The sequence below is a fragment of the Schistocerca americana genome, chromosome 5 (genome assembly GCF_021461395.2).
Source record: "Schistocerca americana isolate TAMUIC-IGC-003095 chromosome 5, iqSchAmer2.1, whole genome shotgun sequence".
NCBI lineage: Eukaryota > Metazoa > Arthropoda > Insecta > Orthoptera > Acrididae > Schistocerca > Schistocerca americana.
In genome coordinates this window covers 672,546,686-672,690,864 of record NC_060123.1, presented here as the reverse complement: position 1 = coordinate 672,690,864, position 144,179 = coordinate 672,546,686, and the positions used below count along the sequence as shown (strand labels likewise).

The 144,179-nt window shown below is 39.2% G+C and overlaps 1 protein-coding gene across 1 annotated transcript; it reads right to left on the bottom strand.

Annotated features, from left to right (window-relative positions):
- Positions 1-23,570: 23,570 nt before the first annotated feature.
- On the bottom strand, positions 23,571-127,557 carry LOC124616091 (CCR4-NOT transcription complex subunit 11). Its single transcript, XM_047144343.1, has 10 exons — positions 127,317-127,557; positions 127,149-127,240; positions 126,477-126,625; positions 117,614-117,736; positions 117,345-117,535; positions 104,960-105,092; positions 104,493-104,702; positions 51,851-51,990; positions 27,558-27,723; positions 23,571-24,274 (listed from the first exon to the last, which is right to left on the bottom strand). Exons 1-10 carry the CDS (start codon positions 127,352-127,354, stop codon positions 24,128-24,130), a joined length of 1,389 nt encoding a protein of 462 aa, XP_047000299.1. The 5' UTR covers positions 127,355-127,557; the 3' UTR covers positions 23,571-24,127.
- Between the last annotated feature and the right edge of the window lie 16,622 nt (positions 127,558-144,179).

Below are 144,179 nucleotides of genomic sequence, written 5' to 3'. Positions count from 1 at the left end.
CCACCCAAAGCATGTGAAGCTGTTTACTTGTTTTCACACCCTGTCATTTTCTCATATGCCACACCTCCGGTTTAATGTCAGCACACACAAAAACAAACACCCGCACACAGTATATGTTCTGCAACATACTCCCTACTATTCTGTCAGCATCATCTTTCCTTGTACTACACAAGGAGTGTGAAATGTCATTTGCCTAAATGGCATGTAACACTTCATATTCCCCTACCTAAGGGAAAGACGTTGGGTCCTCTCACAAAAAAAAAAACAAAGATGTAGTGACTTACCAAATGAAAGTGCTGGCAGGTCGACAGGCACACAAACAAACACAAACATACACACAAAATTCAAGCTTTCGCAGTGCTGGCAGGTCGACAGGCACACAAACAAACACAAACATACACACAAAATTCAAGCTTTCGCAACAAACTGTTGCCTCATCAGGAAAGAGGGAAGGAGAGGGAAAGACGAAAGGATGTGGGTTTTAAGGCAGAGGGTAAGGAGTCATTCCAATCCCGGGAGCGGAAAGACTTACCTTAGGGGGAAAAAAGGACGGATATACACTCGCACACACACACACACACACACACACACACACACACACACACACACACACACACATATACAGACACAAGCAGACATATTTAAAGACAAAGAGTACTCTTTGTCTTTAAATATGTCTGCTTGTGTCTGTATATGTGTGGATGGATATGTGTGTGTGTGTGCGAGTGTATACCCGTCCTTTTTCCCCCTAAGGTAAGTCTTTCCGCTCCCGGGATTGGAATGACTCCTTACCCTCTCCCTTAAAACCCACATCCTTTCGTCTTTCCCTCTCCTTCCCTCTTTCCTGATGAGGCAACAGTTTGTTGCGAAAGCTTGAATTTTGTGTGTATGTTTGTGTTTGTTTGTGTGCCTGTCGACCTGCCAGCACTTTCATTTGGTAAGTCACTACATCTTTGTTTTTAGATATATTTTTCCTACGTGGAATGTTTCCCTCTATTTTTTATATATATATATATATATATATATATATATATATATATATATATATATATATATATATATATATATGGAAGGAAACATTCCACGTGGGAAAAATTATATATAAAAACAAAGATGAGGTGACTTACCGAACAAAAGCGCTGGCAGGTCGATAGACACACAAACAAACACAAACATACACACAAAATTCAAGCTTTCGCAACAAACTGTTGCCTCATCAGGAAAGAGGGAAGGAGAGGGGAAGACGAAAGGAAGTGGGTTTTAAAGGAGAGGGTAAGGAGTCATTCCAATCCCGGGAGCGGAAAGACTTACCTTAGGCTGTCCTTTTTTCCCCCTAAGGTAAGTCTTTCCGCTCCCGGGATTGGAATGACTCCTTACCCTCTCCTTTAAAACCCACTTCCTTTCGTCTTCCCCTCTCCTTCCCTCTTTCCTGATGAGGCAACAGTTTGTTGCGAAAGCTTGAATTTTGTGTGTATGTTTGTGTTTGTTTGTGTGTCTATCGACCTGCCAGCGCTTTTGTTCGGTAAGTCACCTCATCTTTGTTTATATATATATATATATATTAAAAAAAATTGATTTCTCATTAACATAGAACTATAAACAACCTAATTACCTAAAAACACTTGGTATGTTCTGCTTCTTTAAAAAGGAATAAAACTTCATTTTGAATAACAAGTCTTTTCAATTTTGTTGTTTCATTGTACGTAAGTTGTGCTAAACAATGTTAGTCTACTTGTATAACTCCATCTCATTTACTTCACATCCCATGTGATGCTGGAAATGTCCTGCAATTGCCAGTCTTTCTATGTAGAAAGATATCACTATAATATGTGTGTGTATTGTGATCCAACTTAAATACACTTCTTCAACTTACTTACGGTTTTTAAAGGGTGACAGTTATTGAATTATATGAAATAAAATTGTCGTAACTTCTGAACGGTTTGCGTTAGGATGTTCAAACTGCACAGCTGGTGGCGAGGCATGATGGGAATTAGTATGTGCATGCACACACGCCTTGTTGTTGTTACTCACTTTCAGTTGGGTGGGTTCATCAATAAGCAAAATCGGTGCATTTGGGGGCCTGAGAATCTGCATTTCGCTATCAGGAAGTCTCTTCACTCTCAATGGGTGACTGTGGGGGGTGCAATGCCCAGTCACGGAGTAATCAGTGCAATATTCATTGATGACTACCAAATGGTACATGAAGATTTTAGATGATTTCATCCGCATTATCAAAACTGATCCCGATTTCAACAAGATGTGGTTCATACAAGACAGAGCTCAACTCCATCGAAGCAGGAGTGTGTTCGATGTCCTAGAGGTGCACTTTGGTGACACCATTCTGGCTCTGGTGTATCCAGAGGCCACTGGCATGGGCCCCAATTGGCCGCCATATTCTCCGAATCTGAACACATGCAACTCCTTTTTGTGGGGCTCTTTTAAAGACAAGGTGTAGAGCAATAACCCCAAAGCTGTGGCTGAGCTGAAAACAGCCATTCAGGAAGTTATTGACATAATAATAATAATAAATAATAATAAAGATTTTATTGTCTTTAGGCCATTACAGCAATTGACAACGTCAAATGAAGTTACAATTTATAATATAGTGTGATAAGGTATTGACTACTGAAATATTTTAGCTTATATTACAATAAATGTACAGTGGGTCATCTGTTGGATTACTGCATTTTACAGTTGAAGAATTCATTGATATCATAGAATGGGTGGGCAATAAACCATTCATGCAGTCTTTCTTTGAATGTATGTTCAGGAAGATCCTGTATAGCATGTGGCAGCTTATTAAATAGTTTGTGCCCTGTGACTTCATAGCTATTTATTGATTTTGATAGTCTGTGGTAAGGCGTGTATATGTGTTTGATGCTTCTTATGTTGTAACAATGTACATTTTCTCTACGTTTCACATCTTGTAGGTTCTTCTTCGTAAAGATTAAGACATTGTATATATAGAGGTTTATTACTGTCATAATTTTTTGTTTAGTAAATAAGGGTTTGCAGTGAGCCTTATGTGAAGAATTTGTAATTACCCTAATAGCTTTCTTCTGCAATAATAGGATGTCATGTATATGACTACAGTTGCCCCACAAGATAATGCCATAGGATATTATACTTTGGAAAAATGCAAAATAAGATGATCTGATGTATGTTTCAGGTACACAATTTCTGAGTTGTCTTAATAAATAAATTACTCTAGATAGCTTACTACTAATATAGTTTACATGTTGCCCCCAGGATAACTTTCCGTCTAAATAAACTCCCAGGAATTTAACAGAACTAGGGTCCATCAGATAGTGGCTTGTCTCTTAGAATGAAGATTATCTGCTGAGTTTTATTTTCATTTAGCAGGAAACCATTTGCTCTGAACTAATATGCTGCATGAGTGAGTGTATTTTCAGCACAGGTTTTAAGATCATTAAGATTGTTACTGCTATGAAGAAAAGTCGTATCATCTGCATACAATACAGTGGTGGATCTAATAAACGAGGGGAGGTCATTGATCATTATCAGAAACAGGAAGGGCCCCAGTACAGATCCCTGAGGCACACCTACTTTAACATTTTCTGTGTTTGACATTTCCTTACCAACACAAACTACTTGTTTACGGTTGTTAAGATAAGCTTTTAATAGTCTGAGACTGTTTCCTTTGATGCCTTAAAATTCTAGTTTCTCTAGTAGTGGTGTGTGCTCAACACAGTCGAAGGCCTTGCTTAGGTCACAGAATGAGACCTGAGCAAAGCCTTTGTTCTCAAAAACTTTGAGGATGTAACTGACTACCATGTTGATTGCATCAATGGTCGACAGATTCTTCCTAAACCCGTATTGTGTAGCATTAATTATTCCTAGATTCTCAAAGTGAGATGATAATTGTCGGTACATGATGCATCCTATTACCTTGGAGAATGAGGGTACTATTGAAACAGGCCTGTAACTAGATGGAGAGTCTTTATCTCCCTTTTTGTATACTGGGACGATCCTAGACAGTTTTAACTCATCAGGAAAATATCGCTCAAGTATGCACTTGTTTATGCAATGGGTTAAAGGGTACGGAATGCAATCACACACTTTTTTTAGCAGGTTGCATGATATGCCACATATATCTAAGCTATCAGATGATTTCAGTTGTTTTATGACCTCTTGTAGATATCTAGGCGATACTTCGGAGAAGGTTAGCATGCTTGTATTTAGTGACTGTCTACCCCAATTTTGGGAGAGTAACTCTGATGGACTAATGTCTGGTTTGATAATTGCATCTCCTATTTCTTTCATTGAATTAATAAAAAAACTCATTGAGTGTTTGTGGTGGGATATTAATTTTGTCTTTTTTAGTATCTGTGGCAGCACTGTTAATTACTTTCCAAGTGGTTTTGCATTTATTGGTGGAATTATGTATGCTGTTGGCATTGTAGGTTTTTGTGGCTTGCAGGATGGCTTTTTTGTATTCATTCCTGCATTCCACATAGGCTGATTTGGCACAGTCAGACTTCATACTATTGTATATGTTGTACAGTAACAAAACTTGTGTCTTTAGATCTGTCAGCTGCTTAGTGTACCATATATTTTGTCTGTTTTGAGATCTGGATTTGTGGCTGCTGTCCATTATTTTGATTTTCTTTATGTGAATACTATGGTTAAATAGGGTCAAGAATGCATTAAAAAATCTATCAAATATTATTTTGGCTGGCAGGTCATTACTTGATGTGTAATGCCCATCAACACTACAATGGCCAAACCAGTCTCTGTCAGCAGGGGAATTACGAAACGTGTTAATTTTATCCTCAGTTACGGGTCTGGTAATCACAACTGTTGGGACAGGTCTGTTTGCATTGCTCCTATTGAGGGGAATTTTACTTGCATAATTTAGAGATACGGAGTCATGGTCAGAGAATGGGAACACTACAACTTCGCATCTGTTTTCAGTGGTCTTGAAGTTTACAAAGATGTTATCTAAACATGCTTTGTTTCTTGTGGGCCTGTTATTAACATGATGTAAATTGTATTGTCTTAGTAAGTTTTCCAGATATGCAACACTACCCTTACATTTAGTAACATCAAAATCAGCATTCAAATCACCTCCTATTGCAATATCATAGTGTAGCCATTTAATATTACTTAATTCACTCAATAGCATGTCCATTTTTTCTAAAAATATGTTAATGCTTCCCTTTGGTGATCTGTACATGGATACTACTATTAGCTTATGACTATTAATGATTATACCCGTAACTTCAAAGTGCTGTTCATCACACAAGGAATTTAGGTCTAGTTTGGTTATTGTACAATTGAGTGACTGGTTGGAATAAATTGCCACACCACCTCTAATGTGCTCTTTCCTACAGTAGCTATTTACTGTACTAAAATTGTCAAATTTGGCAACTGCAAGTTCATTCTCATTAGCCCAGTATTCACTCAGACAAAAAATATCAAACTGGTTATCAAGACCAAACTCATTAATGATAAGTTCTTTATCTTTCAGTTCTTGAAGGTAAAGGTAACATATTTTAAGATCCATGCTCTTATTGCTTACACACTGAACACTATGGTGATTGGTTTTCAAACTTTTTTCAGGGCTTATCTTTGGATTTCTGCCTCTTGTTGCCTTTTACTAAAAAATTGTTCACTTGGAGTGGTAGCACATCTACTGTTGTATGCCTACTCTTCCCTCCTTGTGATGATACCGTAGATGAGGCTGCTACTACAGGAATTGATGGAACTGCTGTTATGGTGTGTGGAGGCACTGTTGTGTCATCTGGTGACTGAGGAGATAAGATGGTTGCTTCTTCTTCTGCTGCTGTTGATACATCGATGTTCCAACACTTCAGCAGGTCATGCAGAATTTCACTATCCATCTGTGTCACATCATTGCCAATGATGGCAGGCATATTGAACAGTCATAACCTAAATCCGAATATTTGTAGTGTTATTTCCATGTTGAATAAACTGTGTGAACATCATAGTTTGTAATTAATTTATATTTTTTTCGCATAGTTCAATAATTTTCACCCTTTACATTCATTAATTTGTTTAACATTGCATTGCCATCAAGCCAGTATACTCGAGAGTTTCATGTTTACTTTTTGTATATTTACCTAGTTAGTTACCTTTTACTCTTTCTCACATTATTATTGCCTGAGGAGCTGCTTGTCGATGTATGCGTACTATTCGGTTTCCAGAGTCAAATCTGAGTACAGACTCTAGTCAATGAGTGTGGAACATTCCTGCTCCAGCCATATACTATCAGGTAAGTCTATTTGCTTATAGAACTAGTGGAGAAAACTTTCATATCATGACCAACATTTGTTATATAGTTTCGTACTTCTGTATTCACGGCACTTACACACCTTCTAGGGTAGTCACTGTGTCAAACCTCTATACCATTATAGATGTGGGATGGCCCAGATTATTCTCTCAACAGATTCACCTGACCAAGGTATGGAACATCCCTTCTGTGGGTCCATCTAGCCTTACCTCTCTCTCCTACCTATATTAAATGGCACAAGTCATTCCTCCCACAGATTCAACTGACCAAGGTACAGGCCATTCCTCCTACAGATTCACCTACCCTTTACTTCTCCTACAACTCATCTGCTATTTGGATATGCCCCATCTTAACTTCATCAGTAAACACTGTTACTAGCCCCCTTTCACCATCTTTTCTCACTCTAAAAGATAAGTTTCTCTCATAATTGCTTTCTGCTGACATTACCTGATTGCTGACTCTCTAAATATCCTAACTCCTCTCTTCTAACTTTTTCTTCCTTACTCTTATTTATAACACATACACCATCTGATACATACAGCTCATCCTTTACATTCCTATAATAATAGATTTAGACAACACAAAGGATTTTATTCCAGGTATTTCTTGAGAAGACACTAGGATAATGTTGGCACTTTTTCTCCTGTGATTAAAATTCATTCCTCATGGACCTACTCCTTGTTGAATACTAGTTATCAAACCTTCTGCTTCTCTTGTTAACTGTTAAGATCTTGCTTCTTATTCAGCTACACATGTTAGCACGCCATCAGTTGGTCTTGCCTCTCATCTCCTATCTGGACTCTTCTCCCCTACATGTGGCATGACTAACATATGTCACTTACTTAACCCTTAAAAAAATTCTGTTAGTCTATTGTCATCGTCATATGTGAAATACCCAACAATGCAATCTTGCTGTTTTAGATTGCAAATTACACTACATAGACTGTAAAAAGAAGAGAGTCCGCAATAGCAACTTTGAATATGGACAGGGGGAACATAGATTTGGTACTCCTAATGCAGGATTAAGAAAAGGAAATAGAGAGACCTGTACTTTAGGATCAAAGAAGGAAAGAAGACAGTACCCCATAGATGGATGCCCTTACCAACCCCGACCACAGGGATCCCATCTGCTAAGGTACCTCACTGTAACGCTGGTGGAAGTTGTCCAACAACCCCTACAGAATGAACTTGCCATGGTTTCATCATCATAGACACTCTGAAAATTGCTCCTAATGAACTCCTATGAAATACAATGAAATAGGCAAGTATATTCGAGAAAGTCATCGTCAATAGATCACCTCGATAGAAGTGATATCTCTACCCATGATTAACCTCCCCTTAAAAAGTCAAATTGTAACCCAACATTCTGTTCTTCATTCTTTATGTTTAAAAAATGTACAAAACCAATAACTTCTTATTCTAAATTCCAGAATATTTAGCTTATGCAAAGACCTCATGAGTTAAAGCATTTCTCTGCAAGTGTCATCATGCTAAGAACTTCTTCCACTTTTTATTACTATCACATGATAATAGAGTTAAAATCATTATTATTCTTGGCATTTTGTGTACTATGTGTACATCATACATCTTCAAAATTTTCCTTTAAATGTTAATTTATAGGTAAGTTTATTAACAAAATTCATGGCTTTCTTCGTAAATATACCGATGCAATTATTATTGAATAAACACTAGATGCTATGCATACAGGTGTTGGGGTCATATTTTTCATAGTTATATTTCTGGAAGAAGTGGTAGTAGAAGGTATAACATTAATAAAAGATAATAGAACAGTCAAAAAAGACAGAAATTGACCTCAAGAAAACTAAAATAGAAATATCTCTATTGATCCATTATGAACTGGTTAAGTAACTGTCAATGTCAATAAAATTCACCAACAGCCGTGTAACTTAAGATGTTATTTTATTTTGAAGGCTACCAGTTTCAGCATTTCATTATGCTATCTTCAGCCCCATATGCATCTCTCCAAATAAACAAAAATGTCATATACGGCTGGATGTCATGAATTCAATCATTACACTAGTGCTTCATTCAAAGACTTGATGGCAATAGAAATATGGAAAAAATTTCACTTGGACGACCAGTGGTCATCGATCCACCGAATTTGCAAAGGGTGTGAGCTCTCCTGGGGCCTTAAATCTTTTACTCATATCTACATTGTATAATCCTTTATCTCGCCCTCTATCAGGGTCTGTTAGATACACTGCTTTTGGATGTGGTATATTCTGAACTTTATAAGCTCCACTTTAATGTTGAAAAAATTTGCTTATTTCCTTCTTTAAATATAAGCTATGATGAAAATCACATACTAATACCAAATAATTTACTTGAAAGCTCGGCACAGCAGCCTCATCATTAAAAGTTCTAACTCATTTTTGCACCTGTGTAATCAGAGTCTCTTGTACCTTCTCCTGCAACTTTTTCAAGAGAATTGCCAGTGAATTCGTCCACGTAACTAATTTTAACAAGGGTTCTCCTATAAAGGTTTCATTCATAATTTCCAGAGGAGCTAATCCTGTTGGCATATATGGAATTCATGAAGGGTTACATGAAATTTTGGCACTAGTTGTGCGAGGGTAGTGTGCCTCGTAGAACAATACATTTTACACAGACATCCTAATTCCTTCATAACACCTTCAGAAGGACTAGTTTGCGGACTATATCTGCATATAGTTATGTGTCTTACCATTTCCCAAGCCAAGAATTTCTTAAAATTATGCATAATAAATTGTGGAGCATTATCCGTTTATAGACATTGTGATTTACCCACATCTTGTAGATAACCTTATAAACAATCCATTACTGACTTTCTCTTCTAATAACCCTTTTCTTGTAGATATCTTATGGGTAAAGGGAACTACCTTTTCTATGTATATCCCTAACAGCTGTTCCAGTATGTTCTCTGTTTTTCATAACTATTATAAGGTAATGCGTTTCAATCCCTGTATTCTCTGTTCCTCTTTGATTTCCCCATGTTCTGTTGTTCTCACTACAAAAATAAGGCAAAAATACTTGTGAAGGTATATTGGTGTTTTGAAACTCTTTATTGTGTTGAGTGTAGGAAATGTTTCCCCCCACCCCCTCGTAGGAGTATGCCTGTTTTTGTTTTCTCTTCATACTTGGCAAAGAATGGTATTTTGTTCTTGATGAACTTGTTTGGTAATCATTTATTATCCATGCTATTACTTCCCCTTTTATATTCTGGCATATGTTCATTCCTTTCTTTGTTCAGTGTATCTGATCCCTAAACAAAACTTAACAAGTCATTAACTGTTGTCCAGCCTTTATACCACACTTCCTTTCATACATAATATGGTAACCTTCGTACCAATATTTTGACTAAATGGGACTTCTCTGTTGGCATATCTAAATATTTAGAACAATTAGGTGCCATTCTGTATACTTCTAAAAACATCCCCAAGAGTTAATGTCATATTTTAGGTGTAATAACTCTAATGTCAATTTCTCTTGTGTGCTAGTAGACCTAAATTTCTGCTTAAAATCCTCAGAATGAGCAGTAACCCATTCTGCTGCATCAACTGTCAAATAACTCAAGGCAAAATCTATCTTTTTCTGGTCCTCCGAGGTTTTTGGTACAGATCTAGAAAATACTCTCAAAAAATGGGTGGGGTTAACTTCATCATCAGGTTTGAATTTCGGAAATTCCTTTGATAAATTCATATTTCTTCCCAATTGTAACTTCTCTAATAAACTACTCAATAAGCCACTGTTATTTATGTCTGCATTTTTAAGGATTTCCTGCTTAGTACTCTCAATAGGTTAAAGTTAGATATAGTGGGAATTAGTGAAGTTCAGTAACAGGAGGAACAGGTCTTCTGGTCAGATGAATGCAGGTAATAAACACAAAATCAAATAGGGGTAATGCAGGAGTAGGTTTAATAATGAGTAAAAAGTAGGAACGCAGGTAAGCTACTGTGAACAGCATAGTGAACTCATTATTGTAGCCAAGATAGACACGAAGCCCACACCACCACAGTAGTACAAGTTTATATGCCTACTAGCTCCACAGATGAGGAGGAGATTGAGGAAATGTATGAAGAGATAAAACAAATTATTCAGATAGTTAAGGAAGCAGAAAATTTAATATTTATGTGAGACTGGAATTTGATAGTAGCAAAAGGAAGTGAACGAAAGTAGGTCAATGTGGACTGGGGGAAAGGAAAGAAAGAGGAAGCTGCTTGGTAGAATTTTGCACGAAGCATAATTCATTAATAACTGACACTTGGGTAACGAGTCATGAGAGAAGGTTGTATATGTGGAAGAGACCTGGAGACACCAGACGGTTCCAAATTGATTATATAATGCTTAGACAGAGATATAGGAACCAAATTTTAAATTGTAAGATATTTCCAGGAACAGATGTGGACTCTGACCACAATTTATTGGCTATGAACTGCAGATTAAGGCTGAAGAAACAGCAAAAAGGCAGGACTTTAAGGAGATGGGACTGGATAAACTGAAAGAACCAGAGGTTGTAGAGGGTTTCAGAGGGAGCATTAGGGAATGATTGACAAGAATGGGTAAAATGAATACAGTAGAAGAAGAATGGGTAGCTTTGGATCAAGTAGGTAAAAAGATAAGGGTAATCCTTGGGTAACACAAGGGATTTTTAATTTAATTGATGAAAGGAGAAAATATAAGAAAAATAATAAATGCAGCAGGCGAAAAGGAATACAAACATCTAAAAAAATGAGATTGACAGGAAGTGCAAAATGGCTAAGTAGGAGTGGCTAGAGGACAAATGTAAGTATGCAGAAACATATATCACTAGGGGTAAGATAGATACTGCCTACAGGAAAATTAAAGAGACCTTTGGAGAAAAGAGAACCAACCACCTGTATGAATATGTACAGACTTGACAGAAAATCCTAGGAAGTTCTGGTCTTACGTTAAATCAGTAAGTGGCTCGAAACAGCATATCCAGACACTCCGGGATGATGATGGCATTGAAACAGAGGATGACACGCGTAAAGCTGAAATACTAAACACCTTTTTCCAAAGCTGTTTCACTGAGGAAGACCGCACTGCAGTTCCTCCTCTAAATCCTCGCACAAACGAAAAAATGGCTGACATCGAAATAAGTGTCCAAGGAATAGAAAAGCAACTGGAATCACTCAACAGAGGAAACTCCACTGGACCTGACGGGATACCAATTCGATTCTACACAGAGTACGCGAAAGAACTTGCCCCCTTTCTAACAGCCGTGTACCGCAAGTCTCTAGAGGAACGGAAGGTTCCAAATGATTGGAAAAGAGCACAGGTAGTCCCAGTCTTCAAGAAGGGTCGTCGAGCAGATGTGCAAAACTATAGACCTATATCTCTGACGTCGATCTGTTGTAGAATTTTAGAACATGTTTTTTGCTCGAGTATCATGTCGTTTTTGGAATCCCAGAATCTACTATGTAGGAATCAACATGGATTCCGGAAACAGCGATCGTGTGAGACCCAACTCGCTTTATTTGTTCATGAGACCCAGAAAATATTAGATACAGGCTCCCAGGTAGATGCTATTTTTCTTGACTTGCGGAAGGCGTTCGATACAGTTCCGCACTGTCACCTGATAAACAAAATAAGAGCCTACGGAATATCAGACCAGCTGTGTGGCTGGATTGAAGAGTTTTTAGCAAACAGAATACAGCGTGTTGTTATCAATGGAGAGACGTCTACAGACGTTAAAGTAACCTCTGGCGTGCCACAGGGGAGTGTTATGGGACCATTGCTTTTCACAATATATATAAATGACCTAGTAGATAGTGTCGGAAGTCCCATGCGGCTTTTCGCGGATGATGCTGTAGTATACAGAGAAGTTGCAGCATTAGAAAATTGTAGCGAAATTCAGGAAGATCCGCAGCGGATAGGCACTTGGTGCAGGGAGTGGCAACTGACCTTTAACATAGACAAATGTAATGTATTGCAAATACATAGAAAGAAGGATCCTTTATTGTATGATTACATGATAGCGGAACAAACACTGGTAGCAGTTACTTCTGTAAAATATCTGGGAGTATGCGTGCGGAACGATTTGAAGTGGAATGATCATATAAAATTAATTGTTGGTAAGGCGGGTACCAGGTTGAGATTCATTGGGAGAGTCCTTAGAAAATGTAGTCCATCAACAAAGGAGGTGGCTTACAAAACACTCGTTCGACCTATACTTGAGTATTGCTCATCAGTGTGGGATCCGTACCAGATCGGGTTGACGGAGGAGATAGAGAAGATCCAAAGAAGAGCGGCGCGTTTCGTCACAGGGTTATTTGGTAAGCGTGATAGCGTTACGGAGATGTTTAGCAAACTCAAGTGGCAGACTCTGCAAGAGAGGTGCTCTGCATCAAGGTGTAGCTTGCTCGCCAGGTTTTGAGAGGGTGCATTTCTGGATGAGGTATCGAATATATTGCTTCCCCCTACTTATACCTCCCGAGGAGATCACGAATGTAAAGAGAGATTAGAGCGCGCACGGAGGCTTTCAGACAGTCGTTCTTCCCGCGAACCATACGCGACTAGAACAGGAAAGGGAGGTAATGACAGTGGCACGTAAAGTGCCCTCCACCACACACCGTTGGGTGGCTTGCAGAGTATAAATGTAGATGTAGAAGTGCAAAATGGCTAAGCAGGAGTGGCTAGAGGACAAATGTAAGTATGCAGAGACATATATCACTAGGGGTAAGATAGATACTGCCTACAGGAAAATTAAAGAGACCTTTGGAGAAAAGAGAACCAACCACCTGTATGAATATCAAGATCTCAGATGGAAAACCAGTCCTAAGCAAAGAAGGGAAAGCAGAAAGATGGAAGGAGTGTATAGAGGGTATATACAAGGGAGATATACTTGAGAGCAATATTATAGAAATGGAAGAGGATGAAGAGGAATATGAGAAGGGAAATATAATACTGTGAGAAGAATTTGACAAAGCACTGAAATACTTACATCGAAACAAGGCCCCGGGGCAGACAACATTATGTCAGAGCTACTGATAGCCTTGGGAGAGCCAGCCATGACAAAACTCTTCCATCTAGTGAGCAAGATGTATGAGACAGGTGAAATACCCTCAGATTTCAAAAAGAATATAATAATCCCAATTCCAAAGAAAGTAGGTGCTAACAGGTGTAAAAATTACTGAACTATCAGCTTAATAAGTCACGGCTGCAAAATAGTACCATGAATCCTTTACATCAGAATGGAAAAACTTTAGAAGGAGACCTCGGAAGAGATCAGTTTAGATTCTGGAGAAATGTAGGAACACAAGGCAATACTGATCCTATAACTTATCTTAGAAGATAGATTAAGGAAAGGCAAATCTACATTTTTGCATTTGTAGACTTAGAGAAAGCTTTTGACAATGTTGACTGGAATACTCTCTGTCAAATTCTGAAGGTGGCAGGGGTAAAATACAGGGAGCGAAACGCTATTTACAATTTGTGCAGAAACCAGATGGCAGTTATAAGAGTCGAGGGCCATGAAAAGGAAGCAGTGGTTGGGATGGGAGTGAGACAGGGTTGCAGCCTATCCCCCATGTTATTCAATCTCTATATTGAACAAGCAGTAAAGGAAACAAAAGAAAAATTCAGAGTAGGAATTAAAATCCATGGAGAAGAAATAAAGACTTTGAGATTCGCCGATGACATTGTACTTCTGTCAGAGACAGCAAAGGACCTGGAAGAACGCAATGGACAGTGTCTTGAAAGGATATAAGAAGAACATCAACAAAAGCAAAATGAGGATACTGAAATGCAGAAGGGTTGGGTTGTTGTGGGGGAGGAGACCAGACAGCGAGGTAATTCGTCACATCAGATTAGGGAAGGACGAGGAAGGAAGTCGGCTGTTCAAAGGAACCATCCCGGCATTTGCCTGGAGCGATTTAGGGAAATCACAGAAAACCTAAATCACGATGGCTGGACGCAGGATTGAACCGTCGTCCTCCCAAATGCGAGTCCAGTGTGCTAACCACTGCACCATCCCGCTTGAGATGCAGACAAATTAAATCAGATGATGCTGAGGGAATTAGATCGGGAAATGAGACAAAGTAGTGAATGAGGTTTGCTATTTGGGAAGCAAAATAACTGATGATGGTCGAAGTAGGAAGGATATAAAATGCAGACTGGCAATGGCAAGAAAAGCATTTCTGAAGAAGAGATATTTTAACACCAAGTACAGATTTAAGTGTCAGGAAGTCCTTTCTGAAAGTACTTGTACGGGGTGTAGCCATGTTTGGAAGTGAAGCATGGATGATAAATGATTTCGACAAGAAGAAAATAGGAGCTTTTGAAATTTGGTGCTACAGAATAACGCTTAAGATTTGATGGGAAGATCATGTAACTAATGAGGAGGTACTGAATACAATTGGGGAAAAGAGAAATTTATGGCACAACCTGACTAAAAGAAGAGATCGGTTGATAGGACACATTCTGAGGCATCAAGGCATCACCAGTTTACTACTGGATGGAAATGTGGAAGATAAAAATTGTAGAGGGAGACCAAGATACGAATACAGTAAGCAGATTCAGAGGGATGTAGGTTGTAGTAGTTACTCAGAGATGAAGTAATCTCATTATTTCTTTTTTTGTGTTCTTCACCACCTTCCTTAGAAAGAGTGTTAGTATTACGTGATTCTGCTTCCTCTTATATGGTACAATTTACAAATTTATGTACTCTTTCCCCCAAATTGGACAGTGTATCAGGTGTGTTATCCATTTCTCTAAATTCTTTTCATTCTTATAAAACTGTTGTACGTTCTTTTGCCTCTGAGATTTGCTGTTTAACCTAGCTGAACTCTCTAATGTCAAACTGACCTACTTTGTTAATTTTACCATCTAATACTCTGAACTGCTCTTTTACTCCCTCGTGAACTAAATTGGTTATTGATCTCATCCTTCAACTCCTCAGGCAACTGGGTCAAAGTATTTGCAATGTTAGTTAATTTAGCCTCCATTTCCAGTCTGATGTGTTCTGTTATCTCCAATTTTAATTCTTCTTTCATATTTTCTACCTTGACAGACAACTCATTACTTTTAGACTCTACTTTGTCAGATAGTTCCTTAGTATTAGAATCTACGTTATCAGATAATTTCTTAAAATTAGAATTCATTTCATCACACTTTTTTTGTAATAAACCTTGAAACCATTCTGGAGCCTCTGCGGCTAGTTTTCTTGTAATGACAGGCATACAACGCATATATCATCTAATGTATACCCTCCGTTACGCTAATAAATGGATATTGCACAGTTTTCTTAAACATGATAACACTGAAGCAATGTGTCACTGTCTAAATAAAAATAAGGTTTTCAAAGTGTATTTCTTTATTTTCGGAACAGCTTGTGTTTTCTAATGAAATGAACTCTCTCGTCCCATAGGCGATTCAACAGCATGTACGGGGGGATGTGACACGATGATTTACACTGCCCAGTGCAGCCAATGTCTCAAACACAGTGATAGGTGGACTGCATTGTGTTGTACAGCAGCACCCATGCAGCGCTGGTCAGGAACTACTGTGCCCCCCGGTGATGTCAGGATTTGAAACTTTCTTCTCTGAATCCACCGAGAAATTCTTCACCTCCAAACCCGCCGAGAAGTTACTCTGTTGTAGTTAAAACAGTCTTTTATTCATGTGTTGACATTGTTTACTTGACACATAAATTTAATTGAAGCTGCCGTAATACTTGTCTTACAACTGTATCAGTGTGGTTTGTCTTCAGCTTCATGAAATGTTCTGATATTTTATTTTGCTTTCTTCATAACAGATTGTTACTGAGTTTAGACAATATAATTATGTCCATTCACTTGTAGTTTCTCCTTTTGTTTTATCCTTGTTGCTCTTAGAAATGCCATAATTTATCACTCATTGAATTAAAAAATTTTGTAAATTTTTAGTTCTTCATTTTCTTCCCTTTGCTCCAGTGCTCCATGTCTTGAACAATGGGAGCCGCATGAAGTGTTTTTCTTGTTGGTTTAGGGTTTTATGTAGCTTGCAGCTGCTGGCTCACTCTTTGTAATTGAAGCTGAGTCAGATCACTTCTCGAGATATGTCACCTAATGTCCCAATGTAATATCTGACATATTTACTTTTTTTTTTAAATCTAGACACTATAGTTGATTCTCTTGAAGTACAGGTCCTGCTAATCAGTGCAGCTGAAATCCTGTGAGTTGCCGAGGAAAGGCTTGACTTATTCATGTTCTGCAGCTGTTATTGGAGCAAAAGAAGATAATTTCTTCTCATATAACGAAAAAGCATGTTCACTATTTTCCTTTTACAAACACGTATTTCCTTGAGTGGATGTACAGATCATTATAATGACTCATGAATTAGAGTAGAACACAACTTTTCATACGACATACGCCTCGGAGGCTCTACATGACATCCGAGATCAGAATACAAGTATATTTTCTTTGTACAAAACCATCATGTCTCTTGTCTTCATTCTTGGAGAGTGTGGGTGCTTCTTGAGAGTCAAGCCATTACCAAGCCACAATGCCAAAACGAAAGAGGCCCCACCCACAGCAGGTGAAGCTGTTCACTTGCTGTCACACCTTTTCTCATCCTGTTTAATGTCTTGCACATATGAAATCAAACACATTCACACAGTATTATATTCTGTGACTTACTCCCTACTGAATATTATTCTGTCACAATCACCTTTCCTTATACTACACAAGGAAGAAGGAAGGTGAAATGTCATTTGGCTAAATGGCATGTAATACTTCAGACTGAATTCAAAATGACCAAAACTAGAAGATGACATATTGAAATGGATTCAAGGACACCGTCAAAATGGGATTGGAATTAATACAAAAATGATTCAAATACACACTTGTAAGCTAGCGCTACAGTGGAACTTAACAGACTTTAAGGGTGGAGTTGGTTGGTGCTACAGGTTTATGAAACGTCACAGACTTAGCATGTGAACCAAAACCAAAATATCTCAGAAAATGCCACAAGATTATGAAGAGAAAATATTATCTTTCCATCACTTTATTACTCAACTTCAAAAGAAAAATAGTATGGAACTAAGCCAAATAGTGAATATGGATGGAACTCCTCTGACATTTGATGTGCCTAGTAACAGAACTGTTGCCGTGAAAGGTGTTAAAACTGCAAATACAAAAACAAGTGGACATGAAAAAATGCACTATACTGTTATCCTTATATGTTGTGTTGATGATACTAAACTTATTCCAGTGATCAGTTTCAAGTGCAAAACAATGTCAAAATCTTCTGAAATACCATCTAGTGTTTTTGTACACGTACATGACAAGGGTTGGTTGGATGAGGCTGGTATGAAATTATAGATTAACAGAGTGTAAGAGAGGGAATGGTGCTTTATTGAAGAGGATTTCTCTGCTTGTGCTAGATCATTTTAACAGTCACTTGAAAAATTCTGTGAAAGAGAAACTGAGACAGGGAAATATAGAGCCTGCTGTTAACCTGGGAGGACTTACTTCACAATTGCAACCTCTTGATGAATCAACAAATAAACCATTTAAAGAGTATATGAGAGAGAAATGGAGCAAATGGATGATGGATGAAGCCCAACATAAATTCACACCGATAGAGCTTTAAAACGACCTTCAATCAAACAAGCGTGTCAGTGGATAAAACAGTCATTGCCCAGAGTGAGAGAAAACATTACTGTTAAATCTTAAAAGGAGTGTGGTATAAGTAATGCTCTCGATGGCAGTGAAGACCATTTTATATATGAAGAGTACAACAATGACAATGAAGAGGAAGAAGAAGAAGAAGAAGAAAGTTCAGATGATTTGCAGGGATTTTAAAGATGAGTTTGATTTTACAAACTAAGAAATTAGGTCTGCAGTCTACTAATAAAAATGATATTTAAAAAAAAATGTTTAAATATTAAGGTGCATCTTATAGTCCATAGCGTCGTATAGTCCGTAAAATGTGGTACCTGCAAACATGCTAAAATACAACTGGTTTTGACATTCCATTAAAATGTCCATTCATTAACACTATCTCTGGCAACACTTCGCACTGGTGGTTTTGAATACTAATACACTTGGACCAATAATGTGACTCCCCAGGTAGCGATTACACATACCAGCAAACTCACAGCATCTGAAGATGATGACTGGGTCAGTCGTTGAGATACTGTGCACAAAATGGAGACAACCTGGCAGAACTCCCTTAAGCACAGTATTAATCAATTGTACTGAGAAAAATTTAGGGGTTACTTACATTGAACCATTTATTTTCAAAGTGGTGTAAGACTAAAAATAGTCTGTGGCTGTGCTATGATGATGATGTTGGTTGGGGGGGGGGACTCAACATCGTGGTCATCAACACCCATACAGTTTCCAATCTTTTCATTACTAGTCTCACCACTACCCGAATGATGATGAGGGCAACACAAACACTCAGTCCCTGGGTGGATAAAATCCCTGACCTGGCTGGGATGCGAACCTGGGACCCCATGATCCAGAGGCAACACTAGTCACTAGACCATGAGTTGCAGACATGGCCTTGCTGTCCTTAACATGATTCTTCATGAACAGTAAATGAAATTGAGTGGACAGTTGTCCAGACTTCATTGTCTCCCTATAATGCCACCAGCAGTGCGCTAATATATAATGTATTACCTACAAGCCAGAGGCAAAAAACAGTTGTCAATACAATTTTGTGTGTCACTTCAATGGGACAGCTTTCTGAACGAATGAGGTATCACATAATTTGTGTTTAATTTAATGCAAACTTTTTATTTCACTAAATATCTCATCTTTAAAAATGGACTAACACCACTTTCAAAATAAAAGGGCAATGTATTGAAGTAGTAGCCTACGGCATTTGATATGAGCACAGCCCCATGGCGAGAAGCAGCAAAAGCAGCATCACCAAATGAAATAAAGCATGAATAAACACACCACTCCATGGTGAGGAACACAATTCTCAGTTACAATGTGAATGTGTTAAACATTTATCTGGCAGTGAACTTGTCCCATTCTCACTGGAAGTAACAGTTCTCCCATTTTATCTTAGTACCTTGGCTAAGGAGCACACTTCCTAGCATAGCACAGAAACATGGCCTTTATCATGAGGCCAAAAACAACCTTCCAAAGTGCTGAAATTAGTCCTGTATAACATTTTTCAAATCGTACTTGCAAAGTTTGTGCATCTAATATTTGGAGACAAGCACGATATAATGAAAGTTATTTGGCATATAATCCAGATACAAAGTACAATTTCAACTAGAGGAAGGAACAGTTAAAGAACTTCAGCAACAAACAAATTATGGTTCTTAAAAGGCAAGCTTCATAACATTCTTTGACAGCCAAGCCATTCTGCGTCAAGATGATATATCACAAGGATGCCCTGTGGATAAGGACTACTACACAGTTTATGATGTTGAGACAGCAACCAGCCACAAATTTATTTGCAGTTCCTTTCTAACACGTGGTGCATATTAGAAATCTATTCTGTGACAAATCTAAAGTGTTCAGTGAGAAAAATGTATGTGTGCAACGATAAGAATGCAGTGGGAATGTATTCACATCTGTTGGACGAAAACTATGAAAACAAACACTCCAAACCGACATTTCATGACAATTAATCTGTAAACAAATGCACCACACGTTCTGATGAAAGCATGAAAACCGTCTGAAGATGAATCATAATGATTCGAAACCGGTAACGGTACCTTTTGAATAAAGAAACTGAAAATAAATTTGTGGCTGGTTGCTGTCTCAACACCATCAACATTTGTCTTCAAATAACAGCCACGGTCTCCAACCATGTCATCATATGACAAAATTGCATACTACAGGGTTGTTTAGAATGCCAGATTACCTGTTACCATCATATTTTCTGAACTTAATACCTGTATTATTTTTCTTCTATAAGTCAGTTCACCAGTGTGCAACATAGCAATGAATGGTCAATTTATGTTTCAGAAACAAAACAGTGTTACATGTCTCTCCTCTGTCATGAGAATTATCTTCTATGGATTAGTGCTTCTCCCCAAAAGTAAGATTACATTCTGGAGATGCAAAGTTTTATGTAACTGGTAAAAAGTGAACCAGGGTTTTGCACATATCTGGTGAAATGGGCTCTGCTTGAAACCAAATATAATAAATAAATAAAAACAATTTTTGCACAACACTCGTCTGCAACAAGAAGATATAAACACTAGCTAAATAGAGTACTGCCTCAATTAAATTATATTTTAAGCAAATAAATTGGAAGAAGGATCTTTTCTTTCTTCCTAGAAACTCTGTTCCTATTGTATAGACTACTGCATCTGATGTACTTTGAGACTTATGAAAACTTTTAGCAACAGGTGCAGGTCATTGCTCATATACGAATTTCACTATTTTGTGACTTTACTGGTTCAAACATTGTTCTCTTTGGTGATGACATCTTGACAAAATTATTTAAATTTCCTCACTTGCAACTTCACAAGATGGTGGTCTGACTATAAAGTACTGATATGTGAAAGAAATTTATGACAGTTTTCATATCCTTCGTTATCCTCCAGCATTCTTTACCTCCTCCTCCTCCTCCTCCTCCTCCTCTGTAAGGCATTTTATCATTGAGTTCTATCATACAGCATATTACCGTATAACCTCTTCCTTACAGCAAATTTCTGTTAATTTCTTTAAACAAGCTACAAATTTAATCACCTTGCCCTAAAAAACTGACTATATTGCATAACTAATTCACAAATGCAAGTGAAACATGGACGATAACCAGTTTGGACAAGAAGAGAATAGAAGCTTTCGAAATGTGGTGCTACAGAAGAATGCTGAAGATAAGGTGGGTAGATCACGTAACTAATGAGGAGGTATTGAATAGGATTGGGGAGAAGAGAAGTTTGTGGCACAACTTGACTAGAAGAAGGGATCGGTTGGTAGGACATGTTTTGAGGCATCAAGGGATCACAAAATTAGCATTGGAGGGCAGCGTGGAGGGCAAAAATCGTAGAGGGAGACCAAGAGATCAATACAATAAGCAGATTCAGAAGGATGTAGGTTGCAGTAGGTACTGGGAGATGAAGAAGCTTGCGCAGGATAGAGTAGCATGGAGAGCTGCATCAAACCAGTCCCAGGACTGAAGACCACAACAACAACAACAAATGCAATTAAATATCTCAGTATTTACCAACTGTTCTGAGATGGCTAATTGCACAGACATTTTGAGTAGGTAATAGTGGTGAGCAGTTTGGGCGCGTATGCTGAAGATGATGTGATGATGTTTGGTCTGTGGGGCGTTCAACTGTGCGGTCATCAGCACCCTTACAAAGTCACAATTCTTACACAGTCCAATTTTGTACACAGTCCAATCTAGCCCCTTGTCACGAATGATGATGATGATGATGAAATGATTAGGACAACACAAACACCCCATCCTCAGGCAGAGAAAATCCCCAACATATGTTGAAGTTACTAATTAATCAATATTTGAATTATCCCATCTGCGACTCAGTTAAGCAGTGTTCTTTAACCCTGTTCTTCTGTAGCTCATGTTCAGTTTTTGTTAGTGTTCATTGCTATCTAACAGACTGCATGCATCATTTTAGTATTCTGCACTTTGTATTTTGCAGAGTAGCATCGTGAGGAAGTAGCAGCCTAGGTGTGTAATCTGAACATTGCAAATCTTAAAAAGAAAGAAAGATAATTTTCAGATTTCCTATCGTAGATGTCTTGCTATAGTTCTTAAATTCACCTCCAACTGGTCAGTTTAGAACTTTTTTGTTTACATTAGTTATAAAATGGGAGTCTGATATACATGCACAAACTCTGAAGAGAGGTTGCTTACACCAAGATAAGTACATCTGTTAAACTTATAAGCCATGAAAATGGTCTCCCCCTACCATGTGTTGTAGGGTACAATGGAGCAGGTCAAGGTCATTTTAAAAATTTAGAGTAATTGACAACTACAACTAAATATATCACTATTTAGCACTTACATTGTAAAATCTATAGCACTGTTGTTATATCATATTTATATACTTTGCTGGTAAACTAGACGTTTCTGATACATTTGTATAAAATTCCTTAGTTTTTCCGGTGTGAGCAACTTTCCCCCAAAATTTGCAAGAACTTTTCAATCTCACCTATCAGTTACTTTTAACCTTACCTTTACAGAGTAAGGCAGTCACATGGTGACTCTGTGCACTCTTATTTAAATCACTGCCACCTGGGTGGCGACCACGCCACAGAGAATCTCTTTGTGAATACAATGAGGTCACTGACCAACAAGTAGGGTATACATTAAAACAAAAAGTGCCCTTTCATTCAAATATATTCCCAAAAACTTTCAGTACAAAGGTTTTCAATGTCTGAAATTTTTTGAAACACTCATCAGGCTGGAGAACTGGGTTCTGTGTGCATGTTTCGCAGTAATACACATTTTGACGCCGGCCATTTTTCTTTTTTCCTGTCTGAACACTTTGTACAATCTTTATGCTTGTTCCCAGCAAGCTTATTGATAATGTGCAACTGTCCATTCAAGCATTCCTCGTTATCAGAAGTTGAATGATGTCCTCGTTTCTGCCCTGGATTTCTTTCTTCACTAACTAAGTCTCTCATAACACTTGCATGGAAAACGTTGTGAGACAGTTTTGTATGTGGTTTTTGTCACATGATTCATGTATAGCAAATAACTGTTTACAAGTCCTACCTCCAACAACTTGAAATACTGTTTTTGCCACCACTTCGGACTTTTCATTAGAAAACCATAACTGGAAATAAAGTGGTCAGATTTATCAACTCTACCCACTTTCAAAGTATAATCAATAATCACACTTGGTTTTGTTATTTCTTCCCTTCCCTTTCTTGCCTCAACCTCTGCTAATTTCAATTTGCCGCCGCTCATACCTCACCTGTCTTTCAACAACATCTTTGCCTCTGTACTTCCGCCTCGACTGACATCTCTGCCCAAACTCTTTGCCTTTACAAATGTCTGCTTGTGTCTGTATATGTGTGGATGGATATGTGTGTGTGTGCGAGTGTATACCCGTCCTTTTTTCCCCCTAAGGTAAGTCTTTCTGCTCCCGGGATTGGAATGACTCCTTACCCTCTCCCTTAAAACCCACATCCTTTCGTCTTTCCCTCTCCTTCCTTCTTTCCTGATGAGGCAACAGTTTGTTGCGAAAGCTTGAATTTTGTGTGTATGTTTGTGTGTCTGTCGACCTGCCAGCACTTTCATTTGGTAAGTCACATCATCTTTGTTTTTAGATATATTTTTCCTACGTGGAATGTTTCCCTCTATTATAACCATATTATGAGCTTGAGATAATTATGACATTGTTAAGTGAATTTCAAAGCAAAGTCTTATTCACTGAACTGATGCAAAAAGGTATTCGTCTTACATTATGTCTGCCAATATATAAAATTCATAAATTCAACTGCAATAAAATACTAGTCAAAATACTGATTTTTAAATTGTTTTGCTAAAGAAGGCCACACTATAGTACCTCTTCTAACAGTAGCATTCACTGTTGAAGTGACAGGTACAGAAAAACAGTGGTTTGCAGAATATAAATGATGGTGTAATAGAGGGACATGTGAAAGATATCTATAAAGTTGGATTCTGACTGACTTCACAACCGTTATAAGCCCAAACATGTTGCACAGTTATAAGGTAGCAAGCTAAAGCTGCAATCAACAAGAATAAAATCTCTATACACATAAAGGTGTATATCAATTTATTAGCTTTTATATTTTGTAAAAAATGCACAAACACAGTCTGTAAAATGACAGTGTTGTAGGAGATGCAGAAAAAAGAATGCTGAACACATCTTCTTAACACGGCACAGCACAAATAAAGTACTTTATATGAATACATATACACTAGGGGAACTACAACTGCTTAAGGTTCAGTCTTATTCTTGGTAGGTCCAGGTGTGACAACACCAGCTTCTCCAGATTCTAACTGTTTCAAGAGGCGAAACAGTGCAGCAGCTTCTCTGATGCGGCTAAATTCAATACAGAAGGCCTGTACTTCAATAAACAATTCCTGAAAATAATTTAAAATTTTGTTATAATAATGCAGTTATAAATAAAATGACTGAGTAATCAATACAGCATACCATAAGAACACATTAAATTATGTCTTAATGTCAGCATCTGATAGCTAAGCTGGGACTCTACATGCATACAGTGTGTAAACTTTTAGATGGCAGACCTCTCCCTAGTCCTGAATCGGTAGAAGTTGGTAAACGTCGGGAGGCTTCGGTAGACACGCAGTTTCGACTGCTGCCAACATTACGTAGCTGACTGTGTTGTACAAGGTAGCCATTGTCTTCTGCTTCGTTATTGTTTTGTGTTGTACTGTTCTGCGTGTTTTTATTGTGGAGTTCTGCTAAACATTATCAAAATGAGTGAAGAGGCAGTTGCTGGCCCATCTCGGGAGTCGCCAACAACCCCTACCGGTAGGCCTACAATTAGAAGAAGCCTTTCGCTGCTTTCGTGTAAGCATGACACACAAATTGTAGTGCCAGCACTGCAACTGGTAGGCGTGCCTTGTCCCCCCCCCCCCCCCCCCCCAGAAAAAGGGTCCACTCCCGTCCCCTCGCCAGCCAATGCTTGCTTCCTCCTCTCCCCGCACTCCCCTCACAACTCTGCCGTCTTACAGTTAACACACTGTACACACATCACTACCTGGCTTGCATTTTAAAATGCGTAACTCAGACTCTGAATAACTGGGTGTGATGACACATCAGAAAAGTTAAAAGCCACTTAACTTTCTGCTACAACTGCCCATCAGCTTTCACCACACCAACAGTGCCAGAAAGTGAAATTCACCAAGTTTCTCTGTGCAAGCAAGTTTTGCCTAACTATTCAGTCACATATTTTTGCATGACAAGAAACCCCCACTTTTGGAATTGGAGGAGTGAGTATCATGACAGAAATCTAGGGAGAAAACATTACAAAAAATTGTGGGTATCATGTGAATAAATGTTTCAGGTATGACAAACTTGCAATTCTTCTATATGCTACCATCCAGACAATTGTGCATACATGAAATAAAATTACATGCTTCATAAAATGTCAAAAAGTACATAATTTTGGAAGTGGTGGCAATCTCATTCCAGCTTCTGAAAGATTATTTGTGCCATTGACTAAAATTCATTACAGTAATTACAGTAATACAGCTTATTCCACAAACTTTGTATGAGCTTCCAGAGAATAACTTTACAGTGAAATTGTCAATATTTTCAAAGTACTTTGACTTCAAAATAATGGTCATAAACTTTTACTATTTTTTATTACTGCAATAAGTGCAAAACAAACATTAGATTTTAAGTTATTGTTGAATGTACATTTTCATGTATATAGACGGGACCAATAAGTTTTCAAATATAATTTTCCTCATTCGGGGGAGGGGGGGGGAATTGAAATTAGGAAAAATGGCCTTGGCATATGGAAACAGTAGGTGCTGGGGTATGCATATGGAAATGAGACAGGTAGAAACCCAACTTTAGACTCTATGGCTAGACAGTACCTTTACACAATGTTTCAAAGGGAAATTATTTACATAGACATACTACTTTAATGTAAAAGATTTTGTTTTGTTTGGTGAAATTTAATTTCTAAAGATCGTTTCAGACTATTTCCCAATTTAAGTTCAATTAATCTGTTGTGTTTGATGAAAATAAAATAGGACATCAAGTTGCAACCAATAAAGAAAGCTATGCGGTTCACACCAGAATCATATAAAACACTGTGAGATACTGTAACATTTTTGGCCCAGACTATCTGGAAGAGTTAGTTAAGCAGTAGTTAAGAAACATACTGAAATGAAATAAAACATTATAAAATGACCATTATATTTAAAAATTTCTTCTTCATACATTGGCAACAGTGTGTTGTCTATTAATTAACTACAATCATAGCCTGTTCACAAAGATTTGAAAAAGGGCTCACTAGTTCTTGATTGGTAGAAATCAGTCAACTTCAGCCCGCTCACATTTTGCGCCCAGTTGTTACCAACCTCAGTTATCTAAGACAGACTTTGTAGTTACTGCAAAGTGATTGTTGTATTGTGTTATGTTGTGTCGCAAATTAATATGAACTGTTTCCTGGCCCTTCTTGGCCAGTGCCATATACTCTTCCGACTCCTCGGAGAAGTACTTTACAGACTGGAGTTAGAAAAATAATTAATACTGTCACTGAATGAAAGAGTTGTTCCAACCTCTCTTTCCACCAGTGAGATGAACAGTGAAGTATGTACACAGGAGGAAATTTCAGCTCTGTGAAAAGACTTTAAAGGTTTTGCAGAGAGAATCCTGTGAAATTACCATAAAACTCAATTCAAATATTTCAGTTTGACAGTGCTCTAAAACTGCTTTCCCCTTTGTCTGAATTACTTTCACCCCTTAATGTCATGTGTCACGACTTCACATCATACCAAACCAACACTAATAAACAGAAGGTTAATTGCTTTCGAGCACCAGTGACAGTAAGTGCAGATTCTACATGAAGCTACCAATGCCTTTGACATGTGCTGCCACTTACTGAGTGTTTTTGATACTTCTAGAGCAGCTTGCTGTTCATGCTTTTGTTCACCCCCCCCCCCCCCCCCCCCACCACCACACACACACACACACACTGACTGGAGAGTTACAGCTAGATATAGAGGTAAGGTAAATTCAGTTCTGAAAATTATTTGTTTGTTCTATAGTATCTGTAAAGTGGTGTATATCACATTTTGATGTTATAAACAAACTGCATATGCAAGTGAATTTGAAAGTACTGTTTGAGAAAAATACACCAGTAAGTGGCACATGGCACAAGAAACATATCAAAAAGATTGTAGATGATTGCTACTCTGTGTTTTACAGCACACTGCCAAAGATATTGGATTTATTTTAAATCAATATTTTTTCCAGTTGAACATGTATGGCTGAACAAGTGTTACCAAAATATGCAGTAAAAGTATGGTGTCAGCTGCTGCCCCCCCCCCCCTTTCTTTTTTAAAAGAAGAAAAAGTGGTATCTATACCCATCTTTTGCTAAGTGTACATTCTAAGACTAAGAATTGCTCTTGACACTAAAGTAAGATTACAAAAACAATATTTGTTCATTGCAGTATGTGAAACATGTTAGATTAGAGCAACCAGTAAGAAAATTATTAGGCCCCTCACTCATTACATTACAAGTCATAGGTAGGATTCTCTCTGCTGTTGCAGTCTATTGAGTGGCAACTACTGTATTTACAATGGGGAGAGTTTAAATTTAAAATTCAGAAATACGTTTGAAATAAATACATCTTTAATTAGCTGTACTGTAGATACTGACCTGCACATTAATGATTTTATTCCTTATTAGTGACTGTAAAAATACACAAACAAGGCGGACCAGACGATTTTGCATGTAACGATCTTTAATGGTTTCACATGTTGATATGCAGTTTGAGATGTACAGATGTACGAATTCTGTTGGAAGATCAACAGTGGTTGTCAACCTAAGGATACAAACCAAATCATTATACTTCACAGCAAACAATGTTAGCACATTTTACAAAGATAATAAACAATACTATATTTCAGTTCAATGCAGATCTGCTTGTATTTTCTTACATAACTGTAAACATTATTTTGTCTTTCTTTCCTCAGGGATGATCTTTCTTGAGGAATAAAATGCTCTCCTTTTGTAAAAGGTCAGAGAAAAATTGCTGCTATTCCAAACAAATGTTACATAATTTGCTAGATCATTATGAAAGACATGATAAACATATATGATTGTGGCTAAATTATGCAATAGGCCATAGTACAAGCATGCACTGTTACTAGTAACAATAAGAACTATTCAAATTGTTAACAACACATTCCTCCACCATCCTTGATGTCCAGTATAAACTTTTCCACTTTCCACTTAGTTCTTAATGGCACTTCTCATTCCCTTCCCATTTCTCTTCCTTTTAATCTATCTTTACCTCTCACTTGGTCTGGACTTCATCTGGCACAGCACTTACCACTTTATCACCTTTGACCTCCTATTCTATCTAATACCTCTCTCTTCATGTTTGTCTTTCCTCATTCTCTGTCCCTAGGCTTTAGGTGACCTGCCTTTCCTTACAGAATTTCCAAAACCTATTGCTCTTTCCTCCCTGAGGAAGGAACTAGTAGTTCCTAAATCTAGGCTTAGCTTTTTAATTTGTGTATCAGCAGTACTGGAGTTTCACCTTTGGAATGTAAATACAGTATTAGCCACAGTGACCACCCATTCTGTCTTCTCAAAATTCTGAAATAATTTCTTCTTGCAGCCTAATCATTCAAACACTCTTAGGACATCAGAAAGATCTTTCAGATAAATCTTTAAATATATTTTTGGTTTGTCTCTTTGTCTTGACTAATTATTATAGTGCAGATAAGTAGTTTTTAAAGACATGTTTGTATCTTTGTAACATTTACAACCAGTACTGCTTATCAAATAACAGTAACAATAATGTTCACTGCTTCACTAATTTTACCAAGTTAATTAGTATTTTAATTCATTTTATACGCAACTAACAATTTCCTACGTGAACATGATAATATGGTTAAAAGATAAGGTAATATGGTTGTCCAAATTGTATGCATGCAAGTAAGAAGTAATTCCAAGTAAGAAGTAATTCAGTGGACTTCAGTGGAGAAAAAATGGCTAGTTTCTGTAAGATAATTATGTTTGAAAGAAATGCAGATATTCATCAGCTTTCAGAAATAAATGAACATAAAAAATGACAAAGAGTGCCAATGTTGAGAGAACCAACTTTTCAGTATTTCGTATTTATTGTTTAGTCATTCAAGTTTGGCGACACAAACAATCTTCTTTTTATACTCATTTATACCCTAATATTACAATATTGGTATACTATGATCTTGTGTGGCAAAAAATCTGGGAAGTATTTATTACAGAAATAGATATAGTTTTACCTTTAGTTGTTCTAAGCAGAACACAGGAGGCCATCAACTTGTTATCACATTTACATAGAAGTTTTAGAACAGTCTTATTATATTATGAAAAACTGGTCTTCTCTTATTATTTCTAATGGTGATAAAACAAACTTTTAATTTTTCATTGAAAGATTACACGGCTACACTGAATTGAGATTCATGTAAATAAAAATTTACCCCTAAGAGACAAAAGCTGAACACACAGTAAGTGTAATGTCAACACACAATGAAATAGAGTTGATTTATGATAAATACATCTATAGTCAAGATGACGGTGGAAAAACAAATGAAAGTTTGTATCATTCAGGGTTTATCATATTGTATATTATACTAGCTTTTTATCTGCAGCTTCACCCACGTACATGTATGCCACATATATTACAAACATAAGCATCAGAGTCTCTGCTGTTTTGCACCATACAAATCCAGAGAGGATACTAATTTTATCTGTGATATTCAGACATATGGCATGATCTTCGATCCCAAAACAAGTTGACAAACTTACTGGATTACTGCAGTGCTCATTCTCGTGACTGGGTTGACATACTGAACAACACAAATAAGAGACAAATTGCACTTTTCACCCTCACACTAAGGGGAGCTAATGAGTTCTTACTGTCACAGTAATTTTTTCACAGGTTGCATGTGAAATGTGTGCCCAGTTTGGTTGAAACTGCTTCAGGCATACCGAGATGAGCTGATATTTCACTGCACTGTTACTGCACCCCCACCCCCTTCACCTCCACATACACACTTCTCAATCCTACCCCTAGGAGTGGCAGTTATGGGTATATTACCCACAAAGTATTTTCATACAATTAATGATCACATACATAAAAAACTTTTTTGAAATTGTTCCAGACATTCCTGAGTTATGCTTTTATGTTATCCTGTTTTCACACCCATACCCACTCCTATGGAAGGTAGATAGTTCTAACACAGTGCTTCTTTCCAGATAGTAAATGATCTGTTTACCAACTCTGGCTGGAGATATGGAACGTACATGCATATATTTTTATAATATACAAACTGTTTACCCATGGCTTCACCCACATATGCATATGTCTCATTACATTGCGGTACACAGACATCACATTACATAGCAGTACACACACATTACATTACACTGGACACATACACCAGTATGTCTAAAACTCTGCTGTTTTACATCACACAACTTGAGAGAGGATATTAAATATATCTATGGTATCCAGCTGTGTCGCATGATCTCTGGACCCAAAACATATTGATAAAAATAATGACTCGCTCTGGTGCTTGTTCTTGCAATCTGGTTGACATACTGAATAGCACAGATAAGAGGCAATTGCACTTCATACTTTTAATGTATATCAAGGCAATTAATCTGTGATGTAAATGGATGCTACAATTTAATCAAAATAATCCACAACAATGAAAATATCGTCCCTAAGCCACCTTCCCACTTCTATCTCTCTCTCCCTTCTTCCACTTGCTTCATCATGCCCCATACCTCTTCCATTTGTCTCCTCAAAACCTGTCCCTCTTCCACCTGCCTCCTCATAACCCCTCCCTCTTCCACTTGCATCCTCACAACCAATCCCTCTTCCATCTGCCTCCTAACCTACACCTATTCTGCCGGCCACCTCACACCCTCTCCATTTTTGACCTGCCCTTTCATCTTCTGTCTGCCTTCTACACTTCCCCGTACTCCCCTACCACTCTGTCTATCTCCCCCCCCCCTCCCCCTCTCTCTGTCCAACTCCTAAGTCACCTCATTTTTAACTATCCATCTACCCGAACGGGGGGTATGTAGTTCTTACCCCCAGAGTGCTTCTTTCCACACAATGTATGACATGTGTACCAAGTTTGGTTGCAATCAATCCAGTGCTTTAGGAAGAGACGTGGAGCACATGTATATACATCCATTTTTATATCATACAAGCAAAACTGACAATGCTATGCAATTATGGGAACTGGATATATGTCCTGATATGTAGTATCCTTGGGAACTGTGCTAGGGCGCAAATTTTGCTCCTCATTGCCACTTCGCCAACTTCGAAGAAATATAATTTGAAATTACAATAAAGCATATAGAATATGAACGAAAAAGATGTTGAAAAGTTTATGATCCAATTTACCTCAAATTTTTACAAGATATTTTTATAAGGTACTCTAATAAACATTCAGACAGACATCGGCTACACTCTTTTAAACAGTACTATACAGGTTTTCTGTTGAAACTGACTGTGAGAAAAAAAATGCTGTGCTGTGAAAATGTGCAGTTTTGTTTTCATTCTTGCAGCCAGTTTTAACTACAACAGTAGGGCTTTTAGACCATTAGACAAATTGTTTCTTCCAAATACACTGTTTCTCTGTACATATAATTTTAAACAAAAATTGTGTACACAACAATGTGCTGTTTTGTTTTCTTCTTCACAGTCTGTTTTAACAGAAAACCTGTATATTAGGAAATTTGTATTCACAGCTTACTGGTTTATGCTTAGAATATTACTACACAATCTGAACCATCCGGAACTTTATAATGTTACCCATTTGAATATTATGTGAAATAATGTCACTGAAGCTACTATCCTCACAGATCCAGCAGCTGGAGAGGCCCCTCTCATACCCCATGCACCAATTATCCCAATCAATTTAACCCTTTGGTTTAAGCTTTTGTTGTTAAAGCAGACTGCAAGAAAGAAAACAAAACCACATATTTTCTTTCTCACTGTCGGTTTTAGAGGTTGTTTACAAAAATATAGTGCCTATGTCCATCCACATGTTTATTATATGTATCTACAAAAATAAACAATTTTTGAAAATATAATCCAAGTGGATAGATAAAATAAATCTACTCACCAAGTGGCGGCAAGAGAATGCACATTTAAGAAGTATAATGTATGCATGCTTTTGGCTCCTTCTTGTGGCAGAAGGGTTGAAGGGGGAAGAAGTGAGGTGAAGGAAAAAACACTGGTTTGGTTTAGAAAAAGGAGTAGTGTTCGAAAAAGTCACCCAGAACCACAGGTCGGGGGAGGCTCACCAGACGGGATGAAAAGGAAAGACAGATTGTTGGGGACTGCACTGGATGAGAGCTGAAAATCTGAGAGCTTAAAGTTTTTCAGTTTTTCAGTTTATTCACCATTGACCACTTACAGCGGAATAGGTCTGAACATTAAATATACAATTAACAACAACTTTACAGTAAAGTTTTTACAATTTAATTCCTTTTCTTTTAGGAATATTCTTATATACTAATGTCAATGCTTATTTCAAAATATTCTGTTATCTTATAAAATGGGTGTTTGAGAAGCCAGTCATAAACCTTACGTTTGAAAATATTATTGGTCAGTGACCGAGCAGATGCTGGAAGTTTATTGAAGAGTTTTAAACTCATTATTTTGTGTGAGTTTGCAGTCTTTGTGAGTCTGTGTCTTGGTATGTCAAAGTCCAGTTTGCCTCTGGTGTTGTGGGGATGTATGTTCTCTCTGGTCTCGAACTCATTTAAGTTGCTTTTGACATAAAGCAGGGCTGTGTAGATGTATAGATTCACCACAGTTAATATCATGTGCTTGATAAAGAGGGGATGGCAGTGTTCCTTGGGCTTAGCTTTGCTTATTATTCTAATTACTTTTTTTTGAATTTTCAGAATTTCACTGACAAAGCAAGAATGTCCCCATAACAATATGCCGTAGGAAATGTGTGACTGAAAGAGGCCAAAATATACCACCTTTAGATACTCATCAGTGACTATATCTGTCAGTCTCCAGATGAGATAACACACTCTTGCTATTCTCTTGCAGATATGGCTAATGTGTTCCTCCCAGTTTAATTTTGAGTCAATGTGGAATCCTAATAATTTTATTGATTTGCTTTCAACAGCTGTAGTTAAACCCAGAATTAGCTCTTGTGTTTTATCAGGATTACACAGGAGTTCATTAGAAGAAAACCAATCCATTACTAGTTCTAGTTTTTCCTGTGCTGCCTGATGCAGTTCTGTTGTGTCATGGTGTGTATTGAGCAACGTTGTATCATCTGCATAACACACAACTGAATTTGCTCCTACATGGTAAGGTAAGTCATTAATTGCAATGATAAACAGAAAAGGACCTAGGACCGAGCCCTGAGGCACTCCAGTCCGAACTTCCTTAAGTGAGGAGCATCTATTTTTAATTGATACATACTGTCTCCTGTTACTTAAGTATGATTCGATTACATCCAAAGATGGTTTGTGTATGCCATAAAATTCCAGTTTTGCAAGTAGGGTGTTAGATGGTATGCAGTCGAAGGCTTTGCTAAGATCGCACAGTACGACTGACACTAGATCCTTATTTTCGAATGCAGTTAACACCTGGTTAACAACTTCAGTGACAGCAGTAGTGGTGTTTTTACCATGCTGATATGCAAATTGTCTGTTGGAGAGGAGATCATGCTTATCAAAATAGTTATTTAGTTGACTGTACATTACATATTCAAAAACTTTAGAAAAAATTGGGACAATAGAAACTGGTCGATAGTTTTGGGGCAGATGCTTATCTCCCTTTTTAAAGACCGGTATTACTTTAGCAGTTTTGAGTGCATCTGGGAAAACTCCAGATTCTAAACAAATATTAAAAATAAAAGAAAGAGGTTGACAGATAAGGTGTATTATTTTTTTCATTAGATAATTAGAAAACCAATAACAGTCCATGCTTTTGGAGTTGGTGAACCTTGCCACAGCTTTTACAATATCCTCTGGGGTGACAACATTCCAGTGGAAAGTATACATACTATGGGGCACAGCACAAAGATGATCTAGTGCACAAGTGCCATTTTGTTTGATTTTGTTTTTCAGCTCACTCACTGAGGTTAGGAAGTAATTATTTACTTCTTCTGGGACCAGCATTGCATCTTGTGTATGGGTTTGTGAATTATATTGGTTGATGATATCCCATGCTGCTTTACATTTGTTGGGAGCACTTTCAATGTAATGTTCACATGCTTGTTTTTTGGCCAAGGACAGTTTGTCTTTGTAGATTTTTTTACATTTTAGATAAGCTCTATAAGAAGTATTATCTAGCTCAGGTCCTTCTTTACAAGAATTTTTATATATTCTGTACAGTTTGAGCATCTCCTCCCTAGTGAGAGCTAGCTCATCTGTATACCATTTTAGCTGTTTGTTTTTCTGTTTATGTTTAGGGCTACTTTTGATTAATGGTGAGCAGGAGTACCACAACTCTATGAGTATTTCCAGGAATTTGTTAAACACCATTTCACCAGCACTATTTCCAGGTTGTGTGTTGTATACAAAGTCCCAGTTAACATAAGATATTCTGTCAATAAATAAATTAATATATTCATCTTTCTGCCCTCTTACCCATGTGGCATTAGACTTGATTCTGACTGATTTGTCTGATTTAGGCAACTGATCACAGGAGAATGTTAAAATCAATGGTTCATGATCAGCTAGGGCTCCACTGGCAAGTCTGACGTCATACATATCTCTAGAAAAATTTACTATAATATTATCTAAGCACGCCTTATCCCGTGTTGGTGTGTAATTTGTACATTGTAAATTTAGTGATCTTAAGATATTAAAAAACGTTCTAGTAACATGTTCATCACTGTTGGCCATTTCAATGTTGAAATCGCCACAGATAATTAGTGGGGTGGAAGATAGGGTTATATGAAAGACAGAGGTTACAGCTAAGACCTCCTGCATGATGTGACACGAGATAGGAGGGGGATGGTGAAAAACAGACACGTCAGAAAATGAAAGATGTAGATAAATAAAATAGAGTGAAGAAAGGAATAGTTACTGTGAAGAAACTGCAGAGTTCTGAGAAATTGAAGCTGGTGTCTGGGGAAAGAATCCAGGTGAAAACAGGCACTGAGATCATGACTGTCATGTTGCAATGCAAGTTCTGCAACAGGATATTGTGTGTTGCCAGTATACCACTGGTCTATGCTCATTCATCCTAACTGACAACTTGGTGGTAATTATTCTGGTGTAAAAGCCTGAACAGTGTTTACATAACAGCTGGTATATGACATGTTTCATTTCACATGTGGTTCTCCCTTTTATAATATATGTTTTGCCAGGTACAGGGCTAGTATAGGTGGGTAGGAGAGTGCAAAGGGCAAGTCTTGTAGTGGGGACAGTCACAGGGGTAGGAGCCATAGTGTATGGGGATGAGTGCAGAAGGAGCACAGGGTCTGACAAGGATATCGCAGAGATTGAGAGGGCAACGAAAAGCTGTTCTAGGTGTGGTGGGCAAATTTTCGGACAGAATTAACCTGGGTGTTCTTCTGAGTTGTTTTTTGGAGGGATCAACAGTACCAGGATTGCATGCGATGGCCTGGGAAATCTGCTTTTGAACTAGGGTGATGGAACAATGATGTCAAGTGAAGGCTGAGGTGAGAATGGTGATGTATTGCTATAAAGAGTCTACATCTGAACAAATAAGTTTGCCTCAAATGTCAAGGCTGTATGGGAGGGAACATTTGAAATGGAAAGGATGGCAACTGTCTAAATGTAAGTACTGTTGTTTGCTAGTAGGTTTAATGTAAACACCAGTGTGTTGCCAGCATTCAGTGAGGATGAGATCAACATAAAAAAGTAGCATGTGATTTGGAATAGAATCATGTAAAATTTAATTGGGATAATGTCTTTAGAGATTCCAGAAATTGTAACCGCTCAGCCTCAACGTGAGTCCATATGGCAAAGATGTCATCAATACAACACAGAGGCTGAAGGCTTATGGATCCCGGGAAAGCCCCCTCCAAGCGACCCACGAGAAGGTTGGCATAGGAAGGAGCCACCCTGATTCCCATGACTTCTTATCTGTTTGCATGTCTGCCCCTCAAAGGTGAAGCAGTTGTTGGTTGGTAGGCATAAAGTTGATTAAGGTGAGCAGGAAGGATGTCATAGGTTTGAAATCAAGTTGGTGCTGATTGGGAAAATGTTCCACAGCAGACAGACCATGTAAATAGGCGAGGTCGGTATAGAGGAAGGTGGCACCACTGGTGACAAGCAAGGTATGTGGTGGGAGTTGGACGAGGACAGATTTAAGACATCTAGGAAATGTTTGGTGTCTTTAACATAGGAGGGAAGTCTTTGTACTATGGGTTGTAGATGTTGATCAACTAAGGTAGACATATGTTCGATGCGGGCTTTAAAGCCAGCAACTATGGGATGGCTAGGATGATTGGGTTTGTGGATCTTAGAAAGACAGTAAAAAGTGGAGATTCATGGTCTGTATGGGGTAAGAAGTGCTATGGCTTGAGTTGTTAGTCCTTGTGAGGGGCATGAGGTTATAAGGAGGGACTGCAGGTGGATTTGAATCACAGGAATAGGTTCTTGATGGTAGATGCTGTACATAGAGGTGTCCGACAGCTGGCATAGACCTTCCCTAACACTCCTGGCAGTCAAGTATCACAGTAGTAGCTCCATTGTGGGGTTATCAGCTTTTAGGAAATGAAGAGTCTCAAGTTCTGCAGAGGACAAGTCAGCATCACTTTGCGGGGACCTGAGGAAGAGTTGCGAAGCAATGATGGATATGAGGAATTCTTGGAAGGTTTGTAAGGGATGATTTTGAGGTAGTGGTGGTGGATCAAGTTGGAATCTCTAAATACATTCTCCCAATTAAATTTCACATGGTCCTATTCCAAATTCCATGCTTCTTTCCTTGATGCCGATATCATCCTCACCAAACGCCAGCTACACACTGCTGTTCACACTAAACCTACTAACAAACAACAGTACTTACATTTTAACAGTTGCCATTCTTTCCATGTCAAATGCTCCTTCCCAAGCAGTCTTGGTATTTGAAGCAAACATAGTTCTTCAGATGCAGACTCTTTACAGCAATACTCCAACATTATCACTTCAGCCTTCATTGGACATAATTACCTCACCAGCCTAGTTCATAAGCAGATTTAACAGGCTATCACACCCAATTCTGGTACTGTTGATCCCTCCAGAAAACAACTCAGGAGTACACCGCTTGTTGTTCAGTATTATTCTGGTCTTGAATGTATTGATCACGTACTCCGATAAAGCCATGACTTCCTAAAACTGTGCTCTGAAATGAGGTTCATTCTGCCTGAGATTATGCCCACCACAACTAGAATAGCTTTTTATCACCCTCCCAATCTCTGCAACATCATTGTCAAACTCTATGCTCCTTCTGCACCCATCTCCCTACCCTATGGTTCCTACCCCTGTTATTGTCCCCACTGTAAAACTTGCCCTATGCACCCACCTACTCACATATATCAGCCCTGCACCTGGCAAAACATATACTATCAAAGGGAGAGCCACATGTAAAACAACATCTACACCATCTATTACGTAAGCACTGTTTTGCCTTTTATGTCGGCATGACCAAGTTGTCAGTTAGGATGAATGGACACAGACACAGGGTGTATACTGACAAGACACAATATCCTGTTGCAGAGTAAGCGCTACATCACAGTCATGAACTCAGTGCCTGTTTTCACCACATTTGCCATCCAAATTCTTCCCCTCGACACCAGTTTCAGTTTCTCAGAACTCCGCAGGTGGGAACTGGCACAGCAACATGTCTTTGGTTCTTGCCACACCTGACCTGAATTTACATTAATTTCATCAGTCCAAACATTTCTTCATCTATTCCTTTCTTCACTCCATTTCAGTTTTCTACATCTGTCATTTTCCGGTTGGCTGTTTTCACTGTACCCGTCCTCCCACTTCTGTCACATACAATTCACTTAGATCTTCACTCTTATTAACTCATGCGTGATGTGATAGAAGTGATCTCGGTCTTGCATATTAACCTCTCATATTTTCAAATCTCATCCGGCACAGTCCCCAACAATCAGTCTTTCCTTCTCATCCCGTCCAGTAAGTCTCCCCCCCGCCTGGGGTTCTGGGTGACTTTTCCGAACACTACCCCTTTTCCTAAACCTCACCAGTCCTTTTCCTTCACCCCTCTTCCTTCCCTTTCAACATTTCTGTCAGAAGAAGGAGCCACTGACTCCAAAAGCTTGCATACATTATACCTTTTATATGTCTGTCAAATGTTAATTACAGTATTATGGAGGAATCCGAAGTAATTCTGTCAATAACTTTTCAAGATTTTTGGAAACAATGTTTCCCTCTTATATTAGTATAGCTACAGATATACTGCGCTATGTATGTAGCATTATACCATTACTGACCACACACAAACTAAGCAATACAGGCTTTGTGAGACTACAGCGGGAGAGCATGCAGCTAGTGCCCCCAACTAATACTTTTGAGAAAATAAAGGAAAAAAAGAACAGACATCCGCTACACTGATAAAAAATTCTTAGATTGCGTACAAAAAGACAAGTGAGCATAAAAGTCACTTATCATGATATTAAAAGGATTCTATGCTAGACATAGGACAGGGAAGATATCTTATTCTAACTAACAGGCAGACACAAAAACAATTTCATCACACTCTACATCAATATACAATACCTGTAATGGCATGTTTTTGTGTCTTAATCCATCGCTTGCAATGCAGAACACGTGTTATTAAAAGGAAACTTCACTCACGGGAGACAGAACTGCTGGCCTGTATTACCTTCAGAAGGTGAAACTGCAGTACTGTTGATAGACACATATCAGCATACATGCACTATCCTAACTTTTGGAACTAACAGATCCTTGCTTGGTCAAGTCCCTCCCATCCTAGGTTCTGAATGCCCTGCCCTTCTCTTTTGAACTCCTGCAACCTTTCCCTGAGGGAAAGAACGATTAGTTCTGAAAGCAAGGAGAACATACGCACTTTCAAGTGTGCCCTTTGCCAGTATTGCAATTATGCCTCCTAGAGGCAAATATTGACCAGCAATTCTGTTTCACAGTTCCATAACAAATCTTATGAGTCTACTACCACTAAGGGAGCAGCAGGAACATGCAACAACCTTTATCTACTACAACGTCTACAAAGAGCAATAGAAAAATTTTATATTAATACATACAACATGACCTTTATACATGTAGTCATATACCACCATAAAAACTTGAACACAGTATCTTGACTTTGGTATTTAATGTACATTTAATGTGTGTGATTTTGAGCTTTCCCTGTATCATCTGATGATGCCACCTGGCTGAATACTCAAGTAAGTTTCACATTTGATGTATTATGGAAAAATGACCGTTAGAAAAAAGAAGTGGTGTATGACACTTTAATTCTGAATGCCTTAAGGTGAATGAAAAAAAAATTAAGTGCCACAAAATATCAGGCACTGACTACGGAAAAGGCCACCTCCATAGCTGAGACGTCAACATGTCTACCTGGGATGCGGAGCACCCAGGTTTGATTACCGGTACTGCCAGCCATTTTTCTTTTGTGAAAGGACTGGAATGGGGTGCATTCAACCTTGTGAGACCAACTTTGTATGGGGCAGTGCGTCTGACGAAAACCACCTTTGTCGAATGGTACGCTAAGTATTAGGATGGCCGCAGTGCAAAACACGACGCTGGTCGATCTGGGACGCCAACCAGAATTTACAACAACTTCAGTGGGAGATACTCGAGCATACGTCCTATGCGATTAGGGCACCTTTGGTCCCTTAAAAAAGGCCTTGAAGAGTTGACATTTCCTGTTAGACGACGATGTGCACAGGAAATTATGGACTTCTTCACACAGCAAGACACAGTGATTTACGAAAAGGGTGTACTCAACCTGGTGCATGAGTGGGATGATTGCCTCAATGCTCATGGAGATTTTGCCTGACTGGCGTACAGATTTTGAAATACACAGCCACTGAACTGAAACTTTTTGATCACCCCCTATATATTTGTGGCAGACTTCTGCTTCAATAGAATATGTAAACTATAGCTCCATGCACCGGCCCTAACGGACCATTCAGTAGCTTCTGGCCACCATATCATCATCTGTCAACGGTGTCATTCAGATGCAGTTGGCGAATGAGTTCAGCACACTGGTCTCATGGCCAGTTAGCTCTCAGAATGTGGAGCTGCTACTTCTCATTCAAGTAGCTCCTCAATTGGCATCAAGAAACTGAGCACACCCTATCCAATCCTCCCATCTATAAAAGTCTCTGGCAATATTGTGAACTGAATCTGGGTCCTCCACATAGCAGTCAGACATGATGATTACCCAGCTACAGAGGAAGACATAGTATGTAAAGCATATACCAAACTTAGATGTTGTGCACTAGACATGTGGAATACACAGAAATTTTTCTCGACAATTTCTTACTGCCAAACACTGAAACTAATAAAAGGATGAAAGGTGACAACTAACAATATAGTTGAAGCTTTGCGTGATAGACAAACACATAAACTGGACTGAGAATGTTGCTAAGATTTCGGATGAATCTTCCTTCACACACACACACACACACACACACACACACACACACACCTATGTGGCTACATTGTCTTGACTGGCTATGTTGTATTGCAATGTAGTTTAATTGGGTAAGGTACTGCATTGGTGAGAGTGGGCGAGGGGAAAAAGGAGTTGGGGAGCAGGAAGAGGTGTTGGAGGGAAGGGTTGCTGACAGCTGGCATTGGTGAGAGTGGGCGAGGGGAGAAAGGAGTTGGGGAGCAGGAAGAGGTGTTGGAGGGAAGGGTTGCTGACAGCTGGGGGGGGGGGGGGGGGGGACAAAGACAGCAAGCACTAATGATAGGAAGACAGACCAGGTAAGTTGTGTGTGCTGCACAATGATGTAGAGTAGCTCACTGGGAAGGGGAAAGAAAACAGAGGAACATGGAAACTGAATAGGGGACAGCGTGAGTGTAGAAACAGTAGAGTGGATGCTGTCTGGACTAAGTTGAGGATAGGTGGGGGCCAGGGGATAATGAAGAATGAAGCTAGGGGATTGGCAGATACATGATTATTTTACAAGGACGATTCCCATCTACATAGTTCGCAGAAGCTGGTATTGGGAGGGAGGAGGGTGGGGGAAGCGATGGATTCAGATTGTATGTGTGGTGAAGCAGCCACTGAAGTTGAAAATGTTTTACTACCAGGTGGTCAACTCTGCCACAGTTTGGCGCCATCATTCAGGTGGACAGCTAGTTGGTGGTCATGCCTATAGAAATGGCTTGCAAAAGTTACAGCAGAGCTGGTATGTAATATAACTGGTTCCAAGGTGACCTTGCCTTCGAGGATAGGCTATGACTGTGACAGGACTGGAAAAGGATGTGCTTGGCACATGCATAGGACAGGTCATGCAATTGCATCTTCCACAGGGTTATGATTCATGTGGTAATGTGCTGGAAGAAGATGTAGCATTAGGATGGTTCAGGACATTTTGTAGACAGGGTAAGCAGTGGAGTATCACTAGAAGTTTTGGGAAGGATTGTAGGTAGTATGTTCTTCATTTATAGATAAGATGATAAGTAGTTGATGCTCTGGTGAATGATATAGTAAAGCTGTTTCAATCTGGGGTGATACTGGATAATGTGGACACTGCTCCTTTTCAGCTGGTTCATGAGAGAGGTTGGAGGATTAACAACACATGTGAATATGCCATGGGAAATCTGTTGGTAAAATAGTTTTTGAGAATAAGGGCTTTCTGTGAAGGCCTTAGTAAGATTTCCTGCATAATGGGCAAAGGGTTGCTCATCACTGCTGATGTACTATCAATGAGTGTCTTAACTGTATGGTAGTGGCTTTCTAATGTGGAACGGATGGTAGCCTTCAAAAAGGAGGAACTGTTTATAAACAGTTAATATGGGCAGTGGTTTTTATGGAGACATAGGAGATGTGGAGAATAATGTCCAGGAAGGTAGCAAGAGGTGACATAGATTGGAGACAAGGTGTAGACGAATGAGGATACTGTCTTGGCCCTGAGTTCAGTTCATAAAGATATCATCAATTAATATGAATCAGATAAGGTGTTTTCTCTAGATAACTGATAAAAGATTAGTGTAGGATGGTGCCTTGTGAGTGCCCATGGCCATGTCATGGATTTGTTTGTGTGTCTTCCTCCCAAGGGACAAGTAACATAGTTTATCAGTAGTTGCATGAGAAATAAGGTGGTGGGTCTGGAAGCAGTTGGACATTGAGAGAGATATCATTCAACAGCTACAGTGCCATGGGTATGGGAAATGTTGGTATATACAGGGAGGTGATATCAACAGTGACGAAAAGGAATCGTCATGGTAATGGAGTGGGAATTGTTGACCGATGATGAAGGAAGTGGTTTTTGTCTTAGACAGAAGAAGCTAGGCTACAGGCAACAGGATGGATGTGTTGGTCCATAGGAGGTGAGATTATTTCCATAGTAGCACAGGGAAAAATATATGAGGTTAGTGTGTGGGAAGTAGTTGGCATGAGGAGGCAGGTGGATTTAGAGAACAGGTTCTGGGATAGACCGAAGGATTTGAGTCAGGATTGGAGATTATATAGACTTTTGATATGGGAACACTAAGACAGCACTTGTAGGTGGAAGAATCAGACTGCCAGGGAGCCATTGTGTTTCATCATGAAAGTGGCAGGCACAGGGAGGGTGATTAGATCAAGGTCTGTCTTATATTTGTGAATGGCTGTTTTCTTTATCTGTCAAGAAGTCTGTGTCATTGGGAAGGCATCTAAGAAAAAGGGGTGAAGCCAAGTTGCAGGTAAGAAATTTCTGATAGCTACGAAGGGTGTGGTTGAGTGGGAATGTTGTCCATACTTTGTTGTTGTTGTTGTTGTTGCCTTGTATTCTCTCTCTCTCTCTCTCTCTCTCTCTCTCTCTCACACACACACAAACACACACACCATTTGTTCGATCTGTGTCTACATTTTCCTTCTCACCTTTCTTATGCACACTAGTGCAGTTATGCAGGACTCACATGGCAGCCTGTAATGCCCAATGTGCTGTACTCTGACTGTAGTGTACATTTCCCTCTATTTAACTGATTGCTGTCTTTCAGTTTAATATTATTTAACTATCAAATTATCTCATCTAATCTATCCACCTTCCTGCTACACATGGCTCCACTGATTATTTCACTTGATATGTGTGGAGAAACATTACCAACAAAGCAAGGTTTTTTCTCTTCATGTAATGATCACAGCATTTTGATCATGACTGAACTAGCCTGCACCCCAATGGGTAAATTAGCATCAACTCAACCTACAAATTCTCTTATGATGAGTTTTCAACACCAATTCACACAAATAGACATCTGCTGCCAGTGTAATGATTGAAATTTTTTACAGGACAAGGGAATTAAGTGAAGAGCGATTATTAATATTAACTTCAGCTCTTTTGCAAATGATTCAGTTATCTATAATGAAGCACTGTCTAAAAAAAGCTGCACAAATATGATTTCAAAGTGGTTCAGAGACTGGCAACTTATTTTAAATGTTCAGAAATGTAAAACTGTGCACTTCATGAAATATGGAAAAGTAATATCTTATGATTACAATATCAATGAGTCACAACTGAAGGCAGTCAACTCATGCAAATACCTGGGTGTAACAATTTGTGGGGATGTCAACTGGAATGACCACAAGGCGTCAATCATAGTTAAGGCAAGTATCAAACTATGATTCATTGGTAGAATACTCGGGAAACACTGCCAGGCTACAAGAAACACTACACACAAAACGTTCATACATCCCATCTTGCTCAAGTGTGTGGGACCCATACTGAATAGGACTTAAAAGGGACAATAGCTATCCAGTGAAAGCCTACTTACAAACTTTTAAGAACCAGTATTAGTGAAGAATCCAGAAGTACACTTTGCCCCCTACATATCACTACCAAAGGGTCCACAAAGGCAAGATTACACTAATTCAGGTGCACACAGGGGGGTTTAAGCAGTCACTTCCTGTGCTCCATATAAATAGGAATGGGAACCCTAAAATGTGATATCCCTTCTAAGAATCATCAGGTGCATTTCGTCTCATGTTTCAGCAGACATTTGTAATTTCGTTTTTGCATTGTGTAGTTGGAGTCAGCCCAAACAGATACTGTTCATCACAGTTTTCATGTGACATTCAATGACGATGGAAAGCATTGTTTTTTCCCCCATTTCAAACAAAATGATTGTTAAAGTGGAGTTTTATGTGCAAAGTCAATAGAGTGGCCCCAAATCAGTCTACTGCGATATTAATTTTATCAGTATACAGGGTGTGTCATGAGGTTTCCTCTGGTTTCTGGAGGGTATTCCTTAGGTTATGTGGGACAAAAAATATAAATAAAGTAATGGGATCAGATCCATAATTAAGGAACTACAGTAATCGAAAAACTCAGGAAAAAGGCAGAAAAAATTTTTACTCTAGGATTTCACTATCAAAAATGCACATAATAATTAATTTACACAATTTTGTAGCAGTCTCCTGCATTCAGAGAGGACTTAAAGGAAGTGTTCAAAATTTTCTCCCTGCATTCGACGGCGAAGATTCACACAGGAGTGAACTACGTGAGTAGCATTTCATAATTTCACATGCTTGTTCCTTATTGACGTTGCGGCAACGAAAATGCATTGTATGAATTCTTCTCATGTTTCCACCTTAACTTTATATACAATGTCTTTCAGCCACCCCCAGATGCAGTAACCTAGGGGTGTTAAATCTGGGGATCTGACAGGCCAGTTGATAGGCCCCCCATGACCTATCCATTGATGTGGGAATTGCTGATTAAGATAAGCTGTTACCACATGGCGGAAGTGTGCAGGTGCCCCGCATTGTTGGACACACATGTGGTGTCTTGTTTCCTAAGGAACATCTTCAAGAAGCTGCAGTAAATCTTCTCGTAGAAAGTTACAGTACATCTGACCATTTAAATTTCCCGGGACAATAACTGGCCCCAGAACTGGTCACACACAACACCACACCAGACATTGACACTGAATCTGCGTTGAAATTGAGATACTACTGTGGTATGGGGATTTTCATCTGCCCAGACATGCATGTTATGCATTTTGTTGATGCCACCTCTTGTAAAGGTTGCCTCATCACTGAACATTATGAAGCGACAGAGCTGCTGATTTGCATTTAACCAGTTACAAAAGTGCAAACGGCTGGCACAATCATGTGGCTCTAAATGGTGAGCTTCCTGCACATGAAAAGGATACAGTCCATTCTCATGAAGAATCCTACATATCTTAGATTGTGAAACATTCAATCAGGTAACTAGGCATCTTGTACTTGAACAAGGACTGCGGTCTACTGAATTAAGGGTTTCTTCTTCTTCTTGAACGTCACAATATCTTTCGGAGTGAATACAAATACTGGGAAAAGTACCAGTCTCTAGCAACGTTCAATATGTTCCACTCAATGTTTGGGATTTGGAATCCTATGATTAGGATACCTACAGTCATATTCAGCAACAGCAGCTTCTGCATAACCATCACAGAAGCCCAAAATGTACACCATCTCTCCGTACTCCTGCGATGGAAACTTGTATGGCATTGCAAAGTGTACTGTACACAGGACACAATAACAGTAAACAATGACTGCAGTATCAACAGCATGGTTGTTATTAAAACGTACCACTCGCTGCACTTGTCTACCTAAGACTGATCGTGAGTCTTGTGAACACAAATGTCATGCTCCATATACCGTGGCACGTTTTGGAACTCTGTTGTAGTTCCTTAATCATGGATTTGATAACATTACTGTATTTACATTTTTTGTTCCAAATAACCTAAGGAATAACCTCCAGCAACTGGGGGAAAACCTCATGGCTCACCCTATATATTAACAAGAAGAATTACCAGTACTCCTGTGGTGAAAGCACTGCCCTGGTCGAAGCCGACTGCTACTGCCATGCAGTAGTGCTGCCCAATAGTTCCTGTGGTACTGGTTATTATTTGGTTTCACAGCTCCTGTTAATACATATAGATAAAATGAATGCTGCACTAATTTGGACTGCTCTATCAGACGTGCATGTAAAATTGCACTTTGAACACAATTTTGTTTGTAACAGAAAACAAATCAACACTTTCCATCAATACTGACTGTTGCATGAAAGACATGATAAGCAGTATTTGTTTGAGCTGACTCCAGCTACACTTTGCAAAAAGGAATTACAAATATGTTCTGAAACACCAGAGTAAACGTGCCTGATGACTCTCATGAGGGGCACCTTGTATGTATATATTCTTTCATCTGAAGCACAAATCTTCACAGGCATTGTTTTAAGAAACAAACTTCAGCTCAAAAGAGCTGCTCTCTCAGTATGAACAGTTGGTAAGTTCTATGAGCAACTATCCAAAAGTAGAGTTTACATGTGTCCACTAGCAAGTCCACATGCCGAACCTCATAACCGTGTATACATTGAGTTGTGCTCTAAAACAATCTTCAAGAGTCACCCTCAGCAATTTACTCTTTAACACACGTACTTCTTTAGGCGATAGATCAAACAGTGGACACACACATATAATAATTAATGCTGGGCTGGGTTTTGCACGACACCTGCTGTTCTTCCTCAGAGTGTGCAAGCACACACACACACACACACACACACACACACACACACAGAGAGAGAGAGAGAGAGAGAGAGAGAGAGAGAGCAATTTTACTTTTCTCTTTTTGATCTTCAATCTTCTAGTGGGTTAATGTAACGGGCCATGACTTCAACTTCCTCTATTATCTGTTGGGTATATTCCAATCTCTCTCCACCTCTACAGTCTTTACTGTCTTTAGCTCCCTCTACCACCATGAAAGTTGTCCCTTATGTTTTAACACAAGTCCTACCATCTCCTCCCTTCCTCCTTTCAGTATCATCCACATACTCCTTTCTTTACTGATTCTCAAGTGAACTTTCAGATTTCTGTCTTAGTACACCTATTTTACATCATCACTCGATAGCACCACATCTCAAATGTTTCAATTCTCTTCTTTTCTGGTTCCTCACAATCCAAGATTCACTTCCCTGCAATGCTATGCTTCAAATGGACATTCTCAGAAATTTCTTCTCCCAATTTAGATCTATGTTTGATGCTAGTTGTCTTTTGGCAGGAATAACCTCTTTGCCTGTGTAAGTCAACTGTTTTGTCCTTCCTGCTTTGTCTGTCATGTGTTATTTTGCTTCTAAGGTAGTAGAATTCCACGATTCCATGGTATTATTCCTCATTACACTCAACTTTCTTCAGTTTATTGGTTGGTTGGTTGATTGATTTGGGGGAGGGGACCAAACAGTGAGGTCAATGATCCCTTTGGATTAGGAATGATGGGGAAAGAAGTCGGCCGTATGGAAAACCTAAATCAGTATGGCTGGATGTGGGTTTGAACTGTTGTCCTCACAAATGCAAGTTCAGGGTGCTAACCATTGCACCCCCTCACTCAGTCTTCAGTTTATTGTAATTCTTCTAAGACTATCAGTGTCACCAGGAATCTTATTGATGAGATTGTTTTACCCAGAATTTTAATCTCATTCCTGAACTTTCATTTTTGCACATACGCATTTCATTTTTGCCATTGCTTCTTCAGTGTGTAATTGAACAGTAGAGGTAAAAGACAACATCCCTGTTTTATAATTTTTATAATCCAAGCACTTCATTCTTGGTCTTCCATTCTTTTCCCCCACTTGGTTCTTGTACATATTGTGCATTACCCATCTTTCCTTAAACCTTACATTTGTTTTCCTGAAAATTTTGAACATCTTACACCATTTTATATTGTCAAATGCTTTTTTATGCCAACAAATTTTATGAATGTGTCTTGACTTTTCTTAAGCCTTGCTTCCAATATCAAGCACAATGCCAAGACTGCATCTTATGTCTTTACCTTTCCTAAGGCCAAACTGATAATCTTCTAACAGGTCCTCAACTTTCATTTCCATCTGTACTTTATTCTTGTCAGCAATTTTATGTATGAACTATTATGCTGATTGTGCAACAATTCCACACTTATCTGCCTTTGCTATTTTTAGAATTAAGTAAATCATATTTTTCCAGAAGTCTGGTGGTATGTCTCTCGACTCTCAGATTCTACAAACCAACCTGGACAGCAGTTTAGTTGCCACTTTTCCCAATGATTTTGAAACTCCAAGGAAATCTTATCTATGCCTTTTACCTCATCTGCAAGTCTTTCAAAGCTCTGTTAAAGCCTGACTCTATCACTATATCAGCTATATCTCCCATACACTCCAATTTCTTCTTCTAGCATATTTCCAGATAGTTTATCTCCCCTGTAGAAGCCTTTAATTTACCGTATTTACTCGAATCTAAGCCGCACCTGAAAAATGAGACTCGAAATAAAGTAAAAAAAAAAATTTCCCGAATCTAAGCCGCACGTAAAATTTGAGACTCGAAATTCAAGGGGAGAGAAAAGTTTTAGGCCGCACCTCAAAATCGAAACAAAGTTGGTCCATTGTAATACGAGACACAATTTAGGTCGAATGAATGACGATACAGCTACAGTAGTTTGGTTCGAGTCGTAAGCTTAGCAGTTTAGCTTTACCAGGTAGCCATTGCTATGCGTCAGGCGCTCCATCCGTATTTATATGGGTACCCTTCCTTTTTCGCGTGCTTCGTCTGGTTTTTAATCGATTGCTTATTTTGCTTTGATCTGATAAGTGCCGTTTTCTTTGTTATAGGTGTTTACGTCACTCTAAGCTGAAAATGCATTACTGTACTGTGTCATGCATTGTTTGTCGTGGCACGGCTTGCTTTTGTGCGCGCTATTGCCGCTTACAATTAAGAAAAAAAGAGAGGAATCATCTCATTAGCGAAACAATGCTATTTGTTGTTATTTATACTGCTGCTTTCTTTGATAATGATCAACAACAACCAAATAATAAACTGCGTATGATAGAAGATGTTCTGAACGAGAGTTTAGCGAAAATTTTTCTCCGTTTGAAACTCTTTGCGGCCGCTTCTTTAGTACATCAAATTCTGCACAGAAATTAGAGTCATCTTAGATTTAAAAATCTAGTCAGTTGCCGTGCTTCATTTCTGACTGTATTACTATTAGGCATAAGAATAATACGAATATAAACATGACACGATATTTATATTCTTCCACGTTTGCTGTTGTCTCACTCTAGTTTTGTAGTTTATTAGGCAGACAGGATTTAATTGAGATAGCAGCAAACATGAAACAATACATTGCAAAATGTTTATATTCGTATTCTTCCTTATGGTGCAGAGAATACTGCATGTGATTCACATTTCTTCAGGTTCCTATCTCTTCCCACAGGTAGGACAAAATTCAGAACGTAGATTTGGCCATATTGACAAACATCCCAAACCATCTTGCCAGTCGGATTTTCGTAGTACATTGAAATTCTGCTACATTCGAAGATGAACAATACGGAATTTGTATTTACTTCGTTGTATAATGTATTAAAATGCAGTGGTGGAAACTCAGGGCGGAGAATAAAAGCTCGTCTTCCACCTTTTTTTTTTAAATTTATTTACTGACGCAGAGGTTTTGGCGCCAGTATTTATCTTTGTGCCTACAAAGCATGCCTGTGTAGCGCTACATATATTCGACGGCAGAAGTTAGTTGTGGCGGCACCTAACATTTTTCAGAACTTCCGCTTGCTTTGCACTCGATTCTAAGCCGCAGGCGGTTTTTTGGATTACAAAAACCGGAAAAAAGTGCGGCTTAGATTCGTGTAAATACGGTACTTTTTATATCCATCCCCTCCCTCCTCTGCATTTAACAGTGGAATTCCTCTTGTACTCTTAATTTTGATGCCTTCGCTTTTAATTTTACCACGGGCTGTTTGACTTATCTCTATGCTTAATCAGTCCTTCTGACCACAAATTCTTTTTTGATTTGTACTTTTCCTGCAGTCATTCTGCCTCAGCTTCCCAGCACTTCCTTTTTATTTCATTCGTAAGTGACTTGTATTCCTGTCTCTCTTGAATAATTTTTACTTTTATTGACTAGCTGAAATATTTTTTTTCGATATCCCAAGTTTCTTTGCAATTTCCTTGTTTGCACCTATAGGCCTATCAGCCTGTCCAATTTCTGTGATTACTCTTTTTTGTGATGCCCATTCCTCTTCAATTGAACTGCCCACTTTGGCATTCATTATTGCAATATCTACAGCATATACATATATCACACTGAAATTTTCACTCTTCAGGGTCGAGTCTCTGTCAGCACACAGTTTTAATCTGCTGGGAAGTTTCATATCAGCGCACACACACTGCTGCAGAATGAAAATTTCATTCTGAAAACATCCCCCCCCCCCTGCTGTGGCTAAGCCATGGTTCCGCAATATCCTTCCAGAAGTGCTAGCCCTGCGGGTTTCACAAGAGAAGTTTGGAAGGCAAGGGATGAAGTACTGACAGAAATAAAGCTGTGAGGGTTGGTTGTGACTCGTACTTGGGTAGCTCATTCGATAGAGCTCTTGCCTGTGAAAGGCAAAGGTTCCAATTTTGAATCTTGGTCTGGCACACAGATTTTATCTGGCAGGAAGTTTCATCTATGATCACTCCTCAGCACTTTAGTATCCCACTTCTTCATTGTCACTAAATTGTGATCTGAGTCTATACCTGCTAAGTTTAGAATATAAGTCTCACCAGAACCTTCCTCTTGTGATTTTTGAACAATGTATTTACAATTATTAACTAAAATGTATTCAAACTCAATAGGTTTTCCTTCTGCCTCATGCCTAGTACCACACCCTTATTCTCCCATACTTCTAGCTTCTATTCCTTCCCCTAATACAGCGTTCCACTCTTCCATGCTTATTGGACCTTCATCTTGCTTTGCATACTGAATTACCTGTTCAATATTCTCACATACTTCCTCTGTATCTTCACATTCTGGTTGTGGTGTCAGCATGTATATGTGAACTTTTGTCGTTGACATTTATTTGCAGTCAATTTTAGTGAGAATAATTCTATCACTGAACTGTTCACATCAACTCATTCTCTGCCCTACCTTCCTATTCAGAATGAATCCCACTTCCATCATACCATTTACTGGCACTGTTTACATTAATATTTGTCTGACCAGAAATCTTATCTTCTTTCTATTTCAGTTCACTGATCCACACTATATCTAGTTGGACTCACTGCACTTCCTTTTTCACATTTTATAGCTTCCCTAACACATTCAGACTTCTGTAATTCCATGTTCCAACTCTTAGAATGTCACCCTTTTGTTTGTTATTCAATCTTTTTCTCTTGGTTACCTCCACTTGGCAGTCCTCTCCCAGAGATCTGAATGGGGGACTAAACCACAACCTTTGCTGATGAAGGGATCATCATAATAGTTTTACAATTACAAGCCATGTGTCCTACATATACTCATTATGCATGTTTAATGCAGCAATTTCTACTGCCTTCTGTGCCTCACACCAACAATCACTATTGATTCTTCTGTCTTTAGGGGCAGTTTACCAACCCAAGGGCAATGCAGTGGCCTGAATCTCTTCCAATTCCTACACAGTCTCTGACAAGACTGTATGTAGAATGAGGGTGACTTCTTATACCGTAAACCTTCAGACACCATTGTTGGTGATCTTTTAAACAATTTAAGCAGAGGCTGGAATCAAACTGGAGACTCAGGACATTTTGATTACCAGTCAAAGACGTTCCTCTTAGGCCATGATGACACACACTATAATGACAGAAGGCAATATGAAAGTTAACACAACAATCTCTATTTTTTCTGTGTTGTTAGGCTCATGAAGGCATTCTCCATACATAAACAGCAACACTTCCACTGATTCATTTATCATCAGAACCAGAATGTGGTTATGTTTTCCACTTCAAAAATGAAATACACCAATTTTTCAAGTACTCACCTATTCACAACCTCCATCGAATGCAATGACATTTCCATATTAACAAGGACACTGAAATATTCTGTGATTTGGCTTGACTGCATCAGCTTTAGTAGAACCTCTATAGCTATTAATGGATTACTTTCGACCAGATCTGGAAGCTATGAAAAGTCATTAGGTTTATGTTACTTGAATTATACGCAACATTAACATTCCTGTACAGACAATTATTGATTAAATGTGAATATCTTTTATCAGTGTAATGTTTCCTATGTCCACATATAAATTTCAATTAATTTTATAAGTCAAGAACTTTATTTTCTTGGAAAATTAAAACAAGCAAGATTACTTTTTGGAACATGATGCAGAAAATCTTTTAATCAGATATTTACTAACTAGAGACATGACGAAACTACATAAAGTTCTAAAGTAATCAAGTTCATCATTGGTAAGATGCTAATTTTCCATTCTTTTGCAAATTGCATTAGACAATAAAAGCACAGTCCACATTCTCCTAAAAAATAAAAGAAAGAAATCATAACTTTTAAGTGTTCCTATATCTAGTATTATTCTGAATTCAGTAACAAAAACCACACCACCACCACCATCACCACCACCACCGACAACAACAACAATCTTACTACGACAACTATACCCACAATGAATGAGCCCTTACCAGCTTGTCTCACCTTCAATGCAGTGTCTAAAGCCAACAATGAAACCCTATCATGCTGATACTATCAGTACTAACTCGAATGTTGGAACATGGTTGTACTGAAGTGAAAGAAGTCTCAGCATCAGAGTGGTAAATAAATGTTTGAAATCAGTAACTCAATATTTATTGATAGTTGTTCCTAACTGCACTAATAAATAAACACCCTCTCCAGCCTTTTTGTAAAACTGTTCGTATTTCCACTGAAAGTAAGTAAATGAGAATTTAGGTAATATTTCCATTACAAACAAATGGCCATGATCCTTACCAAATGAAAATTACAGACTTTCATGATAATGTAATTGAAAACAAATGGGGACACTGGCATAGACTAACTTAGGCACCTTACTGAGTTGTTATGTGGCTTTTTTGGGCTGTTATTATACCTTTCAATCTTGATACACAGATAGACATGCTAGATGTAGGCCAAAAGAGTGGACTAATGTTCGATGCTTCTTCACCAGAGGCTGTCCTTTCTGTTGAACAGCTTATGTATAATGGGGCAGGGTGTCAAAATGAGGAAATAAGTGAGAGTGAAGCCTGCTTTGAAGGTGTAATATCATCAAATACCACTTTGGCCCTGTCTGTAACAGGGGAGTATATTATTGGAAATGTGGAAATAAGGGAAATCTGTCTTTCAGGACTGTCAAGAGGAATTTCAAATTATTAAACAAAAAAAGAGACTTAGACTTTTGGAGTAAACATACTGAAAACCAGGATACACAACAACAGGAGTTTTCAAAGGTCAACACAATCTGTCTACCTAAATTTAATAATGCATATAGTAAGAATATGATGATCCATAAGGTTAATATACGGCAGAGGGACATTCAAGCCACAATGGAGGTGGGACTAAAAAGGTTTTAAGCATCTGCTGTGTAAGTGTATGTTTTCGAGAAGAAACATGGCATTGTGTCACAAGAAATAACTGATCTTATTACAACTAAAAAGCTGGGTAACAAGAGAGCCATATTTACTGCATGTGAAGAGTTTATCACTGGCGACAGAGCTCTAATGGAAATTGTCAGCAGGCAGAATGTGTACAATAGCAATTTAAGTGGGTTCAATTTATAAATTATATCTGGGCAAACTCTTGCCAAAAAAGGAATGAAAGGTGTTGACACAGTCGAGTGGTTTGTCCGTAACAAGACACAAAGCTACACCATAATGTCAACAGTATATGCAGATGGACACTCGTTATCACCTCTGCTAGTGGTTTTAATGCAGCCAAATGGGAAATTTGTGTAGCGAGTTAAACAAAGTTTGTTTCTTGCAGACAACATTTCAGCAGTTGCCTGTGATAGAGATATCTTTGTTTTGAACATTTAATATTGTGATTCACAAATGAAGGTTAAAAGAATGAAATTAATGTTTCATTAAATAGTGGCATAGTAGCTGCTTATGTTTATTGAAAAATTATTAAAATAATATTGAACATATACGTGTGTGAGTTGACATATACATATTGGGTAATCATAGCCTTCTTAAAATATGAGGTCAAGTTAGTGATGTTCCATTGTCAATAAGGTTTGGGAACCAGCACTAGGTCTAACTAAGAAGACGCTATGCACTAAACAAACAGAATGAGCTGGCGGACACAATGGATGGATTGCCTATATCCATGTTACCACTGCTGGGACAACCGCCAGATGTTGCCGAATATGAATGCCAATGCAGTCGCCTCTTTGGCCACCAATGTGTGCCCTCAGGTGTCAACTGTGTATGGAGACTAATGAGGAGAGGGGATATAAGTTAGCTGTGCATCCCCAGAAGGTCAGCTGCCAAAATATTGTGCCCGTTGGACAATATGAAACAGTAGTACAACCATTGACTGACTAATATGCCAGGAGTAATAGAAGAATTGAAACCATAAAATTGTCAACATAGAAGATATTCAATGAATGCTGTCACACAAAACAAATCAGAATGGACATAGACAATGAGGAAATATAGCCTTTACAGTATGAGTACCCTTTGCTTTGGCTGTTATGATAAAAGGCAGTTACACACAAAGTTTTCATAGTTTATGAAATAAAAGCAACAATACAAATTAAAAACATGGACAACTGCATGGTGTTTTCCTTTATTTTGTATCATTACATGTACAATAAAATTTTTATTTCATATTTCATATTTTTCATGAAGTTTAATATGAAACAATTTATTACTTTGTTTTTATATGATAGAGTACCAAAACATCAAGTTTCCTTTTGCCCTGTTATGAGTATTTTGCAGCACTGCTAACAAATATACTGAACAATTAACTTTAATTTGTATCACCCCGAAACAGGCATAGCAGGTAATGGGAAATGCAGGACTAACCAGTAATTTACCAATGAATTCTATGAAATACATAGGAAAAGTTCAGTGCAATCAAAAGGGGATTAATGAGGTGTGTGTGTGTGTGTGTGTGTGTGTGTGTGTGTGTGTGTGTGTGTGTGTGTGTGTGTGAGAGAGAGAGAGAGAGAGAGAGAGAATATCTCATTGGGTGGGGAAAAAAAATCATTCAATCTGAAGTCACTACACACTTGAAGAAACTGCGAGAAATTACAACACTGGTTGGACTTTTATCCATAAGAGTAAGTAGATACTCATGAACTCATAATTAAATAGAAATTCTGTTTGCAGGTATTATAAAACAGCGGTTTGACATGTAATCAAATGACACTACGAGTGCAATCACATTAACATTTAGTCTTTTATAAATGTGCCCAATAAAAACCTTTTGTATCTGTGAGTCCATGTTGTTCTTTGTATCTGTATGATAATAAAAATGGGAACTATATTATTTTATACAATGTGGTTCAGCAATATCAATTCCATTCATTCATTTTAACATCAGGAGCAACAAGATAATTAACAGAGACAACTGGAAGCATGATGCCATGATGTTTCTGGGCTTTAGGAATGTTTCTGGCTATATCTACATCTACAGCCACACTCTGCAAATCACTGTGAAGTGCACTGAGGGAGGATGCTTCCCATTTTAATATGCATTTAGGTTTCTTCCTTTTCCAGTCACATATGGAGTGAAGGAAGAATGATTACCTAAATGCCTCTTTGCATGTGGTAATTAATCTAACATTGTTTTTGCACATCCGACAGTGGTAATAAGTAGGTGGCTGTAATCTATTCCTGGATTCCTTATTTAATATCGGTTCTTAAAAGTTTTATAAATGAGCCCAATAAATCCCTTTGATACATCTAGGCTCAGTTGTCAGTGTTATGTTTCTAACAATAAAAACAAGAACAACAAGGGCTACTACAGTTGAATATTTTCAAATAAAAGCAGACACAACTGTGTACTACTATTTTATTTATTTAATGTAATAACTTATTCTAATACAGCTGTTGAATTTTTATTTTCAACATTGATTTCTTGAACAATGATAATATCAGATTGAAAGATCTGATCAGTTGGTACAGGGGGGTAATAGAATCAACCAGATGATACCCGAGCCACAATAATTTCTAATTATTCAAAAAGGGTCCTTCACATCAGTAGCCCAAGTATAAAGTGATACTGGAATTGTACTTCTTGCACAAATAATAGGTATACTTTAAAGGTGTGATTACTTTGATTCCTCAAAATAAAAAAGTCACTGAGCAAATTTAAGCTGTAACTGTCATTTCTTCTATCCTTACTGCTTTATCTTCTATCAACACAGAAGCAAATCACAACTGAAGACTGAATTTAATTTGCTATACATCAAAGCAAATCATATTAAGAGTCATTTCTGTTTATCTGTATAAAGATTTCTGATATTTCTGCTGAGACAATATCAAACTTATAACAACTTGAGAATAACTTCCATGCTAGAAGTGAAACAAATAACTGGAATTGTTGCACATGTTTTCTTACTGATAAAGACATATTTAGAACAGGGAAAATCACAGATGTCTCAGAGACATATTTTATCAAGACATTCTTCCATATTCCTGATGTGATATGGATGCATAGAAAAATTAAATGGGGATAAGCTCACCAGGTTTTGAACTACAGGGTTATAACTAACTGTTACTGTGAACATTTCATAAATACATGGTGATTATTATGGAATGGACATTTATACAAATAAACATCATTTTTTGCTTATAGATAAAAAATTGTAACTAAGACAGGAAGTCCTGAAACTGCACACTTCAACTGTATATGAAATTCTATTCCACATAAAAATACATATTTTTGTAATATTTTATATAAACAAATATTTTAATTAATTTTCCTAAAAACAAACAATTTATCATTTTTCTTTGTTATAATTTTTAAATTGAATAAAAATCTCATGCACTATCATGCTATGAGAACACAATTTCAATCAACTTCATTTGTAAACATATTGCATAGTGAGTGAGGTCTACTACACATGTTGCCTTGCTAGCTTACAGGTGGATCCAGCAATATATTATGCAAATATCTTAGAAAAATTTAACTCACTGATTGATGAACTAAATAAGGATGACACTTCTTCAGAACTCGTTCAACAACAGTGCACTAAAAAATGAACTGCCTTAGAAATCGGCAAATCTGAGTTATTTGTTTCACTCTACCAAAAAAAATTAGAAAAATCAACCAGCTTGTTAACTGATACAGTTAATGAAGTGCAATGGACTTCATACTATGTGTAAAATTGCCAGTGTTTTGGAAGGGAAAGTAGACAATGGTGAAATTGTAAATGAGTGTGCCAGTGACATTCCTTTCATGAAATATACAAGATTATCACCATGTGCTGTTAAAAGGTCTTTCTCCCAGTATCTATCATGCATTGTTTCGAGACACAGACATCAGTTTGTGATGGAGAACTTTGAGAAAGATTTTGTGGTTCACTGTAACAGTGAGTTGTTTCAATCAATCACACCAACACTGTGATTGCCGACTGATTTATTCATTTTTTTTTTTTTAACATAAGTATTTACAGTTTTATGCATATTTTCATTTTTACCTGCATAAAAATGAAATATTTAAAATTTTTAACACATAAAAACCCATTCCCCAGTGATCATAATTACAGTTCTAGTTTCAAAATGCTGTAAATAAAAACCAGTGAGTGTACAGGCAACAGGACCCACAAGGACCCATCTCCTTGAAAAAGTACACCCCTACAATAAACAATGCTGTCAACCCGCACACAGTTATCTTTGCAGAAAGTAGCAGTACTGGATGATGTGTGTGTGGGTTTTCTGTAGCCCATACGCTGCAGTTATGTGTATTGATATGTCCTTACAGATGGAAATTGGCTTTGTCTGTCCACGGAATGTTCCACGGCCATTCATTGTCCAGTTCCATGTAAGCAGCAAATTCTAGAACAAACGTTTGTCTTACTGGCAGGTCAGCAAGAAGCAACTCCTAAACAGTGGTAATTCTGTATGGATAGCAATGCAGGATGTTTTGGAGAATTTTAAGCACTGTGCTCCCATGTATGTCTGAAGTTCAGGCAGTTCCCCATGAACTGCATGTTTGCACCTTACCGTCTGCCCCCATCATGTAGTGCTGTGGCCACATCTTTCATTGATGTGTAGATCAAGTGTTTCCTTCCCTCTATCACAATGCACTTCCAAAGAATCTGCCTTTTCGAATTTCATAATGATAAAATGTTTGTTATATTTATTTTGTTTCTCATAACATTCCCCCCTTCATCAGTAATATTCTGTTCAAATTTGACATAAGTTTGAGCAGTTTTCTTTTTCTTTTTAAACAGTTTTTTGAAAGTGGAACCTAATTATAACTATCCTGTATGTACTTTGCTGCTACAATCTTGTTTGTTTTGTTGCAAAATGATATTCAACACTAGAAATTTGGGTGAGGCAAGGTGGTGTGTTTGGACAGACAGCAGCTTGCAAAAAGCAGGAAATCTACACAAAGCCCTGGGCCTGGCACAAAATTTTAATTGTTACTTTTGATGTGATTTAAATATTCATTCAACTTGTTGGGGACAATTTCCTGAATTTATATTATCAAACAATGGAAAATCCAGGATGGAACGTAACAGTTTTAGAGAAGGAAGGCCTTTGTCTAATACACGCACACCTATCACAACTCAGCATCTCTGCTATATGGTGTCCTTCTCTAATATTGTTGAATTTATATTATTTAACTTTTAATTATGCAATTTGTAAAACAGTAAGTCACTAAACATGCAGAAGGGTTAGGAGTGTAATACTTCAAAAACACAATGACAAATGTCTGCACTGTATTCCACAGTAGACTAGATGCACATATGTCATAATCTGCATTATTTATTTTCTGGTACCTTTTTCCACAATGCAAATGACAATATTTCTCCTTTCATGTGTGTATTTTTATTTTGGGAACAAGGAGAAGAACTGACACTGTAAATAAAGTAACAAATTGTGGAAGGTTCTTTAATGGAGAAGCTCTTTCCCAATGGAAATTAATGAAAGACCAATGTCTCAGTTTTAGTAAGGAAGGAGGATGTTATAGGGAAACTACATGAAGCTAAATAAGGACTGAAAGATTAGAATTTAAACTCAACCTATCTGATCACAAGACTAATATCCAACACTTGTTTGATCTGTTCAGCATTTAGGAAAAAGGATCCTTTTGTCCATAAAGGTAAATACTCATTTTCTACTGCTCAGAAGTTTTATGGTTAAAAAAGTATTCCTTGAATTGACATCATTACAGACTCAATGCCACTGATGTATCACTTGGACTAAATATTTCATTGTAATTCAATATAAAACTCCGATCATTTTTGATTGTTAAAATAATACTTCCACTTTTTTATGTATTTTTTTAATATTTACAGTGGTGGTGGTCTTCACTTGCCCTCTCTTTGGTTTGGCTTGGTTTGGTTTAGTTTAGTTTCAGTTTTTGTATGAATCATTGGATCATATTAATGGCAAATCACTATGATGTGGAATGTATCATAAGTCTTACAAACAAGATACATGTTCTCTGTGAAATAAGGCAACATGCTGGGCATTTAAACAGCACTTTTCTTTTAAAAAAATAATCTTCATCCACAACAAAATTAAATAGTAGAACCTAACCACATACCAACACTTTCTATTCTTATTTTTAAATCTTTCATCATCTCTGCCAGCAACTTTAATTTACTAGGTAAGTGATGAAATGCTATTATGGCTGCATACTTAGTTCCTTCCTGTAAAAGAGTAAGGTTTAATTGTCAGTGGCAGAGGTATAACTTATTCCAAAATAAAATCTCTCTAATCATTTTGATATTCCGCATGAGAGGTTTTGTCTCTTTGGGATCTTGTTCATATACTGTATTCTCCATAGGATTTTTCTGAAAAATTAGTTTTAGGGCTTTGACTTTTATTTAAGATTTTGCTGTTACACTAAGACTGCACATTTTATCCCTTTAGCTCACTCTTAATTTTGGGTCAGGCAGGGGAAGGGGTTAGGGGAGAGGGGGGGTAGGGGGGAGAGGTGGGGTCAGGGTGGAGGGTGCAGAGGTCTATACAGAAGCATAGTGGCCGACTTGTAACAATACCAATGGTGAGGCTCAGTTGCTTCACGTGTGTTCACACTTTGTAAGTTTTGTATCCTTGTTTGTACTGTTTTCACTATAGCTCGGGGTGTTGTGCAGCTCCATTTCAATAGCACAATAGTATATCCTTTTACAGATTTAGCTACGTAGAATCTTGTTGCTTGAAAGGGGAGGGGAACGGGGGGTGGAATAATGAAGTTTCTACCAACAAAGTCCCATTTCTCAAACAGTTGACTCTTTTTTAAAGCGACAGCAATCACCTCACCACCTTTCTGGACGTAGAAAGCATCCACTTTTTCAATGCTACCTTCTCGTCTTCTTACCGATAAAACTATGAAAACCATACTGAAAGTTACAAGCAACCCACTGCTAAAATTCCAGGTCCAATAAGGTACAAAACACACTGCAGGAACATAAACTACAAAATTCACACCATACTGCCACATCATTGGCATCTATTATGTGACCACAGGCTATTATGTGACTTTCAAAATGATCAACATCAATGTTTCATTTCAACAGCATGATGTCATTGAATTCCTTGTTAGAGAGAGGATATTCATCTCAGATTTCAGTGTGTATAGAGATGTTGGCATGGGTGTCAGCAGTGTTACATGATGGGTGAAATGTTTCAAGGATGGAAACACCAGTCTCCAAGATGAGCCTTGTAGGTCGCCCTCAAACTGCCTCCACAGAATGCAACAAGGAGAAAACTGATGAGCTCATTAGAGAAATCAGGCATGTCACAGAGAATGAAATCACTGCATAACTTGCAGCAGGACACACTGCAGTGCAAGAAAGGATTCAAAGCTTAGATTATCAAGTTTGTGCCCAGTGGGTCCCACATTTATTAATCACACACCTCAGTGATGAACCATCACCCACAACCTTCTTCAGAGATTTCAAAATAAAGGCAATGATTTTTTGTTTAGTATTGTGATGCGATGAAAGCTAGTTCCATCATTGAGCGCCTGAAACTATGTGCCAGAGTATGGAATTTCATCAACTGGGTTCACTATCTAAGAAGAAAGTGAATAAAATGTCATCAGCCAAATAGTCACATTTCTGATTGATTTCCTTGGACCTGGACAAACCACAAATACTTCCTGTTACATCCAGACACTATTGAAACTCCATCATGCACTACATGATTAACATCCTGAGCAGATAATCTTGCACAGGATAATGCATGTTCATGCACTGCTTGTTTCACTGTGAAGAAGGTTAGAAGACTGGGGTGGAAACTCTTCCAAATCGCCCCTACAGCTACGTCTTGGCACACTGACTACCATCTTTTTAGTTCTGTTCAGGAACAAATGCAATGTCAATGGTATGTGATGTTTAAACATGTTCATTTTCTTAAGGAAGCTGGACTGGAGTTCTATTGTAATGTTATGTGCACACATTCTTCCCATCTCACTGCAAGTTTGAAAAGAAATGGAAACCAAGCTGAAAAGTGACAGAAAGTGTATGGATTAAGTTGATGTACTAGGTTTGTCTAAAAAATAAAGATTAACAATTTTAAAAATAGTTGCTTGTTACTTTCGGTATAGCTCAAGTGGGCCATACTGAAACTGCAAGCACCCTATGTTTTGTTACGGTTATCTGAAAACAAGAGAACTCACATACAGCTGAACCAAACAGTTCAGTATCAGTCTGAAGAAAGCCAGAACATGTAACTGGTATTAACTAGTAACAAGTGCACCCAGACCCATTACTGTGAAATCTCTAAACTATTTTGCCATTCATCATGAAACTAACATAGTTCTTATAAAATGTTCCAGAATAGTTTTTCTCTATCAAACAAATTTTCAATGATCTGCCAGTTATCCACTATCACTTCGGCAAAAGTTGCCCAATGGCACTTTATAGGTTAACACCTTTACTTTCCCCTTCTCCAAAATTATAATGGTTTTGTTATAAGCTCCATTTTTTCTATGAGCATCTCTTTCTCATTTTCAATACATGTCTCTCATTGAGCCTCTTTCAACCTCCTGTATAAGTTGATGGCATTTACCAAAACATGTGATAGTAAATCATCCATCCTACTGGTGGAGTATCCTGGTCCTTCTCTAAGCTATTTCTTCTCTCAGTCTTGCACCCACTGAAATGGATGAACTAGCTGCAAGATCTGGTCCTCATGGCCTTATATTGTATTCTACCCCAGTAGATGTACATGGCAACTAACCAGGTGTCCATCCTCCTTGAATGTTCACTACCAAACTGTGGCTAACTACAAACACTACTGCTGGTTACTGAATATGCTGTGCACAACAACAATGACTTCAGTAGTCAGTGAAATAGTCCACATGTTAATGGTCAGATGTAAGTGTCTGTGGTCACTTTGAAATACAGGACACATTCATGTTATAACACCTCTGGCATTTATTTGCAGGATTGAAACCAGACAGAAACATGTAGTTTGTTTTAAAATGTGAGTACACTCATTGTGAACGTGCGACAGAAAAGGCAGCACTGTTTGGCACACAGAACATTAGCAGCAGTGGCGAGAGTGAACACTGTTTTTGATACTTGAAATGGCAATGTTTTCATTACAAGAGCAGCATCTAACCGTTCTTTTTCTCCATTTGCATGGTGTGACACTGACTGAAATTCATCCCAGTTGAATGAGACATGTGGTGATCATTTCATGGACATGTCTACAAACCAAGACAGTCTCGGCCTTGCACCACCCAGTCTGACAACATGATCAAGTAAATGGAGAAAGTTGTTTTGGAGGCTCGTCAAATGAGTTTGGAACACATTCCACCCAAAGTTGGAATGTCCATCGGATCTGTGCACACAATCCTGTATGATGACCAGAAAATGTAGAAAGTGTCCTCCAGGTGGGTGTGAGTGATGGCCACAAGGCTGTGCGTGTTGCATGTTGCTAGGTAATGTTGACACATGACAAAGACATGAATGGGACTTTCTTTTTCTCAACTGTGAGAATGGGCGATACAAGGAAGCCATTTGCCAATCCTGAAACAAAGCGTCAGTCAGCTCAATGAAGCACACACACTCTCTGCCATTAAAAAAATTTCAGATAAGTGCCAGTGTTGAAAAAGTTATGGTGGCCATGCTCTGAGACAGAATGGTATAATACTTACTCATAGCATTCCAAAGGGACTATGGTGACAGATGTTCTGATGACCCGCTTCCAGCATTGCATGAAAAATGGACAGAAAAGGCTGCACTAGTTGTTCTTCACCAAGACAATGCATCAGAGCATTGGGCAAATGTAATGCTGCAGCTTGTTTGTGACTACAAGTATGAAGTGATTTCTTTTGCTCCCTACTCCTCTGAAAGCTCTCTTAGTGATTTTTGACGGTTTTCAAAGATGAAATACACTTTCTACAGTTGCACACTGACTAATCATGCTGCTATTGCATCAGTGATTTTCCGGTGGCCAAACAAGATTCCTACAGAAGCATCTCCAGTGGCCACTGAATCAAGCCATTAACTTTATGAAAAATGTGTTTGGCTGCAGGAAGATTATGTGAAGAAGTGACACACATTCCCCAGTTTTTGTGGGATTAGTTTGCAAGAAAAGAAATCAGAGGTGTTATATTCGAGGTGTGGCTTTAAAATAATACAACTGATGTTGTCAGAGAGTAAGTACGTGTGCACCAAAGATGAGCAACTAATAGATGTGAAGCATGACGATTTCTCAGCCAAATGTGGCATCTCTGATGATTGTAGATAAATATGTAAGACTGTGGCCTTTGTTTTGTGGATGTGCTGTTATTTTATTTTGCTGGAAAAATGAGGAGCGTAACAGAGCAATGAAATGTCATGAAGTTTCATGTGAAACTTGGAAAAACTGCTGCTGAAAGCTACCTATTACTAAAAGAAACATATGGTGAAGACTGTTAATCATGTACACGAGTTTGAGTGGTCAAGTGTTTCAAAGATGGTTGTTGAAAATTACTCACACTTGGGTCGCACTTCAATACCAAAAATGGATGAAAATATCAAAAATGTAATTAATCTGATTATCAATGGCCTAATCTGATTATCAACGGCCTTGCTGCATTGGCAACACTGGTTCCCATCAGATCACTGAAGTTAAGCGGTCAGGTTGGTCTAGCACTTTGATGGGTGACCATCCGGTCTGCCGAGCGCTGTTGGCAAGTGGGGTGCACTCAGCCCTTGTGAGACAAACCGAGGAGCTACTTGATTGAGAGTAGTGGCTCCGGTCTCAGAAATTGACATATGGCCGGGAGAGTGGTGTGCTGACCACATGCATCTCCATATGAACATCCAACGGCGGCAGCTCGTTGGTACCGGTGGGCCTTCATGGCCTGTTCGGGATGAGTTTAGTTCAAGTAATCTGATTTCACCTGACCACTGGCAATGTATGTAATTGATTGCTGAAACTGTAGGAATTGACAAAGAATGTGTAAGGCAAATTTTACATAACCCATTTAATATGAGAAAAGTGTGTGCAAAACTGGTGCTAAAAATTCTGAAGACCGAACAAAAAACAGCCCGTGAAAACGTTTTGTACAGACACTTCAAATACCATTGAAAATGATCCTAATTTCTTGGAAAGAGTGATAACATGACCCAATTCTTGTTTTTTCACTTATGATACACAAGCTAAGTACCAACCCATACAATCGGAGAGAGAAAAGGAGCTTGAATGACCAAATCATAATTCAAAGCAATGACGATTTCTTTTTAATACATATTCATGAAATTGTGTGTAACTTTACAACATTGAGGTTCTCACTCAGTTCCATGAGAAAATAATAAAAAAGTAGGACACAAATTGTGAAGAACACAACATGGGTTCTGCATCAAGACAATGCACCAGCTCATACCGCATCGTCTGTTAAGAGGTTTCTAGTAAAGTACAGCATTCCCAGTGTTAGCCCACTCACCTTATTTGCCTGACCCAGCACCATGTGCTTATCTGTTCCCCAAGGTCAAACCTGCATCAAAAGGAACAAGATTCCAGATCATTGAAGCAGTAAAAGAAAAAGTAGCCCATGTCATACAAGAGCTCACAGAGGATGACTTCCAGCATGTTTCCATCAAAGGAAAATTTGCATGACGCATTGTACAAATACAAGAGGGGAGTTACTGAGGGTGACAATAAATAATATGAAGGTTTTTAAAATATAAAATGTTTTACAGCAATAGACCTGTTACTTTATAGCCAAACATCGTAACTTTCACGCAACTCGTATTGTTCCCTTTGGATGCTGACATCCAGCCATTCACATGTGAACTGTTTTGTTATGAATTATGCCTGGAGAAGCTGAAGCATCACACTTTCACAGCTGCTTCTCGTATTGTTCCCTTTGGATGCTGACATCCAGCCATTCACATGTGAACTGTTTTGTTATGAATTATGCCTGGAGAAGCTGAAGCATCACACTTCCACAGCTGCTTCAATACCCACTCCATTTCAACTCCCCACCCCATCTCACCTTAACTGCAGAGGTGTGAACTACTCCTCCAGCACATCTTTCCTTACCATAATCACTTTGATCTAAATATCAACATGTGCTTGCCTTCGTTCCAATCATCCTCATCCCTCCTCCTCACCTTACTTATTTCCACTTCTTTGCCCTCTTTTCATTCCATTGTACTCTGCTCTCACCATTTCTACTGATGATGTAGACTAATGGTGGGCACGGCGAGCTTTTTCATGGAGGTTGAGTTTTCATACCATCGCAATCGGTCTCTAAGTTGCTCAGGTTAAATATGAACAGAGGGAGTTTCAAACAGCTAACCTCCATAGTCTGCCAGCTAATTCTCCATCACTAAAAATCATTGTGGACTTAAAAAAATTACTAATTAATAGTGTTATGACAATAAATATTTTACGAGGATCATAAAGTAAATGGAACTTTGATGTATCTGATCTACCCATACTGATTCCTCTGGACTTCACTGTCCTCTCCCCCCTAAATCATTGTGGACTTAAAAAAATTACTAATTAATAGTGTTATGACAATAAATATTTTACGAGGATCATAAAGTAAATGGAACTTTGATGTATCTGATCTACCCATACTGATTCCTCTGGACTTCACTGTCCTCTCCCCCCTAATACAATTTAATCAACACTGTAATATAGTTATGCTCATGTAAAAACTAAATCTGTAGCAGCTTGACAAGCTGCATTCAACTTCAAATGACACAGTGAGTGGAGTGGATCCTGAAGAATAGAGGCCTCTTAGGTACAACACACTAGAAGCCAATGGAATGCCATATTATACGAGAGCACACTCCATTTTAATTATGATTGGTTCACGCTAGACTGGAGGTCAACCTACTCACACTCCAGTACATAATGATGAAAGTGAGATTATGCAGGACCATCCATTGGATGATATTTTCAGTATTAAAGAATCAGCAGTGTTACCAGTTGCATTTATTTATAGCCAAAGACAAATATATAAACCATCTTCTTGGCAAAGCTAATATGGTAAATACTACATACTGCAAGAAATATAAGAGTAGGAAAAGAAGTATACAAATGTTGTAATACATCAAAATATCCACATTCATTTTCCAAAGAAAAAAGTGTACGTAGAAAACAGCAATACCTAGAATGCACTGCTTATCACCATGTTGCCTTACTGTGTGATTTTTTTTCTTTTTTTTATTTGTTGAGATAACATTAAAAACGTAATAAATAAATAAGAAACTTAGAATAACCATGAACCATGGACCTTGCCGTAGGTAGGGAGGCTTGCGTGCCTCAACGATACAGATAGCCGTACCGTAGGTGCAACCACAATGGAGGGGTATCTGTTGAGAGGCCAGACAAACGTGTGGTTCCTGAAGAGGGGCAGCAGCCTTTTCAGTAGTTGCACGGGCAACAGTCTGGATGATTGACTGATCTGGCCTTGTAACACTAATCAAAACGGCCTTGCTGTTGTGGTACTGCGAACGGATGAAAGCAAGGGGAAACTACAGCCGTCATTTTTTCCGAGGGCATGCAGCTATGGTTAAATGATGATGGCGTCCTCTCGGGTAAAATATTCCGGAGGTAAAATAGTCCCCCATTCGGATCTCTGGGCAGGGACTACTCAGGAGGACATCGTTATCAGGAGAAAGAAAACTGGCATTCTATGGATCGGAGCGTGGAGTGTCAGATCTCTTAATCGGGCAGGTAGGTTAGAAAATTTAAAAAGGGAAATGGATAGGTTAAAGTTAGATATAGTGGGAATTAGTGAAGTTCGGTGGCAGGAGGAACAAGACTTCTGGTCAGGTGAATACAGGATTATAAATACAAAATCAAATAGGGGTAATGCAGGAGTAGGTTTAATAATGAATTAAAAAATTGGAGTGCGGGTAAGCTACTACAAACAGCATAGTGAACGTATTATAGTGGCCAAGATACACACGAAGCCCACACCTACTACAGTAGTACAAGTTTATATGTCAACTAGCTCTGCAGATGACGAAGAAATTGAAGAAATGTATGATGAGATAAAAGAAATTATTCAGATAGTGAAGGGAGATGAAAATTTAATAGTCATGGGTGACTGGAATTCGACAGTAGCAAAAGGGAGAGAAGGAAACATAGTAGGTGAATATGGCTTGGGGCTAAGAAATGAAAGAGGAAGCCACCCGGTAGAATTATGCACAGAGCATAACTTAATCATAGCTAACACTTGGTTCAAGAATCATGAAAGAAGGTTGTATACATGGAAGAATCCTCGAGATGCTAAAAGGTATAAGATAGATTATATAATGGTAAGACAGAGATTTAGGAACCAGGTTTTAAATTGTAGGACATTTCCAGGGGCAGATGTGGACTCTGACCACAATCTATTGGTTATGAACTGCAGATTGAAACTGAAGAAACTGCAAAAAGGCGGGAATTTAAGGAGATGGGACTTGGATAAACTGAAAGAACCAGAGGTTGTAGAGAGTTTCAGGGAGAGCATGAGGGAACAATTAACAGAAATGGGGGAAAGAAATACAGTAGAAGACGAATGGGTAGCTCTGAGGGATGAAGTAGTGAAGGCAGCAGAGGACCAAGTAGGTAAAAAGACAAGGGCTAGTAGAAATCCTTGGGTAACAGAAGAAATATTGAATTTCATTGATGAAAAGAGAAAATATAAAAATGCAGTAAACGAAGTAGGCAAAAAGGAATACAAACGTCTCAAAAATGAGATTGACAGGAAGTGCAAAATGGCTAAGCAGGCATGGCTAGAGGACAAATGTAAGGATGTAGAGGCTTATCTCACTAGGGGTAAGATAGATACAGCCTACAGGAAAATTAAAGAGACCTTTGAAGAAAAGAGAGCCACTTGCATGAATATCAAGAGCTCAGATAGAAACCCAGTTCTAAGCAAAGAGGGGAAAGCAGAAAGTTGGAAGGAGTATATAGAGAGTCTATTCAAGGGCGATGTACTTGAGGACAATATTATGGAAATGGAAGAGGATGTAGATGAAGATGAAATGGGAGATATGATAATGTGTGAAGAGCTTGACAGAGCACTGAAAGACCCGAGTCGAAACAAGGCCCCGGGAGTAGACAACATTCAATTAGAACTACTGACGGCCTTGGGAGAGCCAGTCCTGACAAAACTCTACCATCTGGTGAGCAAGATGTATGAGACAGGCGAAATACCCTCAGACTTCAAGAAGAATATAATAATTCCAATCCCAAAGAAAGCAGGTGTTGACAGATGTGAAAATTACAGAACTATCAGTTTAATAAGTCACAGCTGCAAAATACTAACGCGAATTATTTACAGACGAATGGAAAAACTAGTAGAAGCTGACCTACGGGAAGATCAGTTTGGATTCCGTAGAAATGTTGGAACACGTGAGGCAATACTGACCTTACGACTTATCTTAGAAGGAAGATTAAAGAAAGGCAAACCTACGTTTCTAGCATTTGTAGACTTAGAGAAAGCTTTTGACAATGTTGACTGGAATACTCTCTTTCAAATTCTAAAGGTGGCAGAGGTAAAATGCAGGGAGCGAAAGGCTATTTACAATTTGTACAGAAACCAGATGGCAGTTATAAGAGTCGAGGGGCATGAAAGGGAATCAGTGGTTGGGAAAGGAGTGAGACAGGGTTGTAGCCTCTCCCCGATGTTATTCAATCTGTATATTGAGCAAGCAGTAAAGGAAAAAAAAGAAAAATTTGGAGTAGGTATTAAAATCCAGGGAGAAGAAATAAAAACTTTGAGGTTCGCCGATGACATTGTAATTCTGTCAGAGACAGCAAAGGACTTGGAAGAGCAGTTGAACGGAATGGACAGTGTCTTGAAAGGAGGGTATAAGATGATCAACAACAAAAGCAAAATGAGGATAATGGAATGTAGTCGAATTAAGTCAGGTGATGCTGAGCGAATTAGACTAGGTAATGAGACACTTAAAGTAGTGAAGAAGTTTTGCTATTTGGGGAGCAAAATAACTGATGATGGTCGAATTAGAGAGGATATAAAATGTAGACTGGCAATGGCAAGGAAAGTGTTTCTGAAGAAGAAAAATTTGTTAACATCGAATGTAGATTTAAGTGTCAGGAAGCCATTTCTGAAAGTATTTGTATGGAGTGTAGCCATGTATGGAAGTGAAACATGGACAATAAATAGTTTAGACAAGAAGAGAATAGAAGCTTTCGAAATGTGGTGCTACAGAAGAATGCTGAAGATTAGATGGGTAGATCACATAACTAACGAGGAGGTATTGAATAGAATTGGGGAGAAGAGGAGCTTGTGGCACAACTTGACTAGAAGAAGGGATCGGTTGGTAGGACACGTTCTGAGACATCGAGGGATCACCAATTTAGTATTGGAGGGCAGTGTGGAGGGTAAAAATCGTAGAGGGAGACCAAGAGATGAATACACTAAGCAGATTCAGAAGGATGTGGGCTGCAGTAGGTACGGGGAGATGAAGAAGGTTGCAGAGGATAGAGTAGCATGGAGAGCTGCATCAAACCAGTCTCAGGACTAAAGACCACAACAGCAACAACAACAACAACAACAGAATAAAAATGTAGCCAAGTGGGAGTAGGTCTTGCACACTAAGGATTCCATACAAACAATTATGTATATATGTAATGGAAGGAAACATTCCACGTGGGAAAAATTATATATAAAAACAAAGATGAGGTGACTTACCGAACAAAAGCGCTGGCAGGTCGATAGACACACAAACAAACACAAACATACACACAAAATTCAAGCTTTCGCAACAAACTGTTGCCTCATCAGGAAAGAGGGAAGGAGAGGGGAAGACGAAAGGAAGTGGGCTTTAAGGGAGAGGGTAAGGAGTCATTCCAATCCCGGGAGCGGAAAGACTTACCTTAGGGGGAAAAAAGGACAGGTATACACTCGCACACACGCACATATCCATCCACACATACAGACACAAGCAGACATATTTAAATACAAAGAGTTTGGGCAGAGATGTCAGTCGAGGCAGAAGTGTAGAGGCAAAGAAGTTGTTGAAAGACAGGTGAGGTATGAGTGGCGGCAACATGAAATTAGCGGAGATTGAGGCCTGGCGGATGACGAGAAGAGAGGATATACTGAAGGGCAAGTTCCCATCTCCGGAGTTCGGATAGGTTGGTGTTGGTGGGAAGTATCCAGATAACCCGGACGGTGTAACACTGTGCCAAGATGTGCTGGCTGTGCACCAAGGCATGTTTAGCCACAGGGTGATCCTCATTACCAACAAACACTGTCTGCCTGTGTCCATTCATGCGAATGGACAGTTTGTTGCTGGTCATTCCCACATAGAATGCATCACAGTGTAGGCAGGTCAGTTGGTAAATCACGTGGGTGCTTTCACACGTGGCTCTGCCTCTGATCGTGTACACCTTCCAGGTTACAGGACTGGAGTAGGTGGTGGTGGGAGGGTGCATGGGACAGGTTTTGCATCGGGGGCGGTTACAAGGATAGGAGCCAGAGGGTAGGGAAGGTGGTTTGGGGATTTCATAGGGATGAACTAAGAGGTTACGAAGGTTAGGTGGACGGCGGAAAGACACTCTTGGTGGAGTGGGGAGGATTTCATGAAGGATGGATCTCATTTCAGGGCAGGATTTGAGGAAGTCGTATCCCTGCTGGAGAGCCACATTCAGAGTCTGGTCCAGTCCCGGAAAGTATCCTGTCACAAGTGGGGCACTTTTGTGGTTCTTCTGTGGGGGATTCTGGGTTGGGGGGGACGAGGAAGTGGCTCTGGTTATTTGCTTCTGTACCAGGTCGGGAGGGTAGTTGCGGGATGCGAAAGCTGTTTTCAGGTTGTTGGTGTAATGATTCAGGGATTCCGGACTGGAGCAGATTCGTTTGCCACGAAGACCTAGGCTGTAGGGAAGGGACCGTTTGATGTGGAATGGGTGGCAGCTGTCATAATGGAGGTACTGTTGCTTGTTGGTGGGTTTGATGTGGACGGACGTGTGAAGTTGGCCATTGGACAGGTGGAGGTCAACGTCAAGGAAAGTGGCATGGGATTTGGAGTAGGACCAGGTGAAACTGATGGAACCAAAGGAGTTGAGGTTGGAGAGGAAATTCTGGAGTTCTTCTTCACTGTGAGTCCAGATCATGAAGATGTCATCAATAAATCTGTACCAAACTTTGGGTTGGCAGACTTGGGTAACCAAGAAGGCTTCCTCTAAGCAACCCATGAATAGGTTGGCGTACGAGGGAGCCATCCTGGTGCCCATGGCTGTTCCCTTTAATTGTTGGTATGTCTGGCCCTCAAAAGTGAAGAAGTTGTGGGTCAGAATGAAGCTGGCTAAGGTGATGAGGAAAGAGGTTTTAGGTAGGGTGGCAGGTGATCGGCGTGAAAGGAAATGCTCCATCGCAGCGAGGCTTTGGACGTGCGGAATATTTGTGTATAAGGACGTGGCATCAATGGTTACAAGGATGGTTTCCGGGGGTAACAGATTGGGTAAGGATTCCAGGCGTTCAAGGAAGTGGTTGGTGTCCTTGATGAAGGATGGGAGACTGCATGTAATGGGTTGAAGGTGTTGATCTACATAGGCAGAGATACGTTCTGTGGGGGCTTGGTAACCAGCTACAATGGGGCGTCCGGGATGATTGGGTTTGTGGATTTTAGGAAGAAGGTAGAAGGTAGGAGTGCGGGGTGTTGGTGGGGTCAGGAGGTTGATGGAGTCAGGTGAAAGGTTTTGCAGGGGGCCTAAGGTTCTGAGGATTCCTTGAAGCTCCGCCTGGACATAGGGAATGGGGTTACCTTGGCAAACTTTGTATGTGGTGTTGTCTGAAAGCTGACGCAGTCCCTCAGCCACATACTCCCGACGATCAAGTACCACGGTCGTGGAACCCTTGTCCGCCGGAAGAATGACGATGGATCGGTCAGCCTTCAGATCACGGATAGCCTGGGCTTCAGCAGTGGTGATGTTGGGTGTAGGATTAAGGTTTTTTAAGAAGGATTGAGATGCAAGGCTGGAAGTCAGAAATTCCTGGAAGGTTTGGAGAGGGTGATTTTGAGGAAGAGGAGGTGGGTCCCGCTGTGACGGAGGACGGAACTGTTCCAGGCAGGGTTCAATTTGGATGGTGTCTTGAGGAGTCGGATCATTAGGAGTAGGATTAGGATCATTTTTCTTCGTGGCAAAGTGATACTTCCAGCAGAGAGTACGAGTGTAGGACAGTAAATCTTTGACGAGGGCTGTTTGGTTGAATCTGGGAGTGGGGCTGAAGGTGAGGCCTTTGGATAGGACAGAGGTTTCGGATTGGGAGAGAGGTTTGGAGGAAAGGTTAACTACTGAATTAGGGTGTTGTGGTTCCAGACTGTGTTGATCGGAATTTTGAGGTTTTGGAGGGAGTGGAGCTGGAAGTGGAAGATTGAGTAGATGGGAGAGACTGGGTTTGTGTGCAATGAGAGGAGGTTGAGGTTTGCTGGAAAGGTTGTGAAGGGTGAGTGAGTTGCCTTTCCGGAGGTGGGAAACCAGGAGATTGGATAGTTTTTTGAGGTGGAGGGTGGCATGCTGTTCTAATTTACGGTTGGCCTGTCCAATGGCCAACTTCACACGTCCGTCCACATCAAACCCACCAACAAGCAACAGTACCTCCATTATGACAGCTGCCACCCATTCCACATCAAACGGTCCCTTCCCTACAGCCTAGGTCTTCGTGGCAAACGAATCTGCTCCAGTCCGGAATCCCTGAATCATTACACCAACAACCTGAAAACAGCTTTCGCATCCCGCAACTACCCTCCCGACCTGGTACAGAAGCAAATAACCAGAGCCACTTCCTCGTCCCCCCCAACCCAGAATCCCCCACAGAAGAACCACAAAAGTGCCCCACTTGTGACAGGATACTTTCCGGGACTGGACCAGACTCTGAATGTGGCTCTCCAGCAGGGATACGACTTCCTCAAATCCTGCCCTGAAATGAGATCCATCCTTCATGAAATCCTCCCCACTCCACCAAGAGTGTCTTTCCGCCGTCCACCTAACCTTCGTAACCTCTTAGTTCATCCCTATGAAATCCCCAAACCACCTTCCCTACCCTCTGGCTCCTATCCTTGTAACCGCCCCCGATGCAAAACCTGTCCCATGCACCCTCCCACCACCACCTACTCCAGTCCTGTAACCTGGAAGGTGTACACGATCAGAGGCAGAGCCACGTGTGAAAGCACCCACGTGATTTACCAACTGACCTGCCTACACTGTGATGCATTCTATGTGGGAATGACCAGCAACAAACTGTCCATTCGCATGAATGGACACAGGCAGACAGTGTTTGTTGGTAATGAGGATCACCCTGTGGCTAAACATGCCTTGGTGCACAGCCAGCACATCTTGGCACAGTGTTACACCGTCCGGGTTATCTGGATACTTCCCACCAACACCAACCTATCCGAACTCCGGAGATGGGAACTTGCCCTTCAGTATATCCTCTCTTCTCGTCATCCGCCAGGCCTCAATCTCCGCTAATTTCATGTTGCCGCCACTCATACCTCACCTGTCTTTCAACAACTTCTTTGCCTCTACACTTCTGCCTCGACTGACATCTCTGCCCAAACTCTTTGTATTTAAATATGTCTGCTTGTGTCTGTATGTGTGGATGGATATGTGCGTGTGTGCGAGTGTATACCTGTCCTTTTTTCCCCCTAAGGTAAGTCTTTCCGCTCCCGGGATTGGAATGACTCCTTACCCTCTCCCTTAAAGCCCACTTCCTTTCGTCTTCCCCTCTCCTTCCCTCTTTCCTGATGAGGCAACAGTTTGTTGCGAAAGCTTGAATTTTGTGTGTATGTTTGTGTTTGTTTGTGTGTCTATCGACCTGCCAGCGCTTTTGTTCGGTAAGTCACCTCATCTTTGTTTTTATATACAATTATGTATATAGATAGTTCATCCAGCCCAGCAATCAAGATCTTAACAATTTTTGCCTGTTACCGATACCGATACTGGCAACATATCGGTCCTGGGAATTCCAAGGACATACCAAAATCTTTATAATGGTTCTTGAGACTCACCCGGACATACAAAAAGAAGCAAGCAAACGAACTTAAGTTTATGTATGAAGAGAGACAGAAGATTTGAGGAAATATTTTCATTCTCTTACTAATACAAGACTACAACTTACATTTTATGTTTGCATGAAGTAATATTTTTCTATTACACTTGTAACCAATGATAAACACACTGTAAGTTCTAGTAGCAAAAAGATATTTTTGTGACCCAATTACAATTTAACAATATTGAGATTCTGTACTGTGAAACCTAGCTTTTTGCCAAGTTTCATGAGCATAGGTCAACAGAATGTATCCTACAGGTATTGATGAGTGAGTTTGTATCAAAATGTGACTTAAATAGCCATTTTTTTGATTGCTTTGACTTAGAAGCTTCTATGTTTTACTCCGCCAAGGGACCATAGACTTTAGAATGTGAAAAATTTGTAGTTGATACCTACCTATTCCTGAGAATAAAGGTTCTTAATACATAAAGCAATCATATAAGGGTTCCGTTTTTACCATGTGAGGTTTGAAATTCTAAAAACTATATTTTTCTTGCTCAAAGGAGTCCAGTGTTTCACTACCAAAGTAATTTGACATAAAAGCAACTTTTAAGTATGACTATGTTCCCATTAATGCACTGTCTGTGTTTTTCTTTTTTTTTTTTTTCCTCCCACTGTCTATGTAGCATAAAATCTAATAACACTTTGCTTTCATGTACTGTTTCTTTTGCAGCAGAACAATCTCAGGAAAAATAGTAACTCTTCATAAAGATTATGCAATGTGTCATATAAAGAGCACATGCAATAAATAATGAGCATAATCATAAAAATAAAGAATGTTTTGACCTGATAAGTTGCACAATTCTCTGCCCACCCACACCACGTGTCACTGACTTCCCTAAATGTTAATACCGGCATGGCACTAACACAGCACGCCCGAAGCATTATTTACTATTTATTTGTGAGATTTTAAAAGGTGTAACAAAACTAACAATCCTTCCAAGTGTGAGGCTCGTACTGTAATGCAAAAGAAGTTTGCTGTATCATAACTTACAGACATGACACTGAAATTTATGGAAATGAGATAAATGAAGCTTCAGTTCCAAAATGGTGTATCATGTTTAATGGCATCCGCACTGATAGCTGAATGATCCGCGTGACGGACTGCCATCCTAAGGGGCCCGGGTTCGATTCCCGGCTGGGTCGGGGATTTTCCCCACTCTGGGACTGGGTGTTGTGTTGTCTTCATCATCATTTCATCCCCATCCAGCGCGCAGGTCGCCCAATGTGGCGCCGAATGTAATAAGACCTGCACCACGGCGGCTGGACCTGTCCTGTAAGGGGCCTCCCGGCCAATGACGCCAAACACTCATTTCATTTCCATGTTTAATGGAAGACGAATGAATATTCAGTTACAACTGCTCATCAGTTGTACCCGACTAACTCCAACCAAGAACTGAGGTAAGAAAATTCAACAGGATAGAAATTTCACTCTTAATGGATTAAGCTAGTACTTTCATGAAATTTCCTGATCAGTTCTTTATCAAATTTTTATTGGTGATCTGGACTGTAGAAGAGTTTGTGCAAGGTGGGTTCCTCGACTTTTTGACAGATGAACATACAAAACAAAAGAATGAAAGCCCCCTGACTTTTCTCACTCAGTATAACAAGGATGGAGAGCAGTTTTTGGACCACACTGTTGTTGTTGTTGTTGTTGTTGTGGTCTTCAGTCCTGAGACTGGTTTGATGCAGCTCTCCATGCTACTCTATCCTGTGCAAGCTTCTTCATCTCCCAGTACGTACTGCAACCTACATCCTTCTGAATCTGCTTAGTGTATTCATCTCTTGGTCTCCCCCTATGATTTTTACCCTCCACGCTGCCCTCCAATACTAGATTGGTGATCCCTCGATGCCTCAGAACATGTCCTACCAACCGATCCCTTCTTCTGGTCAAGTTGTGCCACAAACTTCTCTTCTCCCCAATCCTATTCAATACTTCATCATTAGTTATGTGATCTACCCATCTAATCTTCAGCATTCTTCTGTAGCACCACATTTCAAAAGCTTCTATTCTCTTCTTGTCCAAACTATTTACCGTCCATGTTTCACTTCCATACATGGCTACACTCCATACCACACTGTTACTGGTGACAAAATCTGGGTTTTGCGTAATATAACTATATTGCCAGTCAATGGAATGTCATCATTCACAATCCTCAACAAAACAAAATGCCAACCAAATTGAGAGCACCAAAAAGGTTATGGCCACAGTATTTTGAGACTGAAAGTGCTTGCTAGTCACTGACTTTATGCCTAGACAAGAGAGCACAAATTCAGCGGCCTACTGCCAGACCCTTTACTATATACACTGCGCCGTTCAAAACAAATGGCATGGATTGTTTTCTTATGGTATTACGCTACTTCACGACAACTCTCATCTGCATTTTTCTACACTGATGAAAGATTTTTTTTTTTTTTTTTTTTTGATTGTTAGCTTAAATGGGATGTTTTTGAACATCTGCCTTATAGCTTGGACTATTACTATCTTTTTCCAAAATTCAAAGAATTTTTTGTTTGGAAAGCACTATGTAAATGACAAGGAACTTAAAGAGAATGTTGGTGACAGGTTTGGTGACTTCATATCAACTGAGTATGTGGAAAGCATACAAAAGCTGATAACCTGCTATGACAAATGTTTAAATTTGAATGGTGATTACACAGAAAAATAATCAAGCTATCAAAATAGATTGTAATTTAAGTTTTGTTTCCTAATCTTGAATAAAAACTACTGGAGGTATGAAAGTTCTCTACTTTTATAATGACCCTGATGATATTGTAGAAAACAAAAGCACACACTCCACTATTATAATCTAAGTAAGCAGTGTGAGAATACGTTACATTCAGACAATACTGCTTCATTATGTCACATAGTCTCATGATGCTACTGTCCCATCAAAACCAGAGCATTTTTCTAGAAAATCCTTGATGTAATATAAAATTTTCTGCAGCTTTCCATTATGATGGAGTTGGTGTAAATGCTATCATTTGAAATAAGCTATGGAATGGTTTGACACAAAATTCGATAAAATGATGAAACATCCACCATGACTCAATCTTTATTTTGCAGATGTGCCCACTTATGTTTCATTTATGGGCCCATGCACATCAATCAGAAACAGAATATGACACTTTGTGCACTGTAAGGGTGTTGAAGTTGTTGTTGTTGTTGTTGTTGTTGTTGTTGCTGCTGTCTTCATTCCAAAGACTGGTTTGATTCAGCTCTCCATGCTATTCTATCTTGTTCGAGTTTCTTCATCTCCAAATAACTACTTGGATAAACTAGTATAAGGGTACTGTACTACTATAATTGTGTGTCAAATTGGGGAAATAAGGACCACTGTGTCTTTGATCGTCGGCTGCTGACAGTTGGTTCCACTTCCCAATTTGAGTGTGATTTTGGAAGGTTTCTCCAGTAGGCTAGATGTAACATTTTACACAGATTTAAAAAAGGGAACTGTCAGCACACATTATAAAACAAAGAAATCATTTTCCTTTAAAGCTGAGACAGTGAGACACAAATATTCTGTACAGGAATTCAGGGTAATAATTGATGAGAGACTAACAACAATGGAGCCCCCTCTTCCTCTGCTCTGTTCCCTACTGGGTCATTCCACACCAAGTGGTCTAAAACTGAAAAAAGTTCCCACCATCATGGTCTCCAATTTTCGTCAAATTTTAACTGTAGCTTTAGTCAAGTGTTGAAGTAAGTTTCCCAAGATTTCAGGCCTCTAGCTGCAATAGCTGCTGATCTAGACCCCCTTGTCTGAAGTGTACTTAGTCCGTGTGCATGCAACATAAAAAAAATGTCATATTTGGAGTCTAATAAAATCGAAACTAATTCATAAGAATGGTTAGTAAGATGCAACCCTGTACAGTTTTTTTTGCTGATTCCAACGAAATTATGTATAACATTACTCATGCAAACCCCGGTCAAATAACTCGACTCAAAGTATACTTCAAAATTTGTCGTGACACAACGCGACAAATTTTGACCAATATTAAGACTGCAATGATTTCCTTGCAGTTGAAGATATGGACTTGAACTTTTGGCCAAGCTTCATGCTTGTGCTAGACATAATGCAGCCGGATTTGCAATGATCCAGGCCATATGGTCGCCCTGCAGTATCTCTTCAAATTAGGCAGTGTCAGCACAAACGGTAAAATTTACCAAAGTTTCAAGCCAATTACTAAAAAATAGTTGGCCTGAATCTGCTTGTGAATAGTATCACCTAAAAGAGAAACTCTTGCTCTACAAGACTGACATTTGTTTTTTTTGCAACGCGACCATTAAGTACTCATTAACTCACATCAAAGTTGTTATATTTTGTATGCGCGATGCACTAATTTTTCTTCATTTCTAGGAATTTGAATCTTAATAGTCGCTTAGAATTACTGATATAATTGGATATTTCATTCGTGTTTTATTCAGTGATTGGCCAGTGAGAGATGTCAGAAGTTAATGAAGAAGAAGAATCGTTGGCCCCCTGTTCAATTGGAAAAGATGCTGCTGCATCGAAGTGCCATGTTATCTTCTATGCTAAGAAGACTGGATTCAAAGCGTTTAGTGATTTCACAGAATGTGACCAGAAATTGCTTGTTTCGCGTTCAGAAGCCAAACTTGACGAAAATTCCATCATTTGCTTCCACCATGAAGCCCTCTTCCTACATGAATATCAAGCGATGCAAAAGAAATGTTGCAATCCATTCAAGAAGAGGAATCACAATGTAAAAGCTGGACTTAGACTGCTTGATAATGAAACAGCTGCCAAACTTTGCCTGTTAAAGAAAAAAGAAGTGATTGATATAAAACCTGGTCAGAAGCTTTGCCCTCGCTGCATGTCGGCACTGAACCAAAAGCTAGAAGATTCATCATCACTATCAACCCAATCTGAACAAGATTTCACAACGGATGAAACTGAACCAGCCATCAACAAAAGTTTATCATTTATTGGTGCTTCACCATTGAAAAGAAGACAACTAAGTAAAAGAGATAAGCAAAGCTATGCAAAAAGAAAGATCTTGGATGCACAAAGTTTAATTGGGAATCAAATTGCTGCTGCTGTAGGAATCAATTACGATGAACAGCCAAGTTCAAGTAAAAGTCGCCCATGCAATAATTGTGCAGATCTTGATAATCTTATAGAAGAGTTGAAAGAAAAATGTAAAGTGTCAAATCGTAGGACAAAAGTTCAAATATTGACCTTGGTTCCAAGAAGCTGGACAATTAAAGATACGACAACAGCATTTAATGTATCAGAAAGAATGGTAAAGCAAGCGAGAAAACTGAAGAATGAGCAAGGTGTTCTAGCTTTTCCAGCAAATCGGCAAGGAAGGAAGCTTTCAGATGAAGTTGTTCAGAAAGTACATGACTTTTTTCAAGATGACGAATTCAGCAGACTTTGTCCAGGGAAGAAAGACTGTGTGCCTGTGAGAATTTCAGGAACAAAGGTGTACAAGCAAAAGCGGTTGTTGCTTTGCAATTTGAAGGAAATGTACGTGTCTTATCAGAAGCAAAATGGACCAGAAATTGGCTTCTCAAAGTTTTGCGAGCTTAGACCAAAATGGTGTGTTACAGTTGGCTCTGCTGGAATGCACTCAGTTTGTGTCTGTACAATACACCAAAATGTCAAGCTTATGCTCACTGGTGCATCAATCAATGAAGACTACAAGGAAATTCTTAGCAAAGCTGTTTGCAGCTTGGAAAACAAGGATTGTATGCTTCATCGTTGTGAAAACTGCCCTGGTCCAGAAGGTGTAGAAGCAGTTATTGCAACATATTTTGAAGATAATGACCCTGAAGAACTGATTGAGTACAAACAATGGATTCATACCGACAGGGATACTTTAGAAACAAAGCAGCTTTCAACAGAAGAGTATGTTGAAGATATTGCAGCAAAAATTTGGAACCTGTCTTGTCATCACTACATTGCCAAGCATCAAAGCCAGCACCTGAAAGCTCTCAAAACTGATTTGAAAGAAGGCGAATTCATAATACTAATGGATTTTGCTGAAAACTATTCATTTATTGTTCAAGATGCAGTGCAAGGCTTTCACTGGGAAAACAGTCAAGCAACAGTTCATCCATTTGTAGTCTACTACTGTGAAAACGAAGAGGTGCAATGTGTGAATCTTTGTGTTATTAGTGACTGCCTTCGACACGATACGATTACTGTCCATGTTTACATTGGAAAAGTAATCAATTACCTGAAGATGCAATTTTCCAAAATAAGCCACATCCACTACTTCAGTGATGGTTCAGCTGCACAATATAAGAATTTCAAGAATTTTCTCAACTTATGCTATCACAAAGAAGATTTTGAAATAACAGCAGAATGGAATTTCTTTGGAACAAGCCATGGAAAGTCGCCTTGTGATGGCATTGGAGGCACAACAAAACGGTTGGCAGCAAGAGCAAGTTTGCAACGTCCATATGAAAACCAGATTCTAACACCCAAAGATCTTTTCAACTTCTGCAATGATAATATCAATGGAATCAAATTCTTTTTCATCAGCAAAGAGGAAGTTGAAGAAGAAAAAGCTTCTCAAGAAGAAAGATTCCTGCAAGGGCACACTCTAGCTGGCACAAGAGAAAACCACCATTTTTTGCCCATTGATATGACGACAATTAAGGTCAGTAGAGTTTCTAATGATGCGACATCTTTTTTGGCCAAAATTAGTGCTGCTGAAGTAGTAGTTCAAGTCATGGATCTTCAGCCTGGGCAGTATGTTGCTTGCATTTATGAAAAGAAATGGTGGATTGGAAACATCGTTGAAATCTCAGTCGAACAGAAAGATGCTTTCATAAGCTTTATGCATCCTCATGGTCCTGCAAGTTCATTTTATTGGCCCTTAAGACGTGATACTTGCTGGATTCCAGAACAACTTATCATTGGTGTTATTCCAGCTCCATCAGTGACATCATCTGGTCGGCAATACAGTTTTCCTGAAAGCATTCTCTTGCAAATCAACGATGCTTCCAGAATGATGAAGTAACTGAGGAAGACAGGCTTGGGAACCTGCATAAAGAAACCCACAATCAGGCTTGGGATCCTGTGGTAAAGACACCCTGTAATCAGGCTTGGGAACCTGCAGTAAAGATACCCACCCGTGGCTGTTACTGCATGGCTATCGGGCGTGGCCCCTATGGCGATGGGGATGCTGGTTTTATTGTGATAACCAGTAATGGCTCAGCCATCATGGACCAACGCAGGGCACTGCGCACACAAAATATAAGATACTTTGACCTGAGTAAATAAGCACTTAATGGAAGCGTTGCAAAAGAAAAATATATCCATCTCGTAGAGCAAGAGTTTCTCTTTCAGATGATACTATTCACAATTAAATCCAGGCTGACTATTTTGTAGTAATGGGCTTTGAACTTTGGTAAATAAAGCCATTTGCGCTGACACTGCCAAATTTGAAGAGATTTTGCAAGGCGACTATAAAGCCTGGGTAGTTGGAAATCCAGCTGTATTATGTCCAGCACAAAGATAAGACTTGGTAAAAAGTTCAAGTCCATATCTTTATCTGCAAGGAAATTATTGCAGTCTGAATATTGGTCAAAATTTGTCGCATTAAGTCACGACAGAATTAGGGGTACACTTTGAGTCGACTTGTTTGACCGGATTTTGCATCAGTAATCTTATAATTAATTTCGTTTGAATCAGCACAAAAAACTGTACAGGGTCTCATCTTACTAACCATTCTTATGAATTGGTTTCAATTTTATGAGACCCCAAAAATGGCATTTTGTCTGATGTCGCGCGCATGCGAACTTACTACCCTTCAGACAAGGGGGTGTGGATCAGCAAGTATTGCAGCTAGAGGCTTGAAATCTTGAGAAACTTAATTTAGCACTTGACTAGTGCTACAGATAAAATTTGAAGAAAATTGGAGACATGATGGTGGGAAGGTTTAGACCACTTGGCATGGAATGACCCTACTGACAGAATACAATTTCTTGTATGTAGGACTTTTTATACAACAAGAGATACAAATAATGCACAAATGAATGGATTAATGCTGATTATCATGTTCTGTAGATCTCATGAAGTTTCTTCCTGTGAAGTTCAAATATAATATATTGATTTTCATTCTATATATCTAACAGAATGCATAGGGTTTGCACACAATGAAAGAACATCTTCAAAAAGGGGTAAGATTACTACATCTGTACTACAGGGGTCAATATTATGTCTGGTCTTGTTCTTGTTACAGGTAAATGATTTTCCATTATACACTGAAGTTCCAAAGAAACTGGTACAGGCACGCGTATTCAAATACAGAGAGATGTAAACTGGCGTATATAAGACAACAAGTGTGTGGCACAGTTGTTCGATCGGTCACTGCTGCTACAATGGCAGGTTATCAAGATTTAAATGTGTTTGAATGTAGTGTTATAGTTGGTTCATGAGCGATGGGACACAGCATCTCTGAGGTAGCGATGAAGTGGGGATTTTCCTGTATGACAATTTCATGAGGGTACCATGAATATCAGGAATCCTGCAAAACATCAAATCTCTGACATTGCTGTGGCCGAAAAAAGATCCTGCAAGTATGGGACCAACGATGACTGAAGAGAATCGTTCAAAGTGCAGATGTGCAACTCTTCCTCAAATCGCTGCACATTTCAATACTCGGTCATCAACAAGTGTCGGTGTGAAAACCATTCAACAAAACATCATCAATATGGGCTTTTGGAGCTGAAGGCCCACATGTGTTCCCTTGATAACTACCCAATACAAAGCTTTATGCCTCGCCTGGGCCCACCAACACCGACATTGGACTGTGGATGACTGGAAACATGTTGCCTGGCTGGACAAGTCTCGTTTCAAATTGTATCGAGGGAATGGATGTGTACGGATATGGAGACAACTTCATGAATCCATGGATCCTGCATGTCAGCAGGGGACTGTTCAAGGTGAAGGAGGCTCTGTAATGGTGTGGCATGTGCACTGGGAGTGATATGGGACCCCCGATACATTTAGATATGACTATGACAGGGATCATGTACGTAAGCATCCTGTCTGATCACCTGCCTCCATTCATGTCCACTATGCATTGTCCATTGTGATGGACCTGGGCAATTCCAGCAGGACAATGTGACACCCCTCACATCCAGAATTGCTACAGAGTGGCTCCAAAAACACTCTTCCGAGTTTAAACACTTCCACTGGTCACCAAACTCCCGAGACATGAACATTATTGGCCATATCTGGGTTGCCTTGCAACATGCTGTTCCAAAGAGATCTCCACCCCCTTGTACTCTTACAGATTTATGGACACTTCTACAGATTCATGGTGTCAATTCCCTCCAGTACTACTTCAGACATAAGTCGATACCATGCCACGTCATGCTGAGACAATGGCCTTACACGATATTAAGCAGATGTACCAGTTTCTTTGGCTCTTCAGTATGTATCCAATTCCAAGAGGTATAACTACTTCTCTCTGCTGAAGGTTCAAGTATTATTATCAAGTTTAAAGGGGTGCCTCTAATGCTTATAAATTTAAATACCATTTTCTTGAAAATTAACAAGAGGTTATCTGCAAATGGACTGCCACTGAACTTTGATAAAACACAATGTATGCCATTCTGTGCTGTTCAAGGCCTGACCACATCATTATAAATAATTTCTGAGGGTAAGTAAAGGAAACAGAATATCTGAAATTATTAAATGTTTATACTGTTAAGAATCTGAAATGGAAGTCAAGTTAGTCATCATCTTAAATGTAAGTTCTGGAACTTCTGCAGATTTTAGAGACAGAAATGTCAAAGTTGACATTTGTTTTCTATTTTCATACATCAATGTATTACAGCATCATTTTCTGGGATAACTTCACTGAGGAAGGAATGTTTGCTGCACAGAACTGTGTAGTACCAATAATATGTTGTGTCCACTATAGAACCTTTGTATACAGGTAGATCAGATGTTGGACATTGTACTGAGAACAGTCTCATAGTATGTTCGCTGTGTTACCAAGCTTATGGTCAACAATCAATTGTAGTTTGGAAACAACAGTAGTTTTCAAAAATATAATATACAGGCTAACACTATGCATCATTCAACCTCGCTGTGACACAAAAAATTGTGAAGTATTCGTACAAACAGTGATATAAAGAATTTAAAAGATAATAACAATATGAAAAGGATAGATAGCTACTCACCGCATAGAGGAGGTGTTGAAGTGCAGGCTAGCACAATTAAATAGACTACTAAACATTTAAGCATTTGGACAAAAAAGTCCTCCTTCCAAAATGGAAAACACACACACAGTCACACACACAACACAAGCACAACTCACAGACACATGGCCATTGTCTCCAGGGCCCAACTGTGGACAGTGACAGTGACTGTGTCTGATGTGAGTGGTAATCTGTTGGGATGACTGGTGAGAATAAGGAGGAGGCATGGGTGGTGGGGGAAGGGATGGAGAGATAGCAGGGTAAGGGTGGGGGAAGATGCTGTGCTGCTGGGGGCGAGGGAAGTGTGCAGAGACGTGGTGGTGGGGGACAGGATGGGCTGCTTGGTGCAGAGTGGGGAGCCTGTGCTGGCAGCCCCGGGAGGGGAGGGTGAGAGGAGAGGAGAGATAGGAGAGAAGTAGAGAAGGGAAAAAGATTATTAGGTGCATTGATGAGAGAGAAGGCATGAGTAGTGCTGGAGGAAGTGCAGACAAGGGAATAGGTAAGTGCCAGGCAGGGTTTAGTAAAGGCTGAGCACAAGGGGTTGCCACTGGTGCAATTCAGAAATGCTGGCGTTGGTAGGAAGGATCCTGATGGCATAGGCTGTAAAGCAGTAATTGAAATGAAGCACATTGTGTTGGACAGCATGTTCAATAACTGGGTGGCCTAGCTGTCTCTTGGGCATAGTTTGATGGTGGACATTCATGCAGATAGACAGGTTGTTAGTCACCAAGCCCACCTAGGAAGCGGCATAATGGTTGCAGCTTAGTTTGTAAATAACATGGTAGCTTTCACAGGAACCATTGCCTTTGATGGGGTAGGTGACACCTATGACAGGACTAGAGTATGTGGTAGTGGGAGGATGTAAGAGACAGGTCTTGCATCTAGTTCTATTGTAGGGATGTGAGCCAAGAGGCAAGGGACTGGGAGCAGTGGCAGTAAGGATGGACAAGAGTCTGGAGTAGATTAGGTGGGCTGTGGGACACCATTATAAGAGGAATGGTGAGGATATTCCTCATTACACAGCAAGGTGAGATGTATTTGAAACCCTGGCAGAGAATGTAATTCAGTTGCTCCAGTGCTGGGTGGTACAAAGTCATGAGATGAGTGCTCTCTTGTGGTTGGATGGTGGGTATGTGGAAGGTGGGAGGTGACTGGAGAGACACAGCACAGGAGATCTGTTTATGGACAAGGTTTGGAGGAGAAATTTGGTCTGTGAAGGCATTGGTGAGGCACTTGACATGTTTGGAGAGTGACTGCTCATCACTACAGATGTGACAAGATTGGGTTGCTGGGATGTATGGAAGGGAGTTCTTGGTATGGACTGGATGGCAGCTGTGTAAGTGTTGATATTGTTGGCAGTTAGTATATTTTATCTGGATGGTGCTACTGATGTGGATGTCAACATTGAGGAAGGTGGCTTGTTGGGTTGAGGATGACTGGTGAAGTGAATGGGGGAGAAAATGAGGTTCAGAAGGAATGTGGATGGGGTTTCTTCATTTTCAGTCCACGTCATGAAGACATCAGTGAATCTGAACTAGGTTAGGAACTTAGGATTCTGGGCAGTTAGTAAGGATTCCTCTAGATGGGTCATGAAAATGTTGGCATAGGACAATATGTGGGTGCCCATTTCTGTACCATGGATTTGTTTGTAGAGATGCCTTCAAAGATCAAATAATTGTGAGTGATGATATAGTTGGTCATGGTGACCAGGAAGGAGGTTGTAGGTTTGGAGTCAGAAGGGCATTGGGAAAAATAGTTTTCAATAGCGGCACAGCCATGAGCACTGTGACTGTAGTGTCACTGACAGTGACTAGCAGGGCACTGGGTGGTAAAGGACAGCAACTGTGGAGTGTCTGTGGAGGAAATGGTTTGTATCTCTTCTATAGAAGGGTATGTTAGAGGCAATAGGCTGCAGGTGTTGGTCCACAAAAGTGGAGGTTCTCTCTGTGGGAGAAAAGTAACCAGCCACAATAGAGTGTCCTGGTTGGGTGGTATGTAGAAGGTAGGGCTGCAGGGAGTGGTGGGGATGAGCAGAGAGGTAAACTCAGGTAAAAGGTTCTGGGATGAACCTAAGGACTTGAGGACAGATTGGAGATCCTACCGAATTTCAAGAATGGCACTGGATTTGTAGGTGGATATATGTGACAGCTAGTGGAGTCCCTTCACCTGGTAATCCTTCCTGTTCATAAGCACAGCGGTGAAGCTTTTGTTGTCAGGTAGGATTATAAAGTCAGGATCAGTTTTTAGGTGATATATTACAGTACTTTCTGTGGATGTAAGATTGGTTTTGATGTTGAGAGATTTGGGGAATGCCGGCTGGAGTGGCCGAGAAGTTCTAGGCGCTTCAGTCTGGAACCATGCGACCGCTATGGCCGTAGCGGTCGCATGTTCGAATCCTGCCTCGGGCATGCATGTGTGTGGTGTCCTTAGGTTAGTTAGGTTTAAGTAGCTCTAAGTTCTAGGGGACTGATGACCTCTGCTGTTAAGTCCCATAGTGCTCAGAGCCATTTGAACCATTTGGGGAATGATGGTGAGACAAGGTTTGAGGGGAAGTTAACAGGGAGTAATTTGGTGACAGTTGGATGGATTATATTTGGATGGAGGAGTGAACTGAGTCAAGCAAGTTTCGATATTGGATTGAGTCTGACTGATAGGCTCAAAGGGCAGAAAACTGTTTCCACTTACGAGAAGGAGAGATATTTAATACACCCAGCATTAATGGATTTCGAAGTGGGGTGAAGAGTAAGGTCTTCGGAAAGGACTCCTACTTTTGTGAGACTGTGGCTTTGAAGGCAGTGTCTACAAACAAATCCATGGTACAGAGATGGGCGCCCACATGACATCATCCTATGCCATTCATAGACCATCTAGATGAATCCTTCCTAACTACCCAAAATCTCAAACCTCTCAGTTGCTTCAGCTTCACTGATGACATCTTCATGATCTGGACACCCAACCTACATTCCTCCAGAGCCTCAACATCTTCGCTCCATTCACTTCCCTTGGTCCTCTACAACCCAATAAGCCACCTTCTTAGATGTTGACATCCACCTCAAGAATGGCTATATCAGTACCTCCATCTAAATCAAACCTACAGAGCGCCAGTAAATATCTCCACTTGCGCAGCTGCCACCCATTCCATACCAAGAACACCATTCTCAGCAACAAGAGCTTGTGGTATCTTTCCTAAATATGCCAAGGGTCTCACAGAGGCCTTCACAGACTGAAATTACCCTCCCAGCCTTGTCCAGAAACAGAACTCCCATACCTTTCCCCTCCAGTCACCTGGTACCTCACATGTACTCATTGTCTGACCACAAAGAAGCATTCTTCTCATGACTCAGTACTAATCAGGACTGGAGAAACAGAATCACATTTTCCATCAGGGTTTTGACTACCTATTGTCGTGCCCTGAAATAAGGAACATCCTCTCCACATCTCCTGCAATGGTATTCTGCCACCCACAGAACATTCACAAACATACTGGCCACCACGATGTACTTCAATTACTGCTTCACAGCCTGCACCATTTGGATTCTTCCTACCAACACCAGCTTTTCTGAAATGTGGAGGTGGGAATTCTCCCAACATTTCATTCATTCATGTAACCCCCCCTGGCCTCATCCTTCACTATTCCTGTCCTCCACCTAACTATCCTCTTCTCTACTCCCACTCCAGCACTACACATGCCTCTTAACCCACCAATGCACATATCAGTCTTTCCCCCTTCTCTACTTCTCTCCTCTCTTTTCCTTCACCTTTCCCAACTCTGCACCTAACAGCCCATCATGTCCTCGTCACATCCCTGCACACTCCCACAAGCAGCACAGCACATGCCCCCACCCCTATCCTGCTACCCTTCTCTCTTCTTGCCCCCTGCCGACTCCTTACCCCCAAGCAGATTTCTGCTTGTGTCAGACACAGTCATAGTCTGGTGGCAGATCCTACGTGCCAGGTCCCAGATGCCAGATACTGTGGCCAGTCCAAACACTTAAATGTTTAGCAGTCTTTTTCATTGTGTATGTTGTGATTCAGTGCCTCTTCTTTGTCATGAGTAGCAATTGGTCCTTTTCATATTGTTGTTACTCCATCCTCAACTTTCTGTTGTTTAACATATAACGAAATTAACTGAAATCATGCCTGCTTGACAACTCTATCAAATTCATAGAAGAAATTCTGAATATGAGGTAGCATGCAGTGTGTGTGTGTGTGTGTGTGTGTGTGTGTGTGTGTGTGTGTGTGTGTGTGTGTGTGTTTTTTTTTTTTTTTAAGGTATTTGAACATATTAACTATAAATCACTGGATCCCTTTGTGTGTATATGTGTGTGTGTGTGTGTGTATGTGTGTGTGTGTGTGTGTGTGTGTGAGGGGAGAGAGAAAACAGAAAAAAACATCAAGGAAGTCACAGAAACTTAATCTGAATGTTGTATCAACACTAACCTAACTGCGTACTACTTAGTGCTATTCATGGTTGTGCCAGATAAATTTAATAAAGTAAACTGGAAACAAAGCTACTACTTTGAAAAAGGGGCTGCCTTCTTAATTATACTAGATAGTTGCCATTTATATGCTACTGGTAGCTTAATATTTACTTGATTTCAATAGTATTTTCTGAAGAAAATATTTGTCACCATCTGTAGATATTATGAACAATTTCCAGTACCTTATTCATTGTCATGCAGTTCTACCATGAACACACCTTTTGTGTAGCAAACACAGTTTCTCAATCCCTGAATACAGATATTCAGATATTTTGGCTAACGAAGTATGTTTTTAGTTTGTGCTGGAATGTTAAGGATTCCTACTTTCCCGTTTTATATTAGACAGGAGCTTGCTGAATATCTTCCCACCAGACTACATAACTCCGTTCTGAATGGTAGACAAGAACAAAAAACCTATATGGAAATTACTTTGTCTTCTATTGTAATTGCGTAAATCAACCGTTCAGCTGAAAATCATTTTTTTATCAGCAACAAAAACCATTAGGGAGTAAATGTATTAGGGAATGCAAGCATTCCTAGATTATTAATTAGGGTTCGGCAAGCTGTATGTTATCAATATTCTTACTGCTTGCTTTAGCTGGCTACTACAGAAGATAATTCCTGAAGACAACACGTATTGAAAAAATGCAAAATAAACCAACACTCTTGTCATGCAATCAACACAGCAAGAGATATTTCTAATAGTAAAATATGCTGAACTGTGCTGCTTGTTAAATTTATTTATATGTTGACTCCATTTTAAATTGTTATTTAACTGGATCCCAAGGAATTTTACACAATCTGTATCATTCTGTGTGTGACCATGAATGTCTGGTGCTAAATTGTTATTATTAATTGTTTGAAATTGCATACAATCAGTTTTTGTAAGATTAAGACTTAAACTCTGAACTACTTTTACGCTTATTGACCTATCAGAAGTAAAATTTTTGGTGAAAATTAAAAGACTGTGGCAGAATTTGCAGCCCATGGCCACCTTCATTTTGGCACAACAAATTATTTTAAATAGAACTGCTAGCAGTAGTGGATTTCTTGAAACACAGTATAATTTTCTCCATCTACTCAACTGTTTCAAGGTGGAATAAGAACAGGGGCCAATAGAATTAAATAAGGAACATCACTAAACAAAATGGCATAATAGATTAAGTAACATGAATTAAAGAGGTCAGACAGACTAAATGATGTCATCTGAATAATGGTAGCAAAATGCAAAAATAAACAGTGTTACTGACAAATTAATATTTATTCATTTTGGTTTATACGGATGACGATAGTTGAGATTGTGCACAAGCCTGATCCTTATAATGTATGCAACAAGGAAACCACGCAATATTAAACGCAAAAAATCCAGAGACACAGCTAATTATTATTATACACAGATCTAATTATTTTGTATATATTACACATTGAACTAGGCAAATGCTACAAAAAACAACAGCAATTCCCATTCTCTTCTTGCTCTTACGCTTTTTGCACCATTTCTGGTTCCGGCACTTTGTGGGAACTATGTCAAGAGTTTATCACTACCATTCAGTCATTATCATCTATGTATGAACCACACAGTAAAAAACATAATATTTCTTACTAGTCCAGTAATTCAATTGCATACAGCCCTGAACAAAAGTACACTGATAACTATATACAATGATAGATATAAAAGGTATAAAAAAAGAGCATAAAAGAGCAGCAATAAAATTCCTCAATTCATGGACAAATATCAAGCTATAAATAGGTGAATCCTGCCATTATTATGCTTTAAAAATAGTTTTTAACAATAACTAAATGTTTAACAGCGTAAAAGAACATAATAATATTTGCAACTGTACATTTAAAAAGATGGACTATGAAGATTAAAATGATGTTTGTAACACACACTAGCAAATAATTAAAAATATGGATAACAGTTCACAAAAATTTTGATCAGGAACGCACTGTAGGAAGTATGGAAAATTTAAAGTTTATTATTCGTGTTAAAAATGTTACGAGGTTAACACACAAGAACAACACTCTCCACTGCCCTTTTCTTCATGGAATACCAAAACTTGCAGATGCTCCAATCCCATCTTCAATTGATAAAAGGAGGTTTAAATTTGTGTTTAGTTGCCACATCAGCACTTTAAACAAGTTACTGAAATGAACAGACACATTCCTTCAACTTGTTGACTACGCAGCACGATTTTGAGAATAATATATTCAGCTAGATAACCTACAGCTAGCTGAGACCAAATTAATCTCAGGTTTCTAATAACTGTAACAACCACACAAGACTGTGTTCATTAGGCATTACAAAAAGAATTTGGATTCAACTCCTGGTTGACCATCAATTTTAAATGTATCTCTGCTGGAGACAAAATTCAGGATGAGAAAACAATCCTGAACCTTTGTTTCAAACTACCTCTACGTTAGTTTCACTCAACAGAACATGGAATGAAGGGTAAATGAGAGAGACTAAGGACTAGCCCGCAAAATGTATAGCGCATAGTTCACCAAATATGAGTGAAAACCTAGCACATGGAGTTCTTTGTTGCTGTCTGCCATATCAGGGTAATGTGGTTCCAAGAACTTAAGAAATATGTATGATAAAACCTTTCTTTGAATCATAGAATGATAAGAAAATTTTCAGAAATATAACTTGTCCATTACATAAAATATCTCATTAATGTAATGATATGAGAGATTTTGGTTAAATCATAATATATGAAGTTTCATCTCTCTCTCTCACCCCCCCCCCCCCCCACCCACCCTCCCTCCCACCCCTTTCCCTTCCCTCCCCCCCCCCCCCCCCCCCGCCCCTCCCTCTCTCTCTCTCTCTCTCTCCCTAGCTTAAATAAAAACAAGATACAACAAATGATATTTCTAACCATGTCCATTAGCATCATAAAAACTTCATTTTATCTCTTTGCGTGACCTTTTTACTCTATTCAGAATCAGCACATAGTTGAGGTATCATGGATCAGTGTACTCAAACTGAACCTAACTTCATATTTATTAGAGGCTGTAGGCTCCCCCTTATCAACACAATCCACAATTGGTTGGTTATAATTTTCTTATTATGTTATTATGGTCTTTAGTCTGAAGATGGATTTGATGCTATTCCTGTGCAATTATCACCACCTCTGCATAGCTTTTGCAAGCGACATTCATTCGAGCATGCCTACTGTAGTCAAGTCTTAGTCTCCCTCTACAATGTTTAACCTTCCCCCACTCTTTCCCAACACTTCCCTCCATTACTGATTAACTAATCCTTGATGCCTCAAGATGTATCCTATTAAGCTACCCCTTTCTTTAGTCACGTTTTGTCAGTTCTTTTTTCCCCTATTAAATTCCACATCTCTTCATAAGTTATTTTATCTATCCATCATACCCATCTAATCTTCCACATTATCCTGTAGCATCAAATTTTAAAAGCTTCTAGTTTCCTCTTGTCTGAACTGTATATTGTCCACAATTCCATGTGAGGCTATACTCTAAAAAAATATTTACATGAAAGGTTTTCTCAGACTTAAAACGTTGTTGTGGTCTTCAGTCCTGAGACTGGTTTGATGCAGCTCTCCATGCTACTCTATCCTGTCCAAGCTTCTTCATCTCCCAGTACCTACTGCAACCTACATCCTTCTGAATCTGCTTGTGTATTCATCTCTTGGCCTCCCTCTACAATTTTTACCATCCACACTTCCCTCCAATACTAAATTGGTAATCCCTTGACGCCTCAGAACACGTCCTACCAACTGATCCCTTCTTCTAGTCAAATTGTGCGACAAACTCCTCTTCTCCCCAATTCTATTCAATACCTCCTCATTAGTTATGTGATCTACCATCTAATCTTCAGCATTCTTCTGTAGCACCACATTTTGAAAGCTTCTATTCTCTACTTGTACAAACTATTTTTCGTCCACGTTTCACTTCCATACATGGCTATACTCCATTCAAATACTTTCAGAAAAGACTTCCTGACACTTAAATCTATACTCGATGTTAACAAATTTCTCTTCTTCAGAAACGCTTTCCTTGCCATTGCCAGTCTACATTTTATATCCTCTCTACTTCGACCATCATCAGTTATTTTGCGCCCCAAATAGCAAAACTCCTCCTAATGTAATTCCCTCAGCATCACCCGACTTAATTCGACTGCATTCCATTATCCTCGTTTTGCTTTTGTTGTTGTTCATCTTATATCCTCCTTTCAAGACACTGTCCATTCCATTCAACTGCTCTTCCAAGTCCTTTGCTTTCTCTGACAGAATTACAATGTCATCGGCAAACCTCAAAGTTTTTATTTCTTCCCCATGAATTTTAATACCTACTCCGAATTTTTCTTTTGTTTCCTTTACTGCTTGCTCAATATACAAATTGAATAACATCGAGGAAGAGGCTACAACCATGTCTCACTCTCCTCCCAACCACTGCTTCCCTTTCATGTCCCTCGACTCTTATAGCTGCCATCTGGTTTCTGTACAAATTGTAAATAGCCCTTCGCTCCCTGTATTTTCCTCCTGCCACCTTCAGAATTTGAAAGAGAGTATTCCAGTCAACATTGTCAAAAGCTTTCTCTAAGTCTACAAATGATAGAAATGTAGGTTTGCCTTTCCTTAATCTATTTTCTAAGATAAGTCTTAGGGTCAGTATTGCCTCACATGTTCCAATATTTCTACGGAATCCAAACTGATCATCCCCGAGGTCCGCTTCTACCAGTTTTTCCATTTGTCTGTAAAGAATTCGCATTAGCATTTTGCAGCTGTGACATATTAAGCTGACAGTTCAGTAATTTTCACATCTGTCACCACCTGCTTTCTTTGGGATTGGAATTATTATATTCTTCTTGACATCTGACGGTATTTCACCTGTCTCATACATCTTGCTCACCAAATGGTAGAGTTTTGTCGGGACTGGCTCTCCTAACGCTGTCAGTAGTTCTAATGGAATGTTGTCTACTCCCAGGGCCTTGTTTCAACTCAGGTCTTTCAGTGCTCTGTCAAACTCTTCACACAGTATCATATCTCCCACTTCATCTTCATCTACATTGTCTTCCATTTCCATAAAATAGTCCTCAAATACATCGCCCTTGTATAGACCTGCTATATACTCCTTCCACCTTTCTGCTTTCCCTTCTTTGCTTAGAACTGGGTTTCCATCTGAGCTCTTGATATTCATACAAGTGGTTCTCTTCTCTCCAAAGGTCTCTTTAATTCTCCTGTAGCCAGTATCTATCTCACCCCGAGTGATCTGCACCTCTACATCCTTACATTTGTCCTCTAGCCATGCCTGCTTAGCTGTTTTGCACTTACTGTCGATCTCATTTCTCAGACGTTTGTATTCCTTTTTGCCTGCTTCATTTACTGCATTTTTATATGTTCTCTTTTCATATATTAAATTCAATATTTCTTCTGTTGCCCAAGGATTTCTACTAGCCCTCGTCTTTTTACCTACTTGATCCTCTGCTGCCTTCACTACTTCATCCCCCAGAGCTACCCATTCTTCTTCTACTGTACTTATTTCCCCCATTCCTGTTAATTGTTCCCTTATGCTCTCCCTGAAAATCTGTACAACCTCTGGTTTAGTCAGTTGCTGTTTCTTCCATTTTAATCTACAGTTCATAAGCAATACATTGTGGCCAGAGTCCAGATCTGCCCCTGGAAATGTCTTACAATTTAAAATCTGGTTCCTAAATCTCTGTCTTGCCATTATACAATCTATCTGATACCTTCTAGTATCTCCAGGATTCTTCCATGTATACAACTTTCTTTCGTGATTCTTGAACGAAGTGTTAGCTATGATTAAGTTATGCTCTGTGCAAACTTCTACCAGGTGGCATCCTCTTTCATTTCTTACCCCCAATCCATATTTACCTACTACGTTTCCTTCTCTCCCTTTTCCTACTATCGAATTCCAGTCACCCATGACTATTACATTTTCATCTCCCTTCACTATCTGAATAATTTCTTTTATCTTATCATACATTTTATCAATTTCTTTGTCATCTGCAGAGCTAGTTGGCATATAAACTTGTACTACTGTAGTATGTGTGGGCTTCGTGTCTATCTTGGCCACAATAATGTGTTCACTATGCTGTTTGCAGTAGCTTACCCGCACTCCTACTTTTTATTCATTATTAAACCTACTCCTGCATTACCCCTATTTGATTTTGTATTTATAACCCTGTACTCACCTGACCAAAAGTCTTGTTCCTCCTGCCACTGAACCACACTAATTCCCACTATATCTAACTTTAACCTATCCATTTCCCTTTTTAAATTTTCTAACCTACCTCCCCGATTAAGGGATCTGCATTCCACGCTCTGATCCGTAGAACACCAGTTTTCTTTCGCCTGGTAATGACGTCCTCTTGAGTAGTCCCCGCCCGGAGATCCGAATGGGGGTCTATTTTACCTCTGGAATATTTTACCCAAGAGGACGCCATCATCATTTAACCAGACAGTAAAGCTGCATGCCCTCGGGATAAATTACGGCTGTAGTTTCCCCTTGCTTTCAGCCGTTCGCAGTACCAGCACAGCAAGGCCATTTTGGTTAGTGTTACAAGACCAGATCAGTCAGTCATCCAGACTGTTGCCCCTGCAACTACTGAAAAGGCTGCTGCTCCTCTTCAGGAAACTCATGTTTGTCTGGCCTCTCAACAGATACCCCTCCATTGTGGTTGCACCTACAGTACAGCTATCTGTATCGCTGGGGCACACAAGTCTCCCCACCAACAGCGAGGTCCATGGTTCATGGGGGGACTTAAAACATATAAAATGTTAAATTTCTTTTTTCCAAGAACACTTATTGTCACTTTGTATTTTATGTTCCCTCTACTTCCATCACTGCCAGTTATTTTTTGTTCAAATAGCAAAACTCACCCATTACCATTAGTGCGTAATTTCCTAAATTAGTTCCCTCTAACTCTAATTCTCTCAACATCACCTGATTTAATTTGACTAAATTTCTTTAGTCTTTTTTTTTTTTTTACTTTTGCTGATGCTTATTATAAATGTCTTATCAGGATGCAATCCTTTCTGTTCAACTGATTTTCCTAGTCAGCTACTGCCCCTCACTGAATTACACTGTCATCAACAAACCTCAATTTTTTATTTCTACGCCCTGAACTTTAATAATTTCTTTCCCAATTCCTCCTTGGTTTCCTTTACTGCTTACTCAATATTTGGTTTGAATAACCCTGGGGACACACTACAACTTTGTCTCACTTCCTTCTCAACCACTGCTGCCCTTTCACACCCTTCATCTTTTACAACTTCAGTTTGGATTCTGAGCAAGTTGTAGGTAACACTTTGCTCCCTGTATTTTGCCCCTGCTACCTTCAGAATTTCAATGAGTGCATTCCAGTCACCAATGTTAAAAGCTTTTTCTAAATCTACAAATACTATAAGTATGGTTTTGTTTTCCTTCACTCTATATTCTACGGTAAGTCCCATGGTAGTAATGAAATGCATGTTCTTACATTTCTCTAGAACCCAATCTTATCTTTCCCCAGGTCAGCTTTTACTGGTCATTCCATCGTTCCATAAATAATTCCTGTTAATACTTTGCAACCACAATGTAAATAAGCTGATGCCTTGGTAATACATCTTTCAGCACCTATGTTCTTTGATTTGAGATTACTACATTCATACTAAGACATATATCACATAGCACATACAGGTGGAACATTTTTGCAACAGTTGGTCTCCTCAAGGATCTTAATAATTCTTAGAGAATATCATCTACTCTGGGTGCCTCATTTCAACTTAATCTTTCAGGGCTCTGTCAAATTATTTTCACTGTACCACTTCATCAACCTCATTTTCATCAACTTTGTATAAACTACTGTCTTCAAGTATCTTTCATTTATATAGCTCTTCTACATTCCTTCCACACTGCAGCCTTCCTCTCTGGTTAGAAATTACTTGCCACTTGAACTCTATGTTTACATAGCTGCCTCTCTCTTTCATACATCTGTATCCACACTCTGCGAAGTGCATGGCTGAGGGTGTTTTTCACTGCACCAAACAGTAGTGCCTCTGGCTGGTCCATTGGTGTATGGACTACAACAAGAATGATAGCATATTGCCTCTGTGGCTACTGTAATTAGCATAATCTCATCTTTGTTGTCTCTATGGGAGCAATATGCAGAATAACATAGTATATTCATATATTCCTCACTTATTACCAGTTCTTGAAACACTAAGTGGGCTTTCACAGGATAGTTGGCATCTGCGTGTTTTTATGGCTTTGCATTTCTCCTCTAGATTCCTACTTTACAATATGTTGAGGAAATTTATTTTTAAGAATTATTATAGACTGAATAAATTTTGTAAGAGGTCTCAATTTAGTTACAGTGAGCTCACCCATAGGTTCTGTCATAACTTTTCAAGTTGGCAACTGCAATTAGAAGCCTTACCTGTTCATGGCAGTAGTAGCATGCAGAAAGAATGATTTTCACTAAATCCCCATATTGCTTCTAAAATCTTTGATGTTTCATGATATGCAAGGAAACACTTTGTTGCTTGACTCTTCCTGAATTTTTCACATTCTGATATTTTTTTAAAAATTAACCTGTTTGTGATGCAGAATGCCTATTGTGTAGTGGCAGTGTGTTGGATGAGCATCCACATGATGACTACATCCTTAATAAATAAACCAATAATGAAAAATGCCGCATTTCTTGCTCTGTATCCTCAATTAATAGTATCTGGTATGGGTCCCAGACTGATGTGCTATATTCAAGAATCTCTTTAAATGACATCATAAGTCCAATGACTGGAGAAATGATTTATTTTCATTTTTTGCAATTTTGGCCTGATGCACATGTGGTATATAATGAATAATGGTCTTCAGGCTGAAACTGCAATACACAAAATAAATAATTTCTACAGTCAATGGTGAATACAAGGTATTTTGAAAATTCTACATGACTGTGAACCCCAACCATGAGATGTTATTCGGGAATCAGTTGAAGGATGGTTTTGAATGCTACATCAATTTTTTTGTCATCATACCACTTACAACTGATGCATATGCATACTTCTCATTATTTAATGCTTGTGTGACTTGCATGTGATCAGTTGCCAATTGCGTAAACAAATAAAAATGGGTGTTTCTCTCTGCTTATGTGCATTATATTAAATTTCACAATTTTAACTTGATGTTGGGATATCAGGAAAGATAGATTGCTTCTCGCTGGATGACACACTGAATTGCAGACAGGCACAACGAAAGGACACTTACACATAAGCTTTTGTCCAAAGCCTTTGTCAGAAGAGGAAACACACACACACACACACACACACACACACACACACACACGATCGCCATCTCTGGCAGCTCGGACTAGAATGCAACTTTCACATAGAACAGAAGGAGTAGGGGGGGCGGGGGGGGGGGGGGGGGGGGGGGAGGGGAGGAGGGGGGAGAGGGCAAGAGAGTAGTGGGGAAGGGAAAAATGAACGAGTGTGTAGGCAGAGGGTGGCACACAAAGAGGGTGAGGGGATAAGAACAGAGAGGAAGTGATAGGACAGGGTTCAAAATGGCTCTGAGCACTATGGGACTCAACTGCTGTGGTTATCAGTCCCCTAGAACTTAGAACTACTTAAACCTAACTAACCTAAGGACATCACACACATCCATGCCCGAGGCAGGATTCGAACCTGCGACCGTAGCAGTCGCACGGTTCCGGACTGCGCGCCTAGAACCGCGAGACCACCGCGGCCGGCGATAGGACAGGGGGGACAGAAACTATTGCATAGAGTGTATGGGGACAACAGGTTACCGTAAGCTGAGGTCGGTATAATTTGTAAGGATAACTTCCATCTGCGCAGTTCAGAAATACTGGTGATGGAGGGGAGGATACAGGCGGTCCAGCAGCAATTGGATTCAAGCATGTTATGCTCAGCTACAAGGTGTGCCACACGGTGTTCTACTTTGCTGCTGTGTCTATGTGCAACTCAGTCTCTCTTCTTTACAGGGAGTAGCAATCTATCTTTTTCTTACACGTTTCAATTAAATCTGCTTGATTCCACTGCCAGTCCCTGCAAAATGCATCAATTTACTGCAGACCTTTCAGTATTTCATGACAATTTTTATGTCCCAGCCACAATAATCACTCAATGCTCACCTCACTACACGGAGTTTAAGCCTAATATAGTCAACAATGACACCACATTTGGCGCCATTACCAAGAAAGGCACTATGAGAGGCACAAAGTGAACTGCTGGCAAGACAATGACACAGGATGGAAGTCACCTGGGCAAGACCTGTGACCAACAGCTAATGTAAAGGCGGCTGACACTGCTGAGCTCAAACTCTGTTAAATGTTTCTTTGCCAGCTACTGGATCACATGTGCATATAGTGTATCTGAAACAGGATTACATTATCGGATTTTGATTCTTATTGTTTCCTTTTGTGAGTGTATATGCATAGTTTTTACTGGTGATTCTTGGCTTTGTGTTATGGCCTCACATGGACCTCCATTTGAACTTGTTTCAGCCAAGCTGTAGATGACTTTCAAACAAATGGAAAATGCAGGATGGAATGCAACAATATTATGAAAAGGAAAGTTGCCACTCACCATGTAGAGGAGGTGCTGAGTCACAGATGGGCACAACAAAAAGACTGTCACAAATAAAGCTTCCAGCCTGTAAGGCCTTTGTCAAAAATAGACGACAGGCACACACGCTCACGCAAACGCAGCTCACACACGTGTGTGTGAGTTGCGTTTGCGTGTGCCTGTGCGCGCGCGCACGCGTTCTTGTGTGTGTGTGTGTGTGTGTGTGTGTGTGTGTGTGTGTGTGTGTGTGTGTGTGATCTATTTTTGATGAAAGCTTTATTTGTGATAGTCTTTTTGTTGCACCTATCTGTGACTCAGCATCTCCACTTTAGATGACTTTGCTAGATTGATTATTTTGATTGTCACTGATTATGTGATTTTATATCACATTAAACATCAACATTAGTTTGGTGATCGGTAAACTAGACAAATCCAGTGCTATGGATAAGGACATTCTGAAACTCTTCAACAGAAGCTGTAGGAGCTATAGCATCACCATTAGCAGCACCAACATCTGCTGCAACAGTTGCAGGAGCAGCAGCTCCAGCAACAGTAATTTGTTGCATAATAGTAGAACTTAAGTCCGGGTCACACGGAGCAAATTTTGTCATAAGTCTGCTTTACAGCACACCTGACTGTTGGCTAGCATGCATTGGGGATGGATAGTTAGCCCGCTGAAACTGTCACACAGTGTAAGAAATGTGGCAAGTCCTTTGGTGATGTTGTCTCTTCTAATAACAGGGAGTTTTTCAGTCTATATGAAATGCATCAGTTACAACAATAATACTTTCTTTACTCCACTGTGCATCCACCTTTGGTAATTAATGGGTACTGAGAGATTAAATTCCTCTATAGTGGGGCCGTGCTTGCATCAGGGTTCTGCCTCACAGTTTGTGACATTAACTGCCAACAGGACTCCTGATTGGACAGGGCTTGGAGTATTCTAAGAATTTTAAAAGGAATATAGCACCAGCTATCAAGTGAAAATATGCGAAGCTCCTCCTAGCAAGCAAACAGCATAGCAATCAGCAGTGACTACTTGAGGGGTGACATTTACAGCAAGTCTTACTCTGTGTGGCATAACAAGGATTACAGCAGGAAATTGTAATGATATAACTATAAAGGCATGATAACTGTAAGAGACAAAGAAAGAGGCACAGCTACTGGAATTCCACCATCTAAGGAAACAAAAGATGAGCATGAAACTGTTCTTCAGTGCCCAAAGAATCTGTGAGGCACCAAGTAACAAAATTACAAAAATCTTGTCTTGTGATATGGACTACTCTCTAGAAACAATAATGCTGCTATCTTGTTGAAAATAGACATTATTACTACTTCATAACCTTGCACCATTGTCTGATACGGTAAGGTTGTCTTTTGAGAAGATGTGGGAATTACTATTTGTGTATATACATAAAATTCTCATATGTTACTAGGATGAAAAGAATTTCTCCAATGGAAAAAATGAAGCCAACTGCACAGCGCATGGATTGTCAATTTTCGAGATCCAAGTAGAAAATGCAGCATCACATACTTCAATCCCAACAGCAATCAGTTCTACATAAAATCATTTTTTTAGGGCACTGAAGAAAATGGAAAAACTGAATTCAGAATGACCTGTCATTAGAGGATGTAATTTGTGTGGGACATAGACATGAACCAAAGACATACAGCAAAGAAGTGTCACTTGCCAATTTCATGCAAAATTGGATTTCATACAACAAGTGCAGACCAATGTATGTTCCCTAACTGGGGCACAAATAATTAATTAATTCTGATGTAGTTATTGATGGCAGTCTGATAGCTGCTAAATATTTTGGTGTAACTGACCTCCTACTCAGTGAAGTATGGAGAGAATCTGATATCGGATTAAAATAACCGAGTACCTTCATGGGCCTGCAGGCAGAACAATTTGCATACTGTTTTGCTTTCCTGTATCAAGAGAGCTACGTTGAGAAGATTACACTTCATTTCACCGTGGAGGATATTAACCCCGTAGCAGTAACGGCAGATCACCTTCAGATGTGTGCTGATTTGCACCAAATTCAACATGAAATGAAACTTGTAAGATGTAGCTTACAGACAAGCTGTGGGTGGTTTGTCGTATGAGATGGGAGGTGGGGGAAGGGGGGGTGGAAGTTAGACAGCAGAGTGTCTTACTGCTGGGAGAGAGAGGCAACAAGTGCTCAGGGTAAGAATATGCCACTGCAGGGGATGTTGCATCTAGCACATAATGAAGCACAAGAATGGACTACAAGGGGGGTGGGGGTGGCGGGGGGAGGGGGGGGGGGCTGGGAGACAGTCAACAGATACCAACAGGGGTGTAAAGCACGAGTGTAGAATGAATGACATGGAAACATGCGATCAGAGGTGGAGGTGAGGGTATGACAGGGGCTAGTGGAGGCCACCAGGATTGTGGGGCTGAAGAGTCTGTTCTTTAACACACACACACACACACACACACACACACACACACACACACACACACACAAGCTTCTCAATAAAAAGGGGGGAAGAACACTATCTAAATAGAGCTTTGCATGAATAAACCATCCCCTTTGATGCACCAACATTGTGCAGAATCCGTTCATTGTTGCGCAGAGTAGCTCAGTTTGATATCTACATTAACCATCCTGCATCAAACCTCTTGCTTGGTTTTGCAGGTGTGGCTGGTGTAGATACAGCTTTAGGATGATTCCCAACTATGTAAATCAGGGAGGCTGGTAATTGGGCGTGGGGGGGGGGGGGGGGAGGAGGACCTAGGTGGCACAGTTTCTGAAGCAAGTCTTGAAGTTACCCACATTGTGCTCGTAAGCACATTCTGCCACTGAATGGGCAACACTGTTCTCAGCTGCGGTTTGCAGGGGACATTCGCTTGAGTGGACAACTGGTTGATGCCCGTATTCACATAACTGTGTCTGCAAATTTACAGCAGAGCTGGTGTATGATATGACTTGTTTCATAAGTGGTCCTGCCTCTGATACAATAGGAAACTCTTGTGACCAGACTGGAATAGGATGTGCAGAATGGGTGCATAAGACATGTCTTGTACCTAGGTCTTCCAATTGCATATGATCCGTCTGGCTTGAGTTGGGAGAAGGTGTAGTATAAGGATGGACCAGGATATTTTGTAGACTGGATGTGGAGAGGACGACCACTTTGGCATGGGTGCGAATAATTGTGGATAGGGCATTACGATGCATCCATTCATCATACCCTATTTCAGGCATATCTGATTGGGAGAAGAGCCACTTATGAAAGTAGGCATAGCAGATACGACTTCTGCTATCACTGTCGCCCATCTTTTTATGTGGACGTAAACACCAACCAGCTATTCACAGGAATGAACTACCACTGCCAAACTGTGCCCCGGACCAGAACTGATCACCCAGAGGCAGAACACATTGCTCAGCACAATGCACCCAATTTCAATGACTGCTTCACAATATACGTCCTCTCTATCCTCCTCTCCCAATACCTGCTTCTTTAAACTACATAGATGGGACTTCGGTCCAACAACACATGCTTCAATCCCAATATTCTTTTGACCACCACCTCTGTTAGCCCCTCTTCCACACCCATCTTCACCTCTGATACCATGTTCCCCACATCACTCTACATTCATAACCACCTCTTCACAATCCACTGTTTCTTCCCAGTCTAGTCCTCATCTGAACACTTAGCACTGTTTTCAGTCTTGTTAATGTGCCCATCAACTACTCGGTGCATCAACTACACATTATTTAAACATTATTTGAAATAATTGAATACTGAAACTTGAGAAAAGGAAATCTTACTAAAAACGAAGTGCACATTGATGTGCCTTATTTTGCATATCACTAGTACAAATAGCATGACTTTATACTGAAATATGTTCCATCCTATGATCAACAAGCTGACATCCTAATGAAGCCAATGCAAAAGGTGACATTTAAGACCAAATGAAAGAGATTGAAAATCTGAAGCATACAGGATGTTCAAAGAATTCTCAATGAATGACATCTTACTGTCGGCTAAAAAAATGGGGAAGGGAAGAGTTCCAAACAGAATTGTATATTTGAGTCCCCATTTTGTGGGAGTGTTAAAATACTAAAACGGACAAATTTATTTTTGTGTTCACTCAGTGATATCATTCGTACTGTGCTTGGTCGTCCTTTTTGAGAATGCACTGAGTTTTGCATAGCCAGATTTGCTGAATCATTGTTGTCTGCACTGAGAATATCTTTGTATCTCACATCTGTATTACCTACACTTGTGTGATTTTTAGTAGTGTTTTATATTATTATTTGTTGATTCACAACTTATTATTTTAATGGTAATACAGACATTAAACTAATTAACACTATTTGGAATCTTATAGGATTTTTTACTGTCACTTTACAAAATAGTTTGTGGCACAAATATATGTTAGCTCTCTTACCTTGTGTTTCCCTTTCCATTCCTGACTTTTAAACCATTCATATGTCACTGGAGTGGTACACTGTTAGTTGACAAACCATTATGCCAGACACAGAAAACCTTAAAGGTATTCTAAGCAGCGCCACATGTCGTGTTTAAAAAATGAAAGTAGTGCAAAGCAGTAAGCAACATACATTAAGCCAATCAGAGGAAAAGCTTTTAAAGTATAGCTGGCCTACATTGGAAAACAATTAATGGAACTATGGAAATAAATAATGGGCATTCTGTAGCTGTTCAGTTATAAGGTAAATGGAAGCAATGCCAATAGTACCATTAAGGCAAGAAAAGAAACTAATTTTTATTCAGGAAACAAACAAAAAAGAAACCTACCTTACTCGGTGTAAGTCCTATATGGTATACAAGTTTTGGATCATTATCTAGTTCAGTCAGTAAATGTTGCTGCTGTTGTAACGTTAAAGCGCCCTTGAATGCTTTTGCCATTAGACGCTTTGCCTCTACTCCTTCACTGTTTGACACACACATTGTGACATCATATGCTGCTTTAAGCTCCGAAACACCAGTAACATTTAGCCACACCAGCTGGAAGCAGTTCATAAGAAAATTAATGATAATAGTAGTGTTAAATTTATGTAAGGAACAAATAGAAGATGAGATACAGCAGCAGAATTATCCAGTAAAGAAATGTTTCAATGCAGTAGGAAATGAGTACTCAACAGTCAAAAAAGTAGAAAATATTCCTAAACATTACAATATTCTTCATGGAATATCAGAACATCATTAAAGGGCTGTCATATTAAAAACAACATGTCCTCAGTATCACCAAAAAAAATTCTCACCTCATCTTCACAACTATGCAATGGTGGTGCTAAACGAAGAAATTCTGGCTTGTAGTATTGATCAACAACTGGATTGTTGCCTGTTAAGAGAGCTTCAGCTGTCTTTTTTGCAATGTTCTGCTCAGAATACATACTGAAAATAAATAATAACTTTAAAAGAACCAGCACTTCTAGATAGAGTTAGTATGAACAGTTCATTTTTATTTAGTTAGATAAACAGAGAAGATGAATAACAATACAGGTATTCCAAATTTAAACGGCAACATCTTAACATCACAAGAAAAATGTAGAATAATATGAGACCTTGTTAAATACCGTCAGTTTCCCAAATAGAAAGCTAATATGAAAGAAATGAGGTACCAACAGAAGAAACCTGAAACATGCTGGAGAAGGGGGATGATGTCTGAAGGGAAAATGTAAGGAAATCAGATGAATGTACAGTTAGGATTAAACAGACAGGACTACAACAACTACATTGCAAGTTGAGAATGAAGCTCTACATTGCAAGTTGAGAATGAAGCTCGCTCTCTCTCTCTCTCTCTCTCTCTCTCTCTCTCTCTCTCTCTCTCTCTCTCTCTCTTCCTCCCCCCCCCCCCCCCCCCCTCTATTCCCTCTTCCTCACTCTGTCTTCTGGCTGGTTAGAAGCACCCCCATGAATTCCTCTCCCATCCCAACCTCTTTGTCTCAGTGTAGCACTTGCAACTTATATCCTCAATTATTTGTTGTATGTATTCCAGTCTCTGTCTTCCTCTACAGTTTTTGCCCTCTACAGCTCCTTCTAGTATCGTGGAAGTTATTCCCTGATATCTAACATATGTACTAACACCCTGTCCCTTCCTGTTGTCAGTGTTTTCCATAGAAGTACGTTGCTTTCTTTGCTTATGCAAAGAACCATCTTATTCCTTATCAGTCCACCCAATTCTCCATATTCTTCTGGAGCATCATATCTCAAATGCTTCGATTCTTTTCTGTTCCAGATTTCCCCTAGTCCATGTTTCACTACCATACAATGTTGCGCTGAAAACTTACATTCTCAGAAATTTCTTCTTTAAATTACAGCCTAGACTTCTCTTGGCTGGAAATGTCCTTCTTGCCTGTGCTAGTCTTCTGTTTACACGGTTCCTTAACTTTGTCTACTTCATGATCATTTCTGTCATCTTTCTTAAGTTCACTCTGAATCCATCTTCTGTCTCATTAGGCTGTTCACTGCATTCAACAAATCCTGTAATTCTTCTTCGCCTTCGAGGATGGCAACGACATCAGTGAATCTTATAATTAATATCCTTTCACCCTGAATTTTAACTCTCCCCCCCCTCCCCCTCCATTGAAACTTTCTTTTATTTCCACCATTTAATCTACACACTTTGATCCTTGTCTTTTATCTTGTTTTTCCTTTTTCATTCTTGTACGTAGTACAAGTTTATATGCCAACTAGCTCTGCAGATGATGAAGAAATTGATGAAATGTATGACGAGATAAAAGAAATTATTCAGGTAGTGAAGGGAGACGAAAATTTAATAGTCATGGGTGACTGGAATTCGTCAGTAGGAAAAGGGAGAGAAGGAAACATAGTAGGTGAATATGGATTGGGGGGAAGAAATGAAAGAGGAAGCTGTCTTGTAGAATTTTGCACAGAGCATAACTTAATAATAGCTAACACTTCGTTCAAGAATCATGAAAGAAGGTTGTATACCTGGAAGAATCCTCGAGATACTAAAAGGTATCAGATAGATTGCATAATGGTAAGACAGAGATTTAGGAACCAGGTTTTAAATTGTAAGACATTTGCAGGGGCAGATGTGGATTCTGACCACAATCTATTGGTTATGAACTGCAGATTGAAACTGAAGAAACTGGAAAAAGGCGGGCATTTAAGGAGATGGGACTTGGATAAACTGAAAGAACCAGAGGTTGTAGAGAGTTTCAGGGAGAGCATAAGGGAACAATTGACAGGAATGGGGGAAAGAAATACAGTAGAAGAAGAATGGGTAGCTCTGAGGGATGAAGTAGTGAAGGCAGCAGAGGATCAAGTAGGTAAAAAGACGAGGGCTAATAGAAATCCTTGGGTAACAGAAGAACTATTGAATTTAATTGATTAAAGGAGAAAATATAAAAATGCAGTAAATGAAGTAGGCAAAAAGGAATACAAACGTCTCAAAAATGAGATTGACAGGAAGTGCAAAATGGCTAAGCAGGGATGGCTAGAGTACAAATGTAAGGATGTAGAGGCTTGTCTCACTAGGGGTAAGATAGATACTGCCGACAGGAAAATTAAAGAGGCCTTTGGAGAGAAGAGAACCACTTGTATGAATATCAAGAGCTCAGATGGCAACCCAGTTCTAAGCAATGAAAGGAAGGCAGAAAGGTGGAAGGAGTATATAGAGGGTTTATACAAGGGCGATGTACTTGAGGACAATATTATGGAAATGGAAGAGGATGTAGATGAAGATGAAATGGGAGATAAGATACTGCGTGAAGAGTTTGACAGAGCACTGAAAGACCTGAGCCGAAACAAGGGCCCGAGAGTAGACAACATTCAATTAGAACTACTGATGGCCTTGGGAGAGCCAGTCATGACAAAACTCTACCATCTGGTGAGCAAGATGTATGAGAGAGGCGAAATACCCTCAGACTTCAAGAAGAATATAATAATTCCAATCCCAAAGAAAGCAGGTGTTGACAGATGTGAAAATTACAGAACTATCAGTTTAATAAGTCACAGCTGCAAAATACTAACGCGAATTCTTTACAGACGAATGGAAAAACTGGTAGAAGCGGACCTCGGGGAGGATCAGTTTGGATTCCGTAGAAATGTTGGAACACGTGAGGCAATACTAACCTTACGACTTATCTTAGAAGAAAGATTAAGAAAAGGCAAACCTACGTTTCTAGCATTTGTAGACTTAGAGAAAGCTTTTGACAATGTTGACTGGAATACTCTCTTTCAAATTCTAAAGGTGGCAGAGGTAAAATGCAGGGAGCGAAAGGCTATTTACAATTTGTACAGAAACCAGATGGCAGTTATAAGAGTCGAGGGACATGAAAGGGAAGCAGTGGTTGGGAAAGGAGTGAGACAGGGTTGTAGCCTCTCCCCGATGTTATTCAATCTGTATATTGAGCAAGCAGTAAAGGAAACAAAAGAAAAATTCGGAGTAGGTATTAAAATTCATGGAGAAGAAGTAAAAACTTTGAGGTTTGCCGATGACATTGTAATTCTGTCAGAGACAGCAAAGGACTTGGAATAGCAGTTGAACGGAATGGACAGCGTCTTGAAAGGAGGATATAAGATGAACATCAACAAAAGCAAAACGAGGATAATGGAATGTAGTCAAATTAAATCGGGTGATGCTGAGGGGATTAGATTAGGAAATGAGACACTTAAAGTAGTAAAGGAGTTTTGCTATTTAGGGAGTAAAATAACTGATGATGGTCGAAGTAGAGAGGATATAAAATGTAGACTGGCAATGGCAAGGAAATCGTTTCTGAAGAAGAGAAATTTGTTAACATCGAGTATAGATTTAAGTGTCAGGAAGTCGTTTCTGAAAGTATTTGTATGGAGTGTAGCCATGTATGGAAGCGAAACATGGACGATAACCAGTTTGGACAAGAAGAGAATAGAAGCTTTCGAAATGTGGTGCTACAGAAGAATGCTGAAGATAAGGTGGGTAGATCACGTAACTAATGAGGAGGTATTGAATAGGATTGGGGAGAAGAGAAGCTTGTGGCACAACTTGACTAGAAGAAGGGATCGGTTGGTAGGACATGTTTTGAGGCATCAAGGGATCACAAATTTAGCATTGGATGGCAGCGTGGATGGTAAAAATCGTAGAGGGAGACCAAGAGATCAATACACTAAGCAGATTCAGAAGGATGTAGGTTGCAGTAGGTACTGGGAGATGAAGAAGCTTGCACAGGATAGAGTAGCATGGAGAGCTGCATCAAACCAGTCTCAGGACTGAAGACCACAACAACAACAACAACAACAACAACAACAACAACAACGTATTGAATATTACTCATCTTTCCCTACAGCTTAGTCCTATTCTTCTCAGAATTTCAAACATATTGTGGCATTTCTCACTGCCTAACGCTTTTTCCATGTCGCCAAGTTCTATGAATAGGTCTTGAGTTTCTTTCAGTCTTGCTTCCAGTCTCAAGCACAACGTGAGGACTGTCTCTCTGATGCCTTTACCTTTTCTAAAGACAAACTGGTCCTCATCTAACAGATCCTCAATTTTCTTTTACATTCTTCTGTATATTAACTCCAATTTCTTCTTGTCCCATGTCATCAGACAAGTTCTCCCTCTCATAGAGATCTTCAATGTGCGCTTTTGATCTATCCGCTCTCTTGTCTGCATGTAACAGCGGAATTTGCACTGCACCCTTAATGTTGCCATCTTGCTTTTAATTTCACTGAAGGTCATTTTGAATTCTCTATGCAGGTGAGTCCTTCCTGTGATAATTTCTACTTCTTCACTTTTTTTCTTGCAGCCATTTCATCTGGGCTGCCCTGCACTTCTTATTTATTTCATTCATTAAGTGATTTATATTGCTGTCTTTCCCTAAAATTTTTTTGTACTTCCTTCTTTTGTCAATCAACTGAGTATTTTTGCTGTTACCCAAGACTTCTTTGCAGTTACCACACTAATACCTATGTTTGTTTTTCCAATATCCGTGATTGCTCTTTTTAGAGATGTCTACTCCTCTTCAACTGAAAACTGCCTAATGTTATTCCTTAGTGCAGCACCCACATCTTTAGCAAACTTCAAACACATCTCTTCCTTTCTCAGTTCTTCAAGATCCCACTTCCTTCCATAATGATTCTCCTATCTGATTCTCTTACACTTCAGTCTACTCTTTAATATTACTAAATTGTGATCTGAGTCTATTTCAGGTTCTTGGTATGCCTTACACAACCCATAATATGATTTCAAAATCTCTGTCTCACCATGATGAAATCCAGCTGGAATCTTACTAGGTCTCTGGGACTTTTTTAAGTATATCTCTTGCTCTTGCGAATGACAAAGCCACTGGCAGAATGTGCTTTTTATACTGAAAGTCTTTGGCCTCCTTGCTGGCCTAGAACAGATGGAACAAATCAAAGGACTGAAGAAGTTATTGAAACTACAATACTTCACTGGATACAGAAAGAGCAGAAACGGGTCATGGAGAATGAGAGAAATGAATAAGTGCTTAAGAAGAAAATATCAAAGATTACACACAAATATTAGCTACAGATGTCACATCAAATAAATAGGAGTAATGAAAACAGTCAGCAGTATTTCCTGTTGACACTGGCCAATGGATAGCAAAAGAAGCAACAAGAAGACTCAAAGAGAAAAAAAATATAAGCAGTGTACTGACATAACATACAGGTAAATGTGAAACACTCTGCTTCTTTTACTTGTGTTACTGACAGTTTTGACTGTTAAACCATTACTGAACGCACAAAATATGTACCAGACAAAAAGTAATTTTTTCAGATTTTTAAAAATCTGTAAGTTAGCAAACAAGAGTATGGGAATGAATAAACACACAAACTATGAGTTAAGCAAGTTCCACCATAAGAAAGCTATGTGCAAAATAAATGGGGGTTCTACACACACAGCCCTAAAATCATCAAAAGTTGTATACTAGTGTTAGTGGATGTGGATAGTGCTCATGAGAGTAGTACAACCACTTGTTTACCACTTGAAATTTTGAAGATTTAAAACTGATAATTTTGGGTGCACTTATGATAGGTAAACAGTATATAAAAAACAGCAACCAATCACGACAGTAGCACAGAGCAACAAATTAGCACTGATTTACACAACTGAACAGACACTGGTGAAATTAGTATCACTGTTGTACCTTATCAGTCACTGATGTTATGCCTGGTCTTTGGAAGACACTTCCAAGCGCATCTCAGTCATTAATGCCCAATCTGGTCTTTTCCATTACAAACACCTACCCTCTGGCATCGTCAGCATGCCGACAATGTTTCAACAACACTTGGAACGTTTGATGCAAGGAGTTTTGAGTACAGCTGATTATCTTGACAATATCCGACTCACTGGTAGAAACATGAAGAACCTTACAGAAAATTCAGAAGCCTTATTCAGTGTTCTCCAACAACCCAATTCGAAGTGTAACAAAGAGAAACGCTATTTTTTACCATAAGCTGAATATGTAGGGCATTTTTCGGTGCTTTAGGGATGCACACAATGTACACAATGCACACAAAATCTGACAGTTTCAAGGTTGGGTTGGGTTGTTTTGGGGAAAGAGACCTGACAGCGAGGTCATCGGTCTCATCGGATTAGGGAAGGATGGGGAAGGAAGTTGGCCGTGCCCTTTGAAACAAACCATCCCGGAATTTGCCTGGAGCGATTTAGGGAAATCACGGAAAACCTAAATCAGGATGGCTGGACGCGGGATTGAACCGTCGTCCTCCCGAATGCGAGTCCAGTGTCTAACCACTGCGCCACCTCACTCGGTGACAGTTTCAAGGGATACCTGACAACTAAAAACAGTGTTGTGCCAGCTGAACTACTACTGAAAATCCCCATTCAGTGATGATTGCCAAACTATTCCATCAGCTACTTTGCAAAAATCTTAAGTGGCATTAGCACTCACGATAAGGCTTTTCAAGACTAAGCAGGCACTCCTCAAGCAAACGTGCCTCATGACTTATGGTTAAGACCCCAGGAAGTTACCAACTGTCATAGCAGATGTGTTGGACTATGGCCTTGGAGACATTATTTCCCACAAAATCAATGGGGTGGAATGCCGATTGCATTTGCCTCAAAAGCTCTGACACCTTCACAACACAATTACACTCAATTAGAGAAAGAGGCTTTGGTCATCACCATCTTGGCTCTCAAAAATTTTCGTGATTGTGTATGGACAGCATTTTCATCTTTTAACAGATCATAAGCCACTTCTGACATTCTTTAACTCTCACAGAGATGTACTTACCAACATCTCACAGTGCCTGCATCGTTGGGCATTGTTCGTCTCTGGATACTGCTACAATATCCATTGCCACTCAACAACGTAGCAAGCATACACAGACACATTATCCCATCTCCCAGGGGAAGGTCTGCTTCCATATGAACTCTGAGTCACAGGCTGCCATCACACATTTGCTTATAAACCCCAAACCATAACCTCGCAGACACCAGAGGATCCCATCCTCAGTGACATAATCGAGTTCAAGAAACATGGGTGGCCAGAGGATTGCAAAATCATCCAACACGCCAAGATTCAGGCATACTGGCACCATTGGCATGAATTATGAATTCTCAGTGGTGTCGCCCTGTTGCATGGGGACAATGGTCACACCAGGGTCATCATACCAAGAGCTCCCCTACACTGGATACTGACGCTGCTCCATCAGGATCATTGGGGGAGTGTCATCATGGGAGGACTGGCTCAACAATGTTTCATGGTTTATTGTGGCTTGCCAGGCATGCCAGAGCAAGTAGGCAGCCCCAGCACATCAATCTTTCCCATGGCCTAAAGCAACACCCCTTGGTCCCAGTTTCATCTGTATTTTGCCTGGGTTCCTCTAGGTTGATCCTGGTCAAATTTCCCTATGTTTCTCATAAGCAATCAATTTCATCGGCAAAAACCATACAAGCCTTAGTATGCACTTTTTCCGTTGACATTCTACCAGAAACCACAGTTTCGGACAATGAGACACAATTCACATCGGCAGGATTTTGCTGCTTTTGTGAAGAAAACAGCACCCAACTGGCCCATACAACACGGTTTTGTCTCGTTTCCAACTGCCTGCCGGAAAGGTTTGTCCACATTTTTAAAATCAAAGTGGCACCAACATCATGGTCTCGATGACAAGCTTACCTCATTTCCTGTTTGTATTGCTCCACATCACAGGACAGGACTGCAACAACCACAGTTCTTCATTGTTCATCCCTCCAATCATTCACCCCCACACTGATAGCCTCCCAACCATTGCTATTCTCCTCAGGATGACATGTGTGCAGTGGTGTTCTAAAAGGGCCACCAACACTGGCTGCTCACTCATGTCACCTGCCTGCTTGGCAGAGCCAAGGCCAAGATCCAACTGACAGATCAAACCAAGAGCCACAACTGCCTCAATCCAGTGCACCCAAGATTTCTACACGATTTTTGTTCACGATCTGGTACATCCAGCACCCAGGAATGGCAGCCACCACCACTGGTGGCAACATCTTCAGGATCCAGCAGCCTCAAGAATCAGTCTCCCAGCTGACTTGTCTTTAGCAGCCAATGCCCCTGTTCCAGATGTTGACAGCAGTAGACTGGGTTTGCCACAATCTTCTGACATCAGTAGCAATGATGCCTATATGCATTGCTATCTCTCCTTGAGGGTGGGTAATGAGTGGGGATGGGGAGGGGGAGGGGTGGCTGCTATATCTAGACAAAAAGCGCACCAAGATAACAATACAATGCCAAAGGTTGCCTAAATATGAGAGCACAGGGACAAGAACAAGCCCAAACAACCATATCCTTATTATAAGAAAAACAACACCAGGCATGTTATTCAGGACAATTTAGGACACTGCCACTGTGACTCAGGGCATTCACACTTAAAACCAGCATCATCCCTAAGAGGTGCAGCTAACATGGGGACAATTGTTTCCTCATATCACATGGCCGAAACAATCTGTGATGAATTCATCTGCCAGCCAGCACTTAAGCCATCACGTATGTCATATCAAGCAGCTGGAGCCACCAGCAATCTTCGTCTTCTCCAAGCTGAGACTTGGCCTCTCAACGTTCGGCGTCCAAGGTTTTGGTACTTGGAATGTTAGTGAGATTGTGTTCAGAGATCATCTCACCTCATTGTCCTTAAGACATAGACTTCATCAGCTATTTAGTGAACTAGATGCTCTAGGCAAATTGTCTAGCCTATGTTAATTCTACAAAAGTGTTAAACTGAGGCAGTTACTTTGACTGCTACGCTATTTTGTATTCTGGTTCATTAATGCTCCAGGATGGAGATGAGTGGATTTATGTTAATATTAGTAAACCTATTGTTTGTTGTCTTCCCGAGTGTAAGTTCTTCTGCGGATCACTTCAGCTGAACTCAAATGCTGCACCCCATGTACTAGCACTTTTATGTTTTTTCCCACGTAACTGGTTTGCTTACATTAGATTTCTGTTTTAGTATGTTCACAGCCACTAAAACGTGATTATCCAAGCACTATTGCTTTTGTAAAACATGGAACAGGTGCAGGGATCAATGTTGGCCTCAACAATATCACCTGAGGTTTCCAATTGATTGTCTCGCATCAACTCCACGGAAAAGGGTGTTGCTACTGCCGTTCCCAGCATTCATCAGGAAAGCAGAACCATAGGCCATCCACACTGTCCATGTAGAACAGCATTTCATTGTCCCTGGACACTCAGGGGATACCCAGCAAGCTGCTTCTCTGTTGGCTTATGCAGGGGCTAATTAATGTCTGTTGCTTCTTGCAGCAGTTAAATCCAGAAGTAGAACTATATGGCTTAATCTATGAACATGTGAAAATGTGCTTGTTGGAATATTTTGAGTCTCAAGTTCAAGTGCCACCCAAGGGGGCATACACTTTTAATTATCATAAATGAAACAGACAGTCCTACTGGGAGTGGTCAGTTTCACTACAGTAACTTACCTGGGATTGACATTTTCTGTGCTCCAATGCTAAGTGCAAAAAGTCATGTGCTGACTCACTGGTTAGGGATACAATTGTAGTACATTCCCAGGAGAGGGGCCCCAGAATAACTTTCTCAAATTAAGTGACCCATCTTTAGCATCCTGACTTCCATTCATTTAGACTTTTGAGTAGTCAGTCCTGTCACAGGTATTTGACACCCACCCCACATGCAAGACTCCGGCTTGGTCCTGCCCCCCCCCCCCCCCACCCCCCTTCCCCCCAAGCACATTTTTCTACACACACACACACACACACACACACACACACACACACGATATACTAACTCTGGCCACCTCAGCACGACAGTGGTAATGTATGTATGAATTCTGATTTGTGTGTGTGTGTGTGTGTGTGTGTGTGTGTGTGTGTTTTCTACTTTAGAAGAACACCTTTTGGTCAAAAGCTCAAACATACAACAGTTTTTTTGTCAGGCCTGTCTGTGACTCAAAGCCTCCTTTATATGGTGAGAAGCAATTTATCCTTTTCATAATGTTGCCATCAGTTAATTCTGTTTGATGATGACTACAAGGCATTATGAAAGTCATAATGGTCACTGAAGATAAAGTGATTAACTTTAAATGGCTGAAATTTGCAATGAAATGACAAAAAAAAAGTGTATTCTCAGCTTAAGAGAGCTATTTTCAGAGAAAATTATTTCTGTCAAAGTGTACTGGGATGGAAGAGAGAGTCTAACTGCATGGAAATGGGTTTACTGTCCCTGTACAAATTGGTACAGACTTTCTTGTGTCTCAGGAACCCGCTGTTACCTGGAAACCACTTCAGTCACTGGGTGGAATCTACTGACTTTCTGTCGCCACTGCTGTTCCAGATTAGAAAGCATGGTGTACTGAACATCATGACTGGGGCAACTGGGAGAGAATCATGCTAAGGGTTCTAATGTCAATGACAGTTTAATGTAAAAAGCATTTTTAGCCACTAGGCAGTATACTGTTTCCTCTAAATCACTTCATGTAGCTGCTGTGATGGCCAATGGCAATCTTCTATTTGCCTAGTTTGTGATAGTGCGCAATGGCTAATGAGCTTGAAGTTGAGAAAATGTTAGTCAGTAAAATTTCTTCCTTCCCTTACTTATTGGTATAGCTAAAATGTCTAACATCTTACCATGGCAAATTTGGAAGATGACAATACTTTAGAACATGAAAAGCATCATGATCATTGTGAGATCATCATAGCTTATAGCATTCACAGGGGAATGGCATTTTCCTACGATATTAAAAGCACATGTCAATCTTTTATGCTGTGCAACAAGCTCTGACATAATTTTCATAAGTAACAACTATTGCCCCCACAGCATTTCCAATGTTAATAACACACTGGAGAGTGAAGGCATAATGTGAATGGAATGAACTGCACTTTGGTCAGACTTTTAACTTCAGTGTGAACCTTGAACCTCTGCCTACAGCACTCTTTGTAGAGAATGGAACTTTCTTCACTGTATCTCCCCCCTCCCCAATCAGTGCTCCAGCAAGAGTTCATAGACTGTATACAAAATTGTCATATTGTCTAGATATTCTAATGGTCATTTTTATGTTCCAATACTCCCTTTTAAAAAAGCACAATGCAATACCATTGTTGTTAACAAATGTCAGGCAGTGTAGTTGGTCACAGGTCTCTACTGAATTACCCTGCCCATTAACATCAACCACAACTATGTATTTTGACTATATGTCAAGATAACTGCATCAGATAAGCAACTGACTTTCTCTTTGAAGAATCTCTTCAACTCTTATCAAAATTCTAGCTATTCTTAGGAAAAGTTAACAAGTGTATTCAATTAACATACGGCAGTACTGCATTCATCTAGCATTGGTAGGTGCTTGCTCCAAATGGAAATTTGAATAAATGCTAGGTGAAGCCGTGTTACTGAAAGATTGATGTTTGCTCAGTTCTGGGACTTACTTCCACGCCATATTCAAGTTCCATATTTGACAGTGCTGTGTGTGAAGGGAAGAAGGAAGGAAGATTAGGATTTAATGTCTTGTTGACAATGAGATCATTAGAGATGGAGTTCAAGTTTGGGTGGGGAAGGAAATTGGCTGTGTTCTTTAAAAGGATACACACACACACACACACACACACACACACACACACACACACACACACACAAACAAACAAAGGGAAAGAATAGGAGGCATGACCAATGGATCCATAAGTGATTTCATAAATAAAGAAAACTTTCCAGATAAACAAACTGTGCATAGATTTACAAATATGACATAGCTCCTCCAATAATTTTACACAGTATTCTGACATATCTTCATCTCTATAAAAATTGCTAAAATACCTTACACCCACCCCCCTCTCCCCCTATTCTGATTATCACCTCATTTATCTGTAATTTATGACAGTCATCATTTTTCTTTCTGTGCACAAAATGTGTACCACACTTTCACTTCTACAGTTTACCCTATCTACTGCCCCTCCACAGCTAAATACATTACTGTTCAATATCTTCAGATATCATTAATCTGTCTTTTCCTAGTACCTCTCATTTTGTCCCTCATCTGACAATTGTAACCAAGGTTCAACTGCTTTCAGTCTCTCCATTTGTGATCAAATTATTAGTGTAATATTTATGAAATTTTAGTTTTTTTCCTGTGTACTTCACTAGCACAACATAGATCTGTCTCCTACACTGAAGTATGTACTCCTCACATGAAAAAAAAACAGCTGTTTACCTCATCAGGCCCATTCTTGGCTCTGACCTATTATCACCATCAGGGAGAATTACAGGAATCCCACTTCTACAAGTAAGAGGCAACTCAGACTGCCGCTCAGCAAGTGCCAGCTGAATGCCAGTGATATCTACATTAGGATGTGTATTTGCCAGATCACTGTTTAATATTTGGTTTGGAGTCTTTTTCAATACCTGTAAGCAAAAAAGACATTTAGTCAGACTTGCAGTTATGTAAATTTCTCTCATGGCAGAAGCACATTTCTTACTAACCTCTTTTGTGGGATTCGTGATCAGATGCATCAAGAAGTTCTTCTCTACTTGTAGAAGTCGTGGTAACTGTCCAGCATATTCAAGTTTCCTAGTTGTGAGTTTGCTGACTTCATCTGGGGGATGCTAGGGAAAAAGAAAGACACTGACTACGCCAAGTAAACAGTTCCATGTGTGCAAGGACTTTCTAGAAGAAAAATTCAGAAATATGTATAACTACGCAACTGAAGCTTGAGCACTATTCACCAAACAGGAGAAGCTACACACATCTGTTGTTGTCTCTCAGCAATCCAATGGGAGGCGAGTGAGGCAGGAAGGCAGGGAGATCACTCTCAAGGAGGACTTTGTTCTAAAGCTTAGCAAGATATCTTACTTTCTTATGAGCATGTCTGTTTGTTAGAGCCTCTCACATTTGATGAGTATGGATCTGTCCTCACATTCACAATTAAATCAATATCTGGATCAACAATTTATATACATCTGATCATCAATTTACATACACTTGCCGACAAGCCTTGTCACCGCACTACCCTCAGTAACTAATTCAGAATATTTCACCATTTGCAGTACATGCTGTCATAACCACTTCTATCTATGTTTGTATCAAATACTGAGAAAGTGGTTTGTTTTTCCTTTTTGTTACTGAAGCATACTGGTAAGATGGAACCACAAGCTGACTATTTTCTTCTTTTTCCAGAGCTGCAAAATGTATAAGGGGCAGTCAAATGAAAATAAAGACAGATGGAGAGAAAGTAAGTAAACTGTTTATTATGTTAAAGTAATTGCCACAATTGTTAATACATTTACCCAAGGTCAATGCCTCCATGGAAAATGTTTTTGGTTGCCTATGGAACTGGGATTTTACCCAGATGAGCACCTCTTCATTTGAATCAAATCAATGTCAATGACCACTAATGTCTTTCTTCAAGGCTCCGAAAATATGGATATCACATGGGGAAAGATCACGACTGTATGGAGGATGTGTAAGGAATTCCTAGCAAAATCTTTGTAGTATAATCAAAAGAACATGACAACAAAATACCCCCCCCCCCCCCCCCATACACACACACATTGCCAAAGTTGTTTTGACTGTGCTGCAGATATTTTGCTAGCAAGCACTACACCTACTCTGTACAGTCCCAGTCCCTCCCAGTGAGATTTTCATATTTTTGGAGCCTTGAAGAAATACATTCATGACCATTTATTTGCTTTGGATGAAGAGGTGATGTCTGGGTTCAATCACAGTTTTAGAGGCTTCTGTAAACATTTTTCCATGAAGGCATTGACTGTCTTCTCTCTCAGTGGAATATATGTATGAGGAGTGTTCAATAAGTAACGCAACACTTTTTTTCTCGGACAATTTCAGTTGAAGGTTGTGGGACATCATTCCTGCTACAGTTCCTATAGTGTCATGGAGTTCCAACAGGTGGCAGCGCTATGCATATATGAGGTGTGACTGGAAAGTTTTAAGAATGGATCCGCTACTGCTTACTGGCATGAACATGGAGGGTGTGGAGTGAATGCTCTCTGACAGGAAACTGCATTTCCTTTATTCAGTTAGTTGTGGCAGCTGGCTGTGTGCGGGTCTTTTAGGGCTTGTTGCCGGATTCTGTCTGCATGAAAATGGGCGAGAAACAGAGCAACGAGATTGTGTGAAATTTTGTTTTAAAACCAGGAAATCAGCTTCTGAGGCTTACGAACTATTGAAAACAGCTTTTGGAGATTATTGTATGAGCCAGTCAAATGCTTTTGTCTGGTTCAACAGATTTAAAAATGGCCGCGAATTACTTGAAGATGTACCATGGTCCAGCCAACCTTCCACTTCAAAAAAGACTGAAAATGTGAAATTTCGTGACTTAGTGTGCTCTGATCGTAGACTTACAATTAGGGAGATGGCTAATGAACTTAATTTAAGTTTCTATGCTGTTCTGTCAATTTTAACTGACGATCTGAGCATGCGTCTAGTGTCCACAAAATTCATTCCAAAAGTTTTGTCAAGTGACCAGAGACAATACTGACTTGAAGTGTGCCAAGAACTGATTAATCAAACTAAAAATGACCCAGATTTGTTAAATATGGTAATTACAGGTCACGAATCATGGGTATATGGATATGATCCTGAAACCAAAGTGCAGTCTTCACAGTGGAAGACTTCGGGTTCACCACAAGACCTGCCAAGGTTCAGTGCTTGGTGCAGGGAGAGGTAATTTAGCCTCAACATAAACAAATGTAATACATTCTGTATACATAGAAAGAAAGACCCATTACTTTATGATTACACGATTGCAGATCAATCAATGGAAGCAGTCTCTTCCATAAAACATCTAGGAGTATGCATAGAGAGTGGTTTAAAGTGGAATGACCATATAAAACTAATCGCAAGAAAGGCATATGCCAGACTGAGGTTCATTGCAAGAAGCCTCAGGAAATTTAGTCCATCAACAAAGGAGGTAGCTTACAAAACCATCGGTCGGCCAATACTTTAATATGGCTCGCTAGTATGCGATTCTTACCAGATAGAACTGGTAGAGGAGATAGAGAAGATCCAAACTAGGGCAATGCTCTTCTCCAGCGAAGGGTGCTACTTATGCCACTGACGCTTCTTAATTGCTTCAGTGACTTCCGGCGACCAACAAGGGACTGCCTTATGCCTTGGGCACCCTAAAGAGCGTGGGATCGCACTTTCTGCTGCAGAAACAATTGTTGTAGTCACCCACTCAACCATCACATCGATGTCACCGTGTGGGGGAGATTCAACAGTGACAGCAGAGGTGCAAGTTTCCCAGACCGCCTTGTTTAAAGCCCATCTGGGCAGACATCCATGGGCCTGACACTGGGGCAGTGACAGGAAGATGGGGGAAGAGACTTACAAGCAGTCGTTCTTCCCACGCACAATTCGTGAATGGAACAGGGAAGGGGGGATCAGATAGTGGTACAATAAGTACCCTCCGCCACACACCATAAGGTGGCTCGCGGAGTATAGATGTAGATGTAGATTATAGTCACCACGGTTCCTGTAATATCCCTTATAGCTGTGGAGGGCAGGGGTCCACACTGACGGGAACCAGGTTTCCTGGAGGGCAATGCAGATAGCAGGTGTAAAGCTTAACAGTTGCCGTAGTTCAGCCAGGTGGTGGAAAAAACTGCCACAATTCCACTGGAGGATGACATCGTCATGAGACTGGGAAGGTATGGAACATTCAACAGGCAGTTCACATCTCGGGGTCAACTGCTGCCACCTACTTATTGCCCGAGTAGTCTATATCCATTGTATCCGAGGGTCTGGCAAGATCTAGGTCCTCAGCGGATGCCAGAATCTCCAGCCCATCCTCAGACGCAGAGCTTGTGGGTAGTGGTGGGGTGGGTGCCACCGCAATTTCCTTGGTCTTAGGGGTCTTCTTTCTGGATTTCTCTTGCTGCTCCTTGGGTTACCCGCATTGGGAGGACTTCACTCGCTCAGTCTCTGGGACTGAGGATGAGCGCGATGCCCTACGAACAGCTGCTTTTGAGCTCTTCAGCCACTGGCGGGTGTCTTTTTTTCCACTAGCAGAAACCTGGGAAGTGAGTGACCCAAAGGGACCCTTCTTAGAGAGAGAAGCCAATGAAGACTTACGCTTCACCGGCTTAGAAGTGGGGATGGGCATCCCCGATGGTTGTGGGGGGGGGTGGGGGGGGGGGGGTGTTGCTCCCGAAGTAGGTGGTGCGGGAGCAACAGGGAGGGAAATGCCCCCACCATCAAAGGGGCAGATGTAGTCTTCCTGCTGTGAGAGGTGAATGGGGTTGGCGGAGCTGATGGTTCCACAACTGTTGTAGCGGCGGCATAAGACGATGTCATACGTACAGGATGTAGGCGGTCAAATTTTCTCCTAGCCTCAAGTGTAGGTAAGTCAGTCCAGGGCCTTGAACTCCATGATTTTCCTTTCTTTCTGGAGAATCCTGCAGTCTGGCGAGCAAGGCGAATGGTGCTCTCCACAGTTGACACAGATGGGAGGTGGGGCACATGGAGTATTGGGATGTGATGAGTGTCCGCAATTTCGACATGTGACACTGGAAGTACAGCGGGAAGACATATGGCCGAACTTCCAGCACTTAAAGCACCATATCAGGGGAGGGATACAGGGCTTTACATCACAGTGGTAGACCATCACCTTGATCTTCTCAGGCAATGTACAAAAGAACACACTGTGATAGTAAACGGTGAGAATACTTTCACAGCAATTGCTTGGATGGTCGTGGCAAGGGGGACAGCAGAGGAGTGGTATCTGTCATCAAGAAAAATAGCCACTCCACCTTTAGCCCTGCCTACTGTAGTATCGTCTTTCCCGTATATGTGGTAGCCCCGTAAGGTAGGTGTGTCTGTGACTTTAAAATGCGTTTCTTGTAAGCAGATGCAGAATGGTTTATCCTGGACCAGCAGCTGCAATTCTTCCAAATGCGAGTGATATCCATTCAAATTCCACTGCAACACAGAAGTCCCTACGGAAGCCATTGGTTAGCGATGATGGTTCTTTCCTTTCTTCCTCATAGGCGGTGATTTACCGGGGAGGTCAGGGGGAACGATAGCTGGTTCCGTGTTCTCTAGTTCTTCTGATTGGAAGTCCATTTCTTCAAGAGCATAGTCGCCATTAGAAAGGGAGAGCGCTCGTCGATCCGAAGGCTTACCTACCGCTTTCTTGGACTTAGAACTACTGACAAGAGGAGGAGGCTGCCTGGGTTGCTGGGATGGCTTAGGTGGCTTCTGAAGTTGGGGAGTAGTATGTGGCTTAGGTGGTAGGTCTACTGCTGACGGCTTCCGAGCGACATCAGTTGCAAGTGGAGCATTTCCCCCCGCAGGTACAGGACAAGTGCATGTGATCGTACTTGAATCTGTGGCCTGAGTTTGTGTGAAGGCATCACACTTAGCTATTGGTGTTTTAAGGGCTGATGCAAAAGAAGTTGTAAAACCCAATGGTTGCATGGCTTTGTAAGCCTTTTTAGCTTCACCATAGGGTATGCATCTCTGTACTTTCAACTCTTGAATTTTATTTTCCTCGTTGTAAACCTCACACTTTCTGCTCCACACTGGGTGATCCCCAGAGCAGTTAACACATTTCGGCAGAAGTGTACAAGAAGTCCCTGACTTGTGAGCGGAGCCTCCACAATCGCCACATGTAGCCTTCCCATTACATCCCATACTGGTATGGCCAAACCTTTGACATTTTTAGCAGCGCATGGGGTTAGGAACAAACGGGCGAACCTTACGGCAGATATAGCTGGCAAGGATATATTCCAGCAATTTGAGAGTACTAAACGTTAGAATAAACGTTGCCGATTTTTCCAATTTGCCACTGACTCTCCTCATACAATTCTGCACCTCTTTGACACCCACATTCTTCAACTCTTCACGCAACTCCGCGGGGTCCATCTCCATTATATCGGAGTAGGTAACCACGCCCTTACTATAGTTAACGGCGTTATGCAATTCAGCCTCGATTGGGTAGTCACCTAAGGCCTTACATCCCAGCAGCTTAGATATTTGGGTGGAATTAGCAGTTTCCACCAAAAGCGTTCCATTACGTAGTCGTTTGACACGTTTCAGAGACCCACCAACACCTTCCAATGCCTTGTTAATATAGAAAGGGGATATCTTCTCAAAGCTTCTCCCATTTCGCTTGATTACAATAGAAGTGTTATGGCACACTAATGCCCTGTTACTATTATTCAGACTTCTTTTCGAGAGGACTGACCAACCGAGCTCTCTTTGAGGAGTGGGTGTAGGTGTTGCCTGATGGTACACCCATCCCGTCAGGATTGGAGTTTCATGAGACAGTTCCATAAGAATCCCACAAGACGCTAGGGAAACTACCGTCGACCCAGGCAGAGCCCTGCATGCCTGATTCAACTGGTGTGCGGCAGGTGCCCCAGAGGTTGCTCGCTAAAGAATGTTTCACCTCAACAGCCATTCACCTCCTCAGCACGTAGCACACCTTGAGGGTGAGTTTTTTTTTATAGAGGTGGGTATCTTCCTCGCAGTCCAGGCAGTGAAGTCAAGAACCCCGTTCTCCAAAACACAACATTCCACCGCTGCACTGCACGGTGGTCATTGAAGTATGCCAGGGCTTATGGTGACAGAGGACTGGTGGGGCTTACCAGTCCCAAGCTCAGGAACCCCGGGGTCGCCAAGCCCGTACTCAGCAAATGAATGCCGAGCCCCTGAGGGGTACAATAATTTAGTTTTAATAGAGTTTCCAATTACTGGTAGTCTCTCAGCTCATAATCATTGGTTTGTAGTCATCCAATAATCCTGACAATAAAATGCACCCTACCCACTCATGTTTCCCTTCAAAATTCAAAGTATTTAATTTATTACAAATGGAAATTATTTTGAATATTTATTCTCATGTACAGTTCTCCAATCAATTTGTGAGGAGTGTAGTCAACATACCAATTTTCCTGTAAAGTCCTCAGTCTTCATATACACTACCTGTTTTAATCCGTTCCAGGTGTCTTTGACAGTGGTTGTGTTCTGCAGGTGCATGTAAATTGCTGAATCAAATGCAATTATTATTTTGGCTCTACCATTGCTCACTTCCAACTTATCTGTTGTTTCACCTAAGGTACATTCCCATGGCTTTTCTATGTTGAAGATACATTTTCATTGCAAATTGTCTCTTATTGTAGTTGTCTCTTCCTGACATGTTTTCTATGAGCAGTAATGAATTTAATGCCATAATTACATCTTCAAACAGATTGCTTATCTTAGTTATTTTCCGTTTTGTAAATTTTAACAAACTGCATTTACTGGGCGGTCTGGGTAGCTTGGGCCCATAATCTATTGTTTTTAGCTTCAGTATTCAGTAAAGTGATTAAGCAAAGCTATCATGGTTGGAGGTAGCACACTTGAAATATTTTGTTATACTAATGCACACACATACAAACAAAAATAAAGTACATTCATGGAAATGAACAGCAAAAGAACAAATGTATCAACAGAGAGTGTTGCCATTTTGGGTCAACAAAAGTGTCCGATTCCACCCATCTGCATTGACCTGTGACATAATAGTGTTGTGGCATATGACGTCACTACAGCATGGAGGTTTCGAGTTGGTTATGTTTGCAGATGTGTTATATTTGATGTGCCCTCTGATGGAGGACGTAGACATGCTGAGTTTAAGGTGTGGTACTGGGTTCATTTGAGTTATTGTTGTCATCGTGCTAACATGGTTTTGAGTTTAGATAGTTGGTGCGACAATGGTGGTTTGTGTAACTGTTTTTAGTCAGTTATTAGAGTTCTTTTTTGTTTTTGTTTTATTCATTGTTTATGTGTATGGCATTTTTGTTAGGTCTGATTAGTTTGTTATGCAGAAAAAAGCTTAATTTTGTTATTGCTTTTCTTGTTAATTATGGATACGATAGTAAAGTTCATGAGTGTATCACTATGTTTTGAGATGGATGATGACATGATGTCTGTCATATAGTTTCTGCAAATTTTTGATAATTCTTGTTTTTTGTGTGTCATATATTTATGGTAGGCTGGTTTTGTTTTAATTGATGTAGTGATATGGGGTATTTGGGTTTCTGAGTTGCTGATTTTGGTTCCACTTTTCGGAGTTGTAGCTGTTTGTTTTTTGGTATCAATAGCTCTATCTAGATCAAGGTAAATGTCCAGTTCCCCTTTCTGGGGTAGCAGGTGTTGGCTTTTGACATCGTTATCTGTGGTTGAGCTATATAAATCAAGGGAAATGTCCAATTCCTGTAGTTTTACTAGTGTCATTCAATACCTGCAATTCAAAATTTTTTTTATATTGTTTTGAGATGGTGCAGTGTTTTTTTATTGTTATATATTTAGCTTGTCCCCACCCTCAACACCCAACTTTCCATGGTTGTCCTGTTAGTTTCATTTTATTTTTTGAGTGAGACGTTACTATGTCATTTTACTTGTGTCGGTGTTCACTGGCATTTTTATGTAGTGACGCTATTTTGTATAAGCTGAAAGTAGCATTTATGCCATAGTGACGATGTCGTGGGTCAAAGCAGATGGGTGGAATCGGATGCTTTTGTGATGCTGCCATTTCTAACTAAAACCATGGAAACAGAGAGCATCACCAAATCCAAGGTATACAGTCACACAGTGTGACGCCAGAATCATTTTAATACACAGAAAATATAATTAAGAGTTTTTTAAAAGACATCATAGCCGTGGTTGACTGTATGAAATATTTATTATTACGATAGCAACTTCGGCCTTAGGGCCATTTTCAAGTAACACTGCAAAAGTTACATTCTGTCAGAATATAAGACTATCTGACATGAGTACTTGTCGTCGACAAAATACAGCCTTCTGACTGCGAGAGTCCCGCAAGATCCGATGAGTACGACACTTATTACATCGTAAAATGCTGTTAAATATGTGCCGTATTGTCAGTGTTACCATCATTCTAATAATCTATCACAAGTAAAAGCTCAGGTGCACTTAGCATGTATTTTCACGCCTACAGACTTAGCTCCACATGTTGTCAGTGGACCTGAGTTTTTATTTGCGATAGATCATTAGAACGATGCTAACATTGTGTTGTAGTCATCGGATCTTGTTGGACCCTCGCAGTCAAAAGGCTGCATTTTGACGACGACATGTACTCATGTCAGATAGTCTCATATTCTGAAAGAATGTAACTTTTGCAGTGTTACTTGAAAGTGGCCCTGAGGCAGAAGTTGCAACTGTAATAGTAAATATTTCATACAGTCAACGGCGACTATGATGTCTTAAGAAATATTGTATGACTGTGAATCCCAGCCATGAGAAGTTAATAATCAAGAGTGTTGGGTATAGCAAGGCAAGTATAATACTAGCAGTACAAGAAATTCAAAAGAAAAATGTCATGCTTACCAACAAGTGCACAAACACTGCAGCAAAAGGATTTGTTGACATCCCTTCTCCTCTATACAGTTCATGTAGAAGACAAATAGCAGCCATTCGCTGTGTCGGTTTGGGTAATAGATCTGCTTGCTGCAGTAGCAATATAATTGCACATCCCACTATAAATGAAAAGATAAAATTCTATAACTGATTCTACTTCCAGGGTTAATTGAAAATATTCCAACTGATATCTATCAACAAAATGTAGGTATATAAAAAAGATATCCATGGTAAACGCCTCTGACACTGCTTAATTAATGTTCAGATATTAAGAGGATAAATATTCATGTTCAATTTGTTAAAAATTACATGTATTGTCGAAACGCACGCCGAAATGCCTGTTATACGCTTAAACTAAACGCCAATAAATGTACATAAATATTTTCCAAAAGATTAAAAAATTGGGGACTAGTGCAGCAGGGTCATTGTCCAAAGCCGACGGGTTGTATCCCCTGCTACACTAGACCCAAAAATTGAAGATCTTGATATTCTATTGACCACAGATACAATATCTAATTAAATATCCTCAGTAAAGTACTCTAAAATAAACGGAGACAAGTGAATAAATATAATGAACAAATTTTATCTATTGATGATATAAATACAGTCGTCAGGTGTAACCGCTGGAGTAACGTAACATACCCTTGTAGAAGTCCTGTTTAGAAAAGCACTGATGCATTTGGGCAGATAATGTTTCCAGTGTCTGGTTATCAACATTATCCTCGCTAAGAATGCTGTCAAAGAAAACAAAACTTACTAGATAATTCACGATATGGTAAAATTATAGCCCGTTATGTATAGTTATGCTACCTTAGTAAAGATGACAATTCTTTAACTGACAGAGACATTTTTTTCTCTTTTCAATAAATCTGGTGTTCTTAGAAACTGGGGGCGGAATGTGATGTTGATGTATGTAGATGTACTAAGTTCATTAGGACAATATGACACTCTCCCGCCACACTACACAAAGCACGCCATTTACATAAAACATATATGTAAACTCAGCAGACGCATCTTTTTTATGTATACAAATCCAAAGATATGATTCCGCCGCGAGAACCTAGATAGATCAAAGATCTTCTTTTACACTTGTGTCTTGCCACAGCCGCCGCGGATTACCGCATGCAACTAAAGCGTCGCCCAAGCAAGTGGCATGACATTTGACGTGGGTGTGGCGCCGTGTGCTGCTGTTTCCACACGTCACTATTTGCAACAACGTTATTCTACATTAAAGTCTTTTTACTCTCTTGATGTATTTCTTTACGTAAACATTTCTCCTTTTTAATTTAGGAATGACACACATGCATGTAATATTTGATATTGAATACTATAGGCTACCTCATCACTGAATTTATTTATACTTAGTTTAATACTGTACTTGTTTTTAGTGATTTTGTAGTTTATAATGTGGAATTATAATTTATAATGTGAAATATCTGTAATGTATGATCTGATTGTTTCATACTTCAGTTTCAATGTAGTAAATGCTCAAGTTTGTAATTATTAGCTTATTTTGTTTGGTATACATGATATGTCACAATTTGCAGTTATTACCACATTTAGTTACTGTTTATGTATATGGTTACAATATCTCAACTTTTAATTTTTTTCAACTATGTGAAACATGACTCGTACCATTTCCATGTAGTTCTTTTGTTTATTGGATCAACATAACATATAAAAATTAATGCACTACAGCATCAACTGACACACACACACACACACACACACACACACACACACACAATAGCGACACAGGCCATGCCTTGCTGCAGTGGCATTAAGAGCTACCTTTGACAACAACGAAGACACTTGCAAAAGAAATTATACATGAAGACGAAATTGCTGTCTACTATGGCAAACCAAGGCTTGTGTATATTTTATCTGTTTATTTATTTATTCATTGATTCTATAGCGTCGCCATGTGGATAGACATATTAAATAATATAAAATGTTAAACACATCAATGTGAAGAACATTACATGTGAAATCTGATTATTATTTTTAATACATGTTATGACTAATGAAGGATAAACGCTGTTTATGTGTGAATAACTGCAAAAGAATTTTACTTATCTAGGCAAAAATAACAAAAATTAATTTTTTTCCATTTTTTGCTCTAGCTTATACTTTTCCCTCAAGTACATCCATCTATATAACATGTAAAGATTTATTTTAAAAAGCAAAAAGAGATAAATATTTTACAGTAGAGGGACAGTACACTCCATAGACAAATTTCCTTATATGGATGTCACCATTATATGTACCAGTACAATATTTAGGGCCAATGAACACAAGACAAAATAATGAAAAACAGGTTTACAGATTGACACCACAGTAATCTTTTAACACAAGATTCCTCTGATAATACGCCCTAGTTTTTTCATTAAATGTTGCAATTTACAAATTAGATACACATCATGTTGCTTACATATAGTTTTAATCCTCTTGAATGCTCTGCCATTGGTCAATCAGATTGCTTATTTGTAATAACAATTTTGTATTCCACAGACCATTTGACTGAGTAAAACTATTTTTTAATAAATATGCCTTAAAGCTGGTTGTAAATTTTCATAATTTTTTTATGTCTTTGAGATCTTTTGATATTTCATTATAATGCTTGATTCATTAGCAAAACATAGACGAGCCTTTATTTATATATACGTCATGGAAGGTAGTGCGGCTGTGTTTTTTTCGAAGAGCTTTGGCTTTCAGGAAGGTAACGATAGAGATCTTTGTTGTCAAGGTATAATCGCGACTGCAGCAGCGATTCCAGCAGACGAATTGAAGCAGATGCTCTTTTATGTTCAGCTGGTTCATGCATTACAAATTTGGAAACTATGGCTGTATTTTCTTTCTTTGAAAGTGACATCCTGCTCACTTTATATTCTTTATTTACATAATGATGTACAGTACGAGAAGTACTTAAAAAGCTACACGAATGCTGCAGAAGTGAGCTAGTTTCGTGAATTATGCTCTAACAGAGCGAGGTGGCGCAGTGGTTATTACACTGGACTCGCATTCGGGAGGACGACGGTTCAATCCAGCGTCTGGCCATCCTGATTTAGGTTTTCCATGATTTCCCTAAATCGCTCCAGGCAAATGCCGGGATGGTTCCTTTGAAAGGGCATGGCTGACTTCCTTCCCCGTCCTTCCCTAATCCGATGAGACCGATGACCTCGCAGTTTGGTCTCTTCTCCTAAACAACCCAACCTACTTATGCTCTAATTTCTGCAAAAAATTACACTTCACTGCCAGGAAAGTAATCTTGAAATTAACTGAAACACCAGCAGAAATATGCCTGCACTGGTACCAGAATATGTTTTGTCTGCATAGGTGCTTAATTTGAAGATGCTCTTGTTTGTAACTAGCTTGTAAATTTTATGTTGAATTTTATAGGCAGGTGACAGTGAAACAAAGTCACCAATTAATTCCTTCTCACATGAGTCACTCTTTTTTATGTTTTTTTTACTGATGATGAGTGGTAGTTTCTTTTTATCAGATAATCCACATATTTTGAATATTCACTCGCATTTCCATGTTTCGTACTTAATTTTTATATTACTGACAACAAGTCTCAGAAGTTCTCATAACTGTGAAGATAAATTACAAACTTTTTGTAGGCGATAGAACACACACCAAAACTACCAGAATAATTTAACCTCCTCATCCACAATTGAGGATGTTAACCACTACACCACTTTAATGTCCTGGAATTCATAACTATGTCCTGTGTCATACGTCTCCTGAAACCTTTAAATGTCAGTAATTCATTATCTGACATTTAATATCAGTATATTGTACCTTTTCGAGAATTCCTCAGTGTACTATTGTTGTGGAACTAGGTTTATAGTAAGTTATTATGTAATTATAATATAAAACAACACAAAATTCGAGCTTGACGAAATCCAGTATGGTCTCAGCTAGGTGCTTCAGCCAATGTGCTTGAGTGGAGTGCAGCCACAGTATCTCTCATAATGTACAATGCAAATCAAGGCACCTCAAAACATAGTGGTCAGAGTCTTAAATTTAATATATTTATCTGGGTACAAGCAACCACTGAATCTGGTTTGGTGATCGTGCTTGGAACTCTTTTCTACATATTACTCAATCTTTTACCGTGTCAGAGTTGTAGTCCGAAATGTGTATCCACTTGTAATTGTCAAAATACCCCACTTGTTTTACAATTCAATGCAGTGGGTTCTTTGGTGACTTTCGGTCATTATTCTGATGCCATGTCTTTGCAGTTTGAACACTTCTTCATATCCTGAGCATTTTCATCGCAGAACACCATGCCATAAATAATAATAGAATTTACCTTCCCAACCCTAAAACCAAACTGCTCTTTACACAGAAGTTGGCACTTATTTAAAGAATACAAATGGCTGATTCTCATAACAGTTTCAATTCTTTTTGAAAAAGAAGGCAGTACTGAAACTGGTAAGTAAGTCTATATACTTCCTGTTTCATATTTTTTGTGGGTCTGAAGAACTTCTTCTTGCTTTATGCTGTCGGGAAAGGAACTGGATTTGAAGGCAGGTCTCTTTTATAATGTTTGTTAGGAGTGCTTGCATGCTGCTCTTATATTCTTTTAGCTGACACAATTTAACCTCTTGCAGATTTGTGGACATTTTACTCTAAAATTTGTTAACAATCAAACTGGCTTCTTCTTTACTGATGCATAATAGCAGCATTGTGTTTGACACATTGTTATTTGTAGCAGTGTGGTGTAGTTTTAGACGCTTTTCTTAGTTCTCTTTCTATGTTGTTGAAGTAGTTCTTTGCAAGGTTGCTCATGACCTTCAGGTTATATGTTAAACCTCTTTATTTGAATATATTTATATGTTTTGGTTTCATGCTACAAGTTTCTTGTTTAACTGTATTTAACATTTCTTTGTTTTTTTTTGTTTAATTCCGTATGCACTTATCATCTTTGATTCTATGTGTATCCTGCAGCAATTTCCTGTGAGTCCTGTATCTGAGAAATACTCTTAGAAGGCTGAGTCACCCTCATTATTTTTAACAGAGCTGAGATACTTGAGTTTTGAAGGATTTTCTGATATCTTTTGTTAACCAGTTTCTTCTAGCTGATTTCATAATGGAATTACTATTTTAGGAAACGTCTCCTGAAATTTTAATTTGAAGATAGTAATTAATCTGTTGAATTTTTCATTTACATGTATTCCTGAATACGTGTTTCTCAATGTTTGGCTGGTCTTAGTACCGTCTTGATATAGAATAAACCTGCATCTTTCTATAACTAAGTACTTTTGTTTGTTTCTTTTTGGATATTTTAAGCTTTGCACTTTGAGCAAAATGGCCTCATAGCCCAAGAATTCTCATCTGCAGGTGCATCTCACATCCAAGATTTAAAACTATCATTACATTTGTTAATGTAGGCTTCTTGAATACTTCTAAGTTCTACTTTTGCAACTCTCACATCATGTCATAGGAACTATTTACCACATACAATTAACAATTTCTATAGTGCTTGGCCTCTCAATCCAAATTCTTCATAAGGCTTGACTTTTAGTTCTATATATATATATTATTCATTTATTCATTTAAAAATCTTTCCAGATTGCAGAATAATCATTTTTATAGGTATTACGTGTGAATGGGAGGACAAAAAAACACACACACACACACACACACACACACACACACACACACACACACACACACACGCACACGCACACATACTAGTTCTGGAAAACTTGACCACAATTTCGACTTTTTTCAGTGAGAAAATGAAAACATTTCAATCGAACCAACCACAGCAACAATTATTCCACAAAACTAGGACAGAATGTTGGTATTTCCAAATGTTACTACCACTGAGCAGTAGTGCAGTGCTTATCACAGGTGGTGGAAGGGTAACAGTGTCGCTTAGTACTATCAATATGGCAGAAAGTGACACGACTGCAATGATGCAACCGAAATACATGCTCACACATGTATCTTAGGTGCAACTGCAATATGTCATGAAAAACGACATCACTTTAGTTACATGTGTGAACATGTCTCTAAGCAAAATACACCTTAAAGAGTTGGAAATTCAAACTGTAAAGGATTCTCTGGAATGTTAATTTGCTATTTTATAGCTTTTAAGTAATACTTCACACAAAATAATTACTAGTTCAAAGTTGCAGCTTAATTATCTAAAATTATAATAACTGGAATTCTAATGTTATGAATCACATAAATTCCTTTGCCTGTATTTTAGTTCATCCTGAAATGTCTTGTAACTACCTTCTTCCACATACTGTAATGTACATTACGTAAGATTTATGCTTCATGTACAAACCACCAACACTTTCTAGCATCTATTATCTGTGCTAGACATAATATCATCTTGTTTCTTTTTAAGTGTGACATGTTTGCGCCTCAGTTCTTCCCACAATTTGCATGTAAAAGTTTGTGCATTGAAAATTGGCACTCTTTTTACCATTTTTTGTTCTGACACATAACATGTATCTTACTGGCAGAACAACATTATTTCATTGCTTATCTGACTGAGTTCTAGCTTGAGTGTTGTGATACATGTTTCTTTCAAATTTATTTCATTAATCTTTTCTCTAAATGTGACAATATCAATTCTCTTGTTTTCAACAAAGTCCTTGATATTTGTCACAAGGGCCACTCGACTCAAGAGTGTTCACAAGAATGTGAGTCTGACATTTTGACCGTTTCTTACTCATGTTTACAATTCGTATTTCTTCAGATAACAGAGAATCAGCTTTCACGACCAAAAATATTCTGTGAGTTCAGTTTGCATTGCCGAACTAACCAAACAGAATCACTTTCCCATGTATTACTAATTGGCAAATAAATGGGCATCATACAACATGTACTCACAGCTATACTAAGCTAGAATATTCCTGCCTTATCTCTGGATATTGCCATTGGTTTTAATGGTATCTATGTCTGATTCTTATGTTTAAGGGTATTATTATTTCTATTTAGGAAGATAAAAGAGTAGAAATAGTAATACCATTCATGAATTAATTACTGAGCGTTCTTTGACTTTTAATGGTATGGAATACTTGTGTTTGCAGAAATAACACTGGGTTCCAACTGTATTCACAGTTCACAATTTTTTCTCAGTTTCTTCATTCAGAACTATTGAGGGCATCTGTGGCATCACATCTCTTTGTTATTAAACATCTGCATTCATTTTAAGTATTTGCCAGCCGGTGTGGCTGTGCAGTTCTATGCGCTTTGGTCTGGATCTGTGTGACCGCTACAGTCACAGGTTCGAATCCTGCTTTGGGCATGAATGTGTGTGATGTCCTTAGGTTAGTTAGGTTTAAATAGTTCTAAGTTCTAAGGGACTGATCACCACAGATGTTAAGTCTCATAGTGCTCAGAGCCATTTTTGAAATATTTGAACAATAGCATTTATGACTGGAAATTAAGCTTAAATATTTTTGTTATCACTATGTTGATGTTAATCAGTAATTATGAGGTTATCAGCATATGAATTCATTTTTTGTGGGATAGTCTATCACTTGCTACAACATTACCATTTAGTAAAATGGCCAAACGATAACTACAACCAATTAAATTGCGTGCTGTGATCTCTTTTTGACTTATTAACGTTCTTTGGCTATTATGGAATGGTAACTGAATAAGCTACTGTTTCGTTCTCATCAGAGGATTACACCTTCAGGAGGGATTGTAACTTGGATGTGTGTCCAATTCATAGTGTAGCTAATTACTAACTGGGTCTAATATTTGACACACACACCTCACTACATAGGTGACAAATCACTTTTTCCTAAATTTCAAACGCAATTTGACAATTGTCAGTTGTCAATATTGTCGAGGATGACTGGTTATGTATAAAGTACCTCTTCACAACTAGGAACCATGTATTACTAAGTTTCACACTTCCCTCTTTTGGTTAAAATTCTGTCACCTTCCTGTACTAATTACCATAACATCCACTTATTGTTGCCAGGATTTGGCATTTAATCTACTCATTTCCTCCATTCAACAGTTACTGTTACGTTTCTGCTTTCGTTTTTCTACTGTAATCTCCTTAGATTGTATATTCCATATTATCATATAAGATTAGGTCATTGAAGCACACATGCAAGTCTTTATAAGAGAAACTATAAAACTGTGGTCAGATCTACGTTTTTAAAAAATATTGGATCCCATTTCCACAACAAGTCTTTTTTTTATATTTCGAATTGAGTCCTCAGGGACAACATGTCAAAAATTTGACTCACTTTCAATGTCTGTATCTCGTTCATTGGCTCACTTTGATATCCTGCCAGTATCTCTTGAGCCCATCAATCTGTGGTTTCTTTTGTTCCTCTGGTTAATATCCTCACATCACTTTGAGAATTAATTACTTTTCAAGTAAATATTCTAACATCAAGTCTAGGATTTGGAATGTATAAGACCTACATAAACGTCAAAGTATCTAAAGATGTCACTGGTTCAGTATTTCGACTGGAGCAGTTGCACCTCGGAGCTGTGCAGACAAACTAACATTAAGACAAACCTGAATAACTTACAACAGGCACATCAGAATACCACTAGGATTAGTTATTGTATCAATGCACTTTACTGACAATCCGATTTTGATAGATGATGACAGGAAGTCATACATTTTCTCTCTTTTACATCAGTTAAATTAAATCTCGTTTCTACTCGTAAATTCATTGTTGTTAGTGTATTTCTGATATAAAGAAATGTGATTCCGTGACTGGAAATGAAACTCCCAGTGTGGGCATTAAGTCTGACCTCATATTCACGAACTGTTCTGAACCCTTATCCACAGTCTCACATACACTGTATGAAATGCCAAATATATGATCTAGGAAACGTATGAAGTTATAGTGCTCTTTAATTAAGGTTAGCTGAATGGACTCACAACCACCTTAATTTTACCACAGGTAACTCTTTGGTATATAAGAAATTTAATTTAAACTGATTAACTACATCCAACATAGTAGCAGCTTATCTGTTTAGCGTTAACAAAATGCACATTTGTTGCAGGAAAAAGTTGATGCTTACATGTGGATATAATAATGATGATCTGATGGAATTAAATTTTCCTTGAGACATATGAGCCTCAACTTTATCTTTGACAGTGATAGAAGTTGAAGAAATAAATTAAAATTTGTGCCCCAGCTGAACTTGAATCTGGGTTTCCTGTTTACTAGGCAGAGTGCTAATCATTATATCGACGATGCAGTATCGCTAACACAGCTGCATGGTATACCCTAGTCCAACGCCATCCCTAACCCAGACTTCAGTTGACACATTCAGCCCATTGAATGGGCTGAAGGTGTGGGTAGAAGTGTGTTATCTACACTGCTACATTGGTGTACTGTATACCTCATGTGCCTAGTAAACAGAAAACCCAGGTTCAAGTCCTGGCCGTTACACAAATTTTAATTCATTTCTTCAGCTGCTATCATTATCAAAGACGATAACGTTGATTTTTGAGTCTTCCTTTTCTGTTGGTTGATTCACAGTCATGCTGATATCAAGGAAAAACTTATCCATGCGTTGTTTCTTTGCTTTTCTCCTCATTTTGTGAACGATTTTGACATATTTTCATACTTTTGAGCTACATGTTGTTACAACGGCGAGCTCTTGGAAAATTCAGTATTGGCAAATTTCCTTAATAATCTAGTGTATCTGTGTAAAATGGAAACTGTGTGCTCAGTTACTTGACGCCCCTGAGAGCTGCATGTCTTGCGCCATGTTACTGAAAGCTTGTCAATTCAGTGTGGTAAGAGCTGTCAGTGGAAGTGGAATGTGGTAACAACATAGTTTGAAAGGGTACAGTACCGCCCAACATTGAAAATAGGTACGAAATTCTTGTCAGAACAACACATTTTTTTGTGTAAAAGTAACTGAATTTCAATTAATACAGCGAAGCCGGATACCAGTGTGGGAAAGAATGACAATTTATTTATTTAATTGATCACATGTGCACTCCCACAAAGTAAATCCCTACATCCAGTTTGGTGAGATCTGTGAAAGGAATGAATGTATGGTCGTCTGCTAACCACAGATAGTGAATCGGAATATATGATCATCTTTGAGTCGATCCTTTGGCTACCTTGGTGAGACCAAAGAGATGGAAGTTACCAGAGCTTTGAGCGTCTGAAATGTGGCTGACCAATAAGGTAGCAGGGTGCTTCTCCCACTTCGAGAGAGGTGCGAGAGAATCGGAATACGGCCATGTTTCAGGCACTCTGCCGCTGAACCTTCTGCTGTAAAGACCGGTTTTTTTTGTTGTGCTCCGTGATGAAAGAGTGGAGGCATGGTATGGATGTGGAATATTTAAGAGTAGTTAGAATTAATAATTTCTCTTTCACAGGACCTTTTGTGGGGAAAATTACAAAGTGAGGCAGGTAATTTTAAGGGGATTGTAGTAAACCAACGGTCACAAAGAGCCCACGTGTAGTTATAAGTTGAGATACTTCCGTGAGCTTAAGCTGAAATATTTAAGAATTAATAGCGTGTGTACATTAAGCTGAAATATTTAAGAATTAATAGCGTGTGTACAATAAGCTGAAATATTTAAGAAATAGCGTGTGTATCATAAGTTGAAGTATTTAAGAAATATCATTCCGTGTGACGCTGAAGTTAAACTCTGAGAGAGAATCAAGGTGAGTCGGCCGTTTTTCCAGCAACGCCACTTGGCTTGCATTGCACAGGAAGACGTGCATTTATCTCCAGAGTTCACAGTAGGAAAGTAGAATTACAAAGTGGGGCAGTGTCGTGTGAAACTGGGATAAATATTGATTGAAGTGGGAAAGCGGAAAAGTGATGAAGTTGAAACCGTTCTTTGTGTAATATTTCATATTGTTGTGTTGTGTATGTCTTGTAATTTGGGTATGTGTGTTTTGCATGGGAGTAGCAAGGTAGTTTCGAAAGATTTGTGGGTATGCCTGTTCCTTCTGTATCGCTCGATCTGGAGGAAAGTTTCGTGAGGATTATTGTGAGAGGCGAAGTGTGAGGTATAATAAAAGATCCACCATCCGATCCAGGGAGTGCACTGTTGCGGTAAATAGATTACGAGACCATAGTATAGAGATTCACTAACGTAAAGCCATGCCCGCTGGGCGGAATTTCTCATGTGATTTTGTTGTAGGTTGTAGAATTTGTGTGTTTAGGAATAAATCAAATAGTGAAAAGAAAGAGATTGGTGGCCTTTTTCATTAAATTGTATGTTATCGTAATGTCCCGAATTTATATAAAAGCCGTTAAATCAAAGACAAAAGGTAAATGTGGTATTGCCAGTGCGTAGTGTACAGTCAGAGTTCTATAAATCACTGATAGTCAGATGCGTGTTTCCGTTGCGTATTATTCATACAGGAGGATAATTTGTAACTAAATAGTAAGATACGAGAATTCATGTTGCTCGATAAATTAAGGAAGAATCCACTCGCTTGGCAAACCACTCATCTTGCAGGCCTGACTGCTTGATGCCACAGTATGAGAAAGGCAAGTGGGTGCCTCTCTTAATTTCGACCCTGCCAGGATTCCGTTTTTTGCCACGATAATTTTGTTACCAGTATATTTAATTTGTTGCCAGGATTCCTTTGCCAGGATCGTTTTTGTTAGGATATTTTGTTGTTAGGGTTTGCTGTTAAGATTTTTTTTATGGAATGTATTGTGATAGCGCTAAGAAGTAAAATTTTTTCTGTTTGCAAATTCTTTCTGGATTGGTGAGGATCTTTTATTTTATTTTGTGTAATTAATTGCTATATCGCACAAGGCTGGAAGGTCGTTTCATAATTTTTTTTTTGCGTAATGTCCGTAGTAACTAGGTCGCAGTCGAAAAGTGTAGCCACCATGGAGAATAGCGATTCTGGGGTGGACGTAGCAGTGCAGCAGGAAGTAGCTGTTGACCATGGGTTAATGAGCGAGAAAGACAAACGCTCCGAACGGGCTGTATTGTTCAGTGGACCGCTGCAAGGGGAACCTTTATGCGGTGGGCTTTGTCCACAAACGCGGGCTTTTCCCGACGACGCGGGCGAGCCGAGACTAGGCCAGGTGTGCGGTGAAAGTGCAGCTACCCTTAGCGAAGCTACGGTTTCTCAGGCGAACGAGGTGAGCGCGTCGAAAGTAGGAAATAACGATGTGATACTGCAGTTTTTACAAGCGATGAGTAGGGAGACTAAGGAAAGATTTGAAGCAACTAACGAAAGATTAGAAGCAATCAATAGAGATAATAAGGAGAGAGATAGGGAGAATAAGGAGAGAGATAGGGAGGCTAAGGAGAGATTGGAAGCAATGGATAGGGAGACTAAGGAGAGATTGGAAGCAAATAAGGAAAGATTGGAGGCAATTGATAAGGGAAATTAAGAGAGGCACCCACTTGCCTTTCTCATACTGTGGCATCAAGCAGTCAGGCCTGCAAGATGAGTGGTTTGCCAAGCGAGTGGATTCTTCCTTAATTTATCGAGCAACATGAATTCTCGTATCTTACTATTTAGTTACAAATTATCCTCCTGTATGAATAATACGCAACGGAAACACGCATCTGACTATCAGTGATTTATAGAACTCTGACTGTACACTACGCACTGGCAATACCACATTTACCTTTTGTCTTTGATTTAACGGCTTTTATATAAATTCGGGACATTACGATAACATACAATTTAATGAAAAAGGCCACCAATCTCTTTCTTTTCACTATTTGATTTATTCCTAAACACACAAATTCTACAACCTACAACAAAATCACATGAGAAATTCCGCCCAGCGGGCATGGCTTTACGTTAGTGAATCTCTATACTATGGTCTCGTAATCTATTTACCGCAACAGTGCACTCCCTGGATCGGATGGTGGATCTTTTATTATACCTCACACTTCGCCTCTCACAATAATCCTCACGAAACTTTCCTCCAGATCGAGCGATACAGAAGGAACAGGCATACCCACAAATCTTTCGAAACTACCTTGCTACTCCCATGCAAAACACACATACCCAAATTACAAGACATACACAACACAACAATATGAAATATTACACAAAGAACGGTTTCAACTTCATCACTTTTCCGCTTTCCCACTTCAATCAATATTTATCCCAGTTTCACACGACACTGCCCCACTTTGTAATTCTACTTTCCTACTGTGAACTCTGGAGATAAATGCACGTCTTCCTGTGCAATGCAAGCCAAGTGGCGTTGCTGGAAAAACGGCCGACTCACCTTGATTCTCTCTCAGAGTTTAACTTCAGCGTCACACGGAATGATATTTCTTAAATACTTCAACTTATGATACACACGCTATTTCTTAAATATTTCAGCTTAATGTACACACGCTATTAATTCTTAAATATTTCAGCTTAAGCTCACGGAAGTATCTCAACTTATAACTACACGTGGGCTCTTTGTGACCGTTGGTTTACTACAATCCCCTTAAAATTACCTGCCTCACTTTGTAATTTTCCCCACAAAAGGTCCTGTGAAAGAGAAATTATTAATTCTAACTACTCTTAAATATTCCACATCCATACCATGCCTCCACTCTTTCATCACGGAGCACAACAAAAAAAACCGGTCTTTACAGCAGAAGGTTCAGCGGCAGAGTGCCTGAAACATGGCCGTATTCCGATTCTCTCGCACCTCTCTCGAAGTGGGAGAAGCACCCTGCTACCTTATTGGTCAGCCACATTTCAGACGCTCAAAGCTCTGGTAACTTCCATCTCTTTGGTCTCACCAAGGTAGCCAAAGGATCGACTCAAAGATGATCATATATTCCGATTCACTATCTGTGGTTAGCAGACGACCATACATTCATTCCTTTCACAGATCTCACCAAACTGGATGTAGGGATTTATTTTGAGGGAGTGCACATGTGATCAATTAAATAAATAAATTGTCATTCTTTCCCACACTGGTATCCGGCTTCGCTGTATTAATTGAAATTCAGTTACTTTTACACAAAAAAATGTGTTGTTCTGACAAGAATTTCGTACCTATTTTCAATGTTGGGCGGTACTGTACCCTTTCAAGTTAACTTACCAGTATCTACAAAAGGGAGATGAAAACATGAATTAAATGAAGTTTGTCCCAAGGCAATCACACCAACTACAACATAACCACCTGGAGACATTCCACTGGTCATATAATTCATTTCATTAATATTTCCATGAATTCACACAATATCTTCTCTCTTCTATGTTTCCATTGATGCATGGCCCAGTCTCGATGGTCCTATGGCTACCCAATCGTAACTGATAGTAGTGCTGGGTCTGCTGTGGAGCCCCATGTTCAACAATAGTTCACTTCGAAATAGTTGTCACATTACTGGCACCCTATTCTGTAGTCATCTCTGACATAGCTCGTCAGCTATTTTGGTTTACAGAAAAGGCAGGCTTCTGGCATCCATGTTCTGTGGTCAGGTATCTATAGCCAACGCCTTGTAGCCTATTGGTGGTTTCACCATCCCTCATCTACTTGCTATAGGTGCCCATGACAGTAGCACGTGAGGAGTCGACCAGGTTCATCATTTCCTAAACGCTCATTCCCAGGTGCTAATCCATAAAAATTTGCCTTCTATCAAAATCGATCACGCTAGCGGATTTCCTCATGTTCAGGCCAGATCGTAGCTAGGATGATTCCCTATTCTGATTAACATCACATTATGCCTTTTAAAAATATTGCCTATTTGTCTTCATTCCACTTGTACATTTTTCTTACCAGTGCATGTACTGTTAATGGCACTATGCAGCATTCTTGATCATAATGCACAGTGACTTATAAACTTGTGTGGATGTAGGCATTTGTTTTTATATTTTCTAATTTGCCTTTAATTTTAAGTTTTTTAAATTTTTATTTTATTTTGGGCAACAGGGAACGGCTTGTCTTCAGGGAGTCTAGGGCACTGCCTCTACTGCTTTCGTGTAGTTAAGTCTCTACATTAGTGATAATGATATATTTCCTTACTAGCTGAATGCTGTTCAAGAGGTTTTTACTTCTGCCTTTGTAGACTGGTTTGCTTGTGGAGATGGTACTGCCAACAGTGATGGGTCTGTTGTGAACAAGGGTTCTGCTGTTATATCAGATTAAATATACATTCTATTAAATAGATCAATAGGGAGTAGATGCTCAAGTGTGTGAAGCAATTGGTAAAACATAAATACATATTACATAATTACAAAAAAGGTGATGTGCCAATGTTCCTTTCACAGATCCTACGGAAATGATCATAATGAAAGTGGAATAAGTAAAAAAAATTAAAGAAGAGGTAATGAAAAACTTGTACAAAGCACATGAATGTATAATGCAATGAGGTGCATACGACTGGTTTAGGGTTTGTAGTCAGACATTGTGAAACTGAAAATGAGTTTATAACATTTAATTACATTGACCATATTACTGAATTGCATATTTGCAGAAATTACATATCACTCACATTATTTGGTATTATTAATAATATGCACATCAATCAATTCTACTGAGAAATTCGTCAGTGGAACAGAAGAAATTGGTCACCAATAAAAGCTTTAGGCACTTCTTCAGCTGAAACTTATTTGTAGCTAAACATTTTATTCCCACTTGCAAGTTATTAAAAACGTGTGTTCCTGAATAAATTATCACCTTTCTGAGCTAATGTTAATAACTAGATCTTTATTTAGATTGCATTAAAGAATAAATATATTATTTATTATTCGTTTCACTATTTAATTACTCAGTTTATCTTTCATTTATAACTTTTTTGGGCCCATAACTGATGAAACAATTTCTCAGAGAATGTGTTGTTTCTATTAAAGTCAAATTTTAGAATCTGCTGGTTGCCTTCCTGAGGTTTCAGTTCGTATCAACAATTCATTTTTTACATTTGATATTTCCATCAAATTATACATATCTAGAATGTTAATGGCAAAGATATTTACCTGAGCTACATTCTCTGGATTTTTTAGGTCACTTATTGCTTTGCTTTTGTCATTTAGATCACTGTCATTTCGTGATCAGCTTCACTTTCAGCAATTATGTATGATATTTGTCCCATCTCGAGTCTTCCAAGATCTTTTTGCTTATGGTATATACCTCATATGCTTTATCAGACTACTAGTCTATAATTTCTGAATTCAACTGAATTTTCTTTTTCAAGAAAGATATAAAAGTGGCATTCTTGCATTCGGTTAAGACTTTTTCCATAACCATCACAAATTATGTAAATGCAGCATATTAATATTCAGCATTGATATAAATATATTCAGCACTAATTCTACTTGCTCCTGTTCGCACCTAGGATTTTTGCTTTTCAAAGCACTTCTTCGAGTAAGTAAATCTTCATTATAAGCTTGTTCTGTTATCTTGATATCTTTGGCCTCATGTAGTTTTTGTACATTTTCATCAAAGCACAAGCTTCTGGAATGTGTGATCCATTCCTTTGTCAATATGTTTCATTACAAGCACTTTGTAGGCCATTTTCCATCTTTGATTAATGTTATCTACAGTATTACTCATGAAACCTTTCCATGATCATTTTCCAGCTTCTGTCATTATATTTTTAGCTACATTGTTTTTGGAATAGTAAATTACCAGATCTGATTCTTCACAGGTATGTAAATAGGTTAAATATGCTTCTTTCGTTTCCTGTTTAGTTTTAGCTATTTCATTATTACAGTTCCTTTAGCCTCTTCTATTTCTTACCCTCGTTTTTTCCGTACAGTTTCAAACACAAATCTTTGGATATGGTTTTTCATGTTTTTCCACTAACGTGTTTTTATTAGTTATTTACTGCTGTAGGTAGTTATTCTGCCTTCTGCAGTAGAGATTTATATGCTGTATCCTTCAGAAAATATACTTTACACACTTTTTCACAATATTTATTAATTTATGTCCTTTGACCATTCTGAACAATGGTGTTGGGCATATTATGTTTACATGAAGTTTCACAAATTACACAATTACAAGTTTCACAATTATACAACTACATGTATATATCAATAAAATGACTGATTTATTCAAAAATAGCCTCTAAAATATAAGCATCTAAAAACAGTACTATGTATACACAATTACCAGAGGCTAAGTCCCTTTATGTGTTCTAAAAAAATTTAAATATGTGTACAGTTGTGTATGAAATAGTACATTAATTTTCAGCTTGAAGGTATTCTTTAACACTGTATGGACAAGTTTTAATCAAGTGCCATTATCGTATATTTTTGAAAACAGACATGTTTTCTGTTAGCTTTATGTAGTTTTTGCAAACTGTTGCATAGAAGGCATGCTTACTTTTTACATAAATAATTGTTTCATAAAAGTGTAGCGATACTACTGTTAATGTGTTTAGTTCCCTAAATTTATTTTTGCAGGTATCTGTAGGAGATAATTTTGTTATACATCTTACAGCCTTCTTTTATAGCTTTGCTATTCACTATATGTGCAAATTTGTGGAATTTCCTGGATGAGACTAGGGATTTGCTTTCAAGGTGGTGGGGGGAGGGGGAGCGCAGGTTTCAACAAATGGATATCATAAAGTGGACTTGTAACAGAGCACAAAATGCATTATATGGTGTGTGTATTTATTTACAAATTTTAAATTATTGGTGCGGTTTAGCTAATAAATTATGAGATTCATCATGCATGTACAAGTGCAGGTGCTGACACAGGAACGATGTCATGTGGAAGTTTGGGTCTGGTCGTGAGTCATGCACAAATGGCCAAAGTGGC

Coding starts and splice junctions, on each gene's coding strand:
- LOC124616091 (XM_047144343.1), bottom strand. CDS start 127,354: ATGTCTCTGTCAGTTAAAGAATTGTCATCTTTACTAAG. Junction 126,626..127,148: donor TAAACAGGACTTCTACAAGG/GTATGTTACGTT, acceptor TTTCATTTATAG/TGGGATGTGCAATTATATTG. Junction 24,275..27,557: donor ATAAAATCATTAATGTGCAG/GTCAGTATCTAC, acceptor AATTATTTTCAG/GAATTGTTTATTGAAGTACA.